Below are 144,179 nucleotides of genomic sequence, written 5' to 3'. Positions count from 1 at the left end.
CATAGAAAATGCAGCTAGTGGTGTTCTGTTCAATCCAGGCTTGCTAGCCAGCCAAGTTATTTGTGTATTCATACATGATCAGTCAATACATGCATGTAGTGAATGTTTACCTAACATCAGCTAACCTTCTTTTTGTCACTTTCCACTCTCCTTTTGTGTTGCACCATTGCATATGAAGAAAATGTTTTGAATAATGAAATAACCAATTCAAAGTAAATCAGTGGCAACTTGATTAAGCTTATGAATATGCAAAATCATTGACAGTTTTGGGGAGAAATGTTTCTGCTCTGTTCTCTGTAGGTTGAAGCACATCCCACCCCATCAACCAGACAGATGTAAAGAAGTTGGAACCTCCCGTCCACTGAGAATAGTTTAGTCAGGAGTTTATTCAGCAGCGTGCAACAATACTATGTTAGAGAATTACATGTGTGGATTTACTTCTATCGTGCAGAATTGTCGGTTCATTGTAACGTATGTGTTACGACTTCTACAAATGGTGCGGTGGATGAGTCAAACGCAGAGAGCAGGTAATATCTTACGTGAATCCATTTATTCCAACGACAGCGGATACATGGACATGCCAACACTAGGGCGTAAGAAACCACCCGTCCAAAATACACAGGACTAAAACTGTCCGGAAAATAACGAGAATACAACTTATACACCAACACCAAAATAACAGAGAACAAGCCCGCACAAATACCCAGCGGGCCTAGTGCCCTTAAATAGCCTACAAACAAACACTAACTCAAAACAGGTGTACCCAATTAAACCCAATAAACAGAAACAAACGGAAAGGGAATCGATGGCAGCTAATAGGCCGGCGATGACGACCGCCGAGCGCCGCCCGAACAGGAAGAGGCACCATCTTGGGCGAGATTCGTGACAGTATGAAGCTCATTCTAAAATACAGACGTGGGTGATTTCTGTCTCGGGGTACTGCACTGTGTGCAAGTTTATATTCCTTGCCCAGCACAGACACCATGTTCAACTATTCATGGTTTACAATTTAGACCACAATTAGTTGAATGGGGTGTTAGTGAAGGGCTGGAACAAAAACCCGTAAACTCCTGTCTTGTGTATAAAAAACTGTCATGACAAAAGGTTTTGAATGTTGGAGGTTCATCTCCTTGACGTACCTCACTTGGGGATGCTAAAATGTTTATTATATTGTACTGAAAGGCATTATTAATATCACAGTGATGTATTCATTTAATGTAATATATATTCCTGTTTGATATGCAGGCATATCATTCAATTAGACATGTTCTCCTTTATAATATGCCAATGTTTGTTATGTATCCAATACATTAGGATGAAGTAGCCTTGGCCTTCTAATGTAGTTAGATTACATCATATCACCTATCAATATTAGTTATCCATGCATATAAGGTGAATGTAAAACCAAGCTACCTTGAACATCAGTGTAATTTAATCGTATGCATGGTTATTATAGTTGTATAAATGTATCACAATGCAAGCCTGCTCATTGGAAATAAAACACCAGCAGTCCTTAATGCAGTATAATTATTAGCTTCACAGTGAAACCCGGCAAAATCATTCGTAAACAGTTAAGCCAAATCATATTTCAGAACAATTGAAGCTTCAGCCCCTGTACCATGCATGCATGCAAGCTTACCTGTCATATGTCCAAAACAATGTAGCAGCAGACCAAGCAATTTTCAGGAGGACCCCACATAAAGTGATTCTGGTCAGTGTCGGCTTAATTCACTAACAGATACTGGGAAAATCGGTTCTGTTATTTGTTTACTTATTATTAGTGTTAAGTATTTCCGTTCTGGAATAGTTTAATTGAATTGCTAGCACTAGTTTCTCACACCGCTACAATGTAAACAGCATAAAAGCTAGCTATGATGATTCAGTTTCCTGTTTCAAAATCAAATTTGATTTGTCACATATTGTGCAAATGTTAAGCAGATGTTATTGTGAGTGTAGCGAAATGCTTGTGTTTCTAGCTCCAACAGTGCAATAATATCTAACAATTCCCAACAATACACACAACTAGGGATGCACAATATATCGGTGAACATATCAGAATCAGCCGATGTTAGGTAAAAATGCCAACATCGGTATCGGCCCGATGTCTAGTTTAATGCTAATGTTAAAAAACGATGTCAAAGCTATCGTGTATACCTATATAATGAAGGTATATGACGTAATAACGCCACATAACATTTTGCGCTACATGTGCAACACAGCATTCCTAACGTAGCCCACACAATGTCTGCATCTGTGGATCGAGCAGTCAAGTCGAGCAGTCATTTGAAAGAGTAAGAACATTTGAGCGAGACAACTCAAAGGCGAAAACCGTTAAAGCCAAGATAATGGAATTCATTGCACTTGACAATCAACCGTTCTCTGTTGTGGGTGATGATGGCTTTCGGCGACTGGTCGAGCACCGGTACAACCTAACAAGTGTGTTTTTTTCCAGATGTTGCCCTACCGGAGTTACACAATAATAGCACTGACGCTATTAGCTTTACGACATACATACTATGGAACACTGTTTGGGCCTTGGCGTGTCTAAAAAGACACAGCAGCACTGTCATAGCTGTACAAAAAAGTCTGCAAACAAGCAAACACCCGCCACGAACAATGTGTTTACAATACCGCGTTGGTAATAAAGCATCATTTGTTTGACCGCATTTTCATTATTCTTAGCAATGATTTAGAAATCCTTGTGAGTAAGTATTAGCTAGGTTGCCACTTGTTGTTCGCCTATTGAAATTGAACTTCAGTTCATGAAAGTAAATAGCTAGCCAGCTACTTAACCCTGTTGCCCAAAGCTAATGTTTTTAGCAGCCATTTAGCTTCATCTGGCTAGCGAGGCCTGACCGGACCAGGTTATTGTGAAACTAGGCACAATAGTGGAATTTGTGGTTTGCCTTCAAAATAAAAGTATGTCATTGACAGAGATGCAAATTAATATAAAATAGAATTATGCCATATTTATATTTTGAAGGCATAAAGCATAACCGCAAAGTTCACTATTGTGGCAAACCCTTATTGTGGCTAGCTTCAGGTAGATGGGTCCGACCACCATTAATCAAATAAGAAAGGTCTTATAAATTAGGGTTATTTTAGATGATACCTAGCTATATAGTTAGCTAGCTAACTAAAGCTACTGAAACAGATTATGTTGTGTTATTTGACACGTCAAATGGTGTTATTTGACGTGTATCTTTTTTGACACGCAAAGACCCAAACGCCGTTCCATAGAAATCCTGGTTGAGAATGAAACGACTGAACAAATGAACAACGAAACAGCACAGCAAGTAAGTGAAAGAAATAGGTTTTGATTATGTTTTGCTGGTAATGGGGACATACGTTAATGCCAACAGACTAACTTTTTGGTCAGTGTGGTGTGTGTGTGTGTAACCTTTATTTAACTTGGCAAGTCCGTTAAGAACACATTCTTATTTACAATGAAGGCCCGGATTACGCTGGGCCAATTGTGCACCACCCTATGGGACTCCCAATCACGGCCGGATGTGATACAGCCTGGATTCAAACCAGGGACTGTAGTGACACCTCTTGCACTGAGATTAAGTGCCTTAGACCGCTGCGTCCATGTGTGTGTGTTAACTATTTAACTGTACGAGAATGGTTAAAAGGCCGCAAAATTTTTCAATATCGGTTATCAGTATCGTTTTTTGTCAAGAATAATATTAGATATAAGTATTAGCCAAAAATGTCACATGGTGCATCCCTACACACAACCTAAAAGTAAAAGAGCAATGTCGGAGTGGCATAGACTAAAATAAAGTAGAATGGAATACAGTATATACATATGACATGAGTAAAGGAAAAATACGTAAACATATTTAAAGTGACTAGTGTTCCATTATTAAAGTGGCCAGTGATTTCAAGTTTATGTATATGGGGCAGCAGCCTCTAAGTTGCAAGGTTGCGTAACCGGGTGGAAGCCACCTAGTGATGGTTATTTCACAGTCTGCTTGCCTTGAGATAGCTGTTTTTCAGCCTCTCGGTCCCAGCTTTGATGCACCTGTACTGCCATCGCCTTCTGGACGATAGCAGTGTGAACAGGCAGTGACTGGGGTGGTTGTTTTGATGATGATGATCTTTTTGGCCTTCCTGTGACATCGGGTGCTGTAAGTGTCCCGGGGGGCAGGTAGTTTGCCCCCGATGATGCGTTGGGCAGACCGCACCACCCTCTGGAGAGCCCTGCGGTTGCGGGCAGTGCAGTTGCCATACCAGGCGGTGATACAGCCTGACAGGATGCTCTCAATTGTGCATCTGTAAAAGTTTGTGAGGGTTTTAGGTGCCAAGCCAAATTTATTTTGCCTCCTGAGGTTGAAGAGGCACTATTGCACCTTCTTCACCACACTGTCTATGTGAGTGGACCATTTCAGATCGTCAGTGATGTGTACGCCGAGGAACTTGATGCTTTCCACCTGCTCCACTGCGATCTCATCGATGTGGATAGAGGTCATGTTGAAGTACATTTGAGGACCATGATTGTCTTCTATATTCTTTTTCATTTACACAAAGATTGACCACGATGATTGCTATTTTCCCTTTCACTATAATGGGGGATCCTGTTTTCTGCAAACAATGTCTGCAAGACTCCGGTCGGGGTTGAAATTTGTGGCTTCAATGAGAGAGGGCAGTCATTCTCCCCTGGTGCACCTATGTTCCCAGTACAGATTTGTATAGTGAGCATGGCTCCATCCATGAATTGGTTGGTCCACCATCAGACTAGATGACCACGACTTCTGGAGGGGTTAATATAATTTGTTCACTTGTCTTCCCATCATTCACTTCAACAGCTCTGATAAAAGGTGATTCCTCCTCCTTCATCAGTGGTAATACGAAGGACCCACAAGCCCATGTAATATGACCACAGTATAGAAAGACCAGCCCTTGTTTTGGCTTGCCATGAAAATGAGAGTATTTGACGGTATTTGACCTAATAAAAGGGAACTTCTAGCAATACAAATCGTCAAATTGAACAAGATTTACAATGTTAGTTAATGCTTGGAGTCATTTTTTTAATTGCACCATTATTTTTATAGAGAGCTTTCCCATTGTCCTTGTGTCTATTTAATACATTCTCCTCTCTCGTGAAAAATAATCTGTCGTCATAGGGGTTGCGGAGAGGAGCGGTACGGAGACCCTGCAGCCTCTCGGGTGACTGGAGTTTCAGATGTATGACTGATGGAATGTCTCATGCAGGACAGGGCCTGGAGTTAGAGTCGAGTAGGATACCGGCGGCCAAGCCAGTGGAACACATTGTTATGGCAACAGCAGTTTGGGTGTGTTTAGACTAGACCGGGCTGTGCAGTGAGGTAATGCTGGTGATGTAAAGTAGGGCAGGGCCGGCCCTAGCCTGTTGGGGGCCCTAAGCAAGAATTGGTTCGGGGGCCCCACCACCTTGTGGGCAAAACATTTGTGACCCTCCTCTTCATGGCGGAGAGACATTTACAGTTTAAAGTACATTTCCTGCAATTCAACACATTTTACAATGGGGCGTAGAAAAAAATGTAGAGGTTTTACGGCAAGGTTTTGGCAGTTCTACACATTTTGCGATGAGGCAGAAAGAAAATATGTGCAGTTTTACAGCAAATTTCCTGCTATTCTACCCATTTTGCCATGGGTTGGATATACATTTTTGCAGATTTGAAGCTAATTTCCTGCAATTCTACACATTTTACTATGCTTTATGCCATGTTAATTATAACTAAGTGAGAGTTACTATTCAAAATATGAAGGTCAGGGTCTCTGGGCACGTACCCTGCACGCCCGGCTGTTATTCGACCATGATTACTACAAGATACCTAGCTAGACTAACTTACCAATCTAAATATTGTTAGTTGACATGGTTAATTGAGTGACTGAGATAACAAAATAAAAACTGCTGATGCACAACCACATTTCAGACTTGCACCCTGTGTATTCGAACGTGCAACAGTAAATTGAAACCCCGAATGAGTTCCTATTTTTTTTAAACTCCACTTAATAACCATTTATAAATATACTTACAGATGCTTATAATATCGTACCCTTTGTGTCATCATGCAACTTTATTTTAAATGGTTGCACAGTTGAACAATGGTTATTTTCTCACTTTTGGGTGTGATACATTGTTGCTCTGTCCCAGGAACAGAAATGTTTGGTTTTCAGACCAATGGTCAAGTCCCATGATGTGTCTTGCCCCACGTTTTAAATCCTGATGATCAATTGGTACACTTATTTATTCCAGGAATTAAGGCCTCATCTCAAGATCTCAAGCCATATTGCTGCTGTGGTTAGCTGTTTTCTGAGCAATTCCACAGACTTTGTGAGATCTCCCGATCTGTGAAATGCGCTTGAAATAAAGATGATCTGAAACATGTCCTGCATTCTGTGTTGACACTGATGTGATGTGTGACACTGATGTGACAGTGCATTGCGAAGAATCAGGATGTGGGTGGCTAGGAGCACAGTTTTGAAACTATCTTTGGGAGAAGTGAGCAAAGACCAGACAAAAGAGATTGTGCAGAACCTACGTTCACAAGATAAAATGTTGACAGAGGAGAGAGGGTAAGTTCTATGCAATTTGTTTCACTTTTGGGTACAGAAGTTCTGCTGGAGGATTTAGCACACTGCTCAACTAGCTATGTACTAGCTAGCTAGCTAATGTATAAAAAAATGTTTTACCTTTATTTAACTAGGCAAGTCAGTTAAGAACAAATTCTTATTTTCAATGACGGCCTAGGAACAGTGGGTTAACTGCCTGTTCAGGGGCAGAACGACAGATTTGTACCTTGTCAGCTTTGGGATTTGAACTTGCAACCTTCCGGTTACTAGTCCAATGCTCTAACCACTAGGCTACCCTGCCGCCCCTAGTATCTCTGTCCTAAAGCTGCCTAGCTAGGATATGTTAGTTATGGCTACTCACCATACCAATGACAGGCACAGAATTGAGTCACTGCAAATAAAATTGTTTTCTCAATGTATCATATTAAATAGAACTTTAGTTTTACTATGTGTTACATGTTTGAGGAAGTGATATATGTTATAAATGTTTGTAACTCATTAATAAATGGGCAGTAGGTTTCCACTTTCTTTAAAACTTCTTAGGGATAGGCCCCTTTTTTCTCCATTTCCTGTTTGAATGAAGTGCCCAAAGTAAACTGCCTGTAGCAGTTGGAAAACTGCCTGTACTATTGGAAAGAAAACACTTTTAAGTTTGTAGAAATGTTCAAATAATGTAGGGGAATATAACACAATAGATATGGTAGGAGAAAATTCAATGAAAAACCAACCAGAATTATTTTTTGAGAGAGACCATCCTCTTTCAAATGCAAGAGAAAGGTCATATTGTTAAAGAAAATGCTATTTCAATGGCTTCCACAGCGTGTCAGCACGGTATGTTCAAAGTTTCAGGCTTGTAACTTCAAAAACGAATAAGAAATAAGTGTTTTTCTATGTGGACACAGACCTCAAAATCTGTGTCATCGCGCGTAATGACAAAGTGGCACACCTGCTCAAATCGGTTTCCCTATTGAACATACTTCTTTCCGACATAAATATTATAGTCCGATTACATTTTAGGGTGCCTGAGGAGTAAATAGAAATGTATTTTGACTTGTTGAAACAAAGTTTAGAGGTAGATTTTCAGATTCCTTTCTTTGCAAGTTGAACAAGTGGATTACTCAAATCGATGGCGGCCAACTAAACTGACTTTTTGGGATATAAAAAAATCCATTTATCTAACAAAACGATACTACATGTTATAGCTGGGACCCTTTGGATGACAAATCAGAGGAAGATTTTCAAAAAGTGAATACTTAATTGTTATATGTGAATGTATGAAACCTGTGCCTGTGGAAAAGTATTTTGATGTGGGGCATGTTTTCACTGTAATAGCTACTGTAAATCGGACGGTGCAGTTAGATTAACAAGAATTTAAGCTTTCAGCCAATATGAGACACTTCTATGTATCTAAATGTTTAAAATCCACAATTTGTATGATTATTTATTTGAATTGCGAGCTCTCCAGATTCACCGGAAGTTGTCCCGCTAGCGGGACACCGATCCTTAGGTATATTTTCAGCAGTCATAAATGCTGGCAAATCATTTATAAATGTTCAGAGTTCTGTCACGTTAAAATAAGGTATACTTTAAGCAGTTATACATGTTTGTAAATTGTTTATAGACGATTTGGGAGTTTCAGAGCTTAGATATATATATAGGCAGTAGTTGGGGTACTCATCACTACATTCAGAGGTATTCAGACCCCTTGACTTTTTCCACATTTTGTTACTTTACAGCCTTATTCTAAAAAATTTTTTTTTAAATCCCCTCATCAATCTACACACAATAACCCATAATGACAAAGCAAAAACTGGTTTTTAGAATTGTTTGCAAATGTATATAAAAATGTAATCTGAAATAGGACATTTACAAAAGTATTCAGATATTTAATTCACTTAGCTAGTTACAGTATGTCAAGTTGCCTAACTAGCGAACATCATGTTAGCAGCTCACTTGAGTTAGCCTTCACACAAAGTTTATGTAGCAAGCTAGCTTGCTAATAATACATTGATCATTTTCAAAATATATTTACTTACTTGAATAGGTTCTCCCACTGCCTCCATTTTCTGGGTTCTTAGAGACACTAAATAATGGGCAATCTTCCCAAAGTTTCCGGTGGTAGGAAAATGCAGCCAGCCATGTAGACATGCAGCCAGCCATGTAGACACTTCCAACAGACCGACTTCGGTCTTCCAACATGGCACATGGTGCGGTTGCTAAGGGATTTGTGACGCAACTGCAAGCCCTTTATAGTAAACCGCTTTTGTTACTTGTGGGGACAGGCCTGCATAAGGGGCCAGGGCAGCGGGGGACGAAAGGCTGAGGCTGTGGTGGGATTTCGCTAATGTGCACCAGGCAGGCAGGAAACAGGAGAAAGGCATATCGACCTAGAAACGGTTTCCCTAAATCACACGGGCAAGGCCGCCGAGTGATAACCTTGAGGTCGACGCTGATGCCCATCCCCCTTTTCTCCCAAACAAGGCCAATATACAACCAGTCAAGTTTACGCATCTACACTGAAAGGCAGCTACATGTCTTTCCTTAGTTACATAACGGTGGTTGTGTTGACAGGCAGACCAATTATTTTCAATAATTGGTCTTTTGACCAATCAGATCAGTTCTGGAAAAGATCTGATGTGATTGGTCAAAAGACCAATTAGTTGAAAAAAATATCATAATTGGGCTGCCTGTGGGAATGCAGAGATGCTCCTAACTCGCAGCTCCCTGTAAGGCATCCCTCCTTTCTAATTTAGTGTCTCCCCAAAACCAGACGGCAGAAAAATTACTGTGATGCCTTTTTCAAAAATAGAAAGATGTTTTGTAACCAGAATCACAAACATAGCACTACTACTTATGTTGTCGGGTGCTTTTTTAACCTTCGAGAACTTTGTCCAATCAACTTGCCAGAGAGGTTTCCATTTGCATGTCTAGAAAAAACACAGCACTTTGCTCTGGGTGTGCCCCCTCTATTTTCTCCACTTGGAGACACGGCTGTAACGGCTTGTTTAAGGATAATAACAAGGGAAGACTTTGAGAAGCCCTACACCGCAAACGCCAGCCTTGAGGCGAACGCCGCAACCACAGTGCAGTGCATAGGGGGAAGAGGAGAGGAACATAGAGGTGAGGAAAGGCAGACTGGGGTACTTATTATGGGCTTATTATCCTGCTGACTCGAGTGCATCTGCCCTCCTCTCACCTGCTCAGGGGGATGTGGATGAGCATGTGTGTGTGTCGGCTCGCCTACTGCAAGAGTAACAGAGTGTGTGTGTGCGTGTGTGCGTGTGCGTGTGCGTGCGCGTGTGTGTGTGTGTTTTAATGGAATGTGGGGCTGGAAGCCAGAGCAGGCAGACCCAACAAAGACAAGGGGGAGAAAGCAGGAAGGTAATTAAATTAGGGGTGGCACACCAGGAACCCAGAGCTTAAACGAGGCTCCAGGGATTGCGGGAGATCTGAGGCATTCAGTGTTTCCCTTATCTGAGAAACATAGGGGAAGACTGCTACGCGGGGGCTCTGTGGCATACAGTAAATGCGCAACAATTGAAAAGCAAATCATCATAATTACTTTGGGATTCATAGGCGCAGTCCAACTGCTTTACAATCAGTGTGTGCTGCTTGCACTTTGGCACACAATTGCTGGGTTGACAAGCATAAGGTCATGTTCATTTGTTGGGTTGTCGACCACCAGTGATATGGAGGGACTAAACCAAGGTAATTCTGGTCAGGAGACTCGCAGAGGTGAACATTTTTCTGAACACATTTTTCCATTTCAACTAATCAACTGATCATCAAACCTTTTAACAGCTACAGTGCATTTGGAAAGTGTTCCGACCACTTTACTTTCTCCAAATTTTGTTATGTTACAGCCTTATTCTAAAATGGATTAAACATTTTTTTTTTTACAAATGTATTAAAAATAAAGACAGAAATACCTTTTTTACATAAGTATTCAGACCCTCTGCTATGAGACTTGAAATTGAGCTGAGGTGTATCCTGTTTCCATTGATCATCCTTGAGATGTTTCAACAACTTGATTATAGTCCACCTGTGTTAAATTCAATTTGATTGGACATGATTTGGAAAAGAACCCGATGGTCACTCTGTCAGAGCTCCAGAGTTCCTCTGTGGAGATGGAATAACTTTCCAGAAGCACAAACATCTCTGCAGCACTCCACCAATCAGGCCTTTGTGGTAGAGTGGCCAGACGGAAGCCACTCCTCAGTAAAAGGCACATGACACTGCATTTGAGGAAACAATGGGTAAGTAAACACTGGGAAGCTTGACATTTACAGTCATAGAAAGTGGCTTTAGCAACATATACAGAGGAAGAGAAGGTAAAGAGGAGGGAGTGGAAGGATAGGTCCTCTGGAAGTTTAGTTTTCCTCCATTTCCGCTCAGCTGCCCGCAGCCCTGTGCTGTAGGCACACAGTAAGTCACTCAGCCATGGAATGGGAGGGGAAGGTCGAGTCATCCGGAGGAAAGGGGAGCGTGATTGTCAAATGATGCGGAATGGGAGAAGAGTAGGGTCAACGAGGCAGTCAGGTGACAGGAGGAAGAAGTATTTAGCAGAAGGGAGAGAGGACAGGATAGAAGAGGGGAGAGAGAGAGAGAGAGAGTGAAGATTGATGCAGCTCATGACCATCTGGGTAGTAGCTAAGTGGATAGGGTTGGAGGAGAGATGGAGAGAAAAGGGAACAAAGTAGTGATCAGAGAGATGGAGGGGGGTATTTTATTTAACCTTTATTTAAACAAATTCTTTAACACAATGACGGCCTACCCCGGCCAAACTTTACAGTGAGATTAGTAGGCGAACAGCCTCTAGTGAAGATGAGGTCAAGAGTATTGCCTGCCTTGTGACTGGGAGGTGACTGAGAAAGGGTGAGTTCAAAAGATGAAAGGAGTGGAAAGAAAGAAATTGATGTCAGGCGTCGGGAGATTAAAGTCGCCCAGTACAATGAGTGGTGAGCCATCGTCGGGTGTCAAGCTCTTTGAGGGACTCTCCAAGGGCACCTGGTGGGTAATAGATGACAACAATGTTAAGCTTGAGTGGACAAGTGACAGTGACCACATGGGATTCAAATTAGGAGATAGTCAGGTGAGAGAGGGAGAAAAGAGAAAATCTCTGTTTAGGAGAAATTAGTAATCCTGTGCCACCACCACCACGACCAGATGCTTTAAGACCATGAGAGATAGTCAGATGACGAGAGAGCAGCTGGAGTACCAGTATTCTCTAGGGTAATCCAACGTTAACTATTCATGAAAATCGCAAATGAAATTAAATGAATCTTTTTGCTCTCAAGCTTAGCCTTTTGTTAACAACACTGTCATCTCAGATTTTCAAAATATGCTTCTCAACCATTGCAAAACAAGCATTTGTGTAACAGTATTGATGGCTAACGTAGCATTTAGTGTAGCATTTAGCGTTAGCATTCAGCAGGCAACATTTACACAAAAAAACAGAAACGCATTCAAATAAAAATCATTTACCTTTGAAGAACTTCAGATGTTTTCAATGAGGAGACTCTCAGATAGCAAATGTTCAGTTTTTCCTGAAAGATTATTTGTTTAGGACAAATCGCTCCGTTTTCTGCGTCACGTTTAGCTACGAAAAAAACCCTGTATCCAGGATTGTGTAAATCTATCCCCAAGCTCATTAGCATAACACAACGTTAACTATTCATGAAAATCACAAATGAAATGAAATGAATCTATTTGCTCTCAAGCTTAGCCTTTTGTTAACAACACTGTCATCTCAGATTTTCAAAATATGCTTCTCAACCATTGCAAAACAAGCATTTGTGTAACAGTATTGATGGCTAACGTACCATTTAGCATTAGCATTCAGCATGCAACATTTACCACAAAAACCATAAAAGCATTCAAATAAAATAATTTACCTTTGAAGAACTTCAGATGTTTTCAATGAGGAGACTCTGTTAGATAGCAAATGTTCCGTTTTTACAAAAAATATTATTTGTGTCGACTAATCGCTCCGTTTTGTTCATCGCGTTTGGGTAAGGAAAAAAATAAAAGAATAAGTCATTAAATGCAAACTTTTTTTCAAATGAACTCCATAATATCGACAGAAACATGGCAAACGATGTTTAGAATCAATCCTCAAGGTGTTTTTCACATATCTATCGACGATAAAATCTATCGTGGCAGTTTACTTTCAATTCTGAAGAAACGGAACGCGCATGGACGTACAGATTACGCACACAGGACACCGGGCGGGACACCAGGTAAATGTAGTCTCTTATGGTCAATCTTCCAATGATATGCCTACAAACACGTCACAATGCTGCAGACACCTCGGGGAATGGACAGAAAGCGCAGGCTCATTCCTGGCGCATTCACAGCCATATAAGGAGACATTGGAACACAGCGCCTTCAGAATCCGGGGCATTTCCTGTATGAAACTTCATCTTGGTTTCGCCTGTTGCATTAGTTCTGGGGCACGCACAGATAATATCTTTGCAGTTTTGGAGACGTCAGAGTTGTGTCTTTCCAAGGCTGTCAATTCCATGCATAGTCGAGCATCTTTTCGTGACAAAATATTGCGCTTAAAACGGGCACGTCTTTTTATCCAATAATGACACAGCGCCCCCATAGGTTCAACAGGTTAACAAACTATAGTTTTGGCAAGTCGGTTAAGACATCTACTTTGTGCGTGACACAAGTCATTTTTCCAACAATTGTTTACAGACAGATTATTTCATTTATAATTCACTGTATCACAATTCCAGTGGGTCTGAAGTGTACATACACTAAGTTGACTGTGCCTTTAACTTCTTATGGCTGCAGGGGCAGTATTGAGTAGCTTGGATGAAAGGTGCCCAGAGGTGCCCAGAGTAAACGGCCTGCTCCTCAGTCTCAGTTGCTAATATATGCATAATATTATTAGTATTGGATAGAAAACACGCTGAAGTTTCTAAAACTGTTTGAATGATGTCTGTGAGTATAACAGAAGTCATATGGCTGGCAAAAACCCAAGAAGAAATCCAAACAGGAAGTGAGAAATCTGAGGTTGGTCGATTTTCAACCCCGGCCCTATTGAATTAACAGTGGGATATGGATGAAATTGCACTTCCTAGGGCTTCCACTAGATGTCAACCGTCTATAGAAACTTGAATGAGGCTTCTTCTGTGTTGTGGGCCTGAATAAGAGCTGAATGAGTCAGGTTACTGGCAGAGAGCCATTTCCTGGTCGCGCATTCCACATGATATCGACCTGAGTTCCATTGCTTCTCTTGACACAAAGGAATTATCCAGGTGGAACTTTATTGAAGATTTATGATATAAACATCCTGAAGATTGATTCTATACTTAGTTTGAAATGTTTCTTTGACCTGTAATTTAACTTTTTGAAGTTTTGTCCGAAGTAATGCTGGACCTGCACGAGCGTTTGGATATGTGTACCTAACGCGTTAACAAAAGTAGCTACTTGGACATAAATAATGGACATGATCAAACAAATCAAGCATTTATTGTGGAACTAGGATTCATTGTGCATTCTGTGCATTCTGATGAAGATCATCAAAGGTAAAGGAATATTTATAATGTGATTTCTGGTTTCTTTTGACTCCAACATGGCGGAAAATTGTATTTATTTTCTGAGCGCCGTCTCAGATTATTGCATGGTTTGCTTTTTCCGTGAAGTAAAAAAAAAATTGTATTATCATCTACATTTATGATGAGTATTTCTGTTGAATCGATGTGGCTATGCAAAATCACTGGATATTTTTGGAATTAGTGAACGTAACGCGCCAATGTAAACTCAGATTGTTTGATATAAATATGAACTTTATCAAACAAAACATATATCTATTGTGTAACATGAAGTCCTATGAGTGTCATTTGATGAAGATCATCAAAGGTTAGTGATTCATTTAATCTCTATTTGTACTTTTTGTGACTCCTCTCTTTGGCTGGAATTTTTTTATTTTCCTTTTTTCTTTGGCTTGGTGGTGACCTAACATAATCGTTTGTGGTACTTTCGCTGTAAAGCCTATTTGAAATCAGACACTGTGGTGGGATTAACAACAATATTACCTTTAAAATGGAATAAGATACATGTATATTTGAGGAATTTTTATTATGAAATTTATGTTGTTTTGAATTTGGCGCCCTGCACTTTCACTGGCTGTTGTCATATCATCCCGTTAACGGGATTGCAGCCCTAAGAAGTTTTTTAAGCAGCTTGGAAAATTCCAGAAAATTATGTCATAGCTTTAGAAGCTTCTGATAGGCTAATTGACATCATTTGAGTCAAATGGAGGTGTTGTGTACCTGTGGATGTATTTCAAGGCCTACCTTCAAACTCAGTGACATCATGGGAAAATCAAAAGAAATCAGCCAAGACCTCAGAAAACAAATTGTAGACCTCCACAATTCGGGTTCATCCGTGTGAGAAATTTCCAAACCCCTGAAGGTACCACGTTCCTCTGTACAAACAATAGTACACAAGAATAAACACCATGGGACTACGCAGCCGTCATACCGCTCAGGAAGGAGACGAGTTCTGTCTCCTGGAGATGAACGTACTTTGGTGCGAAAAAGGTAAATCAATCCCAGCCAAAGCCAAAGACACCATCCCAACCCTGAAGCACGGGGGTGGCAGCATCATGTTGTGGGGGTGCTTTGCTGCAGGAGGTACTGGTGCACTTCACAAAATAGATGGCTTCATGAGGAAGGAAAATTATGTGGATATATTGAAGCAACATCTCAAGACATTAGTCAGGAAGTTAAAATCTTTGTTGCAAATGGGTCTTCCAAATGGACAATGACCCCAAGCATACTTCCAAAGTTGTGGCAAAATGGCTTAAGGACAACAATGTCAAGGTATTGGAGTGGCCATCGCAAAGCCCTGACCTCAATCCTATAGAACATTTGTGGGCAGAACTGAAAAAGTGTGTGCGTGCAAGGAGGCCTACAAACGTGACTCAGTTACACCAGCTCTGTCAGGAGGAATGGGCCGGAATTCACCCAACTTATTGTGGGAAGCTTGTAGAAGGCTACCCGAAACACTTGACCCAAGTTAAACAATTTAAAGGCAATGCTACCAAATACTAATTGAGTGTATGCAAACGTCTAAACCACTGGGAATGTGATGAAAGAAATGAAAGCTGAAATAAATAATTATCTCTACTATTATTTTGACATTTCACATTCTTAAAATAAAGTAGTGATCCTAATTGACCTAAAACAGGGAATTTTTTTACTAGGATTAAATGTCAGGAATTGTGAAAACCTGAGTTTAAATGTTTTTGGCTAAGGTGTATGTAATCTTCCAACTTCAACGGTACTTGCCAAAGATACCAAATATCAAAATTAAATCATTAGAAAATTACTAGGTAAGATTCTCAAGTGAGAGTGTTGTGGAGCCTTCCTCTCTTTCCTTCCTCAAATAACTCGACAGAACGTCTTCGTTTTTACGACAACACGGTCACTTGACAATACCACCGCTTGACACAGATGCCGCTGAAAAAACGGGGGACTGAAGAACTAGCTCTAATTGCCTAGCAGAGGTGAAAGATAACCTCCCACACAAAAAGGCCTGAAATCTAAGTCTACAATGACAGTCACACGTACTGAGCAATCAGATATTTCAAACAGCATTGATCAAGTAGCCTACTATTTAAAAGACAGCACTTAAATTCAATTACACTAGCAAGACAATATCAACAGCTACTTATTGAATAAACGTGATACTCTTCCAAACTATAGATGACGCACTAAGACTGGTGCCAAGTCAGGCTCCTTAAATAGTCAGGGCAAACAGGTAAACACCCAACAGTTACAAGACAATACCAACAGCTACTTATTGAATCAGAAAATATACTTGCTACTCTTGTAGAGTTGATATGCTTCCAAACTATAGATGACCCTCAATATTTATTGGAAAGGAGCATCAAGCTTTCACCACAATGTGAAGTTCATAATAACTTATTTAATCTGTAGCCTAATAAACTGCATGGTTTCCCGAGTCGTAGTGGGAGGACGACACACTATTAAAGAACAAAAAGGCCCGCAGACTGTTAAAGAGCCCAATTCAACACTTTATTGACAACGTTTTGATCCGAAAGGGATAACGAAACGTAGTAGTTACAGAAAATAATATATATTTAAAAAATGACCAAGTAGCTGACCTAGAAGGAAAGACAATTCAAAGTGACATATTCATGTAAGAAATGGTCTGATATCAAACTCTTGGTTCAGGACTACACACCATATGTGTGACTCCAAGTTTACTTTGATATGATGGTTATTATATTAATATTTGCATTAAAGACGTTTCCACCGCCATTTAACACATAATTCACTTTACTGACACAAAACAATCCCACCATGTCGAATGAACAAATGGCCTTTATAAGATAGTACCAAAACGTCCTGTTTCCATCACAGCTGTTGTGTTTTTTTGTTAATATGGTATGATTTTACTCAGCTGGATGGAAACATAGTTACAGTTTATTTTATGTGCATTTTACATTTACTGTACTTTTCACGGCATCTGTTGATAACGAAATCTGAACTCTGGATACATTCAATAACATGATAAGAATATTTCTGTAAAATATGGTGTAGGTGCAACATAGGGGAGAGTGGGGTAAGTTGAGCCAAGGGGTTAGTTGAGCTACCCCTTGTTTCTAGGAAAAAGTATTCATGTGATCAAATATTTAGGAAGAGGTCATAATTTCATGGAAAACCACATGGAAAAAGTGGTAAGTAAGTAAGTTAGGTTCTAAAGACTGATTTTCACAAAGTCAAATAAATGTTTTGTGTTACAGGTTTCATGATGCTTGTATCTAAATGCATTCAAACTTTATTTGCCACATGCGCCGAATACAACAAGTGTAGACTTCACCGTAAAATGCATACCTACAAGCGCTTAACCAACAGTGCAGTTAAAGAAGAAGAAAATATTTAACAAGTAGGCTAAAATAAAAAGTAATAATGAAAAGTAACACAATAAGAATAACGAGGCTATATACAGGGGACACCGGTACCTGTTTTGCTTTCTTCCATTTAAGAAACGTTTTTCAACAGAATCGGTGGAATGAATACACTCCTGATCACAAGCAAACACAGTTCACTTTCATAGTAGCCACATAAAAACAGCATGCTCACTTTGCTCATTGAATATATAATTCCTTCACACAACTACCTACGCGCTGTCCTCCTCTCACCTTTTTTCTTCGCTTGTGGACTTCAGGGCACAACACATCAGCGATCTGTGACCAGGCGAAAGAACATTTCCAAGGCAAAGCTTCATATCATGACCACTAACCGCTACACTTAGCCTACATCATTGTCACATCGTAGTCAACATAGATACTAGAACTAACGTGTTAGTAAACCCACTACTTGAAAATAACAGAGAGCCGCACACTCTAGGAGCTCAGATGCAAAAATGTAATTACCAACGTTTCGACAGCCAAGCTGTCTTCATCAGGGTATAATCACAAACACTGCGGGATGACTCGTTTATGTAGTGTCAAAAGTGAACCCACTACAATCATGCAGTACAGTGTACAGTCAGAAAGCAGTTTAGCAGTTACACTGGCCGGCCCCGGGGGCAATAAGAGTTCCAGTGTTGGATATCATAGCATCCCTCTCTGTTTGAGCCGTGTGTTGTAGTAGGCTAAACTAGCTAGCTGCATTCGCTAGCTAGGTAAAAGTTGTTTTAAATATTTAAAAATTCAACCAAATATAAGTAGCTCTCTCTTTCTTCTTAATTTTCGAAACCTCTCTCTTTGAGTCAACTACTCACCACATTTTATGCACTGGAGTGATAGCCTGGTGTAGCTTATGCTTTCAGTACTAGATACATGTTCTGATCCTTAGGGTGGATAACATGTCAGTTCATGCCAAAAGAGCATTGAAAGGTTGGAGGACGTCTTCCGGAAGTTGTCATAATTACTATGTAAGTCTATGGAAGGGGGTGAGAACCATGAGCCTCCTAGATTTTGTATTGAAGTCAATGTATACAGAAGAGGACATAAGCTAGCTGTCCTCTGGCTACACCATGGTGCTACCCTACAGAGTGCTTCTGAGGCTACTGTAAACCTTCATTGCAGAACAGTGTGTTTGAATACATTTTTTGGTGATGTGAATATATTTAGTATAGTTTTATCTAAAAATAGTAACTTTTTTAATGTTTCACGATTTGTATTTTTATGAAATTCACTGAGGAGGATGGTCGTCGCCTTCCACCTCACCCACCTACCCCAAGGCGGCTCAACTTACCCTGTCCCTAAGCTCAACATACCCCATACATGAAGTAAGTTGTGCCAAGAGACCACTTTTTTTAAAACTTTGTTTATTTCCAGGGATACACCATGTTAAATATATGTTGATATCTTTGTTAGAAAGAATATATTTTCCTTGACGTAGTGATGCCTAATGTAAAGAAAAATTATTAACTTACTCCATTCTCCCCTAAGACCAAAAAATTACAAGGGTTTAAGTAAGAGGATTAACTGTTGTCTCCAGTGTGCACAGCTCCTAAGTAATTTCAATGCACTTTTATGACTCAAAGAAGAGTCTTCAACTATAAGATGCTTATTTGAGCTCTCCTAGCTGTGCTGTTGAGGAACTAGAACAAGAACACTTGTTTTTCAAATCAAATCAAGCTTTATTTATACAGCACATTTCAGACATGTGCTTTACTGGAAAATCTGATAAAAAACAATGAAAATAAAACTGGAACGAAAGGCGGCCAAATGAGGTGTTTGCTTTAGGGATGATCAGTAAGATACACCTGCTGGAGCGCGTGCTACGGATGGGTGTTGCCATCGTGACCAGTGAACTGAGATAAGGCGGAGCTTTACCTAGCATGGACTTGTAGATGACCTGGAGCCAGTGGGTCTGGCGACGAATATGTAGCGAGGGCCAGCAGACTAGAGCATACAAGTCGCAGTGGTGGGTGGTATAAGGTGCTTTAGTGACAAAACGGATGGCACTGTGATAAACTGCATCCAGTTTGCTGAGTAGAGTGTTGGAAGCAATTTTGTAGATGACATCGCCAAAGTCGAGGATCGGTAGGATAGTCAGTTTTACTAGGGTAAGTTTGGCGGCTTGAGTGAAGGAGTCTTTGTTGCGGAATAGAAAGCTGATTCTTGATTTGATTTTCGATTGGAGATGTTTGATATGAGTCTGGAAGGAGAGTTTACAGTCTAGCCAGACACCTAGGTACTTATAGATGTCCACATATTCAAGGTCGGAACCATCCAGGGTGGTGATGCTGGTCAGGCGTGCGGGTGCAGGCAGCGAACGGTTGAAAAGCATGCATTTGGTTTTACTAGCGTTTAAGAGCAGTTGGAGGCCACGGAAGGAGTGTTGTATGGCATTGAAGCTCGTTTGGAAGTTAGATAGCACAGTGTCCAAGGACGGGCCGGAAGTATATAGAATGGTGTCGTCTGCGTAGAGGTGGATCAGGGAATCGCCCGCAGCAAGAGCAACATCATTGATATATACAGAGAAAAGAGTCGGCCCGAGGATTGAACCCTGTGGCATCCCCATAGAGACTGCCAGAGGACCGGACAGCATGCCCTCCGATTTGACACACCGAACTCTGTCTGCAAAGTAATTGGTGAACCAGGCAAGGCAGTCATCCGAAAAACCGAGGCTACTGAGTCTGCCGATAAGAATATGGTGATTGACAGAGTCGAAAGCCTTGGCAAGGTCGATGAAGACGGCTGCACAGTACTGTCTTTTATCGATGGCGGTTATGATATCGTTTAGTACCTTGAGCGTGGCTGAGGTGCACCCGTGACCGGCTCGGAAACCAGATTGCACAGCGGAGAAGGTACGGTGGGATTCGAGATGGTCAGTGACCTGTTTGTTGACTTGGCTTTCGAAGACCTTAGATAGGCAGGGCAGGATGGATATAGGTCTGTAACAGTTTGGGTCCAGGGTGTCTCCCCCTTTGAAGAGGGGGATGACTGCGGCAGCTTGGGGGGGGGGGGGGCGGAGCTGTTGGCCGAGGTTGGAGTAGCCAGGCGGAAGGCATGGCCAGCCGTTGAGAAATGCTTGTTGAAGTTTTCGATAATCATGGATTTATCGGTGGTGACCGTGTTACCTAGCCTCAGTGCAGTGGGCAGCTGGGAGGAGGTGCTCTTGTTCTCCGTGGACTTCACAGTGTCCCAGAACTTTTTGGAGTTGGAGCTACAGGATGCAAACTTCTGCCTGAAGAAGCTGGCCTTAGCTTTCCTGACTGACTGCGTGTATTGGTTCCTGACTTCCCTGAACAGTTGCATATCACGGGGGCTATTCGATGCTATTGCAGTCCGCCACAGGATGTTTTTGTGCTGGTCGAGGGCAGTCAGGTCTGGAGTGAACCAAGGGCTGTATCTGTTCTTGGTTCTGCATTTTTTGAACGGAGCATGCTTATCTAAAATGGTGAGGAAGTTACTTTTAAAGAATGACCAGGCATCCTCAACTGACGGGATGAGGTCAATGTCCTTCCAGGATACCCGGCCAGGTCGATTAGAAAGGCCTGCTCACAGAAGTGTTTTAGGGAGCGTTTGACAGTGATGAGGGGTGGTCGTTTGACTGCGGCTCCGTGGCGGATACAGGCAATGAGGCAGTGATCGCTGAGATCCTGTTTGAAGACAGCGGAGGTGTATTTGGAGGGCCAGTTGGTCAGGATGACGTCTATGAGGGTGCCCTTGTTTACAGAGTTAGGGTTGTACCTGGTGGGTTCCTTGATGATTTGTGTGAGATTGAGGGCATCTAGCTTACATTGTAGGACTGCCGGGGTGTTAAGCATATCCCAGTTTAGGTCACCTAACAGAACAAACTCTGAAGCTAGATGGGGGGCGATCAATTCACAAATGGTGTCCAGGGCACAGCTGGGAGCTGAGGGGGGTCGGTAGCAGGCGGCAACAGTGAGAAACTTATTTCTGGAGAGTAATTTTCAAAATTAGTAGTTCGAACTGTTTGGGTATGGACCTGGAAAGTAAGCCTGCAAAGTAATGTCAATCTCTGCAGTAGACTGCAACTCCTCCCCCTTTGGCAGTTCTATCTTGACGGAAGATGTTATAGTTGGGTATGGAAATCTCAGAATTTTTGGTGGCCTTCCTGAGCCAGGATTCAGACATGACAAGGACATCAGGGTTAGCAGAGTGTGCTAAAGCAGTGAGTAAAACAAACTTAGGGAGGAGGCTTCTGATGTTGACATGCATGAAACCAAGGCTTTTTCGATCACAGAAGTCAACAAATGAGGGTGCCTGGGGACATGCAGGGCCTGGGTTTACCTCCACATCACCCGCGGAACAGAGGAGGAGTAGTATGAGGGTGCGGCTAAAGGCTATCAAAACTGGTCGTCTAGAGCGTTGGGGACAGAGAATAAAAGGAGCAGATTTCTGGGCATGGTAGAATATATTCAGGACATAATGCGCAGACAGGGGTATGGTGGAGTGCGGGTACAGCGGAGGTAAGCCCAGGCACTGGGTGATGATGAGAGAGGTTGTATCTCTGGACATGCTGTTTGTAATGGGTGAGGTCACCGCATGTGTGGGAGGTGGGACAAAGGAGGTATCAGGGGTATGAAGAGTGGAACTAGGGGCTCCGTTGTAAACTAAAACAATGATAACTAACCAGGGAGGGTTGGATTAACTACACACAGAGCCTGAGTGCGGCTGGGGCCGACAGATAAAACATAAACAAGCAGAATGGAGTACCGTGATTAATGGACAGTCCAGCATGCATCAGCTATGTAGCCAAGTGATCAGTGTCCAGGGGGCAGCGGTGGATGGGGCAGCGGTGGATGGGGCAGGGAAGCTGGACTGGCGAGTGTTATCCAGGTTTAAAAAAACTGTCTGGCTGTGCAAAAGGTAAAAGCCGCTAGCAGTGGCTAACAATGACTACATAGCTTGTAGCTAGTTAGCTGGTTAGCTTCTGGAGGTTCTTGAGTGTGTTCTAAAAATTAAAAATAATAGGGATTCCGTATCACATTGGGTGAGGCAGGTTACCGAAAGGTATAAACAAATTAAATCGAAAAGAGATAGAAAGTAAATATGGGTCCAGTGAGTGTTTGGGACGCGGCGATTCAGACGGTTAGCAGGCCTGTGCTAACAAGCTAACAGTTAGTAGGCCGGGGCTAAACAAGGTAGCAGTTAGCGGACCGGGGCTAAACAAGGTAGCAGTTAGCGGACCGGGGCTAAACAAGCTAGCAGTTAGCAGGCCGAATTAGCAAGCAAGGAGATAGCAAGGGCTAGAAAGTTAGCCTTTGGGGGACGTCGCGATGGGGTGAGTCTGTTTATTCCTCTTCATGCGGTGACATCGATAGACCGGTCGTGGGTCCGGATATTGTAGCCCAGGAGTATGCTTCGGTGGTAGCACAGGAGCTCTGGCCGGGCTAGCTTCAAGCTAAGTGGGTGGAAACGCTAGCCAGGAGTAATTATCCGGGGTTGCGGTTAGCTAGATAGCTAGTTGTGAAGAATCCAGCTGAAAATGTTCCGTTTGCGGTGGGAATCCGGGGATAAAAAAATAATAGGTCCGTTAGGCTCTGGTTAGAGTCGCGTTGTTCGAACTGGCGAGAGCTTTCCGAGCTAAAGGTTAGCTGATGACCGGTTAGCTGAAGACCGCTAGCAATGGTTTGCTGACTGATAGCTGGTAGCTAGCTGGCTAGCTTCAGTTGAGGGGTTCCGGATCCAAAGTAGATATAAATACTTTAGAAAAAATAGCTACATTGGGTGAGGCGGGTTGCAGGAGAGTATTTAGAAGTTGAGGTTTAGCAAAATGTTTTAAAAGATATGCGAAGAAAAATATGTTTAAAAAAACGATATATACAAGGGACTCGACACGACGTCTGACTGCTACGCCATCTTGGATCACAAGAATACATAGAACCCTCTCTTTACAGAATTTCTCTCACTCAGAACATTTACAAAAGTTGCCAAATTATCAGTGTCCAAATCTGCCATTTTCAACCCATATACCGGATAAGAGCGTGAAAGGCTACACAATGTTGTTTTTTTCCAAACATTATAACATAGTTTTACAACTCTGTTCGTAAGCTTTTAAATGATATCAATCTCAACCGTTTATCTTTTCCAGTGATGAAGTGGGGTATGCAAAATAGGTCGACTTTGAGCACCTTTTTCTCTTGAATGTTTTGGCATTCAGGTCCAACAGGTCACTCACTTTCTGAACACTTCTACAATCGGCAAATATGTATGGAAGGTTTTGTTCAAAAATCAAAAAGGGGTCCTGTCAAAAAGTGACTGAATTCAAATGGATTTTTCCCATAGTAAAGCATCTCAAGGCTGTCCTTATAGTTAGCAACAGACGTTGTGATCAGCCGATCCACCACTGTATCGTAATGCAGAATCTAGCGCAGAAACACAGCAGTGCAACCCGTCTTAGCCAGCCCCAGAGGACACCAACCAACCTGTGCAGCTGCCATAGTGCGGCGGCCATAGTAATACATTAGCCATATAATTCCATCTGGCTGCCGTACAGCACACTTGGGAATGAGGGTCCGGTCTCCTCCCGCCCAGTGGGGCCATCTTAGCTGTGTGTCTCCCAGGGGCCACGCTATATCAAACCTTTGATCAGCGGTGGGTGGTGACGGTGATGGCCGGTGGAGCAGGTGTGTCCTTGTGCAGATGCCAGTCCACCATCCCCTCCCGAGCCAGTCCAACCGTTCCACTGACCTTGAATACACAGGGAGGCCCCCAATTAATCCTGTTATGAAAATGGTAGTGATCAATCACACTGTTTTTTTTTGTTCCATCCGCATTATTCACAAAGCCTCCACACAGGGCTTTCCTGGTAGTCAATTAAGACAGAGGAACGGGGAGAGGAGGAGGAGGGATCGGTGTCCAGTTTTGGAGAGAGCTCAAAGGCGTCTCAGACATCTGGAGATTAGTCAAACCTGTGCTGCAGAGGGGATCATTTGGCACCGACACCGACCATTCCTCTTCAGAACACAGAGTACGGATCCTGTACTCTGTGGTGGTGTGGAGCAATACGGCCCATAGCGTATTGCTTTTAAAATGGATGGCTTTAGAGTTTGTCCAAAGTATCCTTCCTGAATGTCGTTGACTAAGATCAATGCAGTCGGAGACTGTGTCCAATGGGTCGTTGATGATGATGGCACCAGAGGTGTTGGCTGCCGTTTTACGGGCTCCTAACCAATTGTGTTATTGTGTGCGTTTTTTCGCATTATTAGTAATTTAGTTTGTACATAATGTTTCTGCCACCATCTCTTATGACCAAAAATAACTTCTAGATATCAGGACAGTGATTAGTCACCTCGTACTGGACGAAGATTTTTTCCTGTAACGAGTCGGATGCAAAGAATTTACTTCAGACACCCAACAAGGCCCAAATCACCATCATTCGCATGAAGAAGAGACGGGGACGTAAGTCAGGTTGCCTTGTAAGGATCCGACGGCGAGTGTGTAATCCGCCTTTACCATCAGTCCTATTAGCCAATGTGCAATCATTGGATAATAAAATGGACAAGCTCCAATAAAGACTAACCTATCATTGATTAAGACCTTTAAACAGGTCAACATTCACAAGGTCACAGGGCCAGACAGATTACCAGGACATGTACTCCAAGCGTGTGCTGACCAACTAGCAAGTGTCTTCACTGACATTTTCAACCTGTCTCTGACCGAGTCTGTAATACCAACATGTTTCATGAAGACCACCATAGTCCCTGTGCCCAAGAACACCAAGGTAACCTGCCCAAATGACTATCGACACATAAAACTTGCATCTGTAGCCATGAAGTGCTTTGAAAGGCTGGTCATGGCTCACATCAACACCATTATCCCAGAAACCCTAGACCCACTCCAATTTGCATACCGCCCCAACAGATCCACAGATGATGCACGCTATTGCACTCCACACTGCCCTTTCCCACCATGACAAAAGGAACACCTACGTGAGAATGCTATTCATTGACTACAGCTCAGCGTTCAACACCATAGTGCTGTGAAAGCTCATCGCAAGCTAAGGACCCTGGGACTAAGCACCCCCCTCTGCAACTGGATCCTGTACTTCCTGATGGGCCACCCCCAGGTGGTAAGGGTAGGTAACAACACATCTGCCACGCTAATCTCCAACATGGGGGCGTGCTCAGTCCCCTCCTGTACTCCCTGTTCACCCCTGACTGCATGGCCAAGCACGACTCCAACACCATCACTAAGTTTACATTTACATTTACATTTAAGTCATTTAGCAGACGCTCTTATCCAGAGCGACTTACAAATTGGTGCGTTCACCTTAAGACATCCAGTGGAACAGCCACTTTACAATAGTGCATCTAAATCTTTTAAGGGGGGTGAGAAGGATTACTTTATCCTATCCTAGGTATTCCTGAAAGAGGTGGGGTTTCAGGTGTCTCCGGAAGGTGGTGATTGACTCCGCTGTCCTGGCGTCGTGAGGGAGTTTGTTCCACCATTGGGGGGCCAGAGCAGCGAACAGTTTTGACTGGGCTGCGCGGGAACTGTACTTCATCAGTGGTAGGGAGGCGAGCAGGCCAGAGGTGGATGAACGCAGTGCCCTTGTTTGGGTGTAGGGCCTGATCAGAGCCTGGAGGTACTGAGTTTGCCAACGATACAACAGTTGTAGGTCGTGTCGTTGGCAAAGCTGAAAAAGCCTATAGGGAGGAGGTCAGAGACCTGACAGTGTGGTGCCAGGATAACACCCTCTCACTCAACATGATCAAGACAAAGGAGATGATTGTGGACTACAGGAAAAGGAGGACCAAGCACGCCCCCATTCTCATCGACAGGGCTGTAGTGGAGCAGGTTGAGAGCTTTAAGTTACTTGTTGTCCACATCAACAAACTATCATGGTCGAAACACACCAAGACAGTCATGAAGAGGGCACATCAACGCCTATTCCACCTCAGGAGACTGAAAAGATTTGGCATGGGTCCTCAGATCCTCAAAAAGTTATACAGCTGCACCATCGAGATCATCCTGACTGGTTGCATCACTGCCTGGTATGGCAACTGCTCAGCCTCCAACCACAAGACACTACAGAGGGTAGTGCGTACGGACCAGTACATCACTGGGGCCAATCATCCTGCCATCCAGGACCTCTATACCAGGCGGTGTCAGAGGAAGGTCCTAATAATTGCCAAAGACTCCAGCCATCCTACTCACAGACTGTTCTCTCTGCTACTACACGGCAAGAGGTACCGGAGTGCCAAGTCTAGGTCAAAAAGGCTTCTTAACAGCTTCTACCCTCAAGCCATAACACTCCTGAACTCCTGAACAGCTATTCAAATGGCTACCCAGACTATTTGCATTTTTACGCTGCTGCTACTCTCTGTTTATTACTGAAGTTTTTTAGTACTTTTTCTCTTGACACATTGATGAAAATAATCAACTATAATCATCTATGTACATTTGAACATCTTGGCCATGTTCTGTTATAATCTCCACCCGGCACAGCCAGAAGAGAGGACTGGCCACCCCTCATAGCCTGGTTCCTCTCTAGGTTTCTTCCTAGGTTCTGGCCTTTCTAGGGAATGTTTACTAGCCACCGTGCTTCTACACCTGCATTGCTTGCTGTTTGGGGTTTTAGGGTATCTGTCAAGCACTTTGACATCAGCTGATGTAAGAAGGGCTTTATATATACATTTGATTGATTGATTTATTATCCATGCATAGTCACATTACCTCAACTAACCTGTGCCCTTGCACATTGACTCTGTACCGGTAACCCCTGTATATATACTGTTATTTTTGTTATTATTTAAAAAATTGTACTTTATTTTAGTGAACACTTATTTTCTTAACTGCATTTCTGGTTAAGGGCTTGTAAAGTAAGCATTTCACTGTATTAGGTGCATGTGACAAATAATATTTTATTTCTTTGAAACTTACCGAAAGTTTAAAGAAGCAAGAACTAAGGTAGGGAAGCATCAAAAAAGTGCACAGAGAACACTTATCAGACTTGCTTTCAATGAGAATGCCAGATCTGTAACTCACATGTCTATGTGAATTTTGTCAGATTTCGTACAAATTTGCATATTGCACCCTTAAGTCACTGTTAGAATATTAATAAACATAATTATAGACGACCATAGTCATACCATTCCATCACTGCCTGCCCATTTCATGACCTAAACAAGATGAATGATTAACTTTTTCTCCAATCTGTTGTTTGTGCCAACAGTGAATGAAGCGATTGAATGAAGTAAGCGATGCTCTAGTCTTGCGATCCTGCTCCAATACATTAGTCAGTGGAGGATGATAGCACCCTAGTCAAGCTGGTCTGGAGAAGGCAGTCTGGTCGCACTGAGTCACGTCAGTGTTTTCATCCCAAATGGCACCATATTCCCTACATAGTGCACTACTTTTGACATTGTATCAACCGTGCGTACATTTCTCACTAAATTCTGGCGTACGTGGAGATTCTAGGATTTGCATATGCAAATAATTATTGGAATTTATCTAACATGCTTTCATTGCTAAATCAAAGCAATACTATTTGCGCTAGTAAACAAGCATTATAACCCCACCTGGAAAACGGTCCCTTCCATTCACCTTTTTGGTGACAAAAATGCCTGGTTTGCTGTATGATTTGGAGATGTTGGAAGTGGGACATGACAGTTCCTAAAAGAAAGCGCAATTTCATTTGATCACTTTTCTGTAGATGTATGGGCAGAATGTTTTCATATTTTTTCAGTTTGAAAATGTTTCAAACAAAAAATGCATATAGCGAGTGCCAAACACTGGCAGTGCATTCTGCAACTGATTGTCTATTCGAGAAAAAACTCAATTTTCCACAAAATAACAATATTTTCTTGCAAAACAGTTGATCAACCACTAGAAGTTATGCTTACGCATTGTCTGAGATTTGCGTGGAGATACTTACCCTTTCCTCTCAAGTTAAATTTTTATGAATACCAACCTTTGCGGGAAAACTGGTGCCTGCAAGGTTTAAAGCATTTGTCGTGGGCACGCACCTTTGATAAATGAGGCCTCAGACACCTTAGGGTCTGAGTCAAAAGTAGTGCACATAGGCTGCGATTACACAGGTAGCCCAATTCTGATAGTTCTTTCTCTAATTGGTCTTTTGACCAATCAGATCATATCTGGAAAAATCTGATGAGAAAGATCTGATTGGTTAAAAGACCAATTAGTTGGTTAACATTATCAGAATTGGGCTTCCTGTGTAAATGCAGCCTATATAGGTAATATGGGACACACTCATTCTGGGTTGAAGTGAGAGTCCATCACAATCCAGGGGAGAGAGAACTTTGATAGAGACTGCAGGGTGACAAAATAATGCAGGCTTCCCAAGTGACCATGGGGAAAAATACAGTGGAGCAGACATCCATTCAGCAAGCCATACACAGACAGACAGACACGCAGACCAGACAAGAGGGTAGAATGGGGGAGGGGAGCATCTATTACAGAAAATATTCAATCTGCACCGCCCCTCTCTCCCTCCGTCTACCCTTTCTCCATTTCCCTATTTCTCCCTCTATCTGAGGGCAGCATGATGGTGAGTTATTTTACCGCAGTTTGGCACAGCATGGAGCATTCAGCTCCCCAGATGGTCCTCCTGGTGATTCACTTTGCCGCCTTGTCTGTTGCTGGGCAGCACGGAGGGCTATGATAACATCACACACTTTTCAGGCCAGACTTGAATATATGAGGCACATGTGTGTACATTTTAACAAGCATGTTCCAACAACATCAAAAAAGCCCCTCATCTGTGGGCTCTCATCCTATACTGGTATGGCCAAATAGCATTATGAAAGGTAATCTCTTAACAAGTTTAATGACGGTCTGGATTTAAAAGCACTACAAACCTCAGTCATACACAGAAAATAATAATTATAGCACAGCTGGGGCTTATAGATTGCTGCAAGTCAGAAAAGCACACAACTCTTACTAGCCTCCACTAATTTATTAGGCCAGGAATATGCAACTCAAATCCTTGGGGGCCAGATTGGTATCATACTTCTCTCCCAGCCCTACAGCTAACACACTTGATTAAACTAATTGCATTCTAAAATGAAGACCATGATTAGTTGATTATTGGAGTCAGGTGTGGGACTGGGGCAAAGGTGTGGCCCCCGAGGACTGGAATTCACCATCCCTGCATTAGTCACTAGTCTGGGCTAGCATGCTACAGTTCTAGACATGCTGCTCTTCCAGCCAAGTGAGCATGCTGTCCTGCTTGCCTAAGCTAACTCTTATCTACTCCACTAACTTGGCTAACACGCCCCACAGCTAAACATGCTGCTAACATAACGTTATCCTAGCAACTACTGTACCTAGCCTACGATAACAGTCCTCTATGCTAGCTAGTGTGGGGCTAACAGGCCTCTCAGTTAGCCAGGCTAACGTGCCATTTCCTGAGTCAGTGTGAGTTTGGCAGGCTCTGGCAGGGGCACCTCCTGCCCTTTGCAATGTGGGCCAGTGGGGGTGCGAGAGCAGACCATGGCCCGATTTCACCTCCGTCCGATCCAGCGATAGTACGGCCAGGAGCCAGGAGATGACAGCATCTCATTGCTGCCGTCTCTGGGACCGATAAATCTTCCCCAGGCTCTGGATTTGTGCAGGCATGTTTGAGAATACACCATTGTCTCTAACTCTGCCACAGCTGTTCAACTCATAACACCAAGTTTAAACCATGCAGGCCAAAGTAAGAGTCGAGCCTGCAAAGTTGGGGTGAAGTCAGACGTGCCAACTATAGCGTGTTTGACAATGGAGATTTTGAACACACATATCAGCCATTTCTAAACGACGCAAAGCATACAGAGGTCTCTTAACGGCTATTAGCAATGCGGTTAAATACTTCAGAACTGAGCCTGTGTGATTCCTTTGAATTTGCATGAAGTGTTTCATGCCTTTGCACCACACTGCATGTTTTTCCGATTAGCACATCCCCCGTTTCCATGGCAAAGCAGTAAACTGTGGCTGCACTGGATTTTCCACCTGGTCATGTTAACCTGATTCCACACTGCACATACTCCACAGAGAATAGTTTCATGAAAACTATAGACCCATTTTATATATATATATACACACATACATACACATTCACAGTATAAATGTAGCATATAGTCATTTCTGAACGTACTCTATGTAAACAGTGGTACCCATAGCCTATGCAGCACCACAGAGAAGACATATCTTTGTTGTCAGGTAGAGGGAGGCCTGTTTTGTGTTTCCACTTACCAGCTAGGACCCTAGCTAGATGACTAATGAATACAAATGTTCTAAATTGATCCTACGAGCCAGACAGCTTTCATTGTTCCATACTAAGAACATTTCCTTCTCTCAGAAGCAAAATAAGGACACTGCAGTCGACTGAGTTGGCTTCTCTGTCTCGCGATGGGGTTGCCATGTTGAGATCTGCATACCCGGGCAATGGGCACAGACCGCATTCATTGAAACTGGCTGGTGGTAGTGAGGCTAGCAGGGCTGGGAGTGAGAGTGAGGAAGGCTGTTGAGAGTGAGCCTCTGCCCGCCCCCTTGCGCTCTGGGCGGCTGTCTAGGACAGATTATGCTGGCAGCCAGTCAACCCAGTGCCAGCCCCTTTCTTCCAGTGTTCCTGATCAACAGAGCACGCTTTGTGCTGAAATGACAAACCACAAAGTCAAGCCAACATCTGCAGGATGAAGGGGGGGGCAAGGATAAAGGGCTAGGGGGGGCTGCAGGAAGGGCCAGACATGAGTGAAATATCATTTCAGATTCAGCCGGTTGTAGTCGGTGGATGTGATACATACTCAAAATATCTGTTGCATTGCCATACAAAATGTTTGATAGAAGAAGGGTGGGAAAAATTGTATTTAAGAAAAGACAATGTACAGTGATTATTATCTTACCTATACAACAATGTGACAAAGGATTCAGTTAAATCCGACAGCTGAGACTTAAGACTTGTTCACACTGCAGGCCTTAATGCTCAAATCAGTTTAGTTTTTAAAATCAGTTTTGGAATACTGCCTGTCCAAATCAGATTGGTAGTCATTTGCTGACATGGCCATGCTAGTTGTCATGCTAATTGTGGGTGTGCGTGCAGTGGCATAGAATGATTGATGATGGTGCTCATGTTTCCTCTCACTCAGACGTTGTTGTGTAGCAACTTGCAAGCTAAGGTGACAACAATTCCTATGAAGGTGGTGGCTTGAAATATCCGATTCCATGTGCTTTTTGACTGTTCAGACTGCAGGAAAAAGATCTGATTTGGATATGCAATTGTTTTTATTTGAGTCACTTCAAACTGCCAGTGTGAACAAAGCTTTAATGTACCTTTGGGGCTTGACATCTAGCGCGATTGTATAAAATCTGCCTCTAAATGCAGATATAATTTGAGGCAAGTTGCTGATTGTATATAATGGCTGTACATAAGACTACACTCTAAATGTGACAGAGTGAATGTGGTGTGAAAGCTTAGCCATCCACGACTACACAGACACCTTTCCAAGAGATTTTAGACTCGAGGAAAACGCATATTGGAAGAATAATTGTAATTATGTGTACTACCTAGTACCTTTCCAACAGGGGGCGTTGTCTGTGCTCCTTAAAGTAAGCATGCCTGATCTTTACTGAAACGAGCATCTAACACATAATCTTGAGATCCAAGACAGAGCACAACGACCAAATGTCAAAACCACACAGCAACAGGCTTCAAAACAAACCAAGCAGAAGCAAACATCACAGCTAATAATAATAATAACAACACATTCAAATGCTCCAAAGTAGTGGTGGTCGGTGCCGTTTAAGATGAGGGAGGATGATTATTTTTTTTTCTTTCTTCTTTTTCTTAATAATAATTACACATTTAAACCAAGTATTCCTACTACCGGAGCAAGACCAAATCCTCCACTCTTAATTCAGCCCTTTGCAGATGATTCTGAATTCAAGCAGCCCTTCGCAGCTGATTACAAGAGCGATAGGTATGTTTATAGCTGTGGATATGTGCTCATTATGGGTGGTTAAGAAGAATAGGGGGTTTCAGCACCTTGTGATAGTGCTCGAGCCACGTTATGGACCAAGTTCAGCAAACAGGTAGTACCCGCTCTATGTAAGCAAGCTAAAAGGCAAAGTTGTTTGTAAGAAGACAATATTTTGTGTGGTCACCATCATTTTCCAGCACTGCCTTAACCCTCTTGGGCATGGAGTTCACCAGAGCTTCACAGGTTGCCACTGGAGTCCTCTTCCACTCCTCCATGACGACATCACAGAGCTGGTGGATGTTAGAGACCTTGCACTCCTCCACCTTCCGTTTGAGGATGCCCCACAGATGCTCAATAGGGTTTAGGTCTGGAGACATGCTTTGCCAGTCCATCACCTTTACCCTCAGCTTCTTTAGCAAGGCAGTGGCCGTTTTGGAGGTGTGTTTGGGGTCGTTATCATGTTAGAATACTGCCCTGCGGCCCAGTCTCTGAAGGGAGGGGTTCATGCTCTGCTTCAGTATGTCACAGTACATGTTGGCATTCATGGTTCCCTCAATGAACTGTAGCTCCCCAGTGCCGGCAGCACTCATGCAGCCCCAGACCATGACACTCCCACCACCATGCTTGACTGTAGGCAAGACACAGTTGTCTTTGTACTCCTCACCTGGTTGCCGCCACACACGCTTGACACCATCTGAACCAAATAAGTTTATCTTGGTCTCATCAGACCACAGGACATGGTTCCAGTAATCCTTAGTCTGCTTGTCTTCAGCAAACAGTTTGCGGGCTTTCTTGTACATCAACTTTAAAAGAGGCTTCCTTCTGGGACGACAGCCATGCAGACCAATTTGTTGCAGTGTACGGCGTATGGTCTGAGCACTGACCCCCCACCCCTTCAACCTCTGCCGCAATGCTGGCAGCACTCATACGTCTAGTTCCCAAAGACAACCTCTGGATATGACGCTAAGCACGTGCACTCAACTTCTTTGGTCGACCATGGCGAGGCCTGTTCTAAGTGGAACCTGTCCAGTTAAACCGCTGTATGGTCTTGGCCACCGTGCTGCAGCTCAGTTTCAGGGTCTTGGCAATCTTCTTATAGCCCAGGCCATCATTATGTAGAGCAACAATTCTTTTTTTCAGATCCTCAGAGAGTTCTTTGCCATGAGGTGCCATGTTGAACTTCCAGTGACCAGTCAGTATGAGGGAGTGTGAGAGCGATGACACCAAATTTAACACACCTGTTCCCCATTCACACCTGAGACCTTGTAACACTAACAAGTCACATGACACCGGGAAGGGATGTTGCCAGCGGTTTAGACATTAATGGCTGTGTGTTGAGTTATTTTGAGGGGACAGCAAATTTACACTGTTATACAAGCTGTACACTCACTACTTTACATTGAAGCAAAGTGTCATTTCTTCAGTGTTGTCACATGAAAAGATCTACTCAAATATTTACAAAAATCTGAGGGGTGTACTCTCTCCGGTTTTATGATGAAACAAATTGTATGTATATATTTATTCCGCCACTGTGTGACTTGTCTTTTTGTTGTTAGGGCCTTATTGTAGGCCTATGTCACGCTGGTGTATGAACAACATAGGTTGTAATATGTCTTTTTTAATGGCTTCCCTAGTGTTTTTACGCACACCGCTACTTACTTTTGTTACATTTAGGGGAGCTAATGCCTCATTCAGGGAAGCTGAGCCCCCCCCCACAAAACGCACCCTGAGTATACCCCTCTGGACACTGCAGTAGGATAGCTTGGACCATGGAACCATGAAGAGCATCCACTTCCATTACATTGAACCAGGCATGGTTATCTTTAATGTTAAGTTGTGGATGGATGGAGGACAATATACACTGAGTGTACAAAACATTAGGAACACCTTTTGTCCACCCACTTCTGTCATCAGAACAGCCTCAATTCGTCGGGGCACGGATTCTACAAGGTGTGTAAAGATGCTGGCCCATGTCGACTCCAATGCTTCCCATAGTTGTGTCAAGTCGGCTGGATGTCCTTTGGGTGGTGGACCTTGATAAACACGGGAAACTGATGAGGGTAAAAACAACAGCAGCGTTGCAGTTCTTGACACTCAAACCGGTGCGCCTTGCACCTACTACCATACCCCGTTCAAAGGCACTTACATTTTTCTTGCCCATTCACAGCTAAATGGCACACATACACAATCCATGTATCAATTGTCTTAAGGCTTACAAATCCTTCTTTAACCTGTCTCCTCCCCTTCTTCTCCACTGATTAAAGTGGATTTTACAAGTGACATCAATAAGGGATCAAAGCTTTCACCTGGATTAACCTGGTCAGGTGTTCCTAATGTTTTGTACACTAAGTGTATATTTGCCTATTCTCACCATGACATGACAAGAACATAATACCCGATTGGAAAGCTAATAAACTATGATGATCAGCTGGTGTCACAATATGGCTTTTCTAGCCCCTCTTTGGGCTAATCAATAAATGTGCAGTCTGATTGGCTACACATTAAACAGGGACTAATCCACCGCCAACTATTGTGCAGTTTGATTGGCTACTCAATAATCACATGATTGATCCACTTCTGGATTTGAGGCAATCTGTAACGTCTTGACTGAAATTAAATTGAAACGCTTGTCTCTGATGCAGTGCCAATATAATTATCTAACTATTGTCAGATGTTTAATTGAATTTAGATAACTCAACACCCTTTTTATGCAATAATACATGATATCTACGTAGGAGTTGTACATTTCATTTCACAATTATGATTTACCATGTCATGGCTTATCCTCAATTATTTATCCGAATGCATGTATAAATAACTGAATAGATAAGAGGGAAGGATGAATACATTTGATTTAAGTATTGCAATAACTGAGCCAGCATAACTTCTGCTGTTGTACCTGGGGGACACCAGTCATGCGGGAACACTAAAAACCGAATTATTCTACATGTTGTTGTTTTCTAAGCAGTGAGGTGCACATGCTATTTATCCTTGTGTTTCATTATGGTGCATTATTAAACTTTTAAATCTAATTGAGTCCAATTACTTTCATTAGAGCCGAACACTTGAACCGAGGCAGGGGTTCAAATGCAGTCTGTTATAAGCTATTGCTATTCCTTTGGAGAGAAACACAGGGGGGAATTCCAGCACAAGGTTAATGTCAGCCGTGATTTAGGTTCTCAGCTCGACCCGATCCAACGTTAATGAGCTGCACATGACATAGTCCAGGAGTGGAACAACAATATACAGGCGTACCTTGAGAACAGAATTGGGTAACACGTCCATAAATGATGCCTCTCCATGAGAGCATGTTTCCTCCCATTAGCTTGTAAATAGCTGGTACAAGGTTAAATTACTTATACTGAGTGAAAGATATTTTTAAGTACTTATGGTGTTATCCCCCTTCCTCTCACGCCAATTATTATCACATACTTAATTTTTCATTGACTGTAGTAGTCTGACATCCTGGTCTTTCAAACATACTAAAATGAACATTTGTCAGTAATGACACCGTTCAGCACATGTACAACGAGTGAAATAAACACACACAGCCCTGGAATAACCTCAATCCATCGCAGCGTTGCCGTTGTTGCAATCTTATCTCAGGTATACAAACGTAAACCTGTCTCCCTCCATTTAGTATGATATATCATGTTTCGTATGGTATGTATTCATTTGTGAATTTCAGTTATCCATGTATGTATGTTATGAATTGCAATTTGTATAATATGTTACGAAATTGTGTAACAGTATAACTTTAGGGACCCTCTGCACACATCAACAACAGTCACCCACGAAGCATCGTTACCCATCGCTCCACAAAAGCCGCGGCCCTTGCAGAGCAAGGGGAACTACTACTTCAAGGTCTCAGAGCAAGTGACGTCACCGATTGAAACGCTATTTAGCGCGCACCGCTAACTAAGCTAGCAGTTTCACATCCGTTACAATTGCAATACGTATGATATGTTACAAATTCCGAATTTGTTGTGGTGTAATGTAAGCTAGGCTAGGGGTTTGGGTTCGGGGTTAAGGTTAGAGTTAGGGGTTACATTTAGGGTTGGTAGTTAAGGTTAGGGGAAGGGTTAGCTAACATGCTAAGTTGCAAAGTAGCTAAAAAATAGTAAGTAGTTGTAAAGTTGCTAATTAGCTAAAACGCTAAAGTTGTCTGTTTTGTGATTCGAACACGCAACTTTTGGGTTCCAAGACGTTTGCGTTATATGCCCACCTATCCTCCCCAACTAACCTCCATCCTTTTGTTTTTGGGTCATTTAAAAAACAAAAACATTCTGACATAAAGAGCACATATTCAACTTCAGAAAAAAAAACAATTTTCACATCTCAAGAGGTTAAATTAAAAAAATTACTATAGTAATTGCATATTAACTGTCAAATAAAGTAACAGGGTAGACCGTAACAGGATAGACCATAACAGGGTTGATGATTTCATCTTAAATCAGCCATAAATCCCCATGTGACAGGGGATATGAAAGCTTGTTGTGTGCAACAAGGTGTGGCAATTGAATGCAAGCTTCAGATTTGTATTTTATTGCTATTCTGTCTATCTTTGGGTAACAGAGGTTGAAGTGTTATGCTTGACCCACCCAGATTTTCAGCATAAAACATCAGACAAGTTACAAAAAGAGTAGAACTATGATTGAACTATGTTCAACATTTCCTTATATATTCTTTTTTTAAAGGAATAGTTTTACCATATTAAAATGAGAGTTTTAATATGGAAAAAATCCCCATGTGGTCTATATTAAAGGGCACTTCATTTAACATAACAGGCTTTTATTTGATTTGAATATAACAGGCTTCACGCCTGAGTTCCAAATATTTCTAACGGTCACCCCAGTGTGAGTTTTGTTATGCACGTGATGTCAGAATGTGTTCTAACTGTTCTAAAATGTGATTGTTACGTAACAGGACAGTTAACCCAGGCTGTCCTCAAACCAAGGCATGCTGCCTGCTAATTATTCATAGGCTATGCTTCAACCTGTCGCCAAATTATTTTCTAACAAGTTTTATTTTCTAACAACAGTTTGAATTGAGGTGTGTTCCGCCTCCTCATTAATTCACATAGAAGTAGCCCATTCCACTTCAAAAGTTGCCCATTTCACGGACAATTTACGTTTGAGGCATTACTGAGCCAGATAAACTTCTCTCTTCAAGGAGAGCCCAAGCACTTCCCCAGATCAAGTATGCAGACATTTGCGCATCTCCAGTCAGAACATAATTTGCATGAACTTTTCCGCCTGGCGCCCGCATTGCCTTCATTGTTGTTTTCCTTACTAATAATAACTTTGGACATGTGTGCGTTCCTATCAAAGTAAGTGCCTTATTACGTTATCATTATAGTTTCTGTATGTCGTGTTGTCATTTCCACTGTAGCACACCGTATGTATGTATGTATGTATGTACAGTGGGGCAAAAAAAGTATTTAGTCAGCCACCAATTGTGCAAGTTCTCCCACTTAAAAAGATGAGAGAGGCCTGTAATTTTTATCATAGGTACACTTAACTATGACAGACAAAATGAGGAAAAAAATCCAGAAAATCACATTGTAAGATTTTTAATGAATTGATTTGCAAATTATGGTGGAAAATAAGTATTTGGTCAATAACAAAAGTTGATCTCAATACTTTGTTATATACCCTTTGTTGGCAATGACAGAGGTCAAACGTTTTCTGTAAGTCTTCACAAGGTTTTCACACACTGTTGCTGGTATTTTGGCCCATTCCTCCATGCAGATCTCCTCTAGAGCAGTGATGTTTTGGGGCTGTTGCTGGGCAACACTGACTTTCATCTCCCTCCAAAGATTTTCTATGGGGTTGAGATCTGGAGACTGGCTAGGCCACTCCAGGACCTTGAAATGCTTCTTACGAAGCCACTCCTTCGTTGCCCGGGCGGTGTGTTTGGGATCATTGTCATGCTGAAAGACCCAGCCACGTGTCATCTTCAATGCCCTTGCTGATGGAAGGAGGTTTTCACTCAAAATCTCACGATACATGGCCCCATTCATTCTTTCCTTTACACGGATCAGTCGTCCTGGTCCCTTTGCAGAAAAACAGCCCCAAAATATGATGTTTCCTCCCCCATGCTTCACAGTAGGTATGGTGTTCTTTGGATGCAACTCAGCATTCTTTGTCCTCCAAACACGACGAGTTGAGTTTTTACCAAAAAGTTATATTTTGGTTTCATCTGACCATATGACATTCTCCCAATCTTCTTCTGGATCATCCAAATGCTCTCTAGCAAACTTCAGATGGGCCTGGACATGTACTGGCTTAAGCAGGGGACACGTCTTGCACTGCAGGATTTGAGTCCCTGGCGGCGTAGTATGTTACTGATGGTAGGCTTTGTTACTTTGGTCCCAGCTCTCTGCAGGTCATTCACTAGGGCCTCCCCGTGTGGTTCTGGGATTTTTGCTCACCGTTCTTGTGATCATTTTGACCCCACGGGGTGAGATCTTGCGTGGAGCCCCAGATCAAGGGAGATTATCAGTGGTCTTGTATGTCTTCCATTTCCTAATAATTGCTCCCACAGTTGATTTCTTCAAACCAAGCTGCTTACCTATTGCAGATTCAGTTTTCCCAGCCTGATGCAGGTCTACAATTTTGTTTCTGGTGTCCTTTGACAGCTCTTTGGTATTGGCCATAATGGAGTTTGGAGTGTGATTGTTTGAGGTTGTGGACAGGTGTCTTTTATACGGATAACAAGCTTTTCTTCAGCAGGGACAGGGAAGATGGTTAAAATTGATGGGAAGATGGATGAGGCCAAATACAGGACCATTCTGGAAGAAAACCTGATGGAGTCTGCAAAAGACCTGAGACTGGGACGGAGATTTGTCTTCCAACAAGACAATGATCCAAAACATAAAGCAAAATCTACAATGGAATGGTTCAAAAATAAACATATCCAGGTGTTAGAATGGCCAAGTCAAAGTCCAGACCTGAATCCAATCGAGAATCTGTGGAAAGAACTGAAAACTGCTGTTCACAAATGCTCTCCATCCAACCTCACTGAGCTCGAGCTGTTTTGCAAGGAGGAATGGGAAAAAATTTCAGTCTCTCGATGTGCAAAACTGATAGAGACATACCCCAAGCGACTTACAGCTGTAATCGAAGCAAAAGGTGGCGCTACAAAGTATTAACTTAAGGGGGCTGAATAATTTTGCACGCCCAATTTTTCAGTTTTTGATTTGTTAAAAAAGTTTGAAATATCCAATAAATGTCGTTCCACTTCATGATTGTGTCCCGCTTGTTGTTGATTCTTCACAAAAAAAATACAGTTTTATATCTTTATGTTTGAAGGCTGAAATGTGGCAAAAGGTCGCAAAGTTCAAGGGGGCCGAATACTTTCGCAAGGCACTGTATGTATGTATGTATGTATGTATGTATGTATGTATGTATGGATCATAATGTATTTACTGTTTTATTAACATGTTTTCAAGTACTGGTGACAAAACATGCATTCCATTTATTGCATAGATTGTAATGGACACATATGAAAGTTGTACTGATTATGATGAGCTAATGCCAAGCTAATTGCCAGCTATGTGTGGCACCATGTTTGTTGACATCATACAATGCATTCTGATTGTCATGTAAACGTCTGTCAGTCCAAAGATGTTATAACAAAACGAGGTGAAGGGATGGTTCGTTCATCTTTCGAGTAAACTTCCGGAAGTGAATTATGTAAATAAATGATGGTAAACGACACACCCACTTCAACATGCATACTGCAAACAAACCCAACTAATCTTGTAACCTCTTATCTTATCTTTGACGCTAAAAAACAAATATGGTGGCACGCATAAACTACCCATCAGATTACTTTCGATTTTTAGAACGTGTTTTTCTCAATTATTTTGATCAATGGTGAGGTCATCCGTGATGTGATAAATTGTAAATAGTAATTGCTATTAGTTCATTCATATTATGATTTCTGTCAGCCGAGAGTTAGCTAAATATGACTGCTTTAGTTAGGTCACTCTTACCTCAGTTAGCGCTACGACTAATGTAGCCTACATTTTCCAGTTTGGAAGAGAATTGTGTTATGCGGTCTCTACTTCTGTGAATGTCTGAACATTTGAGGACATTACAATGTTAAGACTGTGTTTGTGCCAAAACAATTCTGTGAGAAAAACAGTGTAACCAGCTCAAACGCTGACTGTTGTATCAATCGTAAGGGGACATTCTAAATAAGTGTTCTAATCACACCGGTTTGAGCGTACGCTGCAGGGACCACTGTAGAATGATCACCTGTGTGTTCGTATGTGTCAAAGGGTTAAAGGTCTACTTTGGTCAAAACCGCAAAAATAAAGCCTTTAAACTGTATAACTAATCAATGCACTGTTATATCTGGAGTACTTCTCCTGTCTTATCCGGTGTCCTGTGTGATTTTTTATGCTCTCTCTCATTCTCTCTTTCTTTCTCTCTCTCAGAGGACCTGAGCCCTAAGACTATGCCTCAGGACTACCTGGCATGGTGACTCCTTGCTGTCCCCAGTCCACCTGGCTGTGCTGCTGCTCCAGTTTCAACTGTTCTGCCTGCGGCTATGGAACCCTGACCTGTTCACTGGATGTGCTACCTCTCCCAGACCTGCTGTTTTCAACTCTCAAGAGAGAGCAGGAGCGGTAGAGATACCCTCAATGAACGGTTATGAAAAGCCAGCTGACATTTACTCCTGAGGTGCTGACTTGTTGCACCCTCGACAACTACTGTGACTATTATTATTTGACCCTGCTGATCATTTATGAACATTTGGACATCTTGGCAATGTTCTGTTATAATCTCCACCCGGCACAGCCAGAAGAGGACTGGCCACCCCTCAGCCTGGTTCCACTCTAGGTTTCTTCCTAGGTTTTGGCCTTTCTAGGGAGTTTTTCCTAGCCACCGTGCTTCTACACCTGCATTCCAACCGTGAAGCATGGAGGAGGAGGTGTGATGGTGCTTTGCTGGTGACACTGTCAGTGATTTATTTAGAATTCAAGGCACACTTAACCAGCATGGCTACCACAGCATTCTGCAGTGATATGACATCCCTTCTGGTTTGCGTTTAGTGGGACTATCATTTGTTTTTCAACAGGACAATGACCCTACACACCTCCAGGCTGTGTAAGGGCTATTTGACCAAGAAGGAGTGTGATGGAGTGCTGCATCAGATGACCTGGCCTCCACAATCACCTGACCTCAAACCAATTGAGATGGTTAGGCATGAGTTGAACCGCAGAGTGAAGGAAAAGCATCCCACAAGTGCTCAGCATATGTGGGAACTCCTTCGGGACTGTTGGAAAAGCATTCCTTGTGAAGCTGGTTGAGAGAATGCCATGAGTGCGCAAAGCTGTCATCAAGGCAAAGGGTGGCTACTTTGAAGTATAAAAATTCTCAAATATATTTTGAATGGTTTAACACTTTTTTGGTTACTACATGATTCCATGTGTTATTTCATAGTTTAGATGTCACCACTAATATTTCATAATATAGACAATAGTAAAACCCTTGAATGAGTAGGTGTGTCCAAACATCTGACTGCTACTGTATGTGTGTGTGCTTCCGTGTGTGTTCATGTGTGTGTGTTTCTCAGATATCTGATTCACTCTCCTTTTTTCTGAATTTGTGCCTTCCAAGGGTCTTGGTGTGAGTTGGTTATGTTATAGTATACTGATTGGACAATTATGCGTGTTTGTGTTTTTGGTGAAAAGCAGCAGTCTTTAGAGCGTTTCTCTAAATGACAGAATTATGCCGGAGCATTGAAGAGGACTTTGGAATTTCGTACACTGCTCCAAACTGTGTTTGCTCACCCAGATCAATTGGGAAAGACAACTCTTTATAATACCGTAAAACTTCGTAGTCCAGGTGTTTGTTTAAATCACTGAACACAACAGAACCGTTTTATTTAATTTATTGAAAGAGGTGTCTATTTCCTTGAGGCACACAGTTTTTGCAAATTTGCATAGTTAATTGTTTAATTCCTGCATTCACTTCCAGCATTTTAATACATTTCTTAAGGAGCTCAATTTTTCATTTATTTTTCCTTTTGAATGTGCATTTTTGGCAGTTCCTACTTTCATCACTAGATGGCGTTCTTTTAGAGACGGTTTCTTGGGGTCTGTACTCTTAAAATGTTGGACTGTTTTTGTTTTAGCCGGTCAATAACTAGCAGTTCTCAGATGTTAGCAGCCAATGGCTAGCAGTTTCTTACTGCCGATAAAAACACATGATTGACATCATTTTTTCAAGTAATTAATTCATGATTTAATCTAACAAATAAAACATTAAACCTTGTGAACAATTCATGGTTATTCATGGTAACCTTGTAAACAATTGATTTTAGACCCCTGTATTTATTGAATCAGGCTGTTATTGTTTGCTGAAATGTGTTCCTTTGTGGCCGAGCTATTAAAAGGGACAGGAGGCTATTTGAGACTTGGCATTACATTTTTACGATAGAAGTATGATTAGTCGTTGGTAACTGTGAAAGCCATTGCTGTTGTATCCCTGGCTGTGTCTGAAACTCCTTGCTGTCCCCAGTCCACCTGGCCATGCTGCTGCTCCAGTTTCAACTTCCACCTGACTGTGCTGCTGCTCCAGTTTCAACTGTTCTGCCTTATTATTAGTCGACCATGCTGGTCATTTATGAACATTTGAACATCTTGGCCATGTTCTGTTATAATCTCCACCCGGCACAGCCAGAAGAGGACTGGCCACCCCACATAGCCTGGTTCCTCTCTAGGTTTCTTCCTAGGTTTTGGCCTTTCTAGGGAGTTTTTCCTAGCCACCGTGCTTCTACACCTGCATTGCTTGCTGTTTGGGGTTTTAGGCTGGGTTTCTGTACAGCACTTTGAGATATCAGCTGATGTAAGAAGGGCTATATAAATACATTTGATTTGACCATCATACCAGGTCATTTAATGTTTAAAAACAAACAAAAAATATGAATAAGATATTTGGCTACAGAAGTGCCCTTTCTTACCAATCTCTACAGCTTCAGTCCAAAAACTAATCCTGTGAAATGATGTCAACACATACTGGGGGAGTTACTGGCTAGCTTAGCTAACGAACTAGCTATGTCGGTTGTGGCTCACATGACCAGAATGACACAGACAAACCACCAAAGGCACACCCTATTTCTGTTTGAATATTGAGAAAGGGGTGGAGTTGGTCAGTTGTTCGTGCCCAAAGTCGACCTTTAAAATATCAAAAAGGCACTCATTTCCCGGAACGACCCTTTTGGCTTAAGTAACCTTCTGTCATACCAAATGTAACATATCATACTAATTGGCGGGTCAGAGATTTACAGTTACTATGTATGTTATGTCTATTCTTTGAGGCCACGCTGGACGTTGAGTGATTGTCATTCACCAGTCATTTTCATTTCACTCATTTTTATTTGAGGTTAAATGAGGCTGCTTCCAATCATATAGAACCTTATTAGAATAATTTAGGGCATTTCCAGTAAAGTATAAACTCTGCTGCTCTGTATCAATGAGGAACACTCTCCCAACTGTCACTAAAACCATGCCTGGATTCTTCCATACTGAAAACATGACCATGTATAAACAATTTGAAGTAATAAATGCCAAAGTTGATGTGACAGTTGATGCTAGAACAAACATGTTGATGTCCCATTGAAGAGTTTATTGTGAGGTTCTGAGTGCTGAAGGTCGTGTCATGCTTCTCTTCTAAAGTCTTCTATGAAAGCCTCTGACGTGTTGAGAAGGACGTCACTTACTCTTGGTTTTGTCCGTCTGGCTGTTTTTACTTTTGGTCTTGGCAGGAAACAACCGCAGCAGGGCAAATGCTGGGGGTAAGGTCTGGCCTTGAAATGGTGGGTTGGTTACATCTTTCACCATAATCACATATTCACCTATGGCAGAGAGAAAAAAGCAATTCAAATGTAAATATTAAGTGACATTGTACAAAGGTTGAGGAAATATGGGTCTAGTCGTCAATGGGTTAACAGGTTGGCTGGTGGCTTCAGACTTGGTGCTCCCTGGGGTCAAAGGGACTTTGTTAGATACAGAAGGTTGGCTTTGGCTGCTGCAGTGATATGACCTTGTCTGAGACGAGGGGACAGTTACATTTCCATAATGTTTAACGGTATCAACACAATAATTTTGATCTGGATTAAATATCCTTTAGTCCCTGAAGAAAATAATGGAGCTAATGCTAACTATAGCTGGTTGAGTTCATGCTTTATGTTGGATTCCATGAATTAAATCAAACCATGAATGACAGCACATAGGCAATGCAGTACCACAGCGATTGCACCGATAGAAAGGCTGTTCAGAAGCAAATGGTTCGCCACATGTGCAGAAAGATCACATCTGAGTTCACTTTCTTTCTTCCTTCCTTTGTCCTCTGGTAATAGGGCGGCGCACAATTGGCCCAGCGTCATCCAGGTTTGGCAGGGGTAGGCCGTCATTGTAAATAAGAATTTGTTCTTAACTGACTAGCCTAGTTAAATAAAGGTGAAATAAATAAAAATAGTCAATCCGCCTTGCGTATATACTCACCAGAAAGAGCGAGGCGGAGAGAGAGGGGACTATCACAGCTGACAGGGCATATCCCATGACATCACACTGTGTCTTGTAAATCCGCTGGGTTAATATGGTACAAAGACATCAGAGCCCTGGCCCTCTAGGCCGATAGGTTCCTCAGCTGTTGTCCTCTGGCCAACCGCTCCAGTCCACAGAGAGCTCAGCAGCAGTGGCAGCCAGGCGATCGTTTTACCGTGGGGCAGGCATTCTTCCTCCGGGCTATCACTTCATCATGGTTGCATCCCAAATAGCACCCTATTCCCTATGTAGTGTATTACTTTTGACCAGGGCACTATATAGCCCCCATAGGGCTCTGGTAAAAAAAGTGCACTAGTGAAAAGGGTGCAATTTGGGACATATACCATGCCGCCACACATCGGCAAAGGTAGTGTTATGGGATAGAGGAATTAGGTCTGTAAGCTTAGGGGGTATAGTATCTATAGCAGGTAGGCTCCCCGAACATAAGCCCCACTTCCTGAGTTATGGGCCCGCCACACATGTCCCCTGACGTATGAAATATCACCGTCACTGGCTGAATGACTTGCTGAAGGAGAGTTTTGTGTGTGTGGGTGCGTGCATGTAAGAGGGTATAAAAGGCTAAATCTAAAACAGTTTGGAGAATATTCTTAACTTAAAGTGCAAGTCAAATTATTTTGCATTGTATATTTCGTATAGATAAACTATGTACAACTCATATACCATGCATAAGTAACTAGGGGAACGTCTAAATTTCACTTTTTTTTGTTCCAATTGGTTGAACGTGCACGCAGACAGTATGCTAGTGAAATGCTAGTTATGCTAGTTAAACATAATGCAGAGTGAGATTTCTCACACTTCGTATTGTGTTTGATCCTCCATCTTAGATAGCCTGTCCTTAGGCAAGGCTGGAAATATCATTAAGAAAAATAAATCTACAAAGAAACTGAAGAGAGAGCATCTTTAGTTCCAAAAGCAGGAGGAACGCAAAATTACAGAGCTGCTGCCTGTTCCCTGCTCCTCGCCACAATGCTCCCAAAGACCAAGGAAAACATCCACAGAGGTCTACACTACAGCACTGGAAATAAAACTCCAGCATGCAGGTTACTTCAGAGGAGAAGGGATATGGGCGGACAGGTGCTCAGTTTCTGCATGGTCGTCACCAATCTAATTTCATATCCCCCCATATATTTATGAGTATTTTTATATATGAAACACTGTGAAAGGAGAGGGTAATGGAAGTGCTGTAGGAAGCTCCGCTCTGTTATTTATCTGTTAAACACTTGCCTTATACTTTCCTTTCATTTTTGTTTTTTGATTTGCTTTCCACTTTGTTGCCAGGGTTCTGAAATAAAGTTTAAATTCTTGAAAATGAGCAAAAGGCTTTACCTTGACCATTGGGCAGGTCTGACTTAATCTCACTTGGCAGAAGAGTCATGCCCATAGGGGGCACAAGGGCACGTGCCCCCTCACATTTTTCAGATGTTAAAGGGCAAGTCCACCACTTTTCAAATCATTTTCATTATCTCCAGCACAATACCAGTCAAGTCAAAGTCCAAAAGGGCTTCTTAACAGCTTCTACCCCCAAGCCATAAGACTCCTGAACAGCTAATCAAAGGGCTACCCAGACCCCTCTTTTACGCTGCTGCAACTCTGTTTATAACCTATGCATAGTCATTTTAACTCTACCTACATGTACATATTACCTCAACTAACATGTGCCCCCGCACATTGACTCTGTACTGGTACCCCCTGTATATTTATTTATTTAACCAGGAAGGGCTCATTGAGATTTGAAATCTCTTTTTCATGTCATTACACAATTACAGACAGACAACATGAAAAACTACAAGTAATCTAGTAAAAACCATAGAATTCACAAGTGTATAACAAAATCATAAAACAGCAAATTAAAAACATTGACAGGTCAGGGAATCAGCCTCAAAATATAGCCTCGCTTGTTATAAAATGTCCTCCCTCTGTCTAGAAACTTGTTTTCTTACTTTTTAATCCTACCCTGTGATGTCACAGAGAAGCATTTCTTAGGACCTTGATTCTTATCTTTTTAACCAGAGATCATAGAAACACCCCATTTTCACATATCTAGACACGGGTATGGAGCTGGAAATAATAAATTAGGTTGAAAAGTGGTGGAATTACCCTTTAAATGAATTACTAAACTTCATTTTCAAGCTCACATTTTCTCATAATTATTTATAAAAAGATATGTCACACTGACTGGACCACGCAAAGAGTACCCCCGTTCTCCCTAGTAAGCGGTTCACTCCAAGGTGCACCACAGAGCAAAAGATATGCTACGGTAGTGGAGGAGGAGAAAGAGTTTTCAATGACACACACAATGTTTGATTTTTTTTCCGTGATGGGCAGGACTCACAGGAGGTATGTTTGTAAATGAATTTGATCAAGCTATTGATTCCTTCTTGATGAATAAATAAAACAAAAAGGTTTTGTTGTATCTTTGTAACACTAGCCACCTAGCAATTTTATGAAGTTGGCTTTAGCTAGCCAGCTAGATACTGTTGAAGTGGGAAGTTTACATACACTTAGGTTGGAACCACTCCACAAATGTCTTGTTAACAAACTATAGTTTTGGCAAGTCGGTTAGGACATCTATTTTGTGCATGACACGAGTCATTTTTCCAACAATTGTTTACAGACAGATTATTTCACTTATAATTCACTGTATCACAATTCCAGTGGGTCAGAAGTTTAAATACACTAAGTTGACTGGGCCTTTAAACAGCTTGGAAAACTCCAGAAAATGATGTCATGGCTTTAGAAGCTTCTGATCATTTACATTTAAGTCATTTAGCAGACGCTCTTATCCAGAGCGACTTACAAATTGGTGCGTTCACCTTAAGACATCCAGTGGAACAGCCACTTTACAATAGTGCATCTAAATCTTTTAAGGGGGGGGAGGGTGAGAAGGATTACTTTATCCTATCCTAGGTATTCCTGAAAGAGGTGGGGTTTCAGGTGTCTCCGGACGGTGGTGATTGACTCCGCTGTCCTGGCGTCGTGAGGGAGTTTGTTCCACCATTGGGGGGCCAGAGCAGCGAACAGTTTTGACTGGGCTGCGCGGGAACTGTACTTCCTCAGTGGTAGGGAGGCGAGCAGGCCAGAGGTGGATGAACGCAGTGCCCTTGTTTGGGTGTAGGGCCTGATCAGAGCCTGGAGGTACTGAGGTGCCGTTCCCCTCACAGCTCCGTAGGCAAGCACCATGGTCTTGTAGCGGATGCGAGCTTCAACTGGAAGCCAGTGGAGAGAGCGGAGGAGCGGGGTGACGTGAGAGAACTTGGGAAGGTTGAACACCAGACGGGCTGCGGCGTTCTGGATGAGTTGTAGGGGTTTAATGGCACAGGCAGGGAGCCCAGCCAACAGCGAGTTGCAGTAATCTGATCAGCTAATTGAAATAATTTGAGTCAATTGGAGGTGTACCTGTGGATGTATTTCAAGGCCTACCTTCAAACTCAGTGCCTAACTGACCTAAGACAGGGAATTTGTACTAGGATTAAATGTCAGGAATTGTGAAAAACTGAGTTTAAATGTATTTGGCTAAGGTGTATGTAAACTTCCGACTTCAACTGTAGGTTCCCAATCTCCCAACCTCATAACTAGCTACCAAGCCATTTCAGACTACCAATCATCAAGTTAGAGTAGCTTGTCTAACTATCTTAGCTGGCATGTCTGCTGGCAAGGTTGCTAGACTTGAGAAAATACTCAAATTGCTTTAATTCTTGGGTTGTGACACTATATACCAGTGTAGCAGTTTTACTAAACTCCTAAGGCATAAGCGTTCTTAAAGAATCAATGTGCATCATTCATTAAAATGACAATTGAAAAGGTAAAAAGCTATGCTTAGATGACCTATGCAGGATTATTATTTTACATAGAATTGGGCATAATGATTGTGGTCTAGATTACAGATGTTTGAAAAACTCTCAGACTTCCGGAGGGCCCCCCATCCTCACGTACTTCGTGCCCTCTTTAAAATAATGGGTGCAAGACGCCTGTGTCACCTGGCCTCACACTCCTGCTGTCAATGGAGCTTTTCTTTGTGTTGCTGGTAAAACAAGACCCCATGCTTGACCTGCAGAGAGAGAGAGAGAGAAAGAGCTTCATCAATTCATTTAAAGAACATCACGGAATCGGGACCTACAAATCAATCGATTAAACTGGGCACAGAGTCCATTTAATCCACTGTTATCTATTGCCACAAAAAACCCACAGTGTACCTTCACAAATATTTTAGCATGGGAAAGATAGAATCAAACAGTACATATTATGTTTTTGGCGGAGTACGGAAGAGCGGAAAGAGATCTTACAGAGTAGTAAAGGGTCTTGCTATCTCGACTGCATTCATACATACATACATGCATATGAACGCTGCTTAAGATCAAAAAGATATTGAGAGGGCCATAAGAGAGGATTATAGACCTCACCATCTTGTAGTCCTAAAACTATGGCGAAAATGAAATGGGGAAAGAATAGGTTTTTGGGTAAACAATGAAAATAAGGTCCGAGATTAACACACGCTTAGGAGATCTTATTTTGTTCTATGAAATAATATCCGTCAGTTAACGTGACCTTTATGAAGCCTTTATGTGCTTTTTTAAATGACATAAATGCTTGAAAATGTTACGTTTGCTGATGAAGATGATCTCATAGAACAAAACGTATATGATCTCCTAAGCCTACGTTTACCACAGACCTTATTTTCTGAGTTCATCCAAAAACCCAGGTGGGCAACTTTCACTGGGGACGGGGGACATGATCCCCCCACATTCTAAAATTGCTTTATCATTGCACAGTGATACAGAAAGCACCTCACAGTAGTTGGTTAAGCTGTATGGCGTTCTGAAAAGCTGGCTTATAAGACCAGCACGGTGCTGCTGTCTGTAGCTGCTGTCTGTGTGTGTGTTGCGCCTTTTGCTCCAAGTTGTAAAAGCAAACAGAGCAGAAACTGGCTACTCTTTATTTGATTGATGTAGCCGGCAAGGTAACTGCTGTTTTGACTTAAAATGTTAAAAAGTATTTATTCCCAGGGCTGAGTATTGTAACTGACATGTACCGTTAGCTAATGTTTTATCCCCTCTAAACTGATGTTCTGTCTGAAGGGAATGAACTAGCTAGCTAGCTATTACGGTAGCTACTACAGCCAGTTCAGCTCTGTTAGGCAGCAGTATCTAACAGCTGTTGGGTGTATGGAAAAGTTTTGTAGGCGTTTTTAAATTTTTTATGTACCATTAGCTAACTTTAGCTATTATTTTTGTCTCAATCACACGAGACCTGAATCAAACAATGAAACCAGCAGCCAAACAATTAAAGACGGATTTTCTGACGTTTTTTGACAGCCCAATGTGAATTCTTATTAGAGTCAGTATAGCAATGTAAGGTTATTGATCGGTCAGTTTTCCTAGCTATTTCCTATATCTTTTCACAATGACATGGTATAAACAGCTCTACAGGCTACACTGTCATGGTGCACAGTCAGTACACAACACTATGCTCATCATGTGAACTGGAACACGCTGTCGTAAAGGTCGATCCAGAGCATCCCAAACATGCTCAATGGGTGACATGTCTGGTGAACATGCAGGCCATGAAAGAACTGGGACATTTTCAGCTTGCAGGAATTGTAGACTTGCGACATGGGGCCATGATTTATCATGCTGAATCATGAGGTGATTGGGGCGGATGAATGGCACGATACTGGGCCTCAGGATCTCGTCACGGTATCTCTGTGTATTCAAATTGCCATCGATAACATGCAGTTGTGTTAGTTGTCCGGAGCTTATGTCTACCAATATCATAACCCCACCGCCACCACGGGGCACTCTGTTCACAACGTTGACATCAGCAAACTGCTCGCCCACACGACGCCATACGTCTGCCATCTGCCCGGTACACTTGAACACAGGATTCATCCATGAAGATCACACTCCTCCAGCATGCCATTGGTCATCGAAGGCGAGCATTTGCCCACTGAAGTTGGTAAAGGCAGAGAACTGCAGTCAAGTCAAGATCCTGGTGAGGACGACGAGCACGCAGATGAGCTTCACTTCAGTTGTGCCAACCCACAGTTTGTCCGGGTGGCTGGTCCCAGATGATCCAACAGGTGAAGAAGCCATATGTGGAGTACTTGGGCTGGCGTGATTACACGTGATCTGCGGTTTTGAGGCCGGTTGGACGTTCTGCAATATTCTCTAAAACAACTTTGGAGGTGGCTTATGCTAGAGAAATGAACATTCAATTCTCCGGCAACAGCGCTGATGTGACAAAACTGCACAACTAGTCTAAAGGCAAGTTTTATTGCTTCTTTAATCAGAAGAACATTTTCAGCTGTGCTAACATAATTGCAAAAGGGTTTTCTAATGATCAATTAGCCTTTTAAAATTATAAACTTGGATTAGCTAACACAACGTGTCATTGGAACACAGGAGTGATGGTTGCTGATAATGGGCCTCTGTACTCTTATGTAGATATTCCATGAAGAAATCTGCCGTTTCCAGCTACAATAGTCATTTACAACATTAACAATGTATACACTGTATTTCTGATCAATTTGATGTTATTTTAAAATGGATTAAAAAAATGTGCTTTTCTTTCAAAAACAAGGACATTTCTAAGTGACCCCACACTTTTGAACAATAGTGTATGAAAAGCATAGAATTAGCTTCCAAACCAGATTCCATTATTTTCTCGAGCTATGCTTATAATTGAGGGATGATTGGTCCCTTGGTCATGCCGGAACCTACCAAAAAGAGCAAAGGTGGGTATCATGCCCAGCAATATGATTGGAATCATTTAGTCACCTCAAAAAAGAATTTCATTAACTGATCCCTTGCCATTTTCACAGCTTGTCAGGCAAGACCTCAGAATAAACGTGTGTCATGTGACATAAGTACCCTTACGACACCTCCTCCATTGTTGCCAGAGTCTCCCTCGACTCCTATGAAAAGGATACGCCATCATGAGGTCTTCGATAGTGCTCCATGTTACTGCCCAGATAACACAGATGGCTTCATCAACTACGAAAGGTAATGTATGTTATGTGAAATCTGAAGAGTTCTATACACGGCTTGACAAAATAGGAGGCTAATTCCCCAGCCAAGCAGATACAATTAGTAGACTCATTTTGGTTGTGAAGTGCATTAGCAAAAAGCTTTGTCCTTTCTTCATGGAGGCCTGCAAGATGCTGTGAAGTCCAGACTGACAGGCTTGATACTGATGTCTCTGATTAGAAAGAGACCTGGAACTCTGCATAAAACATTTTCTAGACACAGCTTTTACTTGTATCGTCTTCTGCACTAGGATCAGGGAACTCCTGTTGTATACAGGACTACCACACAGGAAGATATGACCACTCTGACATGTTTGCCAAGGTAGCCCCATCACCACCAGACAAAATGCAGATAGGCACAATATCTGTATCGGCTGGAAATGACAATGAAATGTGCACATTGTTACATTAGCAGAACACTGCTTCTATGGTATTACGTAAATTGTTGTTTATTCTATACATGGACCTCACTACATTGGAAAGGTATCAAAACACTTCATTTAGAATATCTACGTAAATTCAGCAATTACATTCTCCTCATATTACTCTGTAGGCTACTGACCTATTCAGAGCTTCCTCCAGCATCTCACCATACATCTATTAGTTATTGAACTCCAGCTGCCGGTGTTTGTTTGTTGTGATTGAGTGGGGGGGAACAGCCCATGCAAGTTTCTGACAGATGGGTGTGTCTTAGTGGTGACAAGGACACAGCCAAGACACACCCACATCAAACAACACCACCAAGCCAACTGAAGTTTGGCTTCTGTCATGGCCACCACCATTTCTTGAGGAGCAAGCCAAAAAATGAAACCAAGTTCCCCTTTAAGTGTCCTGAAGTCAGCCGGCACCCATGTTACACATTTAACTTATTTTGCAGATTTCAAGATGTATTTAAGGACATTGAATTGTAATAAGGTGAGGTTTACATTCTTTCCATTCCTTTTGGAAATGAAGACTGTTGAGGTTTTGGGCGAATATGCAATACATGCCTTGGAAATCAGGCTGACTGTAGGACACTTTAATGATATGGAAATGACAGAAATGTTGATTTGAGCTGAACGATCACTATTAACTAGTTAACTCTCTAATAGTGACTTGTGATTTAACATTCTGTTCCTGCCCCCACAGCATCTTTGGGCAAGTACATAACAATCCCAGGGCTGACATCTCCTAAAAAAATAGTTCATTCAGAACCTTTCTTTTGGTATTTAATGCCTCTATAATCAATATCAGCTTAATAGAAAAACAGAACAGTAATATTAAATGAAACTAAGCTTTTGAAAAGTACAGACACACTAAAGTAGCCAACATATATACTACAGGTAAAACTCTTAATTTCAAGAACTCTACATACATTAACGCCCACTGTCCACATGGGGTTCATTAAATACGGTGGACTTTGAGCCATTTCCTTCCAGCAGTGGAAAAACATGTCAGAAGAAAGACAGATCCAAGCTAAGTTATATAACCCACTCAATTCAATAGGAAATCATTAAACACGATTCAAATATTGTACGTAATAGGTTACATCAAGGTCCCTCATTTCAAACAAAGCCTTTTTACTTCGGCTCCAAGATTACATTTTTTGTATTTTCTGTAACCTGAGATTGACTGAAAGGCTATGCAAGCCTATACTTTGGAGAGGAGGTTATGGGGGAAGTCAAGGCATTGCTGAAGGTTGAAGAAAAAGCCACAGAAACAGAACCAAGATATAGAACACCCCCCCCCCCAAAGGTCCCCGATTTTTCATACTATATTTCATATTGTCCATAAACAACCAATGTGACATTTTGGAGGGAACTGTCGGTGTGTGAATAATTATTTTCGCTTAGGTTTTAGCCTTGTAAAATAAAATAAAAAACTCTGCAAGGATTTAAGGGACTGGGTTCTAATGATGGAATTACATTGGTTAGCAGTAGTCGTGCATGAGAGTGGTCTGGTTTTTCTATGGAGTATAGCGATTATTGTGGGGTTGTTTTGTTTTGGTATCCGAGACTCTGTCGCATTATGAAGCCGTCACATAACGGCTTTCCTGTCACAAGGCTGTCTGTTGCCATTCATTTGCTTTTTCCGCAACTCTTGAGGCTCTATGGCATTATGCTGGCGTACCAATGCAAGAGATTTCACTATTGCGGTTGAAAAGCTTTCAAAAGATGAGAACACTGCGGGACTAAAGGAAGGGAGCGTTCAAACCTGTGGTTTCAGACATGGGCCCTTCAAAATACGCAGTGGTGCCATTCTGAGGAAACTAGCCCTAGACCTACTTCTGTGAATAAGAACATGGAGATGGAGCTGGGGGTTTAAGAAGGGGGCATTGTAAACACCCCGTCAGCCAGCTAGGGTTCCTACAGCTGGAGACCACATTCCAAAGATCTTTACAAAAAAAGACAGAGGAAAAAAAAAAATCAAGGTTACAAAGGAACCCCGGGAGATACAGTCTCCCCCCCCCCCCCCCCCCCCCCCGGCTGTTCCTTTTCAATGAATACACAAGGTGATGGGTATGTCTTTGAGAGTGTGCTTCTCTGTCTGAATCTGCCCCTCGGGGGGGGGGGGATCCCTTTACTATACGTCTTGTCGAGACAGCAGCAGAAGACGAAAGAGAAGGAGAAGCGGGAGAGTGAAAGAGCGAGAACCCATGGAGTGCAGAGGTTTATTGTAAACAGGATATGGAGCTGCCTTTTGAGAGGGGGACGTCACTCAAGGGGCGACCAATGATCCCTGTAAATCGCCTTTACTCAATTCACCTGATGCAACAAATCAAAGAAGTAACTTTTCACGGTTCCACCATCTAGGTAGGATGTAACTTTTCACGGTTCCACCATCTAGGTAGGATGTAACTTTTCACGGTTCCACCATCTAGGGAGGATGTAACTTTTCACGGTTCCACCATCTAGGTAGGATGTAACTTTTCACGGTTCCACCATCTAGGTAGGATGTAACTTTTTACGGTTCCACCATCTAGGGAGGATGTAACTTTTTACGGTTCCACCATCTAGGGAGGATGTAACTTTTCACGGTTCCACCATCTAGGTAGGATATAACTTTTCACGGTTCCACCATCTAGGTAGGATGTAACTTTTCACAGTTACACCAGCAGGGTTTACCTTTTCTACAGAGTCCAGATTTATATCTGAGAGTTGGGGGAACCTTTCTTCAACACTTCTCCTGCCTTTGCCTAATGGTTTACTGTGTGTGTTCTAACCTGGGTATGTCTCAGGCACGCATACACGTACATACACACGCATGCACGTACCAAACATGCAGACTCCATACAAGAGGCTTTTTTTTATTCAGAGGGGGTTAGCTAGGTCCCCTTGCAATACTATACAATCCCCCTCAATATGTTTAGCTGAGTTTCTTTTCTTCAGCTCCCTCCCTGCATTACGTCACAGAAGAGCTATTCCAGCAGAGCTGGGGGGATTAGGGAGTGAAGACAGTGAAACCCCAGAGTAAACCGAAGCTCCCCCCCAGCGCACATACTTTTAGTTATTATCTCCCACCGCCAACGGGAACAGAGCCTAGCTTTTCAGACCTATTCAGTAGGTGTATAAAAAGCCACTTTTTCTTCTCCGGGTATTGTTAATGTACAATGTATTCTCCTCTCCTGGCTGGTGCATAGAGAGTGGTGGGAGCTGTCTCGCTTGTGCCATTGTGTGTTTTCTTATGATTCAACCTTTGTGTGCAGCCTTTGGAGGAGGAGGAGGAGGATGTGTGTGTGTGTGCGTGTGTGGTTGTCGTGCCTGCTGGTTTACCTCCTGCTACTGTAAATCACGTCAAAGACTGTGCTTAAAGATGGACCAACTGCAGAAGCAATAGGCCCTTCTGAGCCACACAGAAATATGGGGGAAAAGTAAAGTATCAATATTGATGACAGATTAAGTAAATAGACTTGTGGTTCTGGTAGTGGACAAAGCATACAGCACAAACATACACTGAGTGTTCAAAACTTTTTTTCAAACACTTTCCTAATACTGAGTTGCACCCCCTTTTCCCCTCAGACCAGTCTCAACTCTACAAGGTGTCAAAAGCATTCCACAGGGATGCTGGCCCATGTTGACTCCAATGCTTCCCACAGTTGTGTCAAGTGACATCAAAAAGAGATTATAGCGTTCACCTGGATTCACCTAGTCAGTCTCTATCATGGAAAGAGCAGGTGTTCATAATGTTTTGTACACAGTGTACTGTGGGGTCTGAAATGATTGACACCCTTGAAAAAATAACTGTATAAAATAAATAATTGAAATAATGAACTGTATTGTATTGGGAAATTATATTATTTTATATTACTACAATTGCTCAGAGAAAGAGAATTTGTTTAACAAGTGATAAAACGTTCAAAATATGGAAGGAGTCTAAATGATTTGTAATACCTTCCAATGCCTCACTGTGCGAGGAAAACAGCACTGAGCCTTTTTCTAAAATGTTTTATGAGTTAGAGAACATTGGGAGGGATCTTAGACCATTCCTCCATACAGAATCCTTCCAGATCCTTGATATCCTTAGTATCCACTTATGGACTGCCCTCTTCAATTAAAACCACACATTTCCAATGGGTTTCAAATCCAGAGAGACTGAGATGGGCATAGAACAATTTTGATGTTGTGGCTAATTAATCATTTTTGTGGATGTGCTTGTCATTATTGTCTTGTTTTAGCCTCCTGGCAGAGGCAACCAGGTTTTTGGGTAAAATGTCCTGCTACTGGGTAAAGTGATGCCGTTGACATTAAAGTGGAACTGCCTCCTAGAATCAACTTCTTGGTTACAAATGGCCTATGTGCCATCAGTATGAATCAGAAACATTAATTAGTGTCAAGATTTACTAGTAAGTGTAAATAGGATAATTTTGGTCATAAATGTCAGTCGTGTCCAAAACAAGATGTGAAAGTGAGTGTGTCACGACGGGTATGGATGGCTTACATGCCCACTTTTGCCAATTACACTACTGTTCAAAAGTTTGGGGTCACTTAGAAATGTCCTTGTTTTTGAAAGTTTTTTTTTTTTTTGTCCATTCAAATAACATCAAATTGATCAGAAATGCAGTGTAGAGACATTGTTAATGTTGTAAATGACTATTGTAGCTGGATACGGCAGAGTTTTTATGGTATATCTACATAGGCGTACAGAGGCCCATTATCAGCAACCATCACTCCTGTGTTCCAATGGCACGTTGTGTTAGCTAATCCAAGTTTATAATTTTAAAAGGTCAATTGATCATTAGACCTTCCTGCAGTCAGCATGCCAATTGCACACACCATCAACACTTGAGACATCTGTGACATTGTGTTGTGTGACAAAACTGCACATTTTAGTGGCCTTTTATTTTCCCCTGCACAAGGGGCACCTGTGTAATGATCATGATGTTTAATCAGCTTCATTGATATGCCACACCTGTCAGGTGGATACATTATCTTGGCAAAGGAGAAATGCTCACTAACAGGCATGTAAATAAGCTTTTTGTGCATATGGAACATTTTGAGGATCTTTTATTTCAGCTCATGAAACATGGGAACAAAACTTCACGTTACGTTTATAGTAAAGACATACATACTGTAATAAAACATTTGGAGAGTATCATTAATTTTTGCTCATCTTTTATCAAGGATGTCAACCATTTCAAACTCCACTGTACATACAGCACAAACATTTACAGTTATAACCCTTGAAATTGACACCCTTTGCTGATATACTCCATAATTTCTGACACTTAAAAAAATACTAATCCAATGCATTGCAACATCTCTTAACATTTTTTAAACTTCTTCAACACCCTTGCTTTAGTTCCAAGAAAACAAGTGAAATCTCAGCTGCCAACAACTCCGAACAGTAATACATGCAGCTGTATTCTATGCGGAATGGAATTTACAAAGGGAGTAATTACGAGACAGTGCTGCAGACCGCAGTGAGAGAGGGAATGTAGTATTTGATGGAGCAGCCGCCCAGCTCTCATTGGGTAGTTCATTAAAACAGTGCAGCAGCTGTACAGTAAAACATGATTACTCCCAGTAGTGGCAGCATGGAGGCCGGGCGGACGGTTAGCCCCCCCCGTGGTTACACATGATTTATTTCATGTTGATCATGTCGCCAGTGCCCGGGGCTCCATTACCTGAGTTCCAGACTACACTCTGATGGTTATTGTTTGCTTTAGTTCTCTTGTTAAAGTCAGAATGTTTTCAATAATATTTTTGGGGAAAATGGTTGGTGATGTCACCATATCGTTAAGGGTGACATTTTCCTGTCGCAATGGCACAGCTGTGAGCGTGAACGTTTTCAATATACAGAATGAGTCAAATCTATCCAATGTAACCTAGAGGGGTTGGGTTTAATGCGGAAGACACATTTCAGATGAATGCATTCAGTTGTGCAACTGACTAGGTATCCCCTTTCCCTTTATGCTGTAACTTTTCCTCTCTGCAAGGATCCATGAGGATCTTGCTCTTACCCAACAATGCAGTAGTACTAGAAAACATTTATAAACAAGTCAAGTGGAACAAAAACACAAGAAATAGGAATAAGAACACAGGAAAGTAAGTGAGCTATATGCAGGGTCAGTGCCAATACCATATTTGCAGGGATACTGGAGTGGTAGGGTAAGGTAACTGGGTATGCATGTGTATAGAGTGAGTATGAGTGAGTGAGTAGAATGTGCATAGTAGTGAGTGTGTGAGTGTGCATAGGGACAGTGCAAAAATAAAATAGAAGGGTCAATGCAGATAGTCCATGTAGCCAATTTACACAAACATGTTATTCAATCATTTCATCCAAACTGCTCTTCGTAGCCAGGCACTAAAGAAAAACTTGGTTCTATTTTTGATGCTTGACGCCCTGCAAGTCCTGCCTCTCCCATCTCCTCACTGGTTTATAGGAGCATATGTGACTCACCACCTGGATTCGGTCTTATGTAGCAAAATTTTAAATTGTGTTCTTTACATTGCAGAAAAGTAGAGACTCAGAGCTACAAAATTGTATATCATATACTGCATTTTTGAGGAACAATGGGAAAGTAATTCTGCTTTGAAAGTTGATAAACTTGTAAACTCACTTGAGAAAATGGCCTTTGAATGTTTTGTTATCTACTGAAGAGCTATTCCTTGTCTACACCCATTCAACATCGTTCACACCCTCTTAAGCTTTAGTCTCGCCCATCTTGTTTCGCTCTTGGAGTGTTCAGAGCACACACTTGACGCTCTGGCCAATGATTTGTTTAGATGAACTGTGGTCCACACTCCAGTACAGTTTGTGGTGGGAATGCAATGGCGCACGCACGTCTATTCAGCATGTTATGGCTTGTGGATAGAAACTGTTCAGCAGCCTGTTGGTGTCAGACTTGATGCGCCGGTACCGCTTGCCGTGCGGAAGCAAATTGAAGAGTCTATAGCTTGGGTGGCTGGAGTCTAACAATTTTCCGGCCCTTCCTTTCACGTCGCCTGAAATATATCCTGGATAGAAGGGAGCTTTGCCTCAGTCATGTACTAGGCTGTCCACACCCCCCACAATCAGCTCCTTGGTCTTACTGACATTGAGGGAGAGTATGTTGTCCTGGCACCACACTGCCAGGTCACTGACGACCTCCCCTCCTCCCTCCCTCCCAATTGAGATTGCATCATCTATGGATCTGTTGGTGCGGTATGCAAATTTGAGTGGGTCTAGATTGTCTGGGATGATGGAGTGCCATAACCAGCTTTCAAAGCATTTCATGATTGCAAATGTGAGTGCTAGATGGCGAAGCCCAAGATAGCACCGACAGAGATGGTCGCCTCGCTTCAAGTTCTTACGAAACTATGCAGTATTTTGTTTTTTTATGTATTATTTCTTACATTGTTACCCCAGGACATCTTAAGTCTTATTACATACAGCCGGGAAGAACTATTGGATATAAGAGCAACGTCAACTTACCAACATTACGGCCAGGAATAAGACTTTCCCGAAGCGGATCCTCTGTTCGGACCACCACCCAGGACAATGGATCTAATTCCAGTAGTCGACACAAAACAACAGTGCCACAGAAGGGGCAGATGAAGCGGCCACCTGGTCAGGCTCCGTAGACGTGCATATCGCCCACCGCTCCAGAGTATACTACTAGCCAATGTCCAGTCTCTTGACAACAAGGTAGACAGAATTCAAGCAAGGGTTGCCTTCCAGAGAGACAGAGATTGTAACATTCTCTGTTTCACGGAATCATGGCTCTCTTGGGATATGTTGTCGGAATCGGTTCAGCTACCAGGCTTCTCCATGCAACGCGCCGACAGAGATAAACACCTCTCTGGGAAGAGGAAGGGCGGGGGCGTGTGCTTCATAATTTTTTTTGTAACAGTATTTTTTTTGAAATTTCACAATTTTCACCCATATTAAGAGATACAACAACAGAGACAAAGCACACAGAACAAAAAGAAAAACAGCCCCCCACTTACCCCTATCTACGTGCATATACATACACATACATACATACCCATACATACACACATATACACTTACCCATATCTACGTGCATATACATACACATACATACATACCCATACATACACACATATACATATACCCATGCATATACATACACATACATACATACACACATATACATATACCCATGCATATACCCACACATATGCATACATACACGCACGCACACATATACACACCCATACATACGTACACCATTTTCCTCTCCCCGCTCTGTGCTTCTCTCACCCCATCACCATCATTGCGTCCCTCAATACATACATTTTAAACAAACTTACAAACAGAAATTAAACAAAAAAGCTCAGTTTAAACCAAGAGGTTAGGTTCCACACATGGAACGTACAGTGTAGTTCTGAAATACATAGATCCCCGCCATTCTAAGAGAATCCTTGCAGCATAATAGCTGATACCTCAGGTTCTAGGTAATTTAGATAAGGTTCCCATACTTTGTAGAACTGGTCTGTTTTAGAATGCAATGTACATGTCAGATATTCCAGAGGCACCCATTCAAATAGTATCTTATGCCAGTCTTTAATAGAAGGAACCTTATCACTAATCCACTGTAAAAGGATGTTTTTCCTCGCTGCGAAGGTAAGGATGTTGTAAAGCCTTCTTTTACAGACAGAAGTAACATGCCTACTAGGGAGACCTAACAGTAAAGAAACTGGGTCCAATTCTAGATCAACCCCTAGGATCTTTTCAATTTCTTGCAGGACACCAGACCAGTATCTTTGTATTTTGGTACATGACCATAAACAATGTGTTAGGGTGCCTGTATCAGTTTTGCATTTAAGACACGGAGGGGAAGAGGAAGTGGGGCTAAAAGCATGTCTGCGATTTGGGGATATATGCAATCTGTGTATTATTCTTAATTGGATTGCTCTAGTACGGTTACATATAGATATTGTTTTTGCATATCTCCAAATGTCCTCCCACATCTCTTCGTCAATAGTAACAGACAATTCTTTCTCCCACACTTGTTTCACCCTCTGTGTGTTGACAGCAGAAAAGGACCTTAAAGTATCATAAAACAGACTTACAGACATTTTCCTTTGTGGGAAAAAAAGCATTCTTTCAATGACAGACATATCAGGGTTACCAATTAAGGTGGTGCTCTCCAGAATATAATGTCTTACTTGTAGGAAGCGGAAAAAGTCCTGCTTTGGAAGTCGATATTTCTCGACCATCTGCTCAAATGACAACAAAATCTTGTCAGAAAATAAGTCGTTTAGCCTGCGTATGCCCTTATTAAGCCATAAGTTAAAGCCAGCATCCAGCAATCCTGGACTGAAATCTGGGTTGTTAAGAATCGGGGTAAGAGCAGAGGTTAGTTTGGACCTTCCCAGGAAGCGTTGAACTGACCTCCATACTTTGAGTGTGTTAAGTGTAACTGGATTATTGCAGTGTTCTTCTACAGACTTGAAACTTCTGAAAAATAAAAGATCCTGTAAGGGGTATTTTGAAAGAGAAGTCTCAATGTCTAACCAAATAGAGGAGTCATCATTTGTGATCCAGTCAGAAATATAACAAAGGTGGGCACACCATTGATAGAACTTGATATTGGGCAGGTCCAAGCCGCCCATAGAACTTGGCAGCTGCAATATTGCCATCTTAAGTCTTGGCTTGCGTTTACTCCATATAAAGGAACTTAGCCATCCATTTACATCCTTTATTACCTTATTGGGGAGTAATACTGGGATAATTTGGATTGGGTAAAGTAGTCTAGGTAAAACGTTCATTTTCAGGAGGGATATTCTACCCAACCAAGAAATGGGGAGAGAGTTCCAGCGCTCCAGATCCTGTCTTATTGTATCAAACAAGGGAACAAAATTGGCTTTGTACATTAGCTGGAATTTAGGAGTTACAAATATACCCAGATACATGAAACCTGAGGGAGACCATTTAAAAGGGAAGGGGGGAGAAGTATTAGGTACAGAGTGTAGGCTACCAAGTGGCATAGCCTCTGACTTAGTTAGGTTAATCTTGTAGCCTGAGAATTCACTGAATAATTCAATTATATTAATAAGAGATGTAATTGAAGTCTCGGGACTAGAGATGAATATCAGGACATCATCAGCATACAAGCTTATTTTATGGTGAACATCACCAATGAGCAGCCCCTGTATAGCAGGCGTTACCCTGATGGCCTCGGCCAGTGGTTCCATAACGAGTGCAAAGAGGAGGGGGGATAAAGGACAGCCCTGTCTGGTACCTCTGTGTATAGAGAAGCTATTTGACCGTAGCCCATTAGTAAGGACAGCCCTGTCTGGTACCTCTGTGTATAGAGAAGCTATTTGACCGTAGCCCATTAGTTAGGACAGCAGCCTGAGGATCATCATACAAAACTTTCACCCATTTTATAAAGTTGTCCCCCAGACCAAATTTATTTAGAGCAAATAATAGGTAAGACCACTCCACACGATCAAATGCTTTCTCAGCATCTAGGGAGAGCACAAGACCATCTACAGCACTTTGTTGGTAGGCTTGAATTACATTAAGAAGCCGCCTGACGTTGTTGCATGACTTACGGCCCCTAATGAAGCCAGTTTGGTCTCCTTTCACAATTAGTGGCAATGAGTCCTCTAATCTTGTGGCTAGAATTTTAGAAAGCAATTTTCTATCCACATTCAGAAGGGAAATTGGTCTGTACGAGGAACAAGACTCTGGACATTTTCCCTTTTTGAGAATAAGTGAAATGTTGGCTTCTCTCAGCGTTTGAGGGAGTTGGTCATTTGAAAATGAGTGGTTAAACATCTCACGCAATGGCTCAAGGATCAGGCCATGGAACTCTTTATAGAACTCACTACAAAACCCGTCTGGTCCTGGGGCCTTACCATTTTGCAGACTCTTAATTGCGAACATTATCTCTTCCTTGGTAATAGGGGCATTAAGGAGGGACCTCTGTTCTTCGGAGATAGTAGGGAGCTCAATCTTACCAAAGAAGTTCTCCATTAATTTGGGTGCATCCTTTGGCAGTTCTGAGGCATAAAGGTTTGTATAAAATTTCTTAAATGAGTCACTTATATCAATTTATTTTCATATAAATGATTACCATCAGAATCAGTAATAGTAGCAATTGACTGAGAGTCATCCCTCTTTTTAGCTAGGTATGCCAAGTACTTTCCTGGCTTATCGCCATGTTCATATAGCTTTTGCCTGACAAATCTCATTTTCTTTTCAGCGTCCTGTGTTAGGAGAGAGTCTAGCGTTGATCTAATGACTGATATTTCCTTTAATAGGGCAGGAGTGGGCGTTTTAATGTAGTCCTTCTCTTTAGTTCCTAATTCACCCTCTAACATTTTTTGCTTTTCCCGCTTTTTCCGTCTCTTAGTAGCTGTGTATGACATAATCAGACCCCTGGCATACGCTTTACAGGTCTCCCAAAGGAGCGAGGGGTTATCTGTTGATTGAGAGTTAATAGAGAAAAATGCTTTAAACTCTGTTATAAAGTATGATGTGAATGTATGGTCTTTAAGAATGGTTGTGTTCAACCTCCAATGTCTTGACCGATTGAATGCCCCGTTGAGTTTTATGTCCAGGATCACCTCAGCATGATCAGATATGACTATGCTTCCTATCCTAGCAGATAAAACAGACTGCAAAGACGTCTTGGGCATAAAAAAATAATCTATTCTAGTCTGACATCCATGAGGTGCAGAGAAAAAGTGAACTCTCTGTTGGAGGGATGGAAAGCTCTCCAGACATCCGCATACCCCAGATCATCACAAATAGCTTTAAGTGACTTAGCTTGAGGAGAGAGTGAAGCTATACCACTGGGAAACCTATCAATAAGGGGGTTCAACAAGCAGTTAAAATCTCCTCCAACCACTGCAGTGTCTGAGTTTAATTCTGAAAAGTCTAGAAATGCCTTAGTGAGGAAATCAGGGGGGTGAGCAGGGGGGAAGTAAATGTTCATCATGGAAATGTTCTGCCCTTGTAAAGTACCATTAATTATAACAAAGCGACCAAATTTATCTTTCACACAATTCAAGACCTTAAGTGGTAAGTTCTTTTTCACCAGAATTGCTACACCTCTACTTCTGGATGTAAATGATGAGAAAAACACTTGACCAAACCCTCCTTGTTGTAATTTCAGGTGCTCCTTATCATCCAAATGGGTTTCTTGCAACAGTGCAATATCAATATTTTCTTTTTTCAAAAAAGACAATACTTTCTTCCTCTTAATGGGGTTATGGCTCCCTCTAATGTTCCACGTACATACACGCAGTCTTATCTGCCATTGTATCTTGACCATTCAATATTCAGACTGGATCCTACTGTAAAAGTGGGGTGGTACCTTTTTCCATGTGTTGAACTCTCCTCTATCTCACTGAGCATAAACAAAAAATATGAACCCTGAACTCGAACTATACTAAACCCAAAAATTAAACATGTAAAATTCCAAAAGGGGGTTTTCCCACTAGCTAACATGCAGGGGATTTCAACTCTCCAATGTAGACTCTTAAGTCCGCATTGCCGCTCAATAGCCTCATCCTTTATATATATGGAAAAGAAAATCAATAGAAGAAGATTGAGGCTCTTCCACCTAAAACCAAGCCTGGGCACCAATATGGATTCACACATATCTCAGCCTGAGCTATAGCGGCTATTAATTTAGCAAGAAAAATAATAAAGTTACGAATATTACTGAGCCGGAGTACGTGGGGACTCACACCACTGTTTCGTGATCAGATTCAACCAAAAATAAGCAAAGTTATTCAATGCTGTGGAGGTGCAGCTTAAAGTTATTTACCCGAGAGAGTCAATAAACGCAGCAGCCTCTTCAGGTGTGTAGAGCTTTTTAGGTGATTCGTTGACCATAATCTTCAATGTGGCCGGGTACAACAGTGCGTAGTCCATCTTCATTCTCCTGAGTCGAGCCTTCGCCTCATCAAACGCTTTGCGTCTTCGTACAACCGCTGTGGAATAATCATTGAAGAATGAGACCTTTGGACCTTTATGTTGACTACCATCAGAGCCGATGTTTCTAGCCGCATCCATGACGCGCTGCTTGTCGGTGAAGTTGTGGAACTTTATAACCACCGGCCGTGGGCGTTGATTGGGGCCCGGTATCGGTGCTTGAGAGCGATGGGCTCTGTCCAGCTTCACACGACCAGCCTTAGTGTCCATTTGTAGGTAGCCAGGGATCCATTCCTCAAAGAATTTTACTGAACGTGTCCCTTCAGAATTTTCCGGGAGTCCCACAACACGAATATTGCATCTGCGTCCTCGATTATCCAAGTCGTCAATGTGCTCCGCCATTTCGCGCACCTGTTTCTCAAGTGCTTTTATCTTAGCGTCCATAGATGTAGTTGAAGTTTCCACTGCAGCAATTCTTCCTTCCGCCTCAACAACACGTTTCACAACGCTCTGTATTTCAGCTGAATGGCCTGCTATTGCTTCCAAGACCGTTCTTATCTTAGCATCGATCACTTTAGTAATGTTATCAGTCATCTTTTGAATCATCAGGTCCATTGTGCCCGGGTCCGCAATGGTGTTAGCTTCGCTAACGTTAGCTAGCTCCTCATGCACATCCACAGGGGTGGTGGTTTTGGTCGACTTCTTAGTATTTCTATTGGGCATGTTGTCGGAGATTTTTGCGAAATAGTCGTCAAGACTCATTATATGGTAACTTATTTAGCCAATTCTACCACTTTTTCAAGCTAGGAGATTAATGTAAGAATATAAATTTACGAATGCCACGAGAGCTCGCTGAAACACCGTGTTCTCTCTACGGCGCCATTTTGTCCCCGTGTGCTTCATAATTAACGACTCATGGTGTAATCATAAGAACATACAGGAACTCAAGTCCAAAGCCCTCCCCCACCCTCCCTTCGGCAAATCCAACCACAACTCCATCTTGCTCCTACCGTCTTTATAGGCAGAAACTCAAACAGGATGTATCAGTGACGAAAACCATTCAACGCTGGTCCGACCAATCGGAAGCCAAGCTTCAAGATTGTTTTGATCACACGGACTGGGAAATGTTCCGGGAAGCATCAAGAGAACAACATCGACCTATATGCTGACTCGGTGAGTGTGTTAATAAAGAAGTGCATTGGAGATGTTGTACCCACTGTGACTATTAAAACTTGCCATAACCAGAAACCGTGGATGGATGGCGGGGTCTACAGGAAATCAGGGACCACAAAAAGAAAATCAGCTATGTCCCGGACACTGACGTCACACTTCCAGACAAACTAAACACCTTCTTTGCCCACTTTGATGATAATAAAGTGCCACCCTTGCGGCCCGCTAACAAACTGCCCCCTACCCCCACCCCGCTCTCTGTGTGGCTGATGTGAGTAAAACATTTTAACATATTAACCCTCGCATGGCTGCTGGCCCAGACGGCATCCCTAGCTGCGTCCTTAGAGCATGCGCAGACCAGCTAGCTGGTGTGTTTACGGACATATTCAATGACTCCCTATCAAAGGCAGTTGTCCCCACATGCTTCAAGATGGCTACCATTGTTGCAGTACCCAAGAAGGCAAAGATAACTGAACTAAATGACTACCGCCCGTAGCACTCACTTCGGTCATCATGAAGTGCTTTGAGAAACTAGTCAAGGGTCATATCACCTCCACCTTACCGGCCACAACCGGAAACAACATCACCACTTCGCTGACCCTCAACACTGGGGCCCCACAAGGGTGCGTGCTCAGCCCCCTCCTGTACTCCCTGTTCCCCCACGACTGCGTGGCCAAGCACGCCTCCAACTCAATCATCAAGTTTCTAGACAACACAACAGTAGTAGACTTGATTACCAACAACGACAAGACAGCCTACAGGGAGGAGGTGAGGGCACTCGGAGTATGGTGTCAGGAAAACAACCTCTCACTCAACATCAACAAAACAAAGAAGATGATCGTGGACTTCAGGAAACAGCAGAGGGAGCACCCCCCTATCCACATCGAAGGGACAGCAGTGGAGAAGGTAGAACGTTTTAAGTCCCTCATCGTACACCACAGACAAACTGAAATGGTCCACCCACACAGACAGTGCGGTGAAGAAGGTGCAACAGTGCCTCTTCAACCTTAGGAGGCTGAAGAAATGTGTCTTGTCATCCAAAACCCTGACAAACTTTTACAGATGCACAATCAAGACCATCCTGTCGAGCTGTATCACAGCCTGGTACTGCAACTGCACCGCCCTCATCCGCAAGGCTCTCCAGAGGGTGGTCCGGTCTGCACAACGCATCACCGGGGCAAACTACCTACCCTCCATGATACTGAAGGGATTAAACCAAGACCGTATACCTTTTAAAGGGTTAATACATTGTGTTATGATAAACTGTTATGTCCCCTCTCAGGAGACATCTGTGTGTGTATTAACACCTGTTTTGAGTGTTGTGCCCTTCAGACACCATCAGAAGCTCATACTCCTCCTGTCTGGGCCCCACCGTGGCTATCTGAGAATACGACTGGTTTTCTGAGAACACAAGGCTGCCGCAGGCCTGATGAAAACAGCCACCTGTCAGAGTATGCTTCGACTCATTCACCTTGTTATGACCCTATACTTGTGATGAAAGGTCAAGTTTCGGTCAAACCCACTTCTGAGCTTTTAACTGCTGACAAGATGGTTGTTGCTGTCAGGGGGTGGTTAGATTTATTAAAATGTTGTTGCCAGGGAAAGTCAGGCAAGGGGAATTGGGGAGGCTAAGTTACTGTACTCTGTACCAACTTCTGCCTACAATTGTATTACTAAAGGATACGTTTAATACTTAAACAAAGTGTCTGTGTTTCCTTTCCATTACTAATATATGTTTGATAATTATATAGACGTGATCATCTGTTGAAGAAACTGACCAATAACACCCGATTACACAAGAAGGCCAAAAAGATCATCAAGGACATCAACTACCCAAGCCACTGCCTGTTCACACCACTACCATCCATAAGGCGAGGTCAGTACAGGTGCATCAAAGCTGGGATCGAGAGACTGAAAAACAGCTTCTATCTCAAGGCCATCAGACTGCTAAACAGCAATCACTAATTCAGAGAGGCTGCTGCCTACATTGAAACCCAATCACTGGCCACTTGAATAAATGGATCACTAGTCACTTTATACAATGCCACTTTAATAATGTTTACATATCTTACATCACATGTACACATACTGTATTTTATAACATCTACTGCACCTTGCCTACCAAACTTGCTAACAGCCAGTTGCTAATGGTCTGGTACTCAACACTCTATTGTCCCTCTAATCACTCTAACATCAATTCAAACGCAATCGAAAATCAAATGAAACACTTCATGAGAGCCCTGGCATTCAGAGTTTGATCAGAATAGGTTCACCTGGGCCTCCCGGGTGGCGCAGTGGTTAAGGAGTCCCTGGGTTCGCGCCCAGGCTCTGTCGTAACCGGCCGCGACCGGGAGGTCCGTGGGGCGACGCACAATTGGCCTAGCGTCGCCCGGGTTAGGGAGGGCTTGGTCGGTAGGGGTGTCCTTGTCTCATCGCGCACCAGCGACTCCTGTGGCGGGCTGGGCGCAGTGTGCGCTAGCCAAGGTGGCCAGGTGCACGGTGTTTCCTCCGGCGCATTGGTGCGGCTGGCTTCCGGGTTGGATGCGCACTGTGTTAAGAAGCAGTGCGGCTTGTTTGGGTTGTGTATCGGAGGACGCATGACTTTCAACCTTCGTCTCTCCCGAGCCTGTACGGGAGTTGTAGCGATGAGACAAGATAGTAGCTACTACAACAATTGGATACCACGAAATTGGGGAGAAAAAGGGGTCAAATTCAAAAAAAAAAAACACAAAAAAAAAGAATAGGTTCACCTGATGCACATCGAGAGCCAGCTCCTCATAGCTGGTTGATGCATGGAATGAAATAAGAGTTCATATAAGCCCAAGTTGCACAACATTTCTTTAGGCTATACTATATAATTCTGTGAATAAATAGTTTTGAGACCATCAGCTTTCTATAGGCTAGGCCTAAGATATCTATTGATCAACTTTCCTAATATTATGCACATTGCTTCGCTTTACAAATGGAGTATCCTACCTGCCTGGCATGAAGAGTAACCGGAAAATTGTCTTCCATTCGCTATTCAAGTGCATACGCATGACATGTCATTTTTCCCCTGCCCTTGTTACGACAGGTGCATGATAATGGCCCATTCTAATTCAAAACCAATTTCACACATACAGTACCAGCAAAAGTTTGGACACACTCATTCAAGGGATTTTTTAAATTTTTTTAAACTATTTTTAACTTTGTAGAATAATAGTGAAGACATCAAAACTATGAAATAACCCTTTTGGAATCATGTAGTAACCAAAGTGTTATACAAATCAAAATTATATTATTATATTTAAGATTCTTCAAAGTAGCCACCTTTTGTAGCCACCTTTTGCCTTGATGACAGCTTTGCATACTCTTGGCATTCTCTCAAACAGCTTCACCTGGAATGCTTTTCCAACAGTCTTGAAGGAGTTCCCAAATATGCTGAGCACTTGTTGGCTGCTTTTCCTTCACTCTGCGGTCCAACTCATCCCAAACCATCTCAATTGGGTTGAGGTCGAGGCCAGGTCATCTGATGCAGCACTCCATCACTGTCCTTCTTGGTCAAATAGCCCTTACACAGCCTGGAGGTGTGTTGGTTCATTGTCCTGTTGAAAATCAAATGATAGTGGGACTAAGCGCAAACCAGATGCGATGGCGTATCGCTGTGGTAGCCATGCTGGTTAAGTGTGCCTCGGAGATCGTCCGTTCACCGACTCAACGTCTCACAAATACATCTTGGTTGGAACCAAAAATCTCAAATTTGGACAGATTTCCACCGGTCTAATGTCCATTGCTCGTGTTTCTTAGCCCATGCAAATCTCTTCCTCTTATTATTGGTGTCCTTTAGTAGTGGTTTCTTTGCAGCATTTCGACCACGAAGGCCTGATTCACGCAGTCTCCTCTGAACAGTTGATGTTGAGATGCATCTGTTACTTGAACTCTGTGAAGCATTTATTTGGGCTGCAATTTCTGAGGCTGATAACTCTAATGAACTTATCCTCTGCAGCAGAGGTAACTCTGGGCCTTTCCATTCCTGTGGCGGTCCTCATGAGCGACAGTTTCATCATAGCGCTTGATGGTTTTTGCAACTGCACTTGAAGAAACGTTTAAAGTTCTTGAAATGTTCCAGATTGACTGACCTTCATGTACTAAAGTAATGATGAACTGTCACCTCTCTTTGCTTATTTGAGCTGTTCTTGCCATAATATGGACTTGGTCTTATACCAAATAGGGCTATATTCTGTATACCACCCCTACCTTGTCACAAACACATTAAGGAAAGAAATTCCACAAATGGACTTTTAACAAGGCATACCTGTTAACTTCTTGGATATAGGGGGCGCTCTTTTAATTTATGGATAAAAAAAGCATTCCCGTTTTAAACAAGATATTTTGTCACGAAAAGATGCTCGACTATGCATATAATTGACAGGTTTAGAAAGAAAACACTCTGACGTTTCCAAATCTGCAAAGATATTATCTGTGAGTGCCACAGAACTGATGCTACAGGCGAAACCAAGATGAAATTTTAAACAGGAAATGCCCCAGATTTTGAATGCGCTTTGTTCCAATGTCTCCTTATATGGCTGTGAATGCGCAAGGAATGAGCCTACACTTTCTGTCGTTTCCCCAAGGTGTCTGCAGCATTGTGACGTATTTGTAGGCATATCATTGGAAGATTGACCATAAGAGACTACATTTACCAGGTGCTCCGGTTGGTGTCCTCCATTGCAATTATTGCGTAATCTCCAGCTGCATGTATTTTACCATTTGCTTCAGAGGAGAAACCAAACTGCCACGAATGACTTATAATCAAATAGATATGTGAAAAACACCTTGAGGATTGATTCTAAACAACGTTTGCCATGTTTCTGTCGATATTATGGAGTTAATTTGGAAAAAAGTTCGGCGTTGTAATGACTGAATTTTCATTTTTTTTTCTTAGCCAAACGTGATGAACAAAACGGAGCGATTTCTCCTACACAAATAATATTTTTGGAAAAACTGAACATTTGCTATCTAACTGAGAGTCTCCTCATTGACTCGTCTGGTGTTCAACCTTCCCAAGTTCTCTCACGTCACCCCGCTCCTCCGCTCTCTCCACTGGCTTCCAGTTGAAGCTCGCATCCGCTACAAGACCATGGTGCTTGCCTACGGAGCTGTGAGGGGAACGGCACCTCAGTACCTCCAGGCTCTGATCAGGCCCTACACCCAAACAAGGGCACTGCGTTTATCCACCTCTGGCCTGCTCGCCTCCCTACCACTGAGGAAGTACAGTTCCCGCGCAGCCCAGTCAAAACTGTTCGCTGCTCTGGCCCCCCAATGGTGGAACAAACTCCCTCACGACGCCAGGACAGCGGAGTCAATCACCACCTTCCGGAGACACCTGAAACCCCACCTCTTTCAGGAATACCTAGGATAGGATAAAGTAATCCTTCTCACCCCCCTTGAAAGATTTAGATGCACTATTGTAAAGTGGCTGTTCCACTGGATGTCTTAAGGTGAACGCACCAATTTGTAAGTCGCTCTGGATAAGAGCGTCTGCTAAATGACTTAAATGTAAATGTAAATGTAATTGAAAACATCCGAAGTTCTTCAAAGGTAAATGATTTTATTTGAATGCTTTTCTTGTTTTTGTTCAAATGTTGCCTGCTGAATGCTAGGCTTAATGCTATGCTAGCTATCAATACTCTTACACAACTGCTTGTGTAGCTATGGTTGAAAAGCATATTTTGAAAATCTGAGATGACCGTGTTGTTAACAAAAGGCTAAGCTTGTGAGCCAATATATTTATTTCATTTCATTTGCGATTTTCATGAATAGTTAACGTTGCGTTATGGTAATGAGCTTGAGGCTATAATTACGCTCCCGGATACGGGATTGCTCGACGCAACAGGTTAATTGAAATGCATTTCAGGTGACTACCTCATGAAGCTGGTTGAGAGAATGCCAAGCATGTGCAAAGCTGTCATCAAGGCAAAGGGTAGCTACTTTGAAGAATCTCAAATATATGTTGAATTGTTTAATGCTGTTTTTGTTACTATATGATTCAATATGGGTTATTTCAAAGTTTTGATGTCTTCACTATTATTCTACAATGTAGAAAATTGTAAAAATAAAGAAAAACTGTTGAATGAGTAGGTGTGTCCAAACTTTTGACTAGTACTGTGTATTATTTAGTATATGTAACGACAAGATCAAATTAAGAAAAGTCTAACGGGTGAGAATATTAGCACTTGTAAATGATGCACAGTGTGTGCAGTCTCAGGCAAGAAACAGCATATGCATTTTTTTGCGATTCTTTTCAAATCATAGTCGCATGCACCATGTAGCCTAGCCCATAGGCCTATATGTTTTGATAAGGTTTGTATCACAACTGAAGGGACTGCAGAGCTCATAGCCTACAGAACCTAGTAGTGAAACATGTTCCTATAAGCCCAGTAATTGCACATTTACATGAGAAAACAGAGTTTTAACTGGACACTATTTAAAAGAGGATCCCAGCTTTCCGGTGCTGCTCAATTCTTAATATTAAGCACATTAATCTGCTTTACAACCGGTGTCCCGTCAGCTTTCTATAGGCTAGGCCTGGCACACCCTGATCTGTTTCACCTGTCTTTGTGCTGGTATCCACCCCCCACCAGGTGTATCCCATCTCCCCTCTTTATCCCCTGTGTATTTACACCTGGTTTTCTGTTTGTCTGTTACCAGTTCGTCTTGTCCCGTCAAGTCCTACCAGCGTGTTCCCATGTTCCCTATGCGCTAGTTTTTCTTAGTCTTCCCAGTTCTGACCTGCCTGTCCTGATCCTGCCTGCCGTCCTGTACCTGCCTGACTCGAATTTTGATTACGACCCTGCCTTGACTTACCTTTTGCCTGCCCCTTGAACTATAATAAACTCAGACTCGTACTATCTGCCTCATGTGTTTGCATCTGGGTCTTAGCCTGAGCCTTGATAAGGCCTAATATATTTATTTCTTAACTTTCCTAATATTAAGCACATTGCTTCGCTTTAGAACTGGCGTAGCCTACTTGGCTGGCATATTTTTTTTAACGTAAATGTGGGAAGAGCTTCCTCCATTAGCTTTTCGAGTACAGGCTACGGATGGCATGATTTTTTTGTGGATGAAAATAATTCCACATATATATTAGTATGGTAAAGACCAGATTAAATTGAGAATAGTCTGTTGGTTGAGAATATTATCAAATGCTTGTCAAATTGTGAATGAGATGCAACTTTTTCAAATCATCATACATTTTTTATCACATTTTACAACCTTTATTTACCTTTATTTAACTAGGCAAGTCAGTTAAGAACAATTCTAATTTACAATGACGGCCTAGGAACACCGGGTTAACTGCCTTGTTCAGGGGCAGAACGACAGATTTTTAGCTCGGGATTCGAGCTAGCAAACTTTCGGTTACTGGCTCAACGCTCTAACCACTAGGCTACCTGCCACCCCAAAAGAGTTGCATCATGCAGCCTTAGAATGTATTAGAACTCAAAACATATTGCCTAAGGTTTGTATCACGACTAAAGTTGCATAAATAATTATACTAAGCATATAGGAGGACCTGTTTCAAAGGAGCACTTTGTTAACTTCTTGGTGACAGGGTATTTTCACGTCCGGATGAAATGCATGCCCAAATTAAACTGCCTGCTACTCATCCCCAGAAGATAAGATATGCATATTATTAGTAGATTTTGATAGAAAACACTACGAAGTTTCTAAAACTGTTTGAATCATGTCTGTGAGTATAATATAAGATTTCATTGGGAATCCAGATTTCTAAGGAACCTTCTTGCAGTTCCTACCACTTCCACTGGATGTCACCAGTCTTTAGAAATTGTTTGAGGTTTTTCCTTTGTGTAATGAAGAAGTAGCCCTGTTAAAACCGAGGGTCGCTTCAAGTGTACTGTTAGATAGAGGTGCGTGACCAGAAAGGTAGCGTCAGTTTGTTCTTCTTGTATTGAACACAGATCATCCCGTCTCCAATTTGATCGATTATTTACTTTAAAAATACCTAAAGTTGTATTACAAAAGTAGTTTGAAATGTTTTGGAAAAGTTTACAGGTAACTTTTGAGATATTTTGTAGCAAGTTGGAACCAGTGTTTTTCTGGATCAAACACGTCAAATAAATTAACATTTTGGATAAATATCAACGGAATTAATCAAACAAAAGGACCATTTGTGATGTTTATGGGACATATTGGAGTGCCAACAAAAGAAGCTCGTCAAAGGTAAGGCATGATTTATATTTTTATTTCTGCGTTTTGTGTCGCGCCTGCAGGGTTGAAATATGTTTTCTCTCTTTGTTTATGAAGGTGCTACTCTCAGATAATTGCATCGTTTGCTTTCGCCGAAAAGCCTTTTTGAAATCTGACATGTTGGCTGGATTCACAACATGAGTAGCTTTAATTTGGTATCTTACATGTGTGATTTCATGAAAGTTTGATTTTTATAGTAATTTATTTGAATTTGGCGCTCTGCATTTTCACTGGCTTTTGGCCAAGTGGGGCGCAAGCGTCCCACATATCCCAGAGGTTAAACGCTCAACACAGAAGAGTTGCATGTGCACACTCCCTTGCACTGCTTCTTGACACACTGCTCGTTTAAACTGGAAACCAGCCGCACCAATGTGTCAGAGGAAACACCATACAACTGGCGACCGTGTCAGCATGCATGCGCCAGGCCTGCCACAGGAGTCACTAGAGCGCGATAGGACAAGGACATCCCCTAACCCGGACGATGCTGGGCCAAAGGGTGCGTCGCCTCATGGGTCTTCGGGTCGCGGCTGGCTGTGACACAGCCCGGGATCAAACCTGGATCTGTAGTGACACCTCAAGCACTGCAGTGCCTTAGACCGCTGCGCCACTCGGGAGGCCCTTACATTTTGACTTTTGATTGGGACAGCAGCAAACCTTCACTATGGGGACAATGTTGGCTATGCATTTCCTAATGAAGCCAATGAAGGAAGTGCTTAGCTCGATGCTATCGGCGGAGTCCCAGAACATATTCCAATTACCGCCGTGTCTTTGCGAGAGGAAAACGTCCGTTTGTCAGAAATGGATCATTCTATGTTTCTTCAAATATAAGAATATCATGCGTATTTGTTAGATAATGTATGTAATATTTTGAGAAACACATTAGGAACCAAAATCATCTGACATGAATTGAGTCAGAACTTAACTTGCACACAAACAACAACAACTCTATGAGCATTAAAGCATTGGTTGAACCAATACTTTTTTCCCAAACTGCTGAGAAGTCTTTTAATTTGGCTGCATGATTTATGCTGAATAGAGTAAAAAACCTTGAACATCATTCTCTCTGGGTCTGTTGGTTAATGGAACAAACAGATTCATACACGTCTGGACCTACTGTAGAGAAACTCAATGTTTCCCTTGTGGAGGGAGTTAAGAATGGTGCATAGAAATGCCAGGTGTCCACAGAAAACGTGGCTAATATGACAGGATTCTAAGCTCTGCCCTTCAATACATTGTAGGAAAGTATGCCGTAAAAAAAGGCCATTGGGGTTGTTTGAGTTAGTTGAATAATTGAGAACATTTATTTGGCATAGAGACATGTTTAGCTCTTTCAGTGATTCCACTCTCTCATTCCAAAGTTCTATAACTTCATCGGTGTCAATCCAAAAAGTTGGTCGGTATGAAGTCACTCCTTTTGTAACAGTGTTCTTTCAGTGCTGTCCTTTCTTCTGGGGAGAGAGGGACAAGGTTGTCCAAATTAATTGGATCAATGATTAAGAGGGAGCCATCTCACTTGACTAGGCTTAGACAATAGGCACAAAAATACTCTACATAGGAGCCAGGGGTAAATTTACACTTGAATTACATAAGGAAGAATAGGCAGGATAAAGCAGTGAATGCCTATCTGTGTGGGGTCTACATGGAGGTCTTTCGCCTTTGCTCACACATTGTTGTTGACATGAGGGACTTGAACCTCTTGGGATATTCATTTGGGGAAGAGATGAATGTAGGACAATCTCAGTAAATGTTTTTTTCCCCTCATACAAATACTTAACAGGCTGTCTTTCCCAGTACTTCTACAGCTCAACCTGGTCAAGTCTTGTTACAAATGGCATAAAAAAGGCATTTGTTTGAAATGCATTGGTTTCTGTTGTTTAAAACATGGTATTTAAATTCAGTGATTTGTCCCGAATGAACATGGTCTGACATCAGGCCTACAGATGTACTATCAGAAAAACATCTAGCACTAAATGGGAACGCAATCTCTGCAAACCAAATGTAACTGTATGCTTGAGATCTAAGGTTGTCGATATTTGCAGTAATGTCAATGGATAAAGTGCATGGAAGTTTTGTGTTTCTCAATGAAGAATGTTGTCTTCAAAGTTTGCAACCTGGCAACTCGTACTACCATAGCCACTAAATCACTACCAGCTTCTGCGTCCTCTTGCTGTTGAGAGAATGCACTTTCAGTCAACCTACCTAGAAAAATAAAGGTATACAAAAGAGGGCACTCACTGCCGGGTTTCTAAATGAGTACATTAATGGACTTCATAACAACATGATGAATGAAGAAATTTCACACCGCATTCCTTTGGGGGAAAGCATAAGTGATTTTTCCTCTCTCAAAAGAACCACTCGTCATTGTATTTGAGTTGACTAGCTTAGACACAAAGATAATTTAGCAAAATGGGGAAAAAAATGTAAAAGAAAATATCTGGTTTCAAATCACATGTTCATAAATCGGTGGGAATGTGTATTTCCTTGATACTAGTCACTATTTGATCGAGCTAGCTAATTGGGTGCATTCCACTAGGGAAGAATATATGATTAGACCAAAACAAACCAGTAAGTGGTATCTTTCACAATTCTTATAAAATATCAATAAATCATTCTAAATTCTCAACCCCATTGGGAAATGTCAAACCAAGCATCTGTTGGTATGGCAACAGCACCGCCCTCGACCGCATGGCACTACAGAGGGTTGTGCGGACAGCCCAGTGCATCACTGGGGCAGAGCACCCTGCAATCCAGGACCTCTATATCAGGTGGTGTGAAAAGAAGGCCCAGAAAATCGTCAGACCCCAACCACCCAAGCCAAAGACTATTTTCTCTGCTGCTGGTACCGGTGAATCAAGTCCGACACCAACAGGCTCTTGAACGTCTTCTACCGCCTATCAATACAACTAATAAATAGCTACACAGACTGAGTTTACTTTTTATCTCTGCACTCACTGGGCCCTATACACTCGCACACACTGTCACACCAACACACAAAGACTCACTCCATCATTTGCTCACTCACACATAATATGCACATACATTTATACAGACTCTACACAGCCACTCACATGAAAACTGTTGCTACTCTGTTTTCTTATAGCCTGTCCCCTTACATATCTACCTCTAACCCTACAGTATGCCTCCAGTATGCCTGCACATGTAAATATGGAATTGGATCTGACTTTTTAAATATTTTCTGTATACAGTATGTATACCTAATTACTTTGTGTATTCAATATTCTTATTTCTTGTGTGTTTTTCTTTCTTTCTAGTAACACATTGTTATGGATTACTCCATTGTTGGGTTTTGACTTTGCAGGAAAGGCATTTCACTGTAATTGCGCATGTGACATTAAAACTTAAAAGGCACCCCTATTTCAACGTAATTCATTCCCTAGAGCGGAAATGCTCGTTTATGTTCCACCTCCGATAATGGTGATTTCCACGTGGAGTCCAGAAACATAAACAAACAGGGAACTGACAGCTGTCAGTGAAGTTTTCTAGCTTCCTAACCTTATCTAGCTAGCTAACGTTATCGGTTGTTGATGGTTTTTGTTTTTACTACGTATGCTGCTTCTGGAGCTGGATTTGTCATAAGCATTTAGTGAAGACTTCACCACAGATGGAAACCAGTATCTTTGTCGTCGTCATCTATTGTTACCTTTGGTATCTTGAATAACAGACATACGTTTTTCTACATTGCAATAGACACGGTGCAACCTTTGGTAGGTAGGCTGCTGGCAGGCTTCGGTACAGCAAAGCCAAGTCAGTCCTTGCTCATGGTTCTCAAAGGGAAGTGAAATGATAAGACTACAATGACTTTGCACGTTGCAAATAACATGTAACAACACCATGAGCGCATTGGACATGAAACATCAATACAAATGTTCTTCTGCGTGTGCCTGTTCATTATAAGATAGACACTGTGGTTTCTAGCTGCACCAATCAAAGTAGTAAAGTGTGTAATGAAGCGGGAATTTAGTGGTCAAAACCAGTCATCTTGGAGCGACGGGGGGAGCAGGGATGCAAAATGCAAACATATTACGCAATTATACCGTTTGTAAAATGGTCAGATATATATACATATATATGTTTTTAATACAGAATAGCTCAAACATAAGTGAAAATTGACAACAATGGAGAGGTGCAAAAACATAAATTTGCATCTGTTCCATAGCTCAGGAGACCAAGTAGACACAAGACTGTTCGGCTAAACTCAGTAGCGAAGAAGAATAAGCTCTAGGCATTGTGTTTCAGCTGAAAACAATAGAATTTTGCTTTTCCAAAAAAACAATAAAAAATAAAAAAAAACATGTTTTTATTGTCAGTCAAAAAGGAGCTTGTGCCCCAATGGCTTGCACAGCTCTTAAAGTATGTGCAGATGGTGGAACACAGGAAGGAGGGACAACAAAGAGAAGTGGGCGGGATGAAGGGATGGGGAGTTGGAGAAATTAAAATGTATTGTGTATTAGTGTCAAATCTGCGGGAGAGAGCGCACAAAGGCCTCCTCAACCTCCATTGGCAGGCTAATTGAGTTAATGATGCACGTTCCCTATCCAGTAGCCCCAGCCATCTGTCCCTACAGTACATAATTCCATTAAGTAGCTGCAGGTGAGTGTGCTGCAATTACCTTAAATCCACCATTTTGAAATGCTAGCGCTACAGAGTGGGTGAAAAAACAAGCTGGTCATGGTGTACAACTAATTGTTCCATTACACTAAATGCTGAGTGCACAAAGGATAATCAGACGGCTCTGTTGGTTCTTTGCCGCCAAATAACATGCTACATAAATACTGTTTGTCTGTTTTGGGTGCTGATGTGTCTAAACCGTCAAACAATGTCAAAACACCTGCAAGCGTAGAGATGTGGGACATTCCATGAAATTAGTCCCTTTGATATTAGTAGAGAATTCAATAAATCGTCTTTTTAATATGCATTTTGACATGTCCATCCATCAATCCACTTAATTCACACATTTCTCCAAGTTTCACCATCATTGTAAAGCCCTAGTTTTTCTGTTGCTTTGACAGTCATTTCTGAAGATTATTATTTATTTCATATTGATTAGTGATTCATTTACATCTGTCCCTCATTTTAAGGTCAACCCTGTTCCGTGAACTGAACTCTCGTTTTAATATGGTAAAACTATTCCTTTCAAAATATTTTTTTCAAAAGAAACATTTAACATATAGTCAAACCATAGAGTAAAAGCAGGTGAGCTGTTACTATTCTTTTTAGCAATTTTCTGGTGTTTTGTGGTGGAAAACTAAGCGGGTTAAGCATAACACATCAACCCTGTTACCCATAGACAGAAAGGCTAGAAATAGTTTACTAATGACATTTTTTGAGGTGAAGCTTGCATTCCCCCTGTCACAAGGCATATTTAAGAAGAAATCATCGACCCCGTCACGGTCAACCCTGTTACTTTTTTTTGCCATTTAATATGCAATTACTGTAGTCATTTTGTTATTTAACCTCTTGAGATTGGAAAACGTGTTTTTTAAGTTAAGAATGTGGTCATTATGACAATGTTAAAATATCACAAAATCAAAAATGTTTGGGACCAAGTCACACTTCTCAAAAGGCCCCGAATTGGTGGCCAGCCCAGTTGCCTTCACTGAAAAGCTTCCATGTGGTGAGATATTGGGAAAACTCTGTCACCGTCAGTGCAAATTGCACAGTCTGTGTTTTCTCCAGATGTCCACGTGTGATATTTTATTGTCCCAATGCAAATTCATTGTGTGTGTGTGTGTGTGGTACATACCTGCGCTCTGAGTTCTTGTCCTGGGAGAGGACCGGTCTATCAGTTGGTGCTCTGTTGGACGGCTTCTTGATGTTTCTCTGTGAACAGAAATATCATTGAAATGAATCATCTTGATCATTAACACTTTACATAAGTATAGAGACAACTACACTTGGTCACATAAAGAACTGCAATAACAGTGCAAGCTGTGGTTAATGATTATCTACCCCCCAAAATGAACACCTCAGATTATTCCAAAATAATTATTCAATGGATCATTTACAACTAATTCCTAATATGTGGCTGTCTGACTTTGATTGAAAGTTAGACAATACTTTGTGAGAAAGGTCATAGTAAAACCATTCACCTTCAACTCATCCATCAGCTGATAAGGGATGAAGTCATGAGGGGGAGAGGCCAACAGTAGATTTTTGAATTTAGCTTGGCCTTCTTCCACCCTCTGATTGGCTGGAGGAGGAGTGGAGTCCTCCTCTTGTCCAGCAAAGAGTCCTGTGCTTGGGGGATGTATATATTGTTTTGTACAAAAGCAGACGGAAACCGTAAGACACAAATAGCATAAACCAATTGAATACGCTATGTGACATCATTTTTTAAATCCTTCTGTTCTTTTTCTAGAATATTATAATTCATTGTCGCTGAACAGTTCAAGTGAAACGCTACAGCACAAGTCTGCCTTATACTTTGTCTCAGTCAGGCTGTTATTTATTTTCCTTTCACTTTTTGGTATTGCGTCTCCCTGGAAACCACAGGCACGGTGACTCCGTATGGCATCATTTAAGGAAGCGTTAAGTGGATGAGAGCCCTTTTCTGGCAGTGCTCAGGCAGCGCTTTCTCTGGTCGAGAGGCTCATTTACTTAATGCACCCGACGCTGAAATAGCGATGACTTCAGCTAGCTAGCTCACTGAGAGTGGTAGAGTGGAACCATTGGTACTGTACAATAAGGCACAAAAGCACAAAGGGAGGGAAATAGCTCATTAGTGCAATTTGCCGTTGTTTTTAAGAAAAGAAAATAACTCAAGAGGATACCATTTCGCAGAGAAAAATAGGATTTACCTTGATGGGGTTGATGCTAAAATAGGGACTGCATCTCCAGATATAGAAGACCACAAGTATCTTCAGCAAATAACATCAAGTGAGCCAACATTACTGTTGTTACATGATGCTAGCCCACATGTACGACAACTGGTGATATCCTAATATGGATGCAAAACACATCCCATGAGTTTACTACCGATTGGATTTATATAGCGCTTTTCTACCAACTGAGATACTCAAAGCACTTTACATAGTAGGGGGAAAATGCACCTCATCCACCACCTGGATGATGCACAGCGACCGTTTTCTTGTGCCAGAACACTCACCACACATTAGCTACAGAGGTGAGGAGTGATATACACCAATTAAGGAATGAGGGGGATGATTAGGTGGCCATGATGGAATGGGGCCAGGTTGGGAATTTAGTCATGACACCAGAGTTAAATCATCCCTACTCTTACGATAGGTGCCATGGGATTTTTAATGACCACAGAGTAAGGACAGATGTTTAATGTCCAATCCGAAAGACAGTACCCTACACAGCGCAATATCCACTTCACTGCCCTGGGATCTCCTTAGACCATAGGAAAGAGTGCCCCCTACTGTCCCTCCAACACCACTTCCAGCAGCATCTGGTCTCACATCCAGGGACTGATCTGGACCAACCCTACTTGGCTTCAGAGGCAAGCCATCCGTGGGATGCAGGGTGGTAGGCTGCTGGCTAGGATCGTTTGACCTCCCGGCACTGCGCAGCCAGCGGCTAATTAGCATTCTCTCCTGCACCCCAGGAGAGTGAACACTGAGGGAAGAGGCAGACCGAGAAAGGGAGCGTGAGTGAGGGGAAAGAGAGAGACGAGAGGATAATGGAAGGGAGAGAGAAAAGGGGCTGAGGAGGAGAGAGGGGTAGAGAGGACACTGAGGGAAGAGGGGCGGGAGTGTGGGGAAAGAGAGGGAGAGAGGATAATGGAAGGGAGAGAGAAAGGGGGTAAATACAGGGTTGTTGCCAAGAATCGGGGATGAAAGAGTAGGTACGGAGAGAACAATTGAGTTATGGAGAGAAGGTGAGAAAGGAGTAAGTAAACTAGAGGAAAATGAGAGATAAAAGCTAGAAAGGTAGGAGAGAAGGAGTAATTAAGAGTTTACAGAAGCAGCACACTGGAGTACATTAGTGCCTGTAAAAAAACATACTGTTCAGACATAACACTTTTGAGCATTAGCTGTGATTATATCCCATTTCATGGGCTAGTCATCACATAAGAGGTGGGCATTCTCCTCAGAGAAAATTGATTGGCTTTATCGACCTAGCAAGCTGGATTGAATCATTTGAAATTAGGTTTACAGTTAAATATTACTCACGTCTGTGTCAGCCACTCTGAATATAACCAGCCCAAGTAGACAGATTTAGCTGCAATGTTTTAAATATATACTAAATTCTCACCCACCACCAATTTGCAGCTGTCATGCTCATTGCTCTTTGATGTCTGAAATACAACAAATCCTCACCACCCTCAATTCAAGCGTTCTGTCAACAAATACTGGGGAAGATGCCTTGAAGAGTGTTTGCTTCAAAGTATGGGAAGTTGCCCTTTTAGTGAGAAAGTGAACCATTTGACTTGTCACTAAAAATATGTTGTCTTTTACACAAAGGTTATATACTGATATACTGTAAGATAAAATCATATCGATTCCGACACTGCTCTTCCTTTATCCAAAGCATTGAAAAAGACCATCATTTCACCTTATGAGGGACTCTTTTTCCAACCACGGAACAATATTCATGACCAAAAAGTTGTTCGTTTTGATAATAGAAAATTGCATATGCCTACGCTTACTTTTTACCCCGAACAGTAAAAAGTATCAGTCTACGTCCCAAAAGGTATTTTATATGACTTCAATAGAGTAATGTAACCACTGAATATTCATGACCAAAGTCTACGTCCCAAACGTTATTTTATATGACTTCAATAGAGTAATGTAACCACTGAATATTCATGACCAAAGTCTACATCCCAAACATTATTTCATATGACTTCAATAGAGTAATGTAACCACTGAATATTCATGACCAAAGTCTACATCCCAAACATTATTTCATATGACTTCAATAGAGTAATGTAACCACTGAATATTCATGACCAAAGTCTATGTCCCATAAGTTATTTTATATGACTCCAATAGAGTAATGTAACCACTGAATATTCATGACCAAAGTCTACGTCCCATAAGTTATTTTATATGACTTCAATAGAGTAATGTAACCACTGAATATTTGTGACCGAAAAGTTGTTCATTCTGATAACAGAAAATTGCACAAGCCTCCGCATGGCCTACTTTTTCCAGGAACAGCAACAAATAAAATGCCTACTTGGAGAATAGCTACATGGGTGAAAATGTCTCACTTTGTACTGTAAGTTCTTTAATATGACTTCAATAGAGTTACAGGGGGGGGGGTTGAAAGGGCTTCATAAAATGACCTTCCACATCAAGTCAAGTCAGAACAAAACAGGCATATAAGGACAGGCAGGCTTACTTCAGGTGAACTGCCATGTCATCTTGATAAGTAGTTTTTCTACTAAACTGTCACTACTTGCTGTTACTGAAGTTGAATAAGTCATGAAAGTTAAATGTAAAGGGGTGATTAAAAGCATAATACATTGGAGGTAAACCATCATCTGTAATGGAGGAGTGTGTGAGATCATTTTGTTGTCAATAGACACATTCCAATTATCATATAGTAAATTATCAACTTAGAAATTCACTCAGAGCACGGGGCCTCTATTGCTCTAATTATGCTGTGCGGTCTTGTCATCCCTTATGTCACCAAACTGCTGTCTCTAACCTCTTCCTCTTCTTCAGTCAACAGTCAGTCAATAGCTCCAAAACCAGTGCAATCCATTCTCCAACATCCGTCCTTGTACTGACAGGCTATTGCGACTCAACTCTCTTTTCAAAACATTGTTTTTAGTGTGGTTGTATACTCTGGCTGCTGTCAGATTGTTTGGGTGTGAGAGCCCAGCAGGTCCTGTAACGGTTCAGTTCAAATGTAAGCAATAGGGTCGTGACCTCAACATCAAGGTGTCACTTTTAATAACACTGAAACACAAGATGAAAGCCAGGTGAAGGACTATCGCACCGAGCTGTTTTGCCAGAGAAGAGCCTTCAAGACAGTCAGTCACCAAAAACCTGCCTGTGATAATAAAACACCTATTCAGCTAGACTGACAACTCCCGTTGGAAAAGGATCCATTAAAAGGTATCTGTTCTCAAAATGTTCATGCAATACCTTCCCCTTTAAAAGGTTAGACAAAGACTGATTGGTCAAAATACAGAGGTATACACAGCTGGGGTTTTACTTTTAAATTCAGACAAACCCATAAACCATGAACCCTAAAAATCCAACAGTTGGGTCTGCATGCACGACTCAATCAAGATCTGCCGGGCACCTCCCATTGCACTAGCAACAAGGACACACCCATATTTAATTAAATGAGCAGCGCTCTAACTGCAAGGTCTCCTCATCCACTGCCAGAGGAACAGCAGTAAAAGTGGGAGGAGGGGGAGGAGTGACGTTGTGGCTGCAAAGGCAGTGTAGCACTTATTTCCCAATGCCAGAAATGCATATAATAGTAACTTAGAGCACCCCAAAAAAACATTTCCAAATGACAAACTGAGGTTTACTTCAAATCAGCTTTAACTTCGGAAACAATCCCACAACGCCCTGCAGTCAGCGTCACATGGTGAATGAAAAACAGAGTAAAAACGTGGGATACATTTGTGAGAATGAGGTGGGTGAATTGGACGTCTCCTCATCAATCTGCGAGGCAAATCTAATTCCTGAGAAATTCCACAGCGATCAGTAATGGAAGGAAGGCTTCAGCAAGAAGTTGCTTCTCAAAGTAGATGCTGTCCCTACCATTAACGTGGCTTCTAAAACATCTCAAACAGCCAGTAGCACTAGCAGAGACTGAGCATCGTCACTGGCATGGAAGTAAACCGGGTAAATGCAAGCAGCATTTCAGAGAAGCCCAGCAGCCAGGCTTTCTTTGGAGGTGTGGATTGTGGATTTTGGTCAATCTGGAAAGTTAATTTCTGGAGCTCACCGTGACTTGTGTTTTGGGAGCTGCTGGCTGTCTGTACTCGGGCTCTGTGTGTGTGTGTGTGGATGGTTCGTCAGATGGATCCACGCGGGTGGATAGAGACCTCCAGCATAATTTTATTCTGCTATATCTGCTATGGGCTAGGGCATGGAATATGGAAACCAGAGTTTTTAATGTGTTTGTGGTGGCTGCAAGTTGCGATAATTCGGTCGGTCTGTGGCTCTGGGGGAGTTTTCTATACGGCCTTCTGAGTGCGGGCTAAAATTAAATGTAATCCTTCGGGCCATGGATCTGATCGTGGATCGGATAGCATTTCGGAGGAGCCCCAGAGCCATGCTTTCTTTGTAGGGGTGGATTGTATATTTTAGGATCAATGCGGTCAGTTGCTTCTTGTTGAAGCAGATTACATTAGCTAGCTATCCTCTTCCACCATTTCTGAATGAATTTGTGGCTATCCTTCTAGCTATCAAAATAAGTGAGCTAGATTTTGTTTGTGTACTGCCATATGCCATATGTTTGTCACTGGTATGGCTAGTAAATATCCTAAACCTATCCAGTTAGACAAGCTAAAACCGTGGAGAGGAGCAGGATAGAATTCACTTTCTATTTCATCTGCTGCTGGCTTGCTAATGTTCACTCATAACTTTTTACACATGTAAATTGATGAAATTCTATAAATATTGTAATTGTGTCAATATGTTGTGAATATTGCAGAAAAATCCTCACAGCCACTGGGTGAGCACCAGCTTGCCATGTACAGTAGGCTACAGGCAATATGTTCCTCCACCGTGCGAATCATAGAATTTACCATCTTGCATTCGGGACTTTCCGGCAGCCTTCGTGGATTTTATATGCAGAGAGCATAAATTGTACAATTGTAAACTTACAAAATAATTGTTCAAGTTAGAACCCACACAAATGAGTTAATATACAGCACCAACTACATATCTGATAAGGTCTGTTATCTACTACCTGGACTTGAAGTGGGGGAAAACACGGCCCATTCATTTTCAAATCAAGCATTCCCTGCCGTGCACCAGTTTTGTCCTTAGCCGTAAAGGGATTGACATGGAGCATATGGTCGCTGTGTTTCAAATCCGAGGCCTTGTTTTACCAACTCCCCTCAGGTTTAATGCCTGTGTCTGGGTGTGTGCGCTGCGCTACAGCCAATTAACATGCCGGAGTGACAAGCTGCAAATCACAGCACAGAATATGCCTGAGCCTGCCTCTCTAATTGCCGGGCTTTCTCATTAACTTAAGTAAATAAGAGTGGTGGTGCAGGACAGCTCAGCATGTGTGCATGTTGTCCCTTACACAATGCAACCAGTTTTGTCAATAATTGAAGGGAATATGGATTGCTTACATGTGGACGAGAAATGCATTTTTGATGCGTTTTGACAGGGACATGCATAAAACGGGCATTTGGATTTGACATTTTAGCAGACTACTTCCAGTAGTGAAAGCATATATGTTCATAATTGTTCATACTGGTCCCTCGTGGGAATCGAACCCACAACCCTGGCGTTGCAAGCGCCATGCTCTACCAACTGAGCCACACGGAACCCTTTTAGTTTTCAATTTTAGTTTGAGCATTTACTTTGTAACCATAATGAATGATGTGTGGAGCACAAATGGTGATGATCATCCCTTTCAATTGATCCGAGTATGTGAGCGGAGCATGCCCAATTTTACTGGAGTGAGGCCTTCTCGCCAGCTTCAATTTCGCTCCAGTACCGCTCACTTCACTTCACGAGCTCAAGGCATGACCAGCCCAGCATGCATATGTAGGCTACTTGTGTGCTGCTATAAACCCTTGCTTGAGCTACTGTTATGGAGTTTTCAGAAATAAACTGATAAAACAGGTGCATAATCAAGGTGACAAAGATGAGGAGGACCAAGAGCAAGAACGGGAGTGAGGTGATGTAGTGTCCACAACTAAAGAATCATTCTAGAATCTGGGAAGTTATATGCCTAAAAACCTTCAGGCCAACCACTCTGCCCAGCCTGGCAAGAGTCACCTGAATGGTGTTGAGCATCCTCAGTGTCTCAGCAAGGGCGGATATGGTATTCTCCAATGCTGGCCTGATCTCCAGGCACCATCGCATGAGCCTGAAGTCACAGACTCGTGTTTCTAAAAGTGAACTGAAAGGCACTGAAGACTGAACCGGAGGTGAAGGTTCACCTTCCAACAGGACAATGACCCTAAGCACACAGCCAAGACAACGCAGGAGTGGCTTCGGGACAAGTCTCTGAATGTCCTTGAGTGGCCCAGCCAGAGCCCAGACTTGAACCCGATCTAACATCTCTGGAGAGACCTGAAAATAACTGTGCAGCGATGCTCCCCATCCAACCTGACTGTGCTTGAGAGATTCTGCAGAGAAGAATGGGAGAAACTCCCCAAATACCGGTGTGCAAAGCTTGTAGCGTCATACCCAAGGAGACTTGAGGCTGTAATCGCTGCCAAAGGTGCTTCAACAAAGTACTGGGTAAAGGATCTGAATACTTATGGAAATGTAATATCAGGTTATTATTTTTAATATATAAACAAAAATAAAATAAACTGTTTTTGCTTAGTCATTATGGGGTATTGTATCTAAAAAGCATATTTAATAAATAATTGATCAAATGAGGAATTTTTATGACAGTTTGTCCTTACCCAGGTCTCCTTTAAGACTCCATAATGTAGGCCGAGGTGCTACACTTAACAAAAATATAAATGTAACATGTAAAGTTGTCACGCCCTGATCAGTTTCATCTGTCTTTGTGCTTGTCTCCACCCCCCTCCAGGTGTTGCCCATCTTCTCCATTATCCCGTGTACTTATACCTGTGTTTTCTGTTTGTCTGTTGCCATTTGTCTTGTTTGTCAAGCTTACCAGCGTTTGTCCTGTCTGCTCCGGTCTTTTCCCAGCCTCCTTTACCAAGATAACCCATTACCTGACAGGTGTGGCATATCAAGAAGCTGATTAAACAGTATGATCATTACACAGGTGCACATTGTGCTGGGGAAAATAAAAGGCCACTCTAAAATGTGGAGTTCTGTCACACAACGCAACAGATGTGAGAAGCAGCGCCGGAGAAGATGGCTGACGTTTTACGTGCGCCTAACCGATTGCGTTTTCATTTTTTGCAAGTAATTATTTTACTTATTTTGTACATAATGTTGCTGATATGCATATATGTAAGGAACTCAATGAGCTGTATTCCGCCATTAGCAGAATAACGCTCATCCAAAACGCACTCCTAGTGGCCGGGGACTTTAATGCAGGGAAACTTAAATCTGTTTTACCAAATGTCTATCAGCATGTTAGACCACCTTTACTCCACACACAGAGAAGCGTACAAAGCTCTCCCTCACACTCATTTAGGCAAATCTGACCATAATTCTATCATCCTGATTCCTGCTTACAAGCAAAAATGTAAGCAGAAAGCAGCAGTGACTCGGTCAATAAGAAAGTGGTCAGATGAAGCAGATGCTATACTATAGGACTGCTTTGCTAGCACGGGCTGGAATATGTTCTGGGATTCTTCCGATGGCATTGAGGAGTACACCACATCGGTCATTGGCTTCATCAACAAGTGCATCGATGACGTCGCCCCCACAGTGACCGTACGTACATACCCCGACCAGAAGCCATGGATTACAGGCAAAATCCACACTGAGCTAAAGGGTAGAGTTGCCGCTTCCAAGGAGCAGGACTCTAACCTGGAAGCTTATAAGAAATCCTGCTATGCCCTCCGACAAACCATCAAAACAGGCAAAGTGTCAATACAGGACTAAGATCGAATACAGGACTAAGAACGGCTCCGACACTCGTCAGATGTGGCAGGGCTTGCAAACCATTAGACTACAAAGGGAAGCCCAGCCGAGAGTTGTCCAGTGACACGAGCCTACCAGACAAGCTAAACTACTTCTATGCTCGCTTTGAGGCAAATAACACTGAAACATGCATGAGCGCATCAGCTGTTCTGGACGACTGTGTGATCACGCTCTCCGCAGCCGCTGTGTGTAAGACCTTTAAACAGGTCAATATTCACAAGGACGCAAGGCCAGAAAGATTACCATGAAGTTTGCTGATGAAACAACAGTGGTAGGCCTGATCACCGATAACTACGAGACAGCCTGTAGGGAAGAGTTCAGAGACCTGGCCGTGTGGTGCCAGGACAACAACCTCTCACTCAACGTGATCAAGACCAAGGAGATGATTGCGGACTACAGGAAAAGGATAACCGAGCACGCCCCCATTTTCGTTGACGGGGCTGTAGTGGTGCAGGAGTAGAGCTTCAAGTTCCTTGACGTTCACATCAACAACAAACTAGAATGGTCCAAGCACACCAAGACAGTAATGAAGAGGGCACGACAAAGCCTATTCCCCCTCAGGAGAGATTTGGCATGGGTCCTCAGATCCTCAAAAGGTTTTACAGCGGCACCATTGGCAACTACTCTGCAAGGCACTACATAGGGTAGTGTGTACGGCCCAGTACATCACTGGGGCCAAGCTTCCTGACATCCAGGACATCAATACCAGGCGGTGTCAGAGGAAGGCCCTAAAAATGGCCAAAGACTCCAGCCACCCTAGTCAGACCGTTCTCTCTGCTACCGTACGGCAAGCGGTACCAGAGCGCCAAGTCTAGGTCCAAGAGGCGTCTTAACAGCTTCTACCCCAAGCCATAAGACCCCCCCCCCCCCTTCTTTTACGCAGCTGCTACTCTGTTATTATCTATGCATAGTCACTTTAATAACTCTACATACATGTACAAATTACCTCAATTACATCGGCTAACCGGTGCCCCCGCACCTTGACTCTGTACCGGTACCCCCTGTATATAGCCTCACTATTGTTATTTTACTGCTGCTGTTTAATTATTTGTTACTTTTATTTGTATTTTTTTAACTGCATTGTTGGTTAGGGGCTTGTAAGAAAGCATTTCTCTGTAAGGTCTACTACACCTGTTGTATTCGGCACATGTGGCTAATACAATTTGATGTCTCAAGTTGAGGGAGTGTGCATTTGGCATCCTGACTGCAGGAATGCCCACCAGAGCTGTTGCCAGATAATTACATGTTTATTTCTCTACCATAAGCCACCTCCAACGTTGTTTTAGAGAATTTGGCAGTACGTCCAAACGGCCTCACAACACATGTAACCACGCCAGCCCAGGACCTCACCTGTGGGATCGTCTGAGATCAGTCACAAAACTGTGGATTTGCACAACTGAACAATTTCTGCACAAACTGTCAGAAACAGTCTCAGGGAAGCTAATTTGAGTGCTTGTTGTCCTCACCCGGGTCTTGACCTGACTGGCGTCGTAACCAACCTCCGTGGGCAAATGCTAACCTTCAATGGCCCCCGAAACGCTGAGGAAGTGTGCTCTTCACGGATGAATCCAGGTTTCAACAGTACTGGGCAGATGGCATCAGGTGGGCAAGCAGTTTGCTGAAGTCAACATTGTGAACAGAGTGCCCCATGGTAGTGGTGAGGTTATGGTATGGGCAGTCAAAAGCTACAGACAACAAACACAATTGCACTTTATTGATAGCGATTTGAATGCACAGAGATACCATGATGAGATCCTGAGGCCCATTGTCGTGCCATTCATCCACCACCATCACCTCATGTTTCAGCATGATAATTAACGGTCCCATGTCGCAAGGATCTGTACACAATTCCTGGAAGCTGAAAATGTCTCAGTTCTTCCATGGCCTGCATACTCAGACATGTCACCTCCCTTGAGCATGTTTTGGACGCTCTGAATGGATGAGTACAACAGCGTGTTCCAGTTCCCACCAATATCCAGCAACTTCGCACAGCCATTGCAGAGGAGTGGGACAACATTCCACAGGCCACAATCATCAACCTGATCAAGTCTATCCGAAGGAGCAGGTGCGAGGGGCTGCCATAATAGTCTTCAGCGCCCAGGGAATGGTGAGTTAACTGTCTTGTTCAGGGGCAGAACAGATTTTTACCTTGTCAGCTCGGAGATTCAATCTAGCAACCTTTCGGTTACTGGCCCAACGCTCTAAACACTAGGCTACCTGCCACCCAGTCATGTGAAATCTATCGATTATCCAAAAAATATTTCAAATTGACTGATTTCCTTTGAACTGTAACTCAGTAAAATCTTTGAAATTGTTGCATGTTGCATTTATATTTTTGTTCAGTGTACAAAGCAAACATTGGTGTCAAAGTTCTACCGCTTGCTCTGTAATACAGTATGAGTATTTTAATTTCAATAAAATATATATATTTTTTTACATTGATTAAAACATTTTAAAAAGAAAATGAATATTGATTTTGCTAATTGTTCTAGATTGTTGAACATATTCTATGGGTATATCAAAGTTTCAGAGTGGGATCTCTGCTAGTTTTAAAGTTATGGCCCATTTTATACAGAGAAATTGGAATAGAAGGCAATGTAACCAATCACAGCCCTTCTTTTACTCGCATTATTGCACATCCTGCAAATTACCAGCATAGGGTGTCCATTTTGAATCCATTTTCACATTCACTCTGTTGTAATGCTTAAATTGGATCATAATGTCAATCATAAAACGTGTTTTTTCAATATTCATGTTAATATTTTACAATATTCATAAATTAATGTAAAGCAAAATGTTACTGAAATCAAAATACTACTCATATTACAGAGCAAGTGGTAAAGCTTCATTTGACACCAATTGCTGCTTTGTAGCACCTACAGATGAAATATTATGGAGTCTTAAAGGAGGCCAAGGTAAGGCCAAAATGTCAGAAGTATGCCAACTTTGATACATTATTTCTCAATTATGCTTTTAGATATAAATGTCATGAAAATCCCCCAAATTCTGTCTTTTTTTTGTCCTGGTTTCATATGGAATCCCTCTAAACCACAATAACGACTGTTCGTCTTAAGCCACGGCCAGGTAAAAGCCATTACGGTAGAGTAGTGTTGCTTCTTTAACATTACTTACCAGGTTCAACATCTATCAATGAAGGTTTAAAAAGGATGAAGAATTTGGAGGGACATTTAAATGCATGTCTGTTTTCTGTTCCAGTCGACCGGGCACCCTTTAAGATATACATCATTTTCAAGGTATGATCCCTAAACGAACGCCATGATTAAATCATCAGAGAGAGGGTGAAAGAGAGAGGAATAGATGGATGGATGGAGGAGGTAGAGGCTCACCTCTACAAGCACCCCACCTCTGGAGACCAACTGAAATTACCTTGATTTATCAGGTCTGAATCACGTCTGCACCCCACTCTCATAAATTCAAGGCCAAAGCTTCCAGATAGTTTTGATGATCAATAAAACATAATTGGATTTTTCACACATATTTGACCAGAAGTATTATAAAACCAGATGGAAAACTGTAAATTCTGTGTTTTAATGACCGTCAATGGCACCTTCGGTAAATAAATCTCTCTGAAATGGCTATGGGCCTTTTATGTGTGATGTACTGTACTGATAAAATGTTATAATCGTTTCAAATTGACACCTCCAATGTCTCTGGGTCTTTTCTATGGAGAGAGAAACATTCTCTCCTTGACACAGAAATAAATAAGCAGATGAAATACAGAACACCCCTTACAAAAGGATCTCCATTTATGACATTAACCATTTACACTCCACATTAAATCCCATTCAGATTTCAATAAAAGTGTTATGCAGTGTTGTACGCCATTAATAAAAAATGTATCCCAATCTTTAACAAGAGAAAACATACTCCTGAGCATCGTAAAATAAGTGGAGAGAGAGAACACTCCATTAAATCAATTATGTCTGCTGCCAGAGTCTAGGCGAGGGATAATTACTTAGGGAGGGCGATCAGAGACTAACCTAATGATGATGCCCTTTCTTATACTCCTAGACTTGATGAAGCTGCAGCTCCTATGGGAGTGGCCTGATGGTGAAAACACAGCAACCATATACAGAGATGGAGAGGAAGAGAGGGGCGGTAAAAAGAGAGAGGGGAGAGAGAAAGAGAGTGGTAGAGAAAGAGGGGAGAGAGAGAGTGAGAGAAGGGAGAGAGAATGAAAGAGGGACAGTGAAAGAGGTATGAGGGAGAGAGATGGGGCAGGTGGCAGCGGGGGGAGGATTAGCCGTAGGGGTCAGTTGCTTTCTCACCTAGCTTAACTGCTGCGAAATGAGCCGAGGCCGTCAGGAAATTAACGAGGCGAGATGGAAGCAGCCTCGCCGGCGCTCTGACCTTCTTCTCTCTTTTGACACACACACGCGCACACACACACACAACCGTGCGTATAAACAAACACACGTCCTCGCAATTCATCTTGGTCTCTTGCACTGCCTCTCTCTCCCTCTCACTCCCATTTCTATGTCCTGATACTTTATCCAAGTTAATACAATTTAAGCTCTGTTTTAGTAGTCATGAATGTACTCAGTTGTGCTGCTTCTGTAAACTCTTAATTACTCCCTCTTTCTCCTACTTCTCTGCCCTTCATCTCTCCTTTTCATCTCATTTACTTACTCCTTTCTCTCCTTCTCAGTTACTCCATTACTTACTTCATCCTCTCTCCCTCCCTCTTTCTCTCTCGCAGCATGGAGAGCAGTGAATTATCATCCCCTGTGCATTTCCACTTAACTGAGAGGGCTTCCTTTGAACTTTGCGGGCGAAGCCCTGCGCAGTCCACTGTTGTTCAGTGCAAATGAATGGGAGATGCGCTTGGGAAGCAAGAGAGAGAGAGAGAGATAAAGTAAAAGAGCTGCTCGTGCTGTCCGAAGAGAGCCTCGATGGATTTTCACTATCAGTGGCACTTTGAACAGAGATAAGCGCAAGTTCTCGACTCGAAGAAAAGATCAGGCTCGATCAAATAGCATTGATCCTCAGACCTTGGACAACAGAGAACAAACAACTGTAAATCGGTCAAAAAACAAGGGCCGCAAAAGAGCCCCTGAAGAGGAAAATAAAATACACTAATATTGTGTACTTTCACTTAATTCCAAGAGAACATCTTAATGCTGTCAATAGACTTAACTAGAGGACTAAGCGACCATAGGGAGGAACATTGTTCAGACTAAAAATTAGATTAAGGTCATTGGTGGTGAGGTTGAGAAAGGACTCTCCTCAGAATTCTGCTGTCTATCAAAATGTACCCATATAATTGGATAGAGGGCACCATTTACATTTACATTTAAGTCATTTAGCAGCCTCGAATTTCCCAGTGGCAACGACGGCTATGGCCGCCAATGACCCCTTGTGTGGTTGTAATGTCCCCAAAAACAATCCATGCCTTGCGGAAAAAGTGGCCATCGTGCCCTTGGGCTGAATATAATAATTATAATTCCCTTCTCCCGACTGCCAATCGCAGTGCTCCAAAGCACCTATCACTCAGGTGGCTCACTCAGATATCTCAATTCTGATAAGCCAATACAGTCACATGATCGGTTCCTTTCCACAGGCCTAGCAGCTCCGAAGTAGGCTACAAGTGAAGACGGAAAAATCGGGGATGCAACGGCACACGTCCTTATTCAATTCCAAGGTGCATAGTGAAGATGTTAGAAGAACTGTCCACATTTACTTTTTGTCAGCCAACAAGATGAGTAAAAAACAGCAAAAGCACAAACCTACTGTATGTCAATCTACTTTCCTCCATAGTGCAAAAGTACCTATTCTATTGGTCAGCTTGTCATTCTGTGAGAGAAATAAATAACAGACTCAACTGGGACAGTTGTGGGATGATAGATCCCAAATGAATACAACTGTACATAAAATACAACTTTTAAAAGCAAATTAGGCTGCTGCTACAGATCAGAACGATAAACTATTAGGCTTTCTTCACATTATGAACGCAGCAATGTGCGCACGGCAGTTGTCTATAAGGCAAATGTTCCAAAATTAAATGATTGAAAAGCACACTGCAAATGCAAGCGTTTCATATGACAGACGAAAATATCCTTTAGAAATGTAGAAAGAGGTAAGATCTAAAGATGGGTTGTTAATATGACTCGGATTGTGTCTTTGGCTGCTGGACAACAAAAGACAGTAGAGAACATGACCGCAATTCTGGGTTCAATGGCATATGAGGAATTGTTTTTCAAATAATCCTCTTACCATTCCTATGGTCGGAACACAGAAAAATGACAAACAAAGTACAGTTGGTAAAACATTACGTCTAATGGTTTCAAGATGTTGACCGTCTCCGCTCAGATTGCAAGATGACTGAGGTTGCAGTGCGTAACAGGCCTAGAGTATTTCAACAGAAGCCTTTAGATGTTAATATTAATAATGATCCTATATTATATTTCTCAAACTTGACAAGCGTTTAGCATATACAGTATACATGTCATTAAAAGTCTCATTAAAGTTTGGCTACATTTTCAAGCGCCTCCCTCATGTCGGCATCGGTCTGGACATGACAAGCTGTAGCTGTATTTTTGTATGTTTATATAGATTCTTAGCTAGTGTTTTTTGATTTTCAAATCAATTTAATTGGATATTTCGGTTAATGGCTGGCCTAGCAGATGGCCTTGATGCTGGCCTAGCAGATGGAAGATATAGGGTACCATTTGAAGGCAAAATGGCCTTGCTCCTAAAATCCTGAAATTCTAGGTCGGAAGGGCACACTTGCCACAGAAGCCTCTTTTGGTGCTCCCCATGTTAATATAGGCTTTCACCATTTAAAAACGTTTAGTTCCCTATTTCAAAATCAAATCCAATCCAATCCAATCAAATATTATGTCACATGCGCCAAATACAACAGGTGTTAGACCTTACAGTGAAATGCTTACTTACAAACCCTTAGACAACAACGCAGTTAAGAAAAATAAGTGTTAAAGTATTTACTAAAATAAACTGATGTCAAAAAAAGTCAAAATAAATATAGAAAAATAACAAATAATTAATGAGCAACAATAAAATAACAGTAGCGAGACTATATACAGGGGGGTACCGGTACAGATTCAATGTGAGGGGGCACAGTTTAGTTGAGGTAAAATATACATTTTGCTAGAGGTAAAGTGACTATGCATAGATAAAAAACAGCAAATAGCAGCAGCGTAAAAATGTGTGTGTGTGGGGGGGGGGTGCTCTTGATGGTGCAGCAGTAGAACCTTTTGAGGATATGAGGACCCATGCCAAATCTTTTCAGTCTTCTGAGAGGGAATAGGCGTTGTCGTGCCTTCTTCACGACTGTCTTAGTGTGTTTGGACCATGATAGTTTGTTGGTGATGTGGACACCAAGGAACTTGAAGATCTCAACCTGCTCCACTACAGCCTTGTCGATGAGAATGGGGGCGTGCTCAGCCCTCCTTTTTCTGTAGTCCACGATCATCTCCTTTGTCTTACTTACGTGGAGGGAGAGGCTGTTATCCTGGCACCACACTGCCAGGTCTCTGACCTCCTCCCTACAGGCTGTCTCATTGTTGTTGGTGATCAGGCCTACCACTGTTGTGTCGTCTGAAAACCTAATGATGGTGTTGGAGTTGTACCTGGCCGTGCAGTCATGAGTGAACAGGGATTACAGAAGGGGACAGAGCACTCACACCCGAGGGGCCCCCGTGTTGAGGATCAGCGTGGCGGATGTGTTGCTACCTACCCTCACCACCTGGCGGGGGACGTCAGGATGTCCAGGATCCAGTTGCAGAGGGAGGTGCTTAGTCCCAGGGTCCTTAGCTTAGCAATGAGCTTTGACTTCACTATGATGTTGAACGCTGAGCTGTAGTCAATGAACAGCATTCTCACGTAGATGTTCGTTTTGTCCAGGTGGGAAAGGGCAGTGTGGAGTGCAATAGAGATTGCGTCATCTGTAGATCTGTTGGGCGGTATGCAAATTAGGGTGGGTCTAGGATTCCTGGGATAAACTGTGTTGATGTGAGCCATGACCAGCCTTTCAAAGCACTTCATGGCTACAGACGGGAGAGCCTTGGGTCGGTAGTCATTTAGGCAGTTTACCTTGGGGTTCTTGGGCACAGGGACTATAGTGGTCTGCTTGAAAAATGTTGGTGTTACAGGGACAGATTGAAAATATCAGTGAAGACACGTCCTGGTAATCCGTCTGGCACTGCAGCCTTGTGAATGTTGACCTGTTTAAAGGTCTTACACACATCGGCTACGGAGAGCGGGATCACACAATCGTCCGGAACAGCTAGTGCTCTCATGCATGCTTCAGTGTTGCTTGCCTCGAAGTGAGCATAGAAGTCATTTAGCTTATCTTGTAGGCTTGTGTCACTGGGCAGATCGTGGACGTGCTTCCCTTTGTAGTCCATAATAGTTTGCAAGCCATGCCACATCCGACAAGCGTCGAATGCACTTATTGACAAAACCAAATCAAATGTTATTGGTCACATACACATGGTTAGCAGATGTTAATGCGAGTTTAGCAAAATGTTTGTGCTTCTAGCCAGTGACTGATGTTGTGTACTCCTCAATACCATCGGAAGAATCCCGGGAACATATTCCAGTCTGTGGTCTACAGCTTTTCATGAGATACTCTTCCTCAGGCGAGCAAATCCTTGAGACTTCCTTAATATTAGATTTCGTGCACCAGCTGTTATTTACAAATAGACAGACCGCCAGCCCTTGTCTTACCGGAGGCAGCTGTCCTATCTTCCCGATGCACGAAAAACCCAAGCAGCTGTATGTTATCCATGTCGTCATTTAGCCACGACTCGGTGAAACACAAGATATTAGTTTTTAAATGTCCCGTTGGTAGGTTAGTTTTGATCGGAGCTCATCCATTTTATTATCCAATGATTGCACTTTGGCCGTGACACCTTCGGTTGTCCCGCTTCGCATGCAGTTCTCGGCTCTCATCTGAGATGGAGTATGTGAAATCTGACACCTCATAGAGAGCGACAAGTTACATTTTCGGGCCTATCCAGACAAAGGATCAAACTCCCCTTGCTGTGAACCTCGCAGCTCCGCTAACAATATGTGTTATTAACCCGGAGACTCTAGCGATTGCAGCAAATGCAGTATCAACTGGATTTTTCTCAACAAGAAAAAATACAAAATCATTTTGTAGAATTTTAACAAGACCACTTTCAACGAGTCAGCAGGCATTTGAATGGCGTCTGTGCTTCGCTCAGAGGACGCTGGGCAGAAATACTCTGTCATCAGTTATATGAAATGGTGCCAATTTTGTACTCTCACTAAGTATGATCATATTTATTTTACAGTTATAAGAAAGGTGAAATGTTTTAAGTAGTTTATAATTTGATTGTTACTATATTTAGAAAGCATTTCAAATCGGTTCAAGTCCTATTCCCATATAATTTTTCATATTTGTACTGTGTACTTGAGCTTGTGTCCGTAAATGTGACTACATCTCAGCAATTTATAACTATGTTTTACCAGAAAAGGTGAGATTTTAATCTTTCAGACAGTATAAGCATTACTACGTATTGTTTATGTCCCTCTCGGTAAATAATTACTTTTGGGTACCTCTATTTAGGTGTAAATCTACATTTTGACAATTACATTTAAAAGGTTTTAAGGTAGTGAACTTGATGGACCCTCTTGCCAACTCTAGCCTATAACTTATATGGCAATCCAGATCTCCAAACTATTTTCATGAATCTTGAAGAAGTTAAAGACGCAGATGTGTTAACGAGAGGCATAATTACCTGAGAAGAACTCGGTGATGGTGGTCGATTCCCCTTCTCCTGACTGATTCTGCTCCCCACGCACTTCCTTTCCTGAGCAGAGGAAGCACACTCAACTCTATCATGGTCCTGACATACAATATAATACACTACTGGATATATCGTTAAGGCTCTGGTATATATAATATAATGCATCATGTCCAGATAGTATATAGTCATTATCTGCCAAATTCAGAAGAACACAGAATCAGAACTCTGCAGGCCATAGAGTGACAGTGTCTCAGTTTGGTCAGGGAAATGGAATGCGTAGGGCCGGCTATAATATCATGGATACTATTAATGGATTTTGAATACACTTCCCTCACAAAACAAAACACCACCAAGCAGGACAGTGTAGGGAAGAACAATGGCAGACTGAAGACAGCGGAACAGAATGCCTCAAGATAAAAACGTAATATTCAATATCTGTAAATCCGACTAAATATTAGCACTTCACTCCACGTACTCGTGGGCAATAAGCTGCAATCTGGATAACAACACAAAATGTATAAGTGTAGAGACCGTCTTGCTAAAGACGATGAATGATAAGTTGGGCATACTTGAACTAGTCGGTAAAGATATACAGGAGTTAAAGTCGAGCCTCGAGATGAGTGACGAAAATTCTACGACAATAGAGAAAGAAACAAAATATCTTAACGCTACAGTCCATACTATTGACACGGATGTTAAAGAACATGTTTCTGAGAGAAGCCTTACTTGAAATACAGACTAGATCTATAAGAGAAGATATGCTACTAACAGTATTAAAGAGAATGAGGACCCAGAGAGAGTAACAAATCCCAGGCAATACTGTCAACAAAATCAAAAGTGTACATCTTTTCGGACAGAGAAACGAGCACCCGATTGTTGCCAAATTTGCATTTTTTAAGGATAAAAATAATGGTTAAAAACCTGGGCAAAAGACTCGCTGGCACGAAGATAGGCATGAATGATCAGTTCCCGAAGGAAATTGCAGAACGGCGCAAAGTTCTGTCCCCACTCTTCAAAGCGAATAGACTAAAAGGGAAACGTGCAGCTCTCGCAGTAGATAAACTGTACATTGATAACCAGCTGTTCTGAGATACTCCATGGCTATTCGAAATAATACCAAGTTCCCATAGAGGAGTAGAATAATGGAACACCCAATACTATTCACGGTAGGAATTGTAAAAAAAAAAATATATTTTTTTTAACTAAAAATAATAAAATACATAAATTGATGAAGAAATAAACTACAAATACAATATACCATTCAAAATAGGGAATGTTGTAAAATAATTTCGAGTATTTATAAACAGATTAAAGATAGCATTAGAAGAATATTATTATTTCAATAATGATCCAATCTTCAAATATAAAATACTGGAACACAAAAGTACTCAAAGCCCAAAATGAAGTAGGAATCAACATAGTAGAGATAAAAACACACCAAACAGAGGACATAGACGGCACAATGTGCGGGTGTATATGTGGGGGAGTGTGGTTGTAATGGAAGATGGTGTGTGTTTTTGTGATTGGAAAAGGAAAATGGTTGCAAATGCCAGTGTCTGCGAACAAGAGTTGTGAGAGTTTTACATTCTGTGCAGATATGGGATACACATTTAAAAATAAATTACAAAGTCTATTTATTTATTGTCCTATCATGATGGAACGGTGAACCCTGTACCCTAGACCCCCATCTGAGCGACCCACACACTAAGGAGAAATCCTTATCTGTTTTATAGGCTTACTGCAAGTAGCCTACACGCAGCCAAGACAGAAAGTTAAACGTGGTCAGAGACTCACTAAAGCAGCATCCTCAACAGTCTGAGCCTGCCTGGCAGTGTTGGTCCAACAAAGCCAAAGCCCCCGGGAGGGTAAGCATAATATACAAGGATTTCTCAAAGCTGCTAATAAGAACCTTGACGACCTTGTACCTAGCTGGTGGGAATTCCGCTGGAAACCCCCACCCAGGTAGTGGCAATGCTGGCAACACTAAGCTGCAGTAACCCATGGGGAGGGGGTCACACTCAGACAATCAGAGAGGGGGGGGAAATGATTGTGGCCCTGGCGGCACAAAATAATCAAAAGGTCTGACTACTCAGAGACACTTGGGAAAATGGTAACAACGGGGGACCAGCATGTGTTTGTGTTTCAGGGGTGTATCTGAGCTCCATCGGCTAGGACTTGACATTGGTTAAGCAAATCTCCCCATTCTTGCTCAATTTTGCATGCCTTCTCAAACGGCTACAATTGTATATGCATTCACACATCAAGTCTTCTGTTGAGTTGGGCTCGGGGATGGAACAACTGTTGAACATCTGAGCTTGTGGTTGTTTGTGGAGGAAGGGTGTGTATGTATCCCACATCTGTTGCTAAGGGGTAATGATGTCAAGGACAGTATAGGATGAATCACAATAATTGTTTCCCAAAATAATCCATGCTTGCCAAAAAATATATATTTTTGTAATGCCGGTCCTGGTTATAGATAACAATCCTTCGTATGAAGTTCCTACATATTAGTGTTTGTTAATTGAGGAAATAAATTAAGCTATGGATGATTTTTTTACATATATATTTTTTGTAATAACAGTATACAATACAACGGAGGTGAGTGTTTTGGAAATACTTTTGGCAGTTCATCTGCTTCTGTTCTGTGGGTGGCACTGTGTGCTCTTTTTAAAGGACGGGTCCCAATCTCTCAAAGGCCATAGGATACAGGTGGACAGGGGTGGTCTGCCAGTCACTGGGATGACAATAGCGGAGAACAAATAGCGGAGTGCAAATATCATGGTACAGATACAGTATATAGACACTCAATCATTATGGTACATTTTAATGGTAAGTTTACAAACATATATAATGATAAATAGAATTGAAACTTGAATATCATTATGGTAAATGGTGAAATAAGTATAGCCGAGTATAATTGTAAGGGCTTAGCAGATAAGACAATCAGTATTTTCCTGGCTAAAAGAGAAGGAATATAATATTGATTGTTTATAGGAAACGCATTCAACAACTTTAGAGATGTGTGGAAAAGGACTGTGGGGGTGAAATATACTTCTACCATGGGCAAAGAAACTCAAAAAGGGTGATGATTTTATTTAATAATAATTTTGATCCGAATGTGCAAATTGCCCAAACCGATCTGCATGTAGATGGTTTCTTTTAAATACACTACCGGTGAAAAGTTTTAAAACACACTCATTCAACGTTTTTTCTTTATTTGGATTATTTCCTATATTATAGAATAATAGTAAAGACATCAAAATGATGAAATAACACATATGGAATCATGTAGTAACCAAAAAAGTGTTAAACAAATATATTTTATATTTGAGGTTCTTTAAACAGACACCCTTCTGGCATTCTCTCAACTAGCTTCATGAGGGAGTCACCTGGAATGCATTGCAATTAACAGGTGTGCCTTGTTAAAAGTTCATTTGTGGAATTTCTTTCCTTCTTAATGCATTTGAGTCAATCAGTTGTGTTTTGACAAGGTAGGGGGGTATATAAAAGATAGCCCTATTTGGTAAAAGACCAAGTCCATTATGGCGAGAACAGCTCAAATAAGCAAAGGGAAATGACAGTCCATCATTACTTTAAGACATGAAGGTCTGTCAATCTGGAAAACTTCTAGAACTTTGAAAGTTTCTTCAAGTGCAGTCGCTAAAAACATTGAGCTCTATGATGAAACTGGCTCTCATGAGGACCGCCACAGGAATGGAAGACCCTGAGTTACCTCTGCTGCAGAGGATAAGTTCATTAGAGTGACCAGCCTCAGAACTTGCAGCCCAAATAAATGCTTCACAGAGTTCAAGTAACAGACACATCTCAACATAAACTGTTCAGAGGAGACTGTGTGAATCAGGCCATCGCGGTTGAATTGCTGCAAAGAAACCACTACTAAAGGACACCAATAAGAAGAGGAGACTTGCTTGGGCCAAGAAACACGAGCTATGGACAAAAGGCTGTTGCAAATTTGTCCTTTGCGCTCGACTCCAAATTGGAGAAGTTTTGTTCCAACCTCCGTGTCTTTATGAGATGCAGTGTGGGTGAACAGATGATCTCTGCATTCCCATCGTAAAGCATGGAGGTGGTGTTATGGTGTGGGGGTACTTTGCTGGAGACATTGTCTGTGTTTTACTTAGAATTTGAGGCACACCAGCATGACTACTACAGCATTCAGCAGCGATACGCCATCCCATCTGGTTTGGGCTTAGTGGGACTATAAACAGGAAGACGAGTGATGGAGTGCTGTATCAAATGACCTGGCTTACACAATCCCCCGACCTCAACCCAATTGAGATGGTTTGGGATGAGTCGGACCACAGAGAGAAGGAAAGGTAGCCAACAAGTGCTCAGCATATGTGGGAACTCCTTCCAGACTGCTGGAAAAGCATTCCAGGTTTTTTATTTTACCTTTATTTAACTAGGCAAGTCAGTTAAGAACAAATTCTTATTTTCAATGACGGCCTAGTAACAGTGGACTGAGCTTGTTGTCATTGCAGGCAATCTCAACGCTGTGCGTTACAGGGCAGACATCCTCCTCCCTCATGTGGTACCCTTCCTACAGGCTCATCCTGACATGACCCTCTAGCATGACAATGCCACCAGCCATACTGCTTGTTCTGTGGGTGATTTCCTGCAAGACAGGAATGTCAGTGTTCTGCCATGGCCAGCGAAGAGCCCAGATGTCAATCCCATTGAGCATGTCTGGGACCTGTTGGATCGGAGGGTGAGGGCTATGGCCATTCCCCCAGAAATGTCCGGGAACTTGTAGGTGCCTTGGTGGAAGAGTGGGGTAACATCTCACAGCAAGAACTGGCAAATCTGGTGCAGTCCATGAGGAGGAGATGCACTGCAGTACTTAATGCAGCTGGTGGCCACACCAGATACTGACTGTTACTTATTTTGACCCCCCCTTTGTTCAGGGACACATTATTCCATTTCTGTTAGTCACATTTCTGTGGAACTTGTTCAGTTTATGGTCTCAGTTGTTAAATCTTATGTTCATACAAATATTTAAACATGTTAAGTTTGCTGAAAATAAACGCAGTTGACAGTGAGAGGACGTTTCTTTTTTTGCTGAGTTTATTTATAAAAAAACTATTTACAGTTGAAGTCGGAAGTTTACATACACCTTAGCCAAATACACTTAAAACAAATTTTCACAAAACCTGACATTTAATCCTAGTAAAAATTCCCAGTCTCACGACAGTTAGGATCACCACTTTATTTTAAAAATGTGAGATGTAATAGTATAGAGAATTATTTATTTTAGCTTTTATTTCTTTCATCACATTCCCAGTGGGTCAGACGTTTGCATACACTCAATTAGTATTTGGAATCATTGCCTTTAAATTGTTTAACTTGGGTCAAACGTTTTGGGTAACCTTCCACAAGCTTCCCACAATAGGTTGGGTGAATTCTGACCCATTCCTCCTGACATAGCTGGTGTCTAAGTCAGGTTTGTAGGCCTCCTTGCTCGCACACGCTTTTTCAGTTCTGCCCACAAATTTTCTATAGGATTGAGGTCAGGGCTTTGTGATGGCCACTCCAATATCTTGACTTTGTTGTCCTAAGCCATTTTACCACAACTTTGGAAGTATGCTTGGGGTCATTGTCCATTTGCAACCAAGCTTTAACTTCCTGACTGATGTCTTGAGATGTTGCTTCAATATATCCACATCATTTTCCTTCCTTGAACGCCATCTATTTTATTAAGTGCACCAGTCCCTCCTGCAGCAAAGCACCCTCACAACATGATGCTGCCACCGCCATGCTTCACGGTTGGGATGGTGTTCTTTGGCTTGCAAGCCTCTTCCTTTTTCCTCAAACATAACGATGGTCATTATGGCCAAACAGTTATATTTTTGTTTCATCAGACCAGAGGACATTTCTCCAAAAAGTACGTTTTTTGTCCCCATGTGCAGTTGCAAACTGTAGTCTGGGTTTTTTAATGGCGGTTTTGGAGCAGTGGCTTCTTCTTTGCTGAGTGGCCTTTCAGGTTATGTCGATATAGGACTAATTTTACTGTGGATATAGATACTTTTGTACCCGTTTTCTCCAGCATCTTCACAAGGTCTGTTGCTGTTGTTCTGGGATTGATTTGTACTTTAACGCAAAGTACATTCATCTCTAGGAGACAGAACGAGTCTCCTTCCTGAGAGGTATGACGGCTGCGTGGTCCAATGGTGTTTACACTTGCGTACTATTGTTTGTACAGATGAATGTGGTACCTTCAGGCATTTGGAAATTGCTCCCAAGGATGGACCAGACTTGTGGAGGTCTACAATTTGTTTTCCTGAGGTCTTGGCCAATTTCTTTTGATTTTCCCATGATGTCAAGAAAAGAGGAACTGAGTTTGAAGGTAGGCCTTGAAATACATCCACAGGTACACCTCCAATCGAATCAAATTATGTCAATTAGCCTATCAGATGCTTCTAAAGACATGACATCATTTTCTGGATTTTTCCAAGCTGTTTAAAGGCACAGTAAACTTAGTGTATGTAAACATCTGGCCCACTGGAATTGTGATACAGTGAAATAATCTGTAAATGTTGGAAAAATTTGTGTCATGCACAAAGTAGATGTCCTAACCGACTTGCCAAAACTATAGTTTGTTAACAAGAAATGTGTGGAGTGGTTGAAAAACGAGTTTTAAAGACTCCAACCTAAGTGTATGTAAACTTCCTACTTTCAACTGCATGTACAGTATATATGGGGGATTTGAAAATGTGCAGGCAATTACATTGATAGAAGCCACAATCTATTTGTAATATTAAAGCTGATCCATCCTCCCAAGCACCCAGAACATTGACAAGAGCAATGGAGTGTACCGAACAGCACAACACAAATTAACTTAAAAACCACAACAACATCTGTTTGGAATATCACTGATCCCCTGCCTTCTCCCTTCGACCCGCCTACACACACACACACACCCTTCTACCACTGCACTACACAATCATTAACATTCTAGACAGCGGGAGGCCTGGCCTCTCATCTCGATGAAGAGGAGCCTCGTGTCTTTAATGGACGCCCATATGAAATATTTATCACCCCTACATCTTGCCTGCCAAGGTAATTGTCTCAAGAATTCTAACTGTAAACGAAGGGCGGCGTGCTAGCTCCCGGACTCAGGGTGATGGGATGGGCTGGTAGCATGGTGAGTGGGGTGGAACAGCAGCTTAAGGTTAAAGTGGCATTTAGCTGAGATTAATGCTGTTGATCAAATAGTGTCTGAATTGCAGAGAGCCTTTTTAAAAAGGGGGCCACTTATATGTGATAGGTTGTATGTGTCGCGATGGCTTGAACAATTGAATCATTTATTGGTTAAAACAGTGTCGATGACAAATGGTATGGATAGTGGATACGACAAATATGATTATTCGTGTTTGTTCACAAGCTTTTCTATAAGAAAGACAGTCTATCCTGTGTTTGCGATTAATTAAACAAATTAAGACATTTTGTTTTTGATTCATCAAACACAAAATGTTACTGCCAAGACCTCTGTAGCTGATTGAGACGTCTGTGAAGCCAGATAGACTTGAAACGCTCCATAAAATGGGACCTCCCTGAGGAAAATCCTAAGTACATTTCAGCAGCCAAAACATTAAAGATATCTTTATATACACACATACTGGTAGACTCTGCTCTCCAGGCATCTCCTATAAAGAAGCCATGTTTTTTTAAAGAGAGAAAGAAAAAGCAAGAGAAATAGTGAGAGAGAAAGAGTGAGAGAGTGAGTGTGTGTGTGTACAAATAACAGAAGGCCCAGTAAACAGTGCGAGAGAAATAAAGGGCGGCGTGGCGAATGACTTGCCGTGACTATCCCTTACCATCCAGGTAGCTGGGGGTACCCCCCACGAGTGGCGGCCCGTCTGATCCGCTTCCAGACTCCCACTCGCCCTCGGGAAGCAGTGGCGAGTCAGCCTGCGCTGAGCCTGATTTAGCTGCCACCGCAGCCACGGCTAGGGGGGCTGCAGTGTCTATGAAGATCTGGCTTCCAAAGGCTCTCTCCATCAAAGGGTAGCTGACAACCTGAAAGCCACTGAGTGGGGGGAGAGAAATAGATATAAAATAGGAAGAGGGGGAGAGAGCGAGAAGAAATAAGGAGAAATGGGTAGAGAGAAAGGCATAGAAGGGTTAGTAAAAGAGTGTGACAGAGCGAGTGAATGAAAAATAATGAAAACAGAGAGTGCGAGAGATGACACATCTCCCAATCTCTAGACTAGAGAACTAGAGACCATGCAATTCAAACACAGCACATCCTGCCAACCATGGGACAAAAAAAAAAAAGATTAACAAACATGGGCATTGGCGGAAGCAGTGGATACATGGAACTACGTTGGAATAAAGTTGCGTCATAGAGATTACACTGGAGCGGATAATGTCATTGACCTGCATAGCTCTTGAACAGGGATAGGCAACATCAAGGCTCGAGGACCACATCGAGACTTGGAAATTGAACAGAGTGACGCAAAAACAAATGTGGACCGATTTATTTGTAAAAATGTATTTGCAGTCTGGTCCATTAAAAAAATAATTTATAATCAGGTTTTAGAAGTTCAAGTGCTGTTTCCCCAATTTATTTATTTTTAAATTGACCGCCGGAGGTATTTAATCGGCTTGCCGACCGCATCCACCTATTGCCCATCCCTGCTCTTATGTGCTGATAAAGGCAGCCATCTTGGTCAGGGATACATTTTCTATTTAATTATATGATTGGCATATCCTACAATGGTGTGGGGATGGGCGTTTCCTTGATGTCTTCCATCATCTTCAGCAGGCTCGCTGGAGTTGTTGACGGGGAGAGATCACAGAGTCTGATAGCAGTGGATATTTGTAAGACTCTGCCATTTTCACCTGGAAAAAGAAAAGAGATTGAGAAGTGTGAACTGTAAACCATGTACAATCAGATGTACACATTGTATTTTTAAAAACTGCATTTTTATGTAACAGTCAACTTAGAATTTTCCTCAATTTACTGAATTGAAATTGACCCAATCCCCAACCCTGGTAACCGTAAAGTAAACTCTATGATATTCCTATCTGACGTCCATTTTGTGTCTCACCCGTTGCCTTCTCTCCCGCCTCCGTCTGCAGTTGCACTTCCACACAAAATGGAGTCTCTTGGAAGACCTCCAAGACATCTCCTCCCTCTATTACGACTTTCGAAGCGCCACCTGCCGTGGTATACAAATGGGCTTCAATGAATAATCAAGGCCATTCAGTTTTCCATGCACCACATCACCAAAGAGACATCTTTTCAATACCACTCGACATCCAAAACCACGCTCTCATTAAAACCCCTTGATCAGAGCTACGCTGAGACAGGTCAAAGTGTTAGTGTATAACAAAAGGAAACTAGCTCTCTCGCTCTTTCTCTCTCTCTCTCCCCTCTCACTCTCTAGTTTGAGTAAACTATTTTTCTTCTCTCCCTCTGTTGGTTTCTCTTTCCCCTTCTCTCTCTCTCTCTCTCTCTCTGCCCTCAGTAGGATAGGTAATTAGCATATGTCACTGTTCTGAGTCATCTCGAAGTGCCTGCCAGGTCCCACCTCATGAATAGATCCAACTACATCCCATCCCCACCCATTAGTTGGCATGCAGATCAGACGACTCCATTAACAAACCTTGTCATGTCATGTCAAGGAAGTCATCACGCCACGTCATGTACACTCATGTACCGCCGCTTCAAATCTACCAAGAACAAAAACAGACGCCAAAAGTCGAAGAGCTGGGCCTGTATTCAGAAAGCATCTCGGTGTAGGAGTGCTTATCTAGGAACAGTGTTGCCTTCCCACAGTCGTGATCATAATGAACACGATTACATGGGCCTGATCCTAGATCAGCACTCTGAGACGTTATTAATATGAGCCCAAGAAGTTGTGTTTGGTGCATTGCCATGCAGGACAGTACACTGGCTTAGCATTCAGTAGTGGGCAGCACTAAGAAATCATAAATCTGCCATCTCCTAGTGCCAAGAAGCACTGTGTGTTCTATCCACGATGGGCATTAGCATTCAACGCAGGGCGCGGTGCATAGTAGTCTTATGATTGGAGATGATCACCCCTGAGTTGGGCGCCTGGTGAAAACAACGGGCAGAGAAGAGTGGTAGATCAATAACTTTGGAAGCGATGGCTCCTTGTAGACAGCAGGCATTACCGAGAAGAGTAAACAGATGCCACAATCTTCAGAATCCTAATCGGAGCAATTTACACCCTTGTCAGCTCAGCGCTGGTTCAAATGAATCAGGCGTAAGTAACCTGCCTCCTCCAACATGTGCATGTTTGCATGTACACATACACGCACACAGGAAATCCCCCCCCGACGGGAGTGATCCCCCCCCCACCTTCACTCCACACCTGCCTCACCCTGAGCAGCAAGCAGCTTGCCAAGGAGAGGAGACGTCAAGCCTGCTTGAAAAAAAACAGCTACCTAGAGCTGGTCTGAGCAGTTGGCTGGATATTCCCTCACCCGCTAGTACTTAATGCTGATTGGTTTTGGTTCTGCCCACTATAGTGCTGTCCGGTTAGAACGTGATGTTGAGGTCCATTACTGTAACTTGGTCACCACCACACACACACACTGCTGCTTCCATTTGAAGATGTTTTATATGCATGGTGTGTGGTGGTGACCAAGTTACAGTAATGGGCCTCAACATTGTGTTCTAACAGGGAAAGGCAGAGTAAAACAATCATTAGGATCCATTTCTAAGAGACTACTGAGATAAATATACATCATGCAATAGTAAAGGTGGACTCTACATAATTAAGAAGGCAATAACAATATGTGCAAACAGAAAGCATGATGTTCTAACACGGACTGCTATAGTATAACATATTCACACATCAGCAATGTAAACTTATTGCCAGTGAGGGGGAGAGAACTGAGCCTAGGGTTATTAAGATGTATGGTTCTCTCTCAGGCCTGGCTACAGATTTTATCTGATGGCTTGGCTACTGCACATGTTCTAGAGCACGAGAGCAGGCTGGATAGGGTCAGAAAGCTAGACACTATACTATGCAACTGTAGCCTGCTAACAGCACCATAAAATAACTATAGAAATCACTAAGGTAGCATGTAATATAGACACTACAAATAAAACAGTTAATGGCCACACAACACAGGTAGCGATGCAGTAGGCAAATGATAATATGGAAATACAAAAAGGCATGCATGAACAAACAATAGCACTAGCATTAGCTATAAGCAAAGCATGACAAAAACAAACTCTCAAACCTAACAACTCGGCCTAATCCTGCAAGGGTCAGACATTGCCCACACCAATATACATATATACACTAGATGACCAAATGTATGTGTATGTAACACCTGCTTGTCGAACATCTCATTCCAAAATCATGGCCATTAATATGGAGTTGGTCCCCCTTTTGCTGCTATAATAGCCTGATAATAAATATTCCCCACTAGCTGGCCTCCGCCCAGTACCCTGCCCTGAACTTTAGTCACTGTTACTAGGTAGCTATCACCCGGCACTCAACCCTGCCCCTTAGAGACTGCTGCCCTGCAGTCATTGAACACTGGTCACTTTAACAATGTTTACATACTGTTTAACCCACTGCATACATAATTATACATTTTCATGTCTTTATTGAACATGCCGTGTAAACATTCACAGTGCAGGGTGGGAAAAGTATGTGAACCCTTGGATTTAATAACTGGTTGACCCTCCTTTGGCAGCAATAACCTCAACCAAACGTTTTCTGTAGATGCGGATCAGACCTGCACAGCGATCAGGAGGTATTTTGGACCATTCCTCTTTACAAAACTGTTTCAGTTCAGCAATATTCTTGGGATGCCTGGTGTGAACTATCCTCTTGAGGTCATGCCACAGCATCTCAATCGGGTTGAAGTCAGGACTCTGACCGGGCCACTTCAGAAGGCATATTTACATCTGTTGAAGCCATTCTGTTGTTGATTTACTTCTGCGTTTTGGGTTGTCCTGTTGCATCAACCAACTTCTACTGAGCGGACAATTGGCGGACAAATAGCCTAACATTCTCCTGCAAACGGTCTTGATAAGTGAATTCCCAAGTTTTTCCGTCGATTAGAGAAAGCTGTCCAGGCCGAGGCAGCAAAGTAGCCCCAAACCATGATTCTCCCTCCACCATACTTTACAGTTGGGATGAGGTTTTGATATTGGTGTGCTGTGCCTTTTTTCTTCACACACAGTGTTGTGTGTTCTTTCCAAACAACTCAACTGTAGTTTCATCTGTCCACAGAATATTTTGTCAGTAGTGCTGTGGAACATTCAGGTGCACTTTTGCAAACTTCAGACATGCAGTAGTAATGCTTTTTTTGGACAACAGTGGCTTCTTCTGTGGTGTCCTCCAATGAACACCATTCTTGTTTAGTGTTTTACGTGTCGCAGACCCATCAACAGAGATGATAGCATCTTCCAGAGATTTCTGTAAGTCTTTAGCTGACACTCTATGATTCTTCTTAACCTCATTGAGCATTCTGCACTGTGCTCTTGCAGTCATCTTCGCAGGATGGCCACTCCTAGGGAGAGTAGCAACAGTGCTGAACTTTCTCCATGTATAGACAATCTGTCTTACCGTGGACTGATGAACATCAAGGCTTATAGATACTTTTGTAACTCTTTCCATCTTTATGCAAGTCAACAATTCTTAATCTCCGGTCTTCTGAGATCTCCTTTGTTCGAGGTATGGTTCACATCAGGCAATGATTCTTGTGAATAGCAAACTCAAAAATGTTGTGAGTGTTTTTTAAAGGGCAGGGCAGCTCTAACCAACATATCCAAGCTTGTCTCATTGATTCGACTCCAGACTCCATTTAGCTTTTGGAGAAGCCATTAGCCTAGGGGTTCTCATACTTTTTCCAACCTACACTGTGAATGTTTAAATTAAGTATTCAATATAGACAAGAAAAATACAATCATTTCTGTGTTAGTTTAAGCACACTGTTTGTCTATTGTTGTGACTTAGAGGATGATCAGATCACATTTTATGACCAATTTATGTAGAAATCCAGGTAATTCTTAAAGGGTTCACATACTTTTTCTTGCCACCATGTACATACTGTATTCTAGTCACACCTTTTCTATTCATACAGTCCACAATGTCTATCATATACTATTTATATTCCGGGCTCTGACATTGATTGTTCTAATATTTCTTAATTCCTTTCTTTTTATTTGTGGATTTGCGTAAATTGTTTTGTATTGTCAGGTATTACTGCACTGTTGGAGCTATGAACACCCGCGATAACATCTGCAAAATATGTGTACGTAACCTGAAAGGGACAACTAACTCTGGACCTGACAGGGACAATGACTGAGGGGAACTGTTAACTCTGAACCTAACCGGGCAGGACCCTGATGACCCATCTGGGCTAGGATCTGAGGGCCGATTAGTGCTGGCAACAGCAGACTAACAGTTTCACAGCTGGAGACTGAGGACCTAGTGCTAGGGACTAAGGGTAGATGATAGACTGGGCCTACCAGGAAGGCAAGGAACTTAAACCTAGAATGGGGACAGGATACACTGGACCTACTTGAGGGGCAAAACATTCAAAACCTGGACACTTTAAACCTGCCAGGAAGGCAGGAACTGAAAATCGGGGCTTGAACTATCACAGTGAATGCAGGCGGGGATGGAGAGGCCCCAACGTCCTGGCTGCACTTGAAATCTGTAGTAGATGCAGGCCGTGGCTCCATCCTAGGAGCAGGTGAATAATCCACCGCTGGCTGATGGGGACCTGGGCCGCTCTGGAGAGCAGAAGCGGACAAGGCACTCGGGTGGCTCATGCCCGGGGTGGCAGCTGCTCCCCGATGTTCTGGTAAATATGGAGTATGCTCCAACCGGGAGGGCCTGGAGTGACATCAATCTGGTGAGTAGCTAGGCTACCTTGGGATATAGTGGAAGTCCCAACAGTACCGTGGAGATTATTATTTATTTTTTTACCTTTATTTAACTAGCCAAGTCAGTTAAGAACAAAGTCTTATTTTAAATGACGGCCTAGGAACAGTGGGTTAACTGCCTGTTCAGGGGCAGAATTACAGATTTCTACCTTGTCAGCTCGGGGATTCGAACCTGCAACCTTTAAGTTACTAGTCCAAAGCTAGTGGGGGGGGTGGCTAGGTCCTAGAGAATGCCTGCCTGATCTCTTCCCTCTCATAGTCTCTCTGCATCTCCCAACTGGAGAGGGTGTGATCACTCCACTCAATGTTCACTGAGGAGGCCTGATGCAGGGCTTGTAGGACCATGAAAAACACAGTTGGATGCTAAATCAGGCTCGAAGGACCATGAAAAACACAGTTGGATGCTAAATCAGGCTCGAAGGACCATGAAAAACACAGTTGGATGCTAAATCAGGCTCGAAGGACCATGAAAAACACAGTTGGATGCTAAATCAGGCTCGAAGGACCATGAAAAACACAGTTGGGTGCTAAATCAGGCTCGAAGGACCGTGAAAAATGGCTAGCTGTAGCTCGTCTTAGCGGTCAACTGTGAATGCCCTCATCCGCTAGTACACTTGAACTGATTCACTAAAATCTGCCCACTATAGTGCTGCCCAGTTAGAACGGGATGTTGAGACCCCTTACTGTAACTTGGTCACCACCACACACACTAATGCGAAAACAGGTAGCAATGCAGTCGGCTAATGATAATATGGCAATACAAAAGGCATACATGAACAAACAAGAGTGCCAGCCTTTTTTACAATGCTTAAGTCCCAGATCCCTACTTCCAAGAGGAGGAATGCCATTTCCTCTCAGCCCCAGGGGATGTGGGCGGAGAGGAGCGGAGCATGTGTAGTTTGGCTGGATTTAAAAAAAAATTGGAGCTTTGGCCTTCTCTCTCGCTCCATTTTCGCTCAGCCACCAGCTTTGGTCAAGCTTGGCCCAGCATTTTTCATTTCCTTCATCATTGTTCTTTGAATTTTGCCTGTTCTGATGTATTTATTTAGCCTACCACACCACTAATGCGCAGAGATGTTGATATGGATCGACCAAGAAATAGGTCTCACAGCCTATATAATTGATAGCAAGACAACGATTGAGTGCATTCCGCAGCTCCAGAAATGTATAAAAAAAGGGGAATCGACCTGTGACAATGACAATGTGATCCACTCCACAGTCTGAGTGGTGTGTAATATGGTGGTTTGTGAAATGCCGGAGGACAGAGTAACCATTAGGAGGACGCTTTATTTATTGAAGTACGAATATGAAGGATGCAGAGCATCGAGATGTAACAATATAGTTATAGTTGTTGTCGAAAAACCAATCAGGAGACGCACATCATGGACGCTCCTTAGATTTTTCTGGATGGAAAAATGTTGCTGTGCATGCCTGACGATGTCCATGACAACAGCACACATCCCAGGATTTTGTTATGGCAAGGCATAGACTGATCATAATTCAAGGCCAAAAAACAACTAAATCAATGACCTACTCAGTCTACTGTGCAAGGTGCAGTGTATGTTAGACAGGCTCGTGTCTGTCATGTACAGGATTGGTTAGCCACTAAAATGTGCAGTTTTGTCACAACACAATGCCAAGATGTCTCAAGCTTTGATGGATCATGCAATTGGCATGCTGACGGCAGGAATGTCCACCACAGCTGTTTCTAGAGATTGTAATGTTCATTTCTCCACCCTAAGCCGCTCCAATGTCGTTTTAGAGAATTTACCATTACATCCAACTGGCCTCACAACCACAGAAGCACATCTAACCCAGCCCAGGACCTCCGCATCCAGCTTCTTCACCTGCAGGACCATCTGACACCAGCCACCCGGACATCTGATGTAACTGTGGGTTTGCACAACCAAAGAATTTCTGCACAAACTGCTAGAAACCGTCTCAGGGAAGCTCATCTGCGTGCTCGTCGTCCTCACCAGGGTCTTGACCTGACTGCAGTTCGGTGTCGTAACCGACTTCAATGGGGAAGTGCTCACCTTCGATGGTCACTGGTACACTGGAGTGTGCTCTTCACAGATGAATCCCAGTTTCAACTGTACCAGGCAGATGGGAGACAGTGTGTATGGAGTCGTGTGGACGAGCAGTTTGCTAATGTTGTGAACAAAGTGCTCCGTGGTGGTGGAGTTATGGTATGGGCAGGCATAAACTACGGACAATGAACACAACTCAATTTAATCAAAGGCAATTTGAATGCACAGCGATACCGTGACGAGGTCCTGAGCCCATTGTTGTGCCATTCATCCCACCGCCATTACCTTATGTTTCAGCATGATAATGCACCATGTCACAAGGATCTGTACACAATTCCTGGAAGCTGAAAATGTCCCAGTTCTTCCATGGCCTGCATACTCAGACAGGACACCCATTGAGCATGTTTGGGATGCTCTGGATCGACGTGTACGACAGTGTTCAAGGTTACGCCAATATCAGCAACTTTGCACAGCCATTGAAGAGGAGTGGGACAACATTCCACAGGCCACAATCAACAGCCTGATCAACTCTATGTGAAAGAGATGTGTTGCGCTGCATGAGGCAAATGGTGGTTATACCAGATACTGACTGGTTTTCTGATCCACACCCCTAATTTTTTTAAAAGATATCTGTGGCCAACAGATGCATATTCGTATTCCCAGTCATAAAATCCATAGATAAGTGCCTAATGAATTTATTTAAATTGACTGATTTCCTTATATGAACTGTAAGTCTTTAAATTGTTGCGTTTATATTTTTGTTCAGTGTATATTAAGCGTAATATTGGGATGCAAACTCAAAATTGAATACACTCTATATCTGAAATGGTACAGATGTCTTCTTTTTTTAAGCCCATAACCATGTGTGTGAGGTGTATACTTTTGATTCAAGGTAGATTTGTTTAAGACAACCAAGAAATACTGTGTGACCCTGATTTAGCTCACTGCAGTAAAAGGTTAAATTTGCATCCCAAATGGCACCCTATGCCCTTTTCAGTGCACTACTTTTGACCAGGGCCCAGTGTTATTGTCAGAAGTAGTGCGCTAAATAGGGAATAATCTGGGATGCAGACACTGTCTTCTTGGACTGGCCCAGAGCCATTAGTCTAGTCTTGTTAAAAGACCAATAAGCTTACGCACATTTTATCCTTACATATCTATTAGATGGGCCTTTAGGGGTAGAGTCTAGGGGTTGATTTGGGACTTGGCAAACCACCTGACACCCAGGCTGTGTGTGTGAATTTGCGTGCATATGTTCGTAGGTATATTGCGGTTCTACTTACCTAGCGGTCTGCCGTTGGTCCACAACCCTTCATAGATAATCCCAGAACAGTGGATCATGGTCCCCTGGCCGTTGAAGAGGTTATTACGCCATTGACCCTTTTAAGGAGATTGTATTTTAGGTTTGAGGCATTATATTTATACTACTGTACTATTCTTAGTATACAACTTGTTAAGAAACAAGGAAGACATGTACATCAGGAGACGCTGAAAGCCATACCTCTGAGATAAGAGGGAGGAGTGTGTGTGTGTGTGTGTGTGCGTGAGAGAGAGGGGGGGGGGGGGGGGGGGGGTGAGAGAGAGAAAGAAAGAAAGTAAAAGATCGAGAGAGAGAGAGAGAGGCGGAAAGGGAGACAGAGAAAGTCAAAGTCAAACAAATTCAGGGGGATCAATGCACAGACTTTGCCTGGCAGATCCAAGGGAGCTCCAGACTCAAAGCTCTCGAACACTACTTCAAAGTGGTGACACGTCCATTAGAATTTCTAATTCTGATCGCATCGACAGGCCTAAGGCTATGGCACAGGCAAAAATGTGCAGAGGAAAACTAGGCCACTGCTCAGTGAGAGAGAGAGCGAAACAGAGAGATTACCATGGGTATTCTATGGTAAGCACCGTTTCCTTTAATAAACCTAAAGAAAAGAATCACGATTTACGTCAATCATAGCCTTTGAATGTCTTGAGGCCTTGAGAGGTGGTGTAGATAGAAAGTTGTTCAACAGGATACAGTAAAGAAATACAGCTTGAATTGCTGCTGGACCATGTTCAGTGGGACTTTTGATCACCTACAGTACCAAGGGGAAGAGCTGGAGGTTTGACTGCAACCTTGCAATTTTAACGTTTGCGTCTTTTTGGACAACCGTCACATAAATCAATGAGTTCATGTTGGTGAACTACGTTGTTCGTTATCTTTCCAAATTAAAAATTATCTTCACCCCTATGCTTTCAGTTGACAGCATATAGGCTAGATCCTTTCAAAGCACATAATATTTGCACATTCATAATCATCAATAATCAGACTTTTAATGTCATAGGTGAAATCAACTGGGATTATGGCTTCATCTGCTTAGGCAGTCTCTCTCTCTTCTCTCTTGTTGGAAGTTTAGTGCTGGCTTAGCGCAGCTGTCAAGAAGCTGTGTGGTGAATAGTCAATACTTGTCTTTCCTGGGTCTCTACCACCCTGGCTCCCCATAGCCACAGCCTGCTGCCAGTTCTAAATCAATGAGTCCTGCAACTCATTACAAAAGTTCAAGTTCAGGTCACAGAGGAGAGATATGTTTCCTTTAGATTTTAATAAAAACACTGGATCAAGGGTTAGGTGGGGGTAAAAAGCCAAGCAACTGGAGTTGTGTTTACTGTGAAAGTAGGTAGTTACTGTAGGGTACAGGGCTATTTCCAATGTACACATTTTAAACAAACTATTCAATTGTTTCAATAAAAGGTATACAGTGCTTTCTGAAAGTATTCAGACCCCTTAACTTTTCCCCATTTTCCTACCTTACAGCCTTATTCTAAAATATTTTAAATTGTTTTTTGTCCCCTGATCAATCTACACACAACACCCCATAATGATGAAGCAAAAACAGGTTTTTAGAATTGTTGCACCTTTGGCAGCGATTACAGCCTCAAGTCTTCTTGGGTAAGACGCTAGAAGCTTGGCACACCTGTATTTGGGGAGTTTCTCCCATTCTTCTCTGCAGATCCTCTCAAGCTCTGTCAGGTTGGATGGGGAGCTTCGCTGCACAGCTATTTTCAGGTCTCTCCAGAGATGTTTGATCGCATTCAAGTCTGGGCTCTGTCTGGGCCACTCAAGGACATTCAGAGACTTGTCCCGAAGCCACTCCTGCATTGTCTTAACTGTGTGCTTAGGGTCATAGTCCTGTTTGAAGGTGAACCTTCACCCCAGTCTGAGGTCCTGAGCCCTCTGGAACAGTTTTTCATAAAGGATCTCTGTACTTTGCTCCATTCATCTTTCCCTCGATCCTGACTCCCAGTCCCTGCGCTGAAAAACATCCCCACAGCATGATGCTGCCACCATCATGCTTCACCGTAGGGATGGTGCCAGGTTTCCTCCAGATGTAACTCTTGGCATACAGGCCAAAGAGTACAATCTTGGTTTCATCAGACCAGAGAATCTTGTTTCTTATGGTCAGTGTCCTTTAGGGGCCTTTCAGCAAACTCCAAGCAGGTTGTCATGTGCCTTTTACTGAGGAGTGCCTTCCATCTGGCCACTCTACCATAGAGGCCTGATTAGTGGAGTTCTGTAGAGATGGTTGTCCTCCTGGAAGGTTCTCCCATCTCCACAGTTGGCCTTGAGCTTCAACACTAGTTGTTGTTCTGGAAATTGAGCCACTACACTATTTACTTTCTGAATCTACGTCATATCACCAGGTCTACCTTGAAACCCTCATACCTGCTGTCCCATTTGACCTAGAGACTTGAAACTTTGTATGTAGGTGTCTTTCGATTGTCCTCCATCTTGGCCATTTTTGAAAACCTTTGAAAAACATATTGTTATGGGCCATATGTCCAAATTTGGTATGTATGCCCACGGTACATATCTTTTTCTAATAAGATGTTATTTTATAAACAATACAAAATATACACATACAAACAACAACATCATACAAACAACTACATCACACCCCCATCTCCAGCGCCCGCATCACTTTCCACCACACGGCCCGAAACGACACCATTTTGTTTCTCTCCTTTTAAAAAAAAAGGATTCTTGCACACCTTGGGGTCCCGAAGACCGAGTTGGGGAAACGCTGCAGTAGATGCATATTAGCACAAAATACTTTGCTTCTGATGCAAGACATGTATTTTCGGGGGAATCTCAGTTACCCAGAAGTAAATTCTTGTGAAAGTGTGTCACTGTTTCCAAGATATTTTTTTCCGGAGATGCTGGGTTATTGCATATCCGGTCGCAAAATTTTGTTTTGTAGGATACCCGGAGGCAAAGTCATTAATATCCGTCAGGTGATTGGTTGAGGCTTCTTGGGTACGTGACGTCACTCTGAGCCCTTACCAAAACACAAAATATGGCAGACAGTTTCTCTCGCCTCAGATCTGAAACCAGTAGCAACAAACCAACTTAAATGACAGTTCATGAAAAGATCTAACATTCCTGCGCCCCAATAACATTGTCGCCAAGGAAGGCACACTAACTAGCTACAGTGTTTGAGTCATCTCAACCATTTTCTGATAAACAGCTCAGCTAACTAGTGAAATGCTCATTTGCAATGCTAGCCAGCTTACACATTAGCTAGACAGCTTCTAGACTCTGGAGTTCATGGGGGCTTCAGGAGTCAGCGGGCTAGATGATTCCACCATGGGCAACAACAACTGGCTACTGGAACTGAACCGATGTACATGGAGCAATGACATTTGGTATGTAAATATTTTGGTATGTAAATCATGTGTTATGTAAATCTTATGTACAGTATTTGTCCTTAGAAGCTGTGTGAATATAAAGTCACAGCAACCTTAGATGGCTGGACCAGACCAGTTGGTGGCATTAGAGATGTCATTGGCAGCAGTGGCACTACAGGATAAAATTGCTCTTGAGAACCCAAGGCATTAACAAGAAATTCTGCCTTATCCCAAGTTTCTCAGCTATAAACACTGCTTACCGGTGTGAACTACATTCCCGACGCTCTGTTTTAACATTTTGAAATGTCAATAATCATAGCTTGCGATATGGTTTTCGAAACATTTCACCTTTATAGATAGATCTTTCCTATCAGCGAGAAAGAATCTTTAAAATAAAAAATATACACTTACTGTAGCAGGTTTGCACAGATCAATAAGGCTGTGTGTGCTTCCAGTGATCAACTACACTTCGGTTACACTTCCCAGTTACGCTTACACACAGGTGTTCAAGCACGCTAGATAGCTAATTAGCACATTTAGTCGCCTCTGTCTTCTGTCTGACTTCCGTAAACAAGCACGGTAACATGGAGATATGGCCGTGTAGGAACACAAACCCTATAAAGTTGTGCTGTAATTTAACTGTGTGTTAACGTTCAGACCAAGCATCGGGACTCTTAACAAAACTCCCCTGGACAGAAGATAACTTAATGAATCCTTAAATTAATAGATGCTGGAGTTAGTGTCTATGAATGAGCTAAGGATATTAGAGCAATAACTACTGATCAAGTGGGCTTTGTCTCTTGCAAATGAATGTTAGATTTAAATTATGCAGATGAACAATGTGAAATATCGATTAGTATATTTGTATAATCACATACTGTTGCCCTATTATGTGGTCTGAACGTAGTGAAATGTGTATTTTATTTGGCAAAATTAAAAAATGGAAGTCCTGCCGTTTGTGTAGTCAGCGTATTACAGCTGTGTGTGTATTGAAGTGTTTTGGAGCGCTGATGTACTTTAAAATGACTAAAACCACATCTAAACTGTGTAGAAATGATACTGGACTTACATTTTCTTGACTATTAGCGAGCTGAACACAATCACTGAAATGAAAGCTAGACAGCCAAGGAGCATCGACATTTTTCCAAAAGGATTGCACATTTGCACAGCTAGGAAATATAACACATTTTCAGTGTGGCCCTCGGGACCTCGTTGAAGACACAATGCGGTCCCCGGGGCAAAATTTGTTGTCCTAGGATGTAGTGCAAATTACGGCATGCTTGACATATACTATCTGATCCTCAGTAGAAATACATTGGTGACCCGCAGTGGCAATTTGGATGAACAGCAGCTAAATATATGTTCTGATTCTGAGGCGCTCAAAACAGCCATATGTTTATTTGTGGCCAGCTTGAGGACAAATCAAATCTTATTTTGGGGAATAAAAGTTTGAGGACGCGAATAGTACACCCCAGTTAAAACGGTGTCATCTGGACATTATATCACATCGAAGAAAGAAAGAAAAATAAACCATGCATGTATCAATCATTTGATTTGACTGAACATACATGCATTGTGAAGAAATGAAATCAAAATGGACACCCACCTCGTACACTGATCCATCCCCAAAGCGCATCACTCCGTGGCCTTGTTGTAGGTCCAGAAGCCAACCTCCTTCATATTGATCCCCATTCCTGTCAAATTAAGCAAAGTTCATCTTGAGTTCATCTGAACAACAACCGGACATTGGTTTCCAACAGGATGGCTCATTGGGTTTGGCATACTTCTGTCCATGAACATTTTTAAACTTAATCTGGGTATGTTTTCAGTTTGAAACAACTCTGTCCAGCCTATAGGGTTTGAATGTCCAGTGTGATGAAAAATGCGTAATCTAATGAATAATCTTGACTGGTATGAACATTTAGTACTTGCAATACATTCTTGAGACAGTAATATCAAACTCAGCACTCTGGTCCTTTGCAACGTAATCAAGAGAGGGACAACGTTGTACCTGTAATGCATTTGTCCTTCACCATGCCGCTTGTTTTGATGAAACGATCCCTCGTATGTTTGTCCATCCTTATCCAACAGAAACCCATTGCCTGGATGATAGGAGTATGCAAAATATAATTGAATGACACAATCTTCACGTTTGACAGGTCAGACAGAAGTCCTGGCTACATCTGAAAAGGTACAGTGCTGTTGGTGCCGTCATTCTGTTACCAAACGTTGCATCTGCACTGCTCTTCAAGTAAACGCATTTTTGTCAAATTGTCAGTGGAAATTGTTAAGTCGTCATTGTGCACATAGTTGTATGGTTTGTTTAACTTTGCAATCATTGGTCTTTGTTTGGCATATATTTTAAAGTGAAAAATCTGAGTCTCAGCATCACTCTGTTAAAATGGCATCCTGCACTACATAAAGGTGCCATTGCAGACAGACCCAGAGAAGTCCTATAGATATTTTCCTTTACGCTGCAGTAGATGCATTTAAGCACATAGGCTAACATGTCAAAATATGCAAAAAATACTTTGCTTCCAGTGCAGGACATGTATTTTGGGATATAGGTCTAGTATTGCCCACCATCTCGGAGTCCGTAGGAGAACTCTCCCTTGTATCTCTCTCCATTGCCTTTCTGCATCACACCACAGCCATGAAGCTCCCCTCCACTGAACTGGCCAGAATAGGATACACCTGAGAGATTCATAAATACTTTGTTAATTGAAACTACTTGATATTACATTTTAGGCTACAAGTCTGGTGCTTTATACAGTCTTCTAGCACTGAATTCTTATCAAATTTATCACACTAATGGATAAAAGTATGTGGACACCTGCTTGTCGAACATCTTATTCCAAAATTATGGGCATTAATATGGAGTTGGTCCCCCCTTTGCTGCTATAACAGCCTCCACTCTTCTGGGAAGGCTTTCCACTAGATATTGGAACATTTCTGCGGGGACTTGCTTCCATTCAGCCACAAGAGCCTTATGTTGGACATTGATGTTGGATGATTAGGCCTGGCTCACAGTCGTCGTTCCAATTCATCCCGGTGTTTGATGGGGTTGAGGTCAGGGCTCTGTGCAGGCCAGTCAAGTAATTCCACAACGATCTCGACAAACCATTTCTGGTTGGATCTCTCTTCATGCACGGGGGCATTGTCATGCTGAAACAGGGAAGGGCCTTCCCCAAACTGTTGCCACAAAGTTGGAAGAACAGAATGGTCTAGAATGTTATTGTATGCTGTAGTGTTAAGATTTCCCTTCACTGGAACTAAGGGGCCTAGCCCGAATCATGAAAAACAACCCCAGACCATTATTCTTCCTCCACCAAACTTTACAGTTGGTTCTATGCATTCGGGCAGGTAGAGTTTTCCTGGCATCCGCCAAACCCGGATATGTCAGTTGGACTGCCAGATGATGAAGCCTGATTCATCACTCCAGACAACATGTTTCCACTGAATCCAATGGCAGCGAGCTTTGCGCATGGTGATCTTAGGCTTGTGTGAGGCTGCAGCTTGGAAATCGGCAGTGAGTGTTGCAACCGAGGACAGACTATTTTTACAGACTTCAGCACTCTGCGGTCCCGTTCTGTGAGCTTGTGTGGCCTACCACTTTGCGGGTGAGCCGTTGTTGCTCCTAGATATTTCCATTTCACACTAAAAGCACTTACAGTTGACCAAGGCAGATCTAGCAGGGAAGACATTTGATGAACTGACTTGTTGGAAAGGTGGCATCACTGAGCTATTCTACTGCCAATGTTTGTCTATGGAGACTGCATGGCTGTGTGCTCAATTTTATACACCGGTCAGCAACAGGTGTGGCTGAAATTGCCAAATCCACAAATTTGAAAGGGTGTCCATATACTTTTGGCCATATAGTATATATATATATATGTTTTATTTAACCAGGTAGGCTAGTTGAGAACAAGTTCTCATTTGCAACTGCGACCTGGCCAAGATAAAGCATAGCAATTCAGCACATACAACAACACAGAGTTACACATGGAATAAACAAAACATAGTCAATAATACAGTAGAACAAAATAATATATAGCTCTGGGACTGACTAACCTAGGTGAGTGCTAGCTTCGATGCAACCAAGAGAGTCCAGCACAATGTCAAAACTATCTTGGTTCCATCGAAACTAGGTTAGTGCATGTACCTGTTTTTGCCCAGAACCTTGACCCATTCCCCTCTATTTCCCCATGAGCAAACTCTCCCTCGTAGTAACTTCCATCTTTCATCAAGAGTTTTCCATGCCCTGGATGAAAAAAAGTAGGAGTTTCATTCAAGTGCATAGCCTAGCCTAGCTTCAATGCAACCAATATAGTTTACCTCCAGCACAACGTAAAAACTCTTGTTAGCATCAACGCTAAGCCTGACATGCCGATGCTTTCCCTCCCTTATTCAACATTATATAATTGTGTTTGATTAGCTATGTCAAACGGTGATTAGCTAGATAACATATAAACATATAGTTTGCATATCATGAAAATATAACAAGCAAACATGGTAGCAAAGTCACACTATGCGACATAAGGTTCAGGTATGTTTTTCAGTTATTGTTGTTTCTCATATCATCAGCAATCATATTGTCAGCAACATAGCCTTCTGCTATTACCAAAAGAACGTAGTTAGTTACTACCAAAGGCATGGGGCATACACACCGTGTTTTTCGCCCTTACTCCACTCTCCCTCATAGCGAAAAAAGCTGTTTGGATACACATACACGCCAAAACCTGCATGGTGGTGGGGATAGACAGACAGATTCACGCACCTGCTGATAATACGCTTTTTTATAGTAAATATTTGACGGGTTGTCATTACTTAAATCATATAAGTGTTATTTTGAGCGTATACTGTCTAAACGTACCGTTCCGGGTAAGATTTGTTACTCCTCCGACGTAGTAGCGAGAGTTTCTTATTTGTTTTTTGACAGCAGCCATCTTGCTTGGGAAATGCGTCCTTAGCAACAGTCATCTCTCGCGGGGCAGGGCTCAAGCATAAGGGCACTTTCAACACAACTGGGCTTCGGGGGAAAAAACGAGATCAAATCATGACATAAGTGATCTTCAGGTCGGAAATTTTAAGCTCTAGAAAGATGCATAATTTCCGACTTTGAAATCCAAGTTTTTTAACCGTTCTAAAGATGTTTCCCAGTTGGAGCTCGTTTCTATGAGTTCCCAGTTGTTTTGAACGCACTGTAGTCGGAAGTAGGAGATTTCAGATTTCCCAGTTGGAGCTCGTTTCTATGAGTTCCCAGTTATTTTGAACGCACTGTAGTCGGAATTCGGAGATTTCAGATTTCCCAGTTGGAGCTCGTTTCTATGAGTTCCCAGTTGTTTTGAGCGCACTGTAGTCGGAAGTCGGAGATTTCAGATTTCCCAGTTGTTCTGAACGCAGCAATAGTCCACAGAGGCTAAAACGCGATAGTCCGACATCCAATTTTGTGACATAGTTACCAAACGTGCATCTTCCCAATAAGGCGGCTCCAGTACGAAATAACAACACAAATACATGTAGCCTAGTCAAATCATTAACATCCAATCGCATTAACCATTACTCTCTCACGGGAATTCCACTAACAGTCCGTAAGTAGCTGCTGCTCATGTTGGTATCTGCACTAATGGCGCAAAAGCCATGACAGGAAGACATTGTAGTGGTAATGCTTGCTCCCAATGCCACTTGGGTACACTGCAGCATCCACCGACAGGCTCTTGCTGCCAAGCGAATGCCTGACAGCTTGAAAGATGTTTTGGACACTACAGTGAAAATGGTTAACTTTGTTAAAGCAAGGCCCCTGAACTCTGGTGTATTTTCTGCACTATGCAATGATATGGGCAGCAACCATGTAATGCTTTTATAACACAGAAGTGTGCTGGTTATTATGGGGCAAAGTATTTACACATTTTTTTGAATTGCGAGACAAGCTTAAAGTTTTCTTTACTGACCATCATTTTCACTTGTCTGACCGCTTGCATGATGACGAGTTTCTCACATGACTGGCCTATCTGGGTGATGTATTTTCTCGCCTGAATGATCTGAATCTAGGATTACAGGGACTCTCTGTGTGGGACACATTTGAGGCTATGATTAAGAAGTTGGAGCTCTTCTCTGTCTGCATTAACAAGGAAAACACACAGGTCTTTCCATCATTGTATGATTTTTTGTGTGCAAATTAACTCAAGCTTATGGACAATATTAAATGTGATATTGCAATGCACCTGAGTGAGTTGGGTGCGCAATTACGCAGGTACTTTCCCGAAACGGATGACACAAACAACTGGATTCCTTATCCCTTTCATGCCCTGCCTCCAGTCCACGTACCGATATCTGAACAAGAGAGCCTCATCGAAATTGCAACAAGCGGTTCTGTGATAATTGAATTTAATCAGAAACCACTGTCCGATTTCTGGATTGGGCGGAGCTCAAGAGTATCCTGCCTTGGCAAATCGTGCTGTTAAGACACTGATACCCTTTGCAACCACGTACCTATGTGAGAGTGGATTCTCGGGCCTCACTAGCATGAAAACTAAATACAGGCTCAGACTGTGTGTGGAAAAGGATGTAAGACAGACTCTCTCCAATACAACCCAACATTGCAGAGTTATGTTCATCCTTTCAAGCACACCCTTATCATTAATCTGTGGTGAGTTAATCACATTTTTTGATGAACAAAAAGTTTTAAATGTAAGATGGCTAAATAAAGAGCAAAGTTATTGATTATTATTATTTGTGCCCTGGTCCTATAAGAGCTCTTTGTCACTTCCCACAAGCCGGGTTGTGACAAAAACTCACACTCATTCTTATGTTTAATAAATGTATAGTGTGGCAGGCTTACAAAGATTGCAAAAAACAGCATTTGAGAGTGTGCTGACCCTGGTGCTAGAGGGGGTACTCAGCTGGAGGTTGAATGTTTGAAGGTGTACAGGACTATAAAAAGTGTGGGAACCACTGTATATGTAGCATGGTTCGTTCTGCGTCGTGTACTTTTAATTAGGACGCTGCCACAACTGGAGGTCTGCTAGTTGAATTATTTTTTTATTTGCCCTGCACACGAAGAGACAACACACATTATGTTAACCCTTGGCGCAGTCCTAGCTCTCAGGCACCTTGCTAGCCGAAGGTCAGGCAAAAGAGAACAATAAGTGGGTACGGAAATACAGATAACCCACGATGGACCAAACCAAAATATACAAAACTTTTACAATCACATATATGTACAATATTGATATGAAAAAGTGTTTGTACACCAAAGAAAAACATTAGCTATGCAGCTGTAATTAACTAAAAAAAATACACTGAATCATTATCAAATGATTAACATCCCCTCTTGACCTGGCCTATTTGAATTGTGTGCAATTTAGTGCATAATCTAGGGGAACAACATCACACTGCTACATATAGAACACTGCTGTGCATACACACATGTTTTGGACTAAAATAGAAGCTTTAGAAAGGAACAACATCACATTGCCAATGGTTGCGTGTCATGCCATCAACTGTGTCATCAACTGACAAATTGCGATAACATTTTGGTCATGTTCCTCTGCCCAGGGGTAGCTGACGCCTGCCAGATCTTACAACATCTGGATAAGATATTTTACATTTCAATGACACAGTCGGAGACGTGGCACGCAATCATTGGTTGATGCATGCAACGTCTGAGCAAGGGAAAGCGACCGTTATGTGGTTAGCTGATATGTAAAATAGCTATCCAGGCGTTGTAATATCTGGCAGGCGTCAGCAACGCCTGGGCAGGGGAACGTGCCCAGTCTCTCGAATCCATTGAGATATAAAATAATGCTTGAGCCAGAAGGCTTGAGAGGTGATAGCCTGGTGTCCCATAGGAACGCAGACGTTCCATTGACCAGATTGGCGCACCATCAACAAATCTTGATCCAACAAAACGGGTATCTGTCATGATTTATGTAATGTAACAGGCCCACTATGTGCTTACTTAAATCTGTTTTCACTGCATAGAAGAAGTGACTGCTAAATGCTAACTCCTGTTTGTATAACTGGTTAGCATAGTTAGCATAAAGAAATTGTTGATGGTAGTCAAAGTAGTTTTTAACTGTAATGCAGTTGATTGGTAATGATGACATGATGAACATGTGTTGGGGTTGACATCCATGCAAGCATTATACTTAGATTTTTACCTCAACATGGTGTGAAATAAACAGAAAACAATAGCCTAAATGTAGGCAAATTTTGCTGGGGGGCAATGAGGAGACTGGAACTTTCACCTCGACCCTTTCCCCCACGTGTTTCCATGCCAATTCCATTGTTATGGTCAAGTTAGATTGACCTCTTTAGAACATCAGCAGGGACTTATAGCCCGAATACCCACCTTCCCACAATTCCCAAACAAGGTGTCTCTATGCCTGACTCAGCACAGGCTTTAGAAATTAGAAGAAGGCCATTGAGAGGTTTTTAGCTCATGTGAAAAGTCACTCCCATTGCCACCCAGTTATACAGTGAGTGCACAACAATCAAACCCTGTGGGCTCAGTTATCTACTGCTTTAGCCAGACAACAAGAGGAAGCAAGACATTGTCTACTGAATATTGTTGGTTCAGTGAAGCACTTAGCAAGACAAGAGGTCATGAGGAAGAACGTGGAAATCTGTATCAACTTTTAAAAGACAACCCTGACAAAAAAAGACTGCAATCAGAGTTCAATATAACTGCAGTTATTCTGTAATTACTGCATCCAAAATACCAGTCGACTGCAGTTACAAAACTACAATCTTTTATCGAACAGTGGGGAGAACAATTATTTGATACACTGCCGATTTTGCAGGTTTTTCTACTTACAAAGCATGAGAGGACTTTTATCATAGGTACACTTCAACTGTGAGAGACATAATCTAAAACAAAAATCCAGAAAATCACATTGTATGATTTTTAAGCAATTCATTTGCATTTTATTGCATGGCATAAGTATTTGATCACCTACCAACCAGTAAGAATTCCGTCTCTCACAGACCTGTTAGTTTTTCTTTAAGACGCCCTCCTGTTCTCCACTCATTACCTGTATTAACTGCACCTGTTTGAACTCGTTACCTGTATAAAAGACACATGTCCACAACCTCAATCGAACAGACTCCAACCTATCCACAATGGCCAAGACCAGAGAGCTGTGTAAGGACATCAGAGATAAAATTGTAGACCTGCACAAGGCTGGGATGGGCTACAGGACATAGGCAAGCAGCTTGGTGAGAAGGCAACAACTGTTGGCACAATTATTCGAAAATGGAAGAAGTTCAAGATGACGGTCAATCACCCTCGGTCTGGGGCTCCATGCAAGATCTCACCTCGTGGGGCATCAATGATCATGAGGAAGGTGAGGGATCAGCCCAGAACTACACGGCAGGACCTGGCCAATGACCTGAAGAGAGCTGGGACCACAGTCTCAAAGAAAACCATTAGTAACACACTACGCCGTCATGGATTAAAATCCTGCAGCGCTCGCAAGGTCCTCCTGCTCAAGCCAGCGCATGTCCAGGCCCGTCGGAAGTTTGCCAATGACCATCTGGATAATCCAGAGGAGGAATGGAAGAAGGTCATGTGGTCTGATGAGACAAAAATAGAGCTTTTTGGTCTAAACTCCACTCGCCATGTTTGGAGGAAGAAGAAGGATGAGTACAACCCCAAGAACACCATCCCAACCCGGAAGCATGGAGGTGGAAACATCATTCTTTGGGGATGCTTTTCTGCAAAGAGGACAGGACGACTGCACCGTATTGAGCGGAGGATGGATGGGGCCATGTATTGCGAGATCTTGGCCAACAACCTCCTTCCCTCAGTAAGAGCATTGAAGATGGGTTGTGGCTGGGTCTTGACAACGACCCGAAACACACAGCCAGGGCAACTAAGGAGTGGCTCCGTAAGAAGCATCTCAAGATCCTGGAGTGGCCTAGCCAGTCTCCAGACCTGAACCCAATAGAAAATCTTTGTAGGGAACCGAAAGTCCATATTGCCCAGCGACAGCCCCGAAACCTGAAGGATCTGGATGGAAAAGTGGGCCAAAATCCCTGCTGCAGTGTGTGCAAACCTGGTCAAGAACTACAGGAAACGTATGATCTCTGTAATTGCAAACAAAGGTTTCTGTACCAAATATTAAGTTCTGCTTTTCTGATGTATCAAATACTTACAGTGGGGCAAAAAGTATTTAGTCAGCCACCAATTGTGCAAGTTCTCCCACTTAGAAAGATGAGAGGCCTGTAATTTTCATCATATGTACACTTCAACTATGACAGACAAAATTAGGGGAAAAAAATCCAGAAAATCACATTGTAGGATTTTTTATTTATTTATTTGCAAATTATGGTGGAAAATAAGTATTTGGTCACCTACAAACAAGCAAGATTTCTGGCTCTCACAGACCTGTAACTTCTTCTTTAAGAGGCTCCTCTGTCCTCCACTCGTTACCTGTATTAATGGCACCTGTTTGAATCCGGTCTCTGAGCTCTACTGACAATTCCTTCGACCTCATGGCTTGGTTTTTGCTCTGACATGCACTGTCAATCGTGGGACCGCATATAGACAAGTGTGTGCCTTTCCAAATCATGTCCAATTAATTGAATTTACCACAGATGGACTTCAATCAAGTAGTAGAAACATCTCAAGGATGATCAAGGAAACAGGATGCGCCTGAGCTCAATTTCGAGTCTCATAGCAAGGGGTCTGAATACTTATGTAAAAAGGTATGTCTGTGTGGATGGACCATTTCATGTTGTCAGTGATGTGTACGCCGATGAACTTGAAGCTTTTCACCTTCTCCACTGTGACCCCATCGATGTAGATGGGGGCGTTCTCACTCTGCTGTATCCTGAAGACCACGATCAGCTCCTTCATTTTGTTGACGTTGAGTGAGAGGTTCATTTTCTGGCACAACTCCGCCAGGGCCCTCATCTCCTCCCTGTAGGCTGTCTTGTCATTGTTGGTAATCAGGCCTACCACTGTTGTGCCGTTTGAAAACTTGATGATTGAGTTGGCCACTCAGTCATGGATGAATTGACAGTACAATAGGGGGATGAGCATGCACTCTTATGGGTCTCCTGCGTTGAGTGTCAGCGTAGTGCAGGTGTTGTTGCCTACCTTCACCACCTGGGGGCGGCCCGTTAGGTAGTCCAGGACCAAGTTGAACAGGGCAGGGTTCAGACCCAGGGCCCTGAGCTTAATGATGCGCTTGGAGGTTAATGATCGTGTTGAAGGCTGAGCTGTAGTCAATGAACAGCATAATTACATAGATATTCTGCTATCCAGATGGGATAGGGCAGTGTGCAGTGCGATGGCAATTGCGTCATCCGTGGATCTATTGGGGTGGTATGCCTACATCAGTGGATCTTGGGTGTCGGGTAAGGTGTACTTGATATGATCGTTAACTAGCCTCTCAAAGCGCATCATGATGACAGAAGTGAGTGCTATGGGGTGATAGTCATTCAGTTCAGTTACCTTCGCTTTCTTGGGTACAGGAACAATGGTGGCCATCTTGAAGCAAGTGGGGACAACAGACTGGGATAGGTAGAGATAAAATATGTCCGTATGCTGGTTTACTCTTTGTAGTCTGTGATTGTCTGTAGGTCCTGCCACATACATCTCATGTCTGAGCCAAATTGCGACACTTTGTCTCTATTCTGACATTTTGCTTGTTTGATTGCCTTACAGAGGGAATAACTACACTGTTTGTAGTTATTCTCAGAGCCTACCCGGAACATATCCCAGTCCATGTGATCAGGGGGAATGTACACGGCTGTGACGGAAACCGAAGGGAATTCTCTTGGGAGGTATTACGGTCAGCATTTGATTGTGAGGTATTCTAGGTCGGGAGAACACGAGGACTTGAGTTCCTGTACGTTATCACAATCAAACCATGAGTAGTTAATCATGAAACATACACCCCCACCTTTCTTCTTCCCGGAGAGTTATTTTATTCCTGTCTGTGCGATGTACTGAGAACCCAGCTGGCTGTATGGACAAGGACAGTATATCCGGTGAGAGCCATGATTACGTGAAATGGAGTATGTCACAGTCCCTGATGTTTCTCTGGATGAGATCCTTGTCCTGAGCTCGTCTACTTTATTGTCCAGAGACTGATAATTAGCGAGTAATATACTTGGTAGCGTTGGATGGTGTGCACGCCTCCTGAGTCGGACAACAAGTCCACTCCGAATACCTCTTCTCTGCCAGAGATGTCTCGGAGCAGCCTCTGGGATAAGTTAAATTGCCTAGGGGGTACGAACAAAGTATCCATTTTGGGAAAGTTGTATTCATGGTCGTAATGCTGGTGAGTTACCACCACTCTGATATCCAAAAGTTATTTCTGGCTGTATGTAATAACACAAAAAACGTTCTGGGCTAATAATGTAAGAAATAACACAAACAAATCAAATACACGCAAAGTTGCTTAGGAGCTAGAAGCAGAGCTGCCATATTTGTCAGCATCAATTTGCAGTTCTTAAACTAGCGCCATCTTACTTCCATCTGGCTTCGCGAGACAACAAGCCAAGGGGGATGGAGAACGAGCCCATTTGTGGAATTTTGTCGATTTTATTTGACCCCACAATGCAACAAAACTCTACTGAAATAGCAATATCCATAGAATAAAAAAATGGACTGATCAGTTATCACAATAACTGTACCTCTAACCCACAGTGCCTGTTCATTCCCTCCACTCCTGGAAAGCAACCATTTTACAAATCCATCAAAAAATCTATTTTATTTATTTAATTCTATCCATCCATCCAAAACACTTTTGAGAGAGCTTAGGTGTGAAACTTAACAAAAATCTATGCATTTGGGATGTCTAGGGATTTCATTTGGTTAAAGTAAAACATATAGAACGGTTAATGAAACAACTCATAAACCACCAGATTTAGTAGCACATGAGATATTTTGGCAGTACATATCAACAAAAAAACTATTGAAAATACAGTTGCTAAAAGAATTTATCTGGAGGTTAGTTGAAAAGCCTGTATCAACTTTATATATATAAAAAACAAACTGTTAGTAGTCTATTTCTGCAGTGGGAGGCCCATGTCCTCTGAGAGCATGAAATGTTATTGTTGCTTTTCTCTATAGTGGCTTAATAATACATTTTCAGAGTGGAATATATAGTAGAATCTACTCTAATTGGAATCTATTCAAACAAGCCATTGTAAGTACACATGGGGAACTCGGTAGCTTTGTCGTACACTATGAAACAGAAGTTACTGCTGTGATACACTACTAGGATACGGAAGAGATAGTGCTGCTCCCAAGGACAGGACCAGGGTCCCTCACACATGGTTTATATGCGTATCAAACTATATGGTGCTTTTCGGAACCAATCAGTAAAACAGATCCTTTATGCTTTGCTCTTCTCTGACGTCTCTGTGCCTGCATTCGCCCTGCCCGATCTGAAACGTTGACTCAGCTCTGCCGCCAATACTGAGCAGCAGGATTTCTGTGAGGAGAGAAAAGGGAGACAGAGGAGAGGAGAGGAGGAAGAAGTGTGAGTAGTAGGGGGAATTATAGGAAGAAAATTATGCTATGCACTGCTACCAAGTACTAATTGAGTGTATGTCAACTTCTAACCCACTGGGAATATGATGAAATCAATAAAAGCTGAAATAAATCATTCTCTATACTATTATTCTGACATTTCACATTCTTAAAATAAAGTGGTGATCCTAACTGACCTAAAACAGGGATTTTTTACTGGGATTAAATGTCAGCAATTGTGAAAAACTGAGTTTAAATGTATTTGGCTAAGGTGTATGTAACCTTCTGACTTCAACTGTATATATTTTTTAAGTCCATTCAATATCCTCTCCTCATGTTCCCTTACCTTCTGGTCCTTGGCTTGGTCGCGGGCCTTGGAGGCAAGCTCCAGGAGGGCAATGAGGAGGCCCAGGCCACACCCCAGGGCCAGCAGCATGAAGAGGCCCCTCAGGAGGTGGGCCTGGAGGGCCTGTGGGGCTTGGCCCCCCTCTGGCATACAGCTATTGGCCCACCACTTACTCTGCAGGTACGCCAATTCCCCAGACTCACTCAGCTGCAGTATGGCCACCGTTATGTTCTTCATCATAGGGGAGCCTGGCAGGGAATGAGAGGGAAGGAGGAGGAGAGAGATGGAGGGACAGCAAGAGAAAGGGGAGTTCATTTTTTGTCTTGCGAGAGAAGGGTGCATATCAAGAAATGAACTGAATTTTGAATACTTCAGATATTCATCACCACAGCAGACCACCCATAAAAACACATAGACACTGTTCCCAATGTTGCCTATTGATAGCACAGCCTTCCATCTATGGGGTGTACAGTGGATCCAGCTGCTCGGGGCTCACCTAGGGGTGCTGCAATGCTGTACCCTCTCATGGCAATGAGTTCACTGCTCCGGATCAGGTTGCAGTAGCGAGCCACAGCTATGTCCAGAGACGCTGCCTCGCCAATGAAGGCGTAGTTGCCTTCCTGGGCACGTCGATTGCCCTCTTCCACAGAACGCACACAACTCTTCTTCCTCTCCATGTGCTGGAAGATGCTTCGGTAGGTGGGGTTGTTGGAGTTCTAGAAATGGGAGCGAAAAAAGGGAATCTTAGAAATGCATCGTTGGTCAGATGATTTTAGGCCATAGTTGTTGAGACATTAGCGATTCTAGTTGTAGGTGTACGTTTTTATCCAAAACTCACTATGGAAGGAAATGTAAAGAAATATGTGCAGGTATAGACAATTTAGCATTTTTGTACATCGATTGACGTTTACTAAGGAATACATTTGTGCGGTTTCTTTTTAAAGCCACACGTACTTTGAAGAAATTGAACGTGGAGCCGCCTTCCACTGTTCCATAGTCAATTACGTCCTGTCTGGCCAGCTCATCGAAGTTCATCACCGAGACGTGTTTGGTGTCCGAGCGTAGCATGGTGTTGAAGTTGCTGAAGTAGCAGGCCAGGAGCACCACCGCAAACACCCACCAGATGGCGCTGATAATGCGGCCAGACAGGCTTTTAGGGTGTGGGCCAGCACCTGAGAACGCAAACCATAGAGATCCATTATATTATGTAAAATTGTATTCTATGATTGAAATTTGAAATGGGACGGATCACTTAAAAACATATTTGAAACTTCTGTTGGGGAGACTGAAAAACGCTTTTCATTTTAGAAACTCAAACTTATTTTTGCTGTCACTTTCTTCTGGACTACAATAGAAAGTGTGCAAACTCCCATATTAGCCATCCTAGTTTTCTCTTCAGACAAGCAATGTAGAACATAAAAACATAATAACAGAAGATATAGATTGCTCATACGTGTAGCCCTTTATACGGGTAGGAAATGGCAGATCTGGACACTGATAAGCGCCTAAATTAGAACACAGTGGCTGTACAGAAACATGCTTTGCATGCCTTCAGAGCTCAGGGTCTCCGCTTCACAGCTCTGAATGTTTTTTTTGTATGTTGTAGTATTTTCTCATTCATACCTGCGTTCTGTTTTGTATGATGTAACAATGTAAATTGTTGATCTGTATTTTGAATAAAAAATACATTAAAAATAAAAAGCTCTGAATGGGTTTTGTCTGACAGCCGTTCTGAACTTGAGCACCGGGCGCGACAAAAAGTTGCTCCCACCTCTCCAGCTTAACTGCTAAATGGGTAATTTATGCAATTTGTTTGTTGTCTGAGTCAGGGAAATGCTGTACATTACGAGGCCTCTATGTATTTTGAGGATGATAATAAATACCGTTTTGATGTGATACAAACAAGCCAAATACCCGAGTCCAAATGTGCACTTCATTTCCATATCATAAAACTCATGTCAAATATGGTTTATTTTTAAAATACTTGTTATACCGTAATTTCCGGACTATAAGCCGCTACTTTATTCCCACACTTTGAACCTTGCGGTTTATACAATGACGCAGCTAATTTATGGATTTTTCCCGCTTTCACAAGATTCATGCCAATAATACTAATGATTAAAAAATTCAACAAACAAAAAACCAAAGGCAAGGTATCCTTTGTTTGGTGTTGGCTTGAGCATGTATCTGAAGTGTTATTGTTTTCATTTATTTACTTGTTTTTTGTTAAATCTCATTTGCTTGTTGTTGGCATCCCACCTTGCGTTTTCATTACACACACGCACATACGCATCAACTGGCACACACACACACACACGTGTCCATCCACACCCGTCCACTTAAAATATGTTAATTTTATCTCCTGTTAGCGCCTATAAATATTTCATAATATAATGTCAGTCTTCGTGTTATTTATTTAGCTAGTCATGTTGCAATAGAACAAGCTTTCAAATTATGCCCACCTGACCCAGATTGTAATTTATTAAGGACCGTTTTGTGTAATTGTGCAAAGGAGGGGATGCATGGCTATGTTAAATAAAAAATAAAAAAAACACAAGTCTGGGCGATTTGGCTCATAACTGCGTTACCTTGCAGTGTCAGGGCTCCGGTGATGTACCAGAAGCTGTGCAGGAGGGTGAAGCTGTGTTCGTCTATCTCGGGATCCGCCCACTCACAGGGGCTTATCCTGAGGGGGTAAAGTGAGCATTGAGATGTCTTTCTTTACAGAACTTCATTCTCTGGACAGTGGCCAAACCAGATTCTTAGAAGGATGAATTAGCAGTGTAGTTTCTACTTCCATTGACATGCTCTATTATCAACCACCCCCATCTCCCACGCCAGAGTTGTATACCGGACATACTGTAGCCTATATGTTTCATAGCTTTACGCATTATTTGTATGTTGACATCTTTGTATGCAAAGATTCTAACTTCTATGTATTTTTACTTAGTCTCGTTGACTTTAATGGATGACTGACAGACTTAAGTGGAAGTTAGGTTTCACCCCGAAATGACTAGGGTTTATAGCTAGCGGCTAGATTAGGAATGGGGCCTAGTTGATGATGATATCTCACCTGGCCACCAGATAAATGCAGAGGCCAGTCACCAGGAAGGCCATGAGGACACCCACCCACATCTCCGTGGAGAAGGGGAAGAGGAAGCTGACGAAGTGGCTCTCCTCGGAGCCCAGGTCCTTGCTCAGGATGAAACCAACACCGGTCTGCATGAAGGGAGTGCTCATCTCCACCGACAGCTCCCTGGTTGCTGTGAGTGTCAGAGGGGCGACCGCCAGGTTGGCCTCCTGATAAATAGGAGCAGACAAGAGCAGACACACAAACACACACATACATCACACATACATCACACAGTGACACACACACATGAGCAGGAACACACACAGGAGTAGGGACACACAGACACAGGAACAGGGACAAACAAACAGGAATAGGGACCCACACACACAAGTGTGAGTGAGTATATCCATGCACGGCCTACTGAACAGAAGTCTGAATGACTTAACCAATCTCCCAGCGTAGAGTATACCACCACCTGCTACTTTCTGTCCAGGTCACTCACCCCTCGGACCACCTCCCCGATCATCCCGTGCCAGTTTCCGCTCTCGTCCTGTCGCCCGTATTTGCCGTCCTTCACCAGGTGCACTTCGTACTTGAAGCCCAACTTCTTGGCGATCTCCGCAAGCAGGTCAATGCAGTACCCCTCCAGCTCAGACCCTTGGGTCATGGTGAATGGCTCTTGCTGGTGGGAGAGAATCCGACAAGTGGATCATAAGTTAAAACATGCATTCCATCATAGAGTTACATTAAAGTGGCACACCAGTCTCCTTTTCACCACATGTAACTTCTGATTGACTTAACAAAAGGCACATCTCAGTAGGTAGTCCGTGTATGTCATGAGAGATCAGAATCGTGTGGCCTGTGTAAGCACAGCCATGGAATCTAATCTGATTGTTTCAAAGAACAATAATTGGGCAAAATATCAGAATTGGGCACCTTATGTTGTTTTTCCTGTTTACACATTTGGGGGAAATCAGGTATCAGATATTTCATTACATCGGAATTGGGCCGTATGTGTAAAAGAAGCCACAGTGTCATTTGAACGGGTGTGCCCAAATAAATGCATTGGAGTCATTATGATAAATATGAATTTGAAATATAAAAATGAATGTTTGCTGTATGTCTGATGATATGCATAACAAACCATTTACAATATGATAATACGATTGCGGTAAGTATTAGTATGATGTGTAATAGCTTACCAATATAGTGGTGATGGATAACGCTGCAGGCCCTGGAACAAAAACCCAAACACGTCAATGTGTACACACTGCTCCTTTAGTCTGTCTGTGTAATGAACGTTAATCCCTTCTCCCGGCCTTGCATTGGTTCATTTGCTTTGTCTGGTTGAAAACTAGTGGAAGTTGCTTCTTGAGTGCTTCCAATGTAAGCGTATCATCTTACCATGTTATGCTCTGTCCTCCCTTCCAACTTCAGGAGTTAAGACCCAAGAGCCAGGATAGAGAAGAATGGCTGTATTGTACTGCATCTTTCTAACTAAACACTTTTCTCTCCAATGATAAGGAGTCCATTTTGGGGGTAATGTAGGGGGACATTAATTGGGTACAACAGGACTGTTTTGAACCTCCTGTGGTGAGACTAAAATGGGCTCCTACCCACCCCGCTCTTCCCTAAAGGCATGTTCTGGAACCAACAACCCCTCCATCAAACCCCTCCAGCAGAAGAAGCAAACAGTCCCCCCTTCCAATCCCCCTCCCTTATGCATGACACTGAAAGTTTTCCTTGCCGTAGACGGACTGTGACCAATGCCATTTCAGCATGTCCGTCTCAAGAACTAACAAGCCCTGCCAGGGTTGGAGGCGGGGAAGCGGAGGTGCTGGGGAGCAATCGCTCCACATCCAGTGGTGGGCCCAGTCGGGGGTGCTCCCTCGGTATCGTATGGTGTCAGTGGCATACTGACACACATCAACAATCATTTGTAAAAGACCTTTGGCATCGACCTTACAAGCCCACTGAGATGTCTGTCATTTCACGGGCCTGCCCCGAGCCATTGTCTGCAAGCTCAATTGATTTATCACACTCTTTTGTTGGCCGTGGCAGGCATCCTCTTGGACGGCTCGTGAGAAATGGTCAGGCCTCAGATCTGATGAGGCCCCGGGCTTTGTTAGGGCTCCAGCCGTCCAGCCTCGGTCAATGGACAGAGTCAGATGGGGCACCCTCCCGTAGGCTAGGGCATGCTGGGATGCTGGAGGAATTTCACCTCCAGGCTGGTTCTATGAAGGCAGCGCTAGAGAGCCATTGCCTGCCACAGCTTGGTGACTCAGTATGTTTTCTAAATGTATTTTCAACCCTTATTCCCAAAATTCCTATAGATAACCTAAGGTACTTCAGAGGTGTCTTGACCACATACATTATACCACTAGGGGTCAGTGTAATAAAAGGTTATGGTAAATGAGTACCCTCGACAGTAGCAGGGAGGAAGTAATACTGGGGGATTAAGGTAGAAATTGCCCTCAAACATCAGATTACCCAACCCCAAATCCTAACCGTACCATTAGGAGGATTATAAAAAATATTTGAACCTGAACCAGTGGCAGCATTCCTTGGAAACCTTATGATATATATGTATATATTTACCAGCAGTGCAACACCCAGATAGCAGTGCCACGGCACACACGACCAATCCAATCAACGCTTTCATGTTGTCACCTTCTGAACCTGAGAATTATAAGAGGTGACAACTCATTTTCAATGACCCAGGTGACCTTACATTTGTATTCATTTTTGATGATTAGATGCTCACGGATTTCAGTTTTTTTTTTAAATTTGATTTATTTCATCTTTATTTAACCAGGTAGGCTAGTTGAGAACAAGTTCTCATTTGCAACTGCGACCTGGCCAAGATAAAGCATAGCAGTGTGAACAGACAACACAGAGTTACACATGGAGTAAACAATTAACAAGTCAATAACACAGTAGGAAAAAACATGAGTGTAGTGAAATCCTTGAACTTCAACATTGTAAGCTATGGATCAAATTCAACAAAATTACTACAAACCGATAACTATTGTAGAAATAATAATAATATAAATGCAGAGGTATTTTTCTATAATTTGAGGGCAGTAATTCTGGCTATACTATACCTCATAGTGCCCTTATTAATGTGAAGTGATTCCTGTTACACTGTAACATGTATTATAGTGACTCATTACTACATGTTTCTAAAACTGTACTCAAGGTTACTCCAGGTCAGGGTTACGGCTAATGTTAAAGTACAGTGTACTGATAATACACTACCTGTTAATACACAAGTACACAGTAATAAGGGCACTGTAGTGTAAAGTGTTATAGTACTTCCCTGCACAAAAAAAAACAAGAAAAGCATATTAACCTTTCACTTAAAAATAAAATATATTTATTGGCTCAGGGGATAACAATGAGATTTTATGTGTAATTCTTTTAACAGATGCATTTTTAGCACTATGTGCGAACCAAGGACAATGCTTTCCAAATGGTGGGTTGAGACTGACGGACCATGCCTACAGACTGGGTTATAGTTCAACACATGGTTTAGTCTATTCGGTTAGTCACAAGGTTCAAATTCAACTTTACTTCTTATAAAAACATTGGAAATCCTAAACCAGAATTTCACATTGGAATTCAAATGTGGGGGTTGTAATGCAAAAAAACTATAATAAACCATGCCTCATGGCACATTCATACGTTCATTAATAGATCACAAATGGAAGAGAAAAAAATTCAAAATGCTATTAAGAACAACATCAATAAGATTCTTCTATCAAAATTCACTGTAAAAGTAAATAGCACTGTCTGAATGACACCAATAAGGTTTCCTTACCTTAGATATTCTGTCTTGGTAAAGAAGCAACTCTGGTGGAGTGGACGGACGCAAACAAAGTAGTTAATGGAGAGGGAGGGATGGTTGGGTGCAGTGCAAGAGTCAGATATCACACCCACACGCAACCCGAAATTATAAAGGGGTTGGACATGGCAGTAGATGTGGAGGACTCGAAAACGTGTGGGATGCGTCCCAATAACCTCTCTAATCTAATCTCCTTTCTCCCGAAGTGTGCACTTGTTCACTTCCTTTGTTGCACAATAGCAGCTATAGAGTGATGCACATCAAGTTGGAAAATGCTTGTTTTTGTCAAGTTAAGTAAGAGAGCCCCAACCTCTCATCCCCTCCACCTAAAAAAAGGAGAAGAAAAAACAAGTTCTGTCACGACTTCCCCCGAAGTCGGTCCCTCTCATTGTTCGGGGCGGTGTTCGACGTCACCGGCTTTCTAGCCATCACCGATCCACTTTTAATTTTCCATTTGTTTTGTCTTTGTTTTACACACCTGGTTTCAATTCCCCAATTACATGTTCATTATTTAACCCTCTGTTTTCCCCATGGTTTTTGTGCGTGATTGTTTTATGCATGTTGGGTCCGTTATTTGTGGGCTCGGTATTACAACATGTTATTGGATTTTTTTTGTAAAGTTACTTGTGTCACTCATCTCTGCTGTCCTGCGCCTGACTCCTCTGCACCAGCTACACCCAGACCACTACAAGTTCCTAGTAGCCAATGGAGAAAGGGGAGTTGGGTGCAGTAGCACACCCATACAACGCAGGAGATTTGTGGTTGTTTGAATGGAAGAGGGCAGTCCATAAGCGTAGACCAAGGATATCAAGGATCTGGAAGGATTCTATATGGAGGAATGGTCTATGATCCCTCCCAATGTGTTCGCTTTCAGTTAGTCAACTTCCTTACAATATAATATGGGGAGTCGCACTCCCACTCGCAACTTCGTTTGAAGAATATAAAATCACGCCTGACAAGGCGATTGAAATCCACACCTCACTGGAATCCCTGCCTTCCTCATGTGATAAGCATGAGGCTCGGATGAATCCTTCAATTATTCCGCTCTTTACCTCAGTGTGAACAGGAATGATTTACGCTACTAAAACAAACAAATGGAACATAAGACAGTCTTACGGTGTGCCGACTAAAGTTGTGTGCTGGAGTTTGTATGGTTCCCATAGTTTCCTAATCACAAACAATGAGTTATTCTTCAGATTGTTTGGCCTGGCTTTAGTAATGATTAAGAATGCAAAAGATGCGACCTAGATGACGAAGGCTAAGCCGGGTTAGGGTTCGCACCCATGCCCAAATGTTGTCTTGTATGTCCCGGTGCATGCTCTGCTGTGCCCTCATTCAATTCAGTTCGTGTTCAGGACTAGGGGACGGCTGGCACTGAGCCCATACTAGTCCACACACAGGTTCTCTTGACAATCGTGTAGCATTTTGTTTAGGTGGCTTGGTGTTTCCTACAGTGACTCCCTCTCTCGGGTGGCCGTACCTTGGCTGTATTGGAGTTGTGGGAAGCGGAGATGGATTGGATCTTTGGTCGAATCAAATGTCTTGTCTGCCTGGGCGTGGTGTGTGCAGTGGCTGCCCAAGCTCAACACGGCACCTGTGCACTCTATCGTTGGTTACGGGATGCTACTCGAAGAGAGAGGGCCGACAGGTTCAATAGGTCCCCCCCGCCCCGCCGCCTGTGTCTGTCTAAGTCAAGCACTGCTTGACTCTCTTCCCAGACTTGTCGATGAAGGGTCTGGTACCACCTCATTGATACGGTCCTATGTAGATCTTTGAGACCATGCTGGTTAACAAGCGCTGCATACTGTGCTTGTCAGGTTAGCTAATTCACAGAGGTGAGCTAGCTACTACTAGCCATTCTTGCCTCCCCAAGGTGGAGTTGCTTGGGTAACTCTCTTGTTTCATATACATAGCGTTAAATGTAAATGTTAAATCACTTGGTTATTCTAAACGGACCGTGCTGCGGTCAAAGAGTCGAGCTAGCCTAACTTAGACTAACTAGCCTCCTGACTAATGTCGGCTAGTATGCATAACGTCCAGCCAATGAAGCTTCCTAGCGTTCCCCCGGCGTTATGGCAACCCCATTCCTATTTTCAATTCCTGAAGTTGGAGGGAGTGGAGAAAGCAGGACTTGCATTCACCTCCGATGAGGAAGCTGCCCCCGTGCACAACCCTGAAGTGAGGGGTCTTAGCACGGGTCTGAGCGACCAGTGCGCCACTCCACAAAAAAAAATACTGTGACGACAGTGCCCTCACGTTTTATTATGGTACTACATCAACCATTTCCGGAGACCTCTGTGCCTATTAAGTGGCCGGGCTATACAGTCTCACGGAAGAACAACAAGATCAACATGTTTTGGAAGCTTGTGTAACCCCTGTGAAATGGCTAGCTAGTTAGCGTTGGTGCGAGTTAATAGCGTTTCAATCGGAGACGTCACTCGCTTTGAGACCTTGAAGTAGTTCTTTCCCTTGCTCAAGGGCCGCGGCTTTTGTGGAGCGATGTCTAACGATGCTTCGTGGGAAGCGGCAGTTGATGTGTGCCGAGAGTCCCTGGTTCAAGCCCAGGTAGGGGTGAGGAGAGGGACGGAAGCAATAATGTTACACTTGTCCATGTGCCTGTCTGGTATCCCACATTCCATGGTGTTACAAGGTGCTTTGTCGCCAGTACCTACGACTGGTTGACTTCTGTGATGGAAGTCATATTGCTGTTGCGGCCCTTCCAGCGCTGTTCTAGCCACTCACCTGGACGCATCTCGCAGCCTAAGCCGGTCGTTTCAGATGTGTCAGGCCTGCCGGCCATGGCCCAGGGATGGGGCCCTCTGCTATGGTCAGGGGCTCCCAGAAGTTGTATCCCGCAAGGAGATCTTCCAGAGGACTGTACGAAGCCAACTCGATTTGGGGGGGGGGGGGTGTTATGGACACTGGTGCGGAGCACACTGCATATCAATTACCTGGAGCTCCTAACGGTGTATCTGGCGCTCAGGCGTTTCCCCCAGTTTTTGTCGGGCTGGCGTGTGCGGGTCAGAACCGACAATATGTCATTGGTGGCGTGCATCAAAAGACGGGGAGAGGAATTTTGTCAGGGCTGACATAGATCTTTACCCATCGCGAGAAAATGCGTATTGAAAATGAGGCTACGTTTTGAACCACTGGAGTCTGTGGCTCTGAAGATCCTCCGTTATACAACCTCCTTGCTAGTGGCTTTGTCCTCGACTAAACGTGTTGGGGACATCTATGCGTTATCGTACACCCTTCCTGTTCTCAGTTCGCCCCAGGCGAATGTCATGGCTACGTCCTAGAGGTCCTCAGCGTTTGAGCCATTTCCCTTTTCGCCTCCTCCTTTTGCTTCTGAACAGCAACAGAGGTTACATGCCCTGTGTCCGTGGAGAGCTTTGCACACGTACATTGAACGGACCTGGGTTAAGCATTTATCTGACCAGCTTTTGTCTGTTTTGCTACTCCAGCTCGTGACAGGGTGCTCTCGAAGCAGCGTAATTTAGTATCCATTGGGGTCAGCTTGGGTTATGATTCTATTTCCCCATAGTATGTTGTTCCGAAGTTGACTGATTGAAAGGGAATGTAA

General features: G+C 42.5%; 2 protein-coding genes and 1 non-coding gene across 4 annotated transcripts; all 3 read right to left on the bottom strand.

Moving 5' to 3' along the window:
- Nucleotides 1-44,072: 44,072 nt before the first annotated feature.
- On the bottom strand, nucleotides 44,073-125,445 carry LOC115102601 (MORN repeat-containing protein 1). 2 transcript variants are annotated; one of them, XM_029622711.2, is made up of 15 exons: nucleotides 124,718-125,441; nucleotides 124,512-124,583; nucleotides 124,007-124,105; nucleotides 122,428-122,538; nucleotides 121,856-121,946; nucleotides 121,451-121,538; nucleotides 116,475-116,571; nucleotides 108,330-108,440; nucleotides 107,994-108,120; nucleotides 107,094-107,305; nucleotides 99,250-99,321; nucleotides 80,900-81,042; nucleotides 80,554-80,630; nucleotides 49,012-49,082; nucleotides 44,073-44,322 (listed from the first exon to the last, which is right to left on the bottom strand). In XM_029622711.2, exons 1-15 carry the CDS (start codon nucleotides 124,788-124,790, stop codon nucleotides 44,180-44,182), a joined length of 1,587 nt encoding a protein of 528 aa, XP_029478571.1. In that variant the 5' UTR covers nucleotides 124,791-125,441; the 3' UTR covers nucleotides 44,073-44,179. The 2 variants fall into 2 exon arrangements, with proteins under 2 accessions (XP_029478571.1, XP_029478572.1); XM_029622712.2 differs by lacking the exons at nucleotides 44,073-44,322; nucleotides 49,012-49,082 and adding an exon at nucleotides 76,066-76,237 and having other exon boundaries at nucleotides 124,718-125,445.
- Nucleotides 87,174-87,249, bottom strand: trnaa-ugc (transfer RNA alanine (anticodon UGC)). Its single transcript has one exon. It is a non-coding gene; the product is annotated as a tRNA-Ala (tRNA).
- Nucleotides 125,446-132,554: 7,109 nt separating the features above from the next.
- On the bottom strand, nucleotides 132,555-140,660 carry si:ch211-251b21.1 (uncharacterized protein LOC571720 homolog). Its single transcript, XM_029622713.2, has 10 exons — nucleotides 140,573-140,660; nucleotides 139,351-139,431; nucleotides 137,955-137,986; nucleotides 137,255-137,434; nucleotides 136,753-136,979; nucleotides 136,268-136,365; nucleotides 134,634-134,851; nucleotides 134,176-134,395; nucleotides 133,680-133,927; nucleotides 132,555-133,295 (listed from the first exon to the last, which is right to left on the bottom strand). Exons 2-10 carry the CDS (start codon nucleotides 139,412-139,414, stop codon nucleotides 133,197-133,199), a joined length of 1,386 nt encoding a protein of 461 aa, XP_029478573.1. The 5' UTR covers nucleotides 139,415-139,431; nucleotides 140,573-140,660; the 3' UTR covers nucleotides 132,555-133,196.
- Between the last annotated feature and the right edge of the window lie 3,519 nt (nucleotides 140,661-144,179).

Source organism: Oncorhynchus nerka, linkage group LG20, assembly GCF_034236695.1.
Source record: "Oncorhynchus nerka isolate Pitt River linkage group LG20, Oner_Uvic_2.0, whole genome shotgun sequence".
Taxonomy (NCBI): domain Eukaryota; kingdom Metazoa; phylum Chordata; class Actinopteri; order Salmoniformes; family Salmonidae; genus Oncorhynchus; species Oncorhynchus nerka.
The sequence above is the reverse complement of the archived record's forward strand: the minus strand, read 5'-3'. Positions and strand labels throughout refer to the sequence as shown.

What these genes read in the sequence shown, in the direction of transcription:
- si:ch211-251b21.1 (XM_029622713.2), bottom strand. Translation starts at nt 139,414, where the DNA reads ATGAAAGCGTTGATTGGATTGGTCGTGTGTGCCGTGGCACTGCTATCT. An exon ending in TCGGGGAGGTGGTCCGAGGG is followed by an intron (nt 136,980 to 137,254) that starts GTGAGTGACCTG and finishes CCTATTTATCAG; the next exon opens with GAGGCCAACCTGGCGGTCGC. An exon ending in ACCAAGCCAAGGACCAGAAG is followed by an intron (nt 133,296 to 133,679) that starts GTAAGGGAACAT and finishes CTCTCCTCACAG; the next exon opens with AAATCCTGCTGCTCAGTATT.
- LOC115102601 (XM_029622711.2), bottom strand. Translation starts at nt 124,790, where the DNA reads ATGGCTGCTGTCAAAAAACAAATAAGAAACTCTCGCTACTACGTCGGA. An exon ending in AACAAATCTTACCCGGAACG is followed by an intron (nt 124,584 to 124,717) that starts GTACGTTTAGAC and finishes ACCACCATGCAG; the next exon opens with GTTTTGGCGTGTATGTGTAT. An exon ending in CATCACCGAGTTCTTCTCAG is followed by an intron (nt 81,043 to 99,249) that starts GTAATTATGCCT and finishes CCCCAAGCACAG; the next exon opens with GACTCTTTGCTGGACAAGAG.